General features: G+C 35.5%; 1 protein-coding gene across 1 annotated transcript; it reads right to left on the bottom strand.

Annotated features, from left to right (window-relative positions):
- Nucleotides 1-40,925: 40,925 nt before the first annotated feature.
- Nucleotides 40,926-84,140, bottom strand: ari-2 (E3 ubiquitin-protein ligase ari-2). The gene is made up of 2 exons (XM_081752464.1): nt 83,650-84,140; nt 40,926-50,413 (listed from the first exon to the last, which is right to left on the bottom strand). The coding sequence occupies exon 2, from the start codon at nt 49,778-49,780 to the stop codon at nt 48,347-48,349; it is 1,434 nt and encodes a 477-aa protein (XP_081608590.1). The 5' UTR covers nt 49,781-50,413; nt 83,650-84,140; the 3' UTR covers nt 40,926-48,346.
- Between the last annotated feature and the right edge of the window lie 53,329 nt (nt 84,141-137,469).

Genomic DNA, 137,469 nt, shown 5'->3' with positions numbered 1-137,469 from the left:
CAAGCCCCTATTCTTACACAGGTCCCATAGGTTCAAAACTATCTGACTGTGAAGAGCTTCCAGTGGTGTCATTCAAATCAACAAAATGTGACTTACCTCATCATAGTCAGAAGAGCTCAGACAACTCAGTAAAGACCTGAGATACTTATCTCAAGTCTTCCATTGCTAATGGTCCTCGTCACGTCTTTGAGACCATTCATAGGTTTAGATAATTACCAAATGAATACCAGGCTGTAATCCGTTCATCCATTCAGACGAATGCATTTCTCGCACTCCCAGAGAATGTTCTTTTCGCCATGATAAATGATGGTCTATTTGCTGTCCGACAAGATGCATTACATAAGATTCTTAGTGCTCGAAAACACGAAGCAGAGATTAGATATAACATCATTCCCAGACTGAATTTTGAGACGAAAGATTACACTGAAATAATCTTTTGGGAAAGCATGATATTTCAATAGCTGTACCACCAGTTCTAAGGACGGTATCAAACAAATAGCTCGTGGACAAACTTTCACTTTCTGACAACACTGTGCCAGAATAGTCCTCCAACGTCTATCCATGCCACACGATGGCAATAGAACGGATAGTGAAATTAGTCACTGAAGTAGCCTCTCGAGTATATGGCAGTGATACTAGGGACGGGATAATCAGGTCAACCTTACTTTCTAGGCACGCTGTGTCTAAATTGCAATTAAAGTCCCAATTTGTGACAATTTTTCCTGACAGTGACGAATTGGATAAGTTCATCCGTCGCTATATATGGTTGTTTGGTTGGGTAGCGCTGGCGCAGGAGCTCCTACGTGCACCCACCTCCACGTGGTAGACCCTGGGACGCTTGGACAGCCTATATGACCAAGTGAGCGAGGACCTGCATAACCGCTTAAATGTACTGAATTTGCCTCCTTTTCTGGCCCCAGAGGAGGCATCCCTATCCCCCCAAGGACATATAACTGGCATTTTTATACTTAAATGTCAGTTTTCTAAGCAACTAACATGTACTCAACCAAAAAATGTTTACTTTAACATAACTAAAATTCATGAAGAACTTTGGTATTTTTTCTACTTTTCAGTGAAATTTTGAAACTTTGAGGCAATAGTTCTCACAGAAGATATTATCCGATTTAAAAAAAAAAAAAAATCTGTACCTGTAATATCCATGTGGGTTGGCCACTTTTGCCAGGTATTACATTTCGTTCCGAAAAAAAAAAGTGGTAAAACGCTGCACCCTAATGTGCAACCCACCTCAAGTGAAGTGCTTCTTCCAGTAATACACTGAATGCCCAGAAGCTGACAAGGTGAGGAGTATTCTGGATAAAGTTTTACAACGGCATGCAATTGAACATGTTGCCTTCAAATAGTGAGTTACTTCTAATACACGTACTCTTGAGACATTAGTGAAACCAGCTAACGAATTTGCTGACCTATTTATTTCTAAATTAACACTCTTGCAGGCACATGTTTTTATTGCAACCCAACAGGCAAGCTATATAAAAGGCACTAAAGATGGGTTAACTGTAGGTGCAGTTGTTGTTGCGGAAAATTATTCCTTCATTTTGCAAGACGAGGCCCAAGGTTTCCATTAGGACAATGCACAATCCACTGTTCATCCATTTGTTGTTTATTTCCATGTAACCCTTGCAGATGGAATCGCACACACAAATCTTATCATTATCTCGGACTGCATGCAACATGACAGCGCTGCTGTACATGTGTTTCAGGATAGATCGATTACACTTCTGAAAGAAAACATCAACGCAGTATTTAAGACAGTGGTGCCCCCCCCTTATGTCCATGGCGCACCCCCCCGCAATTGTCTACCCATAGGTGTTCTTCCATGAAAGAAAAATCTTTTCGATTAATTTTTACACCCTCTCAAACATATTTATATAGATTTTTAACCCTCCCCAAATATTTCAATGACGCAGTTTGCGTCATAGCCCCCCCCCTTGTGGGCACCCCTGATTTAAGATATATTTGTGTGATAGCAATGGGACACAATACGAGAACAGGAAAAACTTCATAAATTTGCCACACCACTACGATGACTTTGGAATCCATGCTGAATGGAACTTCTTTGCCACTTCCCAAGGCAAGAGTGTCTGTGATGGGCTTGGAGGGACAATAAAGAGGCCAGCCGCTAGAGCAAGTTAGCAGCCCACATCTTCAGGCCAAATAATTACTCCACTGCAGCTGTTCGACTGGGTAGAGAAGAATGCACACAACATGAACTTTGCGTATGTTACCTTCCAAGAAGTTACTGCTGCAGATAAAGGTCTGAGTGCACGATTTGATACAGCACGACCAGTACCACGAACACAAAAGCTTAATGCATTGATACCAGTACCAGTTGACAAGTTAGTTGTGAAAAGATATTTTACAGCAGCAGAAAATGTGGTGAACCACTTGAACATTTTATGACAATCAGTTTCACTGGAGGAAGCTAAAGGATTTGTGACATGTGCCTATGATGAAGCATGGTACCTGGGACATGTGATGAACGTGAATGCTTACACACAGGGAGTTCTTATTAAGGTTGGTTTAAAGGGACAAGTTTAGCCGATAGATGGCGCTACAGTTTTCGTATCTCTCACGTGTATTTTTTACCATTCACAAAAAGTCACAATTTCTCTTACAAATTTCAACCTACAGACTTTTAGAGAGGGAACTTCATAATCTATCGAAGGCAATAATCCGTGCCGATTTTTTATTTAGGATTTTCTTCATTGTTGAAATTGGTTGATTATTGAAATGGATATCCAAACCTTTAACAATGGAACTGTTTCAACAATGAAGAAAATTCTAAATAAAAAAAATCGGCACGGTTCGTTCACTTTAATAGGTTATGAAGTTCCTCTAAAAATTTAAAGTCTCTAGGTTGATAATTTGTAAGAGAAATTGTAAATTTTCATGAAAGGTAAAAAATACATGGGAGAGATACGAAGACTGTAATGCAATCTATCGGCAAAACTTGTCCCTTTACACTAACCTTAACTTCCTTCATCCCTATGGTCAGTATGTTTATCCCCAACCTCTTGATGTTCTCACTGTTCCAGTTCTGGCTTCAGTGGACCTGTGCACAGCAACTGGTCGCACATATAATTTAGCAGATACAGACGTTATTACCACACAAAAGAGAATGCAAAGGATAAAAAGCAACAACCTCTTCACTTGCAGGTGAATACCATTTTGAAATGTGCAACATTTACCTGTTTCAAGGGGATTTATATCACACTTGAAAGATTCTAGTGTAGAAAGCCTAACAATGAAAATAATTTTTCATTGAAAATTGATTTATTTCGAAATATTCTCCTTTATGATCAATACACTTTATGATGGCATTCGTTCGAACCATTCGTCAAAGCATTTTTTCCAATCTTCTTGAGACACCTCCATAATATGGTTTTTGAAAGCATCAACGGCTCCTTTCGCCGACGAAGATCCTTCTCCACGCAATTTATTCTTGACATTCGGGAACAAGAAGTCATTGGGTGCCAAATCAGGACTGTACGGCGGATGACCCATGAATTCGATTTTTTTAGTGTTCAAATAGTCGGTTGTTAGACAAGATGTGTGAGAGTTCGCATTGTCTTGATGAAGAATGATCCGACGGCGCTTGTTTATTTTCCTTATTTGACCGAAGACCTCCGGCAAACAACTTATGTACCATTCAGAGTTGACCGTTCTACGAAGGCATAGTTGCCACATGACCAGTGTTCCCGAAAAAAAAAAGTGACAATTTGTTTCGGTGTGCTTTGAGCACGAACAATTTTGTTGGATTTGGTTACTGTCGACTGCTGTTTAAGTTCCGGCTCATATGCATTTATCCATGATTCGTAACCTTCTACAATCTTATATACGTACTACCATCAATTACCCGCTTCGCTGGGTTAAATTAAGAAAAAAAAAAATATTAAAATGTTTCGTTAGTCAGTCACTTTTTAATATTACTAAAGCGTTCCTTGATATTGATCATCTTCGATGATTTTTATATATCACCTCTCCACCCCATGTTGCAGGCCACGGCATCGGAAGTGTCATTGTTCATCTCAGCGACTCCGAAAAGTATGAATTCGACACTGATATTGGTCATTCCCACTAGTGTTGTAAAAAAAACTTTTTTTCTGTAAAATTGTTTTTTTTTTTCGATAAAAAACATCGTTTTTTCATGTTTTTTCAAATGTCTGTTTTTTTCTGGCAACTATTATTTAATGGTTTATGTTGCAGATTATTGAAATAATCAACAGAACTTGAGTCGAAGCTCTCGTAACTTACGAATCGTTTGTTTCTTTGTATCTATAAGAGTAAAATTGAATTATTATCCCTTGCGGACCCAGGTCATTTTTTGCGTTTTCCTACATTTTCAGTTAGTGACTTATTGTTCAAAAAACATTTATTCGATTGATATGGTTAAGGCCTTGTTTTTTTAGAAAATGGATGTGGCTATTTTTTGGTATAAGTTGCATTGCAGTGTTGCCAACGGGTGGGAAATTATTGAGGTAAATGTAAAGGGTGAAAATTTTCAAAAAATTCCCTAACCGAATTTCAAAATTTTTTGTATCTAGCACCACTGCTGCCATATGGGTTCAAGTCACCTAAAATATTCTTTAGTGTGTTGACAAGGTACAGTGAAATTATCAAGTCGCTGGCTTCCATTTAAAGAGGGAAAGAAAAAATTCTGTCATCATACACATGAAATTTTGACACTTTTTACGCCTCAGAAGCAAAAATCAATAGATATGCCGGGGCTACAGCTTCTCTAATTATCCTATTGAAACTTTTTATGGTGCATTCTGTAGAGCAAAGAGGAAGCTTTCAGGTAGTGGTACGTTTGTTTCAATGTAGCCAGCAAGAGGGTAATAATAGAGGGGAAAAGGAAAATTTTCCGAATTTTTCACCTAAAATCGGGAATTAATTGTTTTTGCTGGAAACACTGCCGTCAGATAGGCAAAAACTATCTGAAAATAAACCTTGATACCCCAAGAATACATCCCACACATATCATGCCGATATCTAATAAAGTAAGCATGGAATTTTAAAAAAATATCTCATTCTACCTCAGAAATTCACCATTTTCTTACATTTACAGAACATGCTTTATTATAAACCTCAACTGTACCTCCCCTAATTATTCTAGTAAAACTTTTTTATGATGCGCTGTGTAGGCTAAGGATGAGGCTTTTAGACACTGGTACGTTTGTTACAATGTAGCCAACAAGAGGGAAATAATAAAAACAAAAAGGGATTTTTTCCCAAAATTTCACCTCGAAATCTGGAATTAAAATTTTATGTAGCTGGCAACACTTCTATCACACACACACACACACAAACTATCTTAAAATAAGCTTGGGTATCCCTCTAATATATCTTACAAGTATTGTGACGCTATCTAATAAAGTAAGCATGTCAATAAAAAATATCTCATTCTACCTTAAAAAAATCACAGTTATCTTTCTAATTAGAGAACAAGGTCTACTGTAAATCTCAACTGTACTTCCCCTAATTATCCTATTGAAACTTTCCATAGTGTGTTCTGTAGGGCAAAGATGAGAATTTCAGATACTGGTACGTTTGTTCCGATGTAGCCAAGGAGAGGGAAATAATAGAGACAAAACAGATAATTTTCCCAAAATTTTCCCCTAAAATCTGGAATTAAAATTTTCTGTAGCTAGCAACACTACTACCAGTCAGACGCAAATTATCTTAAATTAAACATTGGTACACCACTAATATATCCTACAAGCATTATGGCGATATTTAGGAACAAAGCTTCTAATTACCAAAAATATATTACGGTAAACAGAAAAGTAGGGAAAAACTAGAAAAATCAAGGGTTAGAACCTAAATACGAATTTTTCGTGCGCCCCTTAATTACCCCATTGTAACGATCTGTAACCGAGTTTGCTCAGTAAGTACAAATGTTCGATTGGTGTAAGTTGACTTGCACTCGGACGTATAGGTACAGATTTATAAACAAAAATTTCGAATTTTTCGCTCAAATTTAGGAAAATTTTAATTTCCCTAATTGGCAACACTGCGCCAGGCCCGTCTAATTGATGTCAACAATTAGGTGTCTATCCGAGGTATCTACCTGGCGAGTCTTAAGGAAGTCTCTCTGCAACGAAGGAAGCTACAGGGAAAAAAGAAGTAAAGGAAATTCGAAAATTTTCGAATTTTGACTGGGGTGAAATTTGAGAAGCGAATTCGACACCAGAAGAAAAAGAAATTAAAATGATAAACTATGGTCCAACCATATTTGGCAAACATAATATCCCGATATCTTCATTACTGTCCACACAGGAGCGGATTAAAAAAGTGACACACCCGTGTGTGCCACTTTGACCACCTGGGTCCGAAAGGGTTACAAGTGTATATTTGATTACATTTTTTTACTACTAACCTGTGTTGTTGTAGTTTAGTCTCGACTAATAATAATTTCGTTGTTGTAAACAATAACTTTATAAGGAAAATTTTCTCACCTTTTTACATCTTAGTTCCAACACTGTTGGTGAGAAATGCAGGATGTTTCAAAATGAATATCAGGTTTTAAGTCTTCGTAGTACTTATTACATTTTAGGTACAATTATAAGCAATGCATCAAGTAAAAGAGCACCTCAAAAGTCTTTGCTATTGTGCTGCCAAAATGTCTTGAGCCGTGGCAAAAATGGGAACTAAAGCTCACACCCTCGCACACCCACGCGTTGAGCCAATAAGGGTTCAGCTGTTGCTAAGCGAGAGAAAGCGAGTGGAATTCCTTCAGCGCTTGCAACGAAAGACTAGGGATCAAGTCAATATGGCATTCGTATACAAGTGTTCGATGTGAGATTCATTCGTCACACGGCACACATCTAATCGATAAGCGAGAAAGGCCCATAAACTTTCCTCCATATGGCACAAAATACATTCAATTTAGGGGAGTTTCGTTTCAACTGTACCATCTCCTGAGGATTTGCTGACCGCCAGATGCGAACATTATGAGTGTTCACATTAGCTCTTAGGTGAAATGTCGATTTATCACTGAAGACGACATGATCCACAAAATCTTCATTGTTATGCAGCAATATTTCACTTGCGAAATTGGCACGTAAACCGTAGTCTGTAGTCTTTAGACCTGTAGCAACTGCAAAAAATAAGAAAGTAGTTGCAAGCGTCTCCTTAATATTCTTCACACAGACGGTTGCACTGTACAGATTCAGTCTTTATTAAAACACAATAAGCTTTCTGCTCTCTAGTCTCCATCTTTGCTACTTGTTCTTTCCAATGGCAGACAGAAGAAACAATGCATGTTATAATTGTAAGTTTATTGTAATAGATACTACAAAGTTTCCAAACCTTAATATTAATTTTGAAACACCCTGCATTACTTCAAATTGTTTCATCCTATATTCATGTCTTGTATATACATATCATCAGGGCCGGCCCTAGGCAACTTGTCGCCCCGTGCAATGGCATAATTTTCCGCCTCCCCCTTTTTCCAGAAAGAACACATCTTAAAAGTCATGATTTTAAGTATGCTACTCCAGCATGAACAACGAGGGGGAAGGTAAATGCAGTCGCACTCAGAAAGGCTTAAATACTTACTGAAAATACAATTCGGTTGTGTCTTTTTTTTTCTTTAAACATTAATTTATTATGTTAGTGAAAGATAAAGCAAACGCACCTACAGAGGAAAGATGGTAATCCTTTTTATAGAATTCAATATCGAGCTTCAATCTCAATATATCAGTTTGCAATTCCAGTGCAACTAGCTCTTTTATCTTTATTTCTTTATTTTTCTTCTACATCTGTTAACATTTTTTAAAAACTTGTTTCTATCTTCAATGATAAGGAACTTGTTTCTGACAAAAACAAGACTAGTTTTCATATCAAAACTGTGATAACTAAGTAAATGGAACAGATATTTGCTATTATTCGAGAATTGAATTCTTGCATTTGACAACAACCAAACAATTTGTGTTCGGATTTATTTGACCATTTGCTTTAGCATTGTCCATGTGATCCTTAAACTAATGCAACCTAAACATGATTTATGAATATGGTATTCAAACAGAAGGTCAGCTTAGTAAATTTAATTACCATCATCATGAAGTCTGTTTCCAACAAGAAATATTTAATTTAACTAATATACTTATGACAGATTTTGTCAGACCCTCCAAACTTGCCGCTCCATGCAAATGCACGTGTTGTACATATGGTAGAGCCGGCTCTGCATATCATATATCTAGTCGACAAATTATCTCTATTAGGCAAATTAGTATTAGTTTTTACCTTTATACAAGTTATTTGCATTTTATATTGTACGTGATATTTTCGGACTTATGGAAGGAATGCTTTCAAGAAAAAAAAAAATCATTTCTCCTTTTATTTCTTAGTTGATATTGATGAAACACTGCTGAAACTCGAATTGTTAGTAGGTATGCTATTCATATAAATTGTAAAATATTTGTAGCTTATCAGTATCTAGGGTTTAATTTATGTTCCATTTTACGGTGATTACACCTACATAAAATTACTAGCAGCGTTCACCCCGCTTCGCTGCGGTCACCCCGGAACGCAATAAACTTTGTTACTTAGATAATTTTTACTTTTTCGCTTTCAAGTGATATGATAAAAACCATAGAAGATTGCAGTAAATCTTAACATTATATCGCCTGTCATTTATGTTAACCCGCCCCGCTTCGCTGCGGTCATCCCGGTGCTGGCATATTGTAAAAGTGTCTGTAAAAATAAGCAAATCAATTAAAAAATTTTAAACAGAAGATTCAAGCTATTTTCCGCTGTATATCGCCTGTCATTTATGTTAACCCGCCGAGTGACACGGTCATGCGGGTTGCATATAAATACGTTTATTTTTACCTATGATGAACTAATAACAAAGGATTTGTACGTTATGGACACTTGAATGGTCAATTATCTCAAGACACTGGTAATTAAAAATTAAAGTGATATGATAAAAACCATCTAGGGTCCAAATCCTAATAACCCCCCAAAAATGAAAGAAATTGGTTCAGCCGTATTAGCGTGATGAGCGGACAAAATTTTGTACGTTCTCTTTTATATATATAGATTTCATACTTAAATAGACGTAAGATGCATTACAAATGACTATTTTAAAAAAAACGAAATTTAGAAAAAAAGAGGCAGCTTTTTTCTAAAAAAATGTACATTTCTGAAAAAATACGAACGTTTTTTTCTATTTACAAGACTACTTCTCACAATTTTTGCGGGGCTCAATTGGATTTAAATGGCATCAGAAGTGTCACTGCTCATCTCAGTGACCTCAAAATCTATAGATTCGACACTAATATCAGTCATTTCCGATCATTTGTAAATGTCTTTCCCTTCCTTTAAGTTACATCGTCAAAGTGGTATGACAAAAGTCATCTCATGTTCGAACTTCATCTAGGTTGAAAATTTTATTAAGATCGGTCCTGTGGTTAAAGCGTGATAAAGTCACAAAGATGGTTACTTTTACTTTTATTCTTTTTATATAACAAATCTTTCTTATATATTCCCCCTCCCCCTCCCCTAGGTTCCACCGTAAAAGTGAAATAACGAAAACATCCCAGGCCCGAACCTTATCTATGTTGAAAGTTTGATCAAGATAGCTCTGGTGGCTCAAGAGTTATTAATTTCATTTATTTTTATAGATTTCTCCCCTCCCCTCCCTCTCCTCTAAGTTCTACAGTTAAAGTGATATGATAAAAACCACCTCATGTCCGAACCTCATCTATGTTGAAAATTTGGTTAAGATTGATCGGGTGGATTAAACGTGATGAAGTCATAAAGACAGTCACTTTTATTTTTATTTTTTACATATATCTCCCCCTTCAACCCCCCTTCGTTGCACTGTAAAAGTGAAATGAAGAAAACATCCCAGGCCTGAACTTTATCTATGTTGAAAGTTTGATCGAGATCGGTCTGGTGGCTCAAGAGTTATTAAGTTTTATTTATTTTCATATATTTCCCCTCCTCCCCTTCCCCTCCTCTAAGATCTACTGTCAAAATGAAATGATAAAAATCTTCCCAGGTATGAACTTCATATATGTTGAAAATTTGATTGAGATCGATAGGGTGGCTCAAAAGTAATTAATTCACGAACATGTTCACTTTTATTTTTATATTTATTGATTCTTGTATATCTTCCCCTCCCCCTTCCCTACGTTGCTCCGTCAAAGTGAAATGATAAAAATCATTCCAGTCCCGAACCTCATCTACAATGAAAATTTGATCAAGATCAGTCGGGGGGTTCATGAGTTATTAAGTTTTATTTATTTTTTCTATGTCCCCCTCCCCTAAGTTGTCCCGTCAAAGTAAATAGCTAAAAACACTCCCAGGCCAGAACCGCATCTACGTTGAAAATTTGATCGAGATCGGTCGGGCAGTTCAGGAAATTAAAAGTCACAAACATAGTCACTTTCAATTTTATAATATGGATTTTGAAGCACCGCCATTGTATTTATTGAGCATTTGTGTGCACTAATCGACGCGAACTTCTTTTCAAAGTTTTTCTCAAATTATGTGGGACCCAACGAGAACAAATCTTTCTCACAGCTAAATGATCATGTAATCTATGTTAATAATGTTATAAAATTGAATATGACTATTTGTGACTCTTAATCTCTTCAACCGCCCGACCGATCTCGATCAAATTTTCAACGTAGATGTGCTTCTGGCCTGGGAGTGTTTTCAGCTATTTACTTTGACGGTACAACTTAGGGGAGGTGGTGGGGGGGACACAGAAAAAAATAAATAAAACTTAATAACTCTTGAACCACCTGACCGATCTCGATCAAATTTTCAACCTAGATTAAGTTCAAACATGAGATGAGTTTTGTCATATCACTTTGACGATGTAACTTAAAGGAGGGGAAAGACATTTACAAATGATCGGAAATGACTGATATTAGTGTCGAATCTATAGTTTTTGAGGTCGCTGAGATGAGCAGTGACACTTCTGATGCCATTTAAATCCAATTGAGCCCCGCAAAAATTGTGGGAGGGGAGGGGGATATATATATATATATATATATATATATATATATATATATATATATATATATATATATATATATATATATATATATATATATATATACAGTAAAAACTCTTTATTCACGGGGTATATGTTCCATAAATATGCCGCGAATACAGAAACCGTGAATACGGAATGGTAATTTATATGGGATTATAGGGGATACGTTCCTAGGTGACAAAATAAAAAAAACAATACATATATAAAAAAATCAATTTACTGTAATTGAAGTTTTTGACCATATTGACTCATTATTATCTTCAGGCTTAGGCAATTGTTTGAAGAATTTTGTAATTTTTTCTTGCTTGGCAGTTTTTAAAAGCTCCTTCAATTCAGACTGATATTCAGCAGTGGCATTAGCAATTTGCCTCTTAAAAATAAGACTTCGTTCCATAGACGGATCAATTTTCATAAAGAATTCACAAAGCTCATTTGCCATTCTTAAACCTTCACTATGATTTTTCAAATTAAATGTCACGTTTCCAGTGCTTGTTGAAGCCTCTTCTTCAATGGGCTGTGAATTTAACATTTCCTCTAAGTCGGTTTCAGTCAAATCTTCATCTTGCGATTCAAGCAATTCCTGAATGTCACTTGATTCTATCTGTTCGAACCCCTCTCGTCCTATTCCATTCGCAATTTCGGCTACGTTTGCAGTCAAAGTTTGAATTTGCACACATTCTTCGTCATTTTCCGCAGTCAGAGCAGGCCACAGTTTTTTTCCAGCATGACTTCAATATGTGTGGCTTCAGTTCTTTCAATGATTCTTTTATGTTTACAATGCATTTTGCTATGTCAAATTTCTTCCAGCATTCCATAACATTCATATCAGGATTACATTCCATATTATCCAATACGATTTTGAAGGTTCGTCTAATGTAATAGAGCTTAAAGGCCTGGATTATTCCTTGGTCCATAGGTTGAAGCAAAGCCGTCGTGTTGGGAGGTAAAAATGTCACTTTTATATTTGGATGCATAGTTTCAAGTTCGCGAGGATGACCTGCAGGAGCGTAATTTCAGATTTTGCTTGGAGAGGCCAAGACCCTTTGATATAAGTAAAATTTCGCGTATTTCACTGATTTATTACTATTTAATTGATAAAATCTATAGAAATCTCAAACTCAGGGGAGGGGGTAATTGCCCCTCCCTGCCCCCGTTAATGACGCCCCTGATGACCTGGTGCATTGTCCAAAACTAGAACTGCTTTAAAGTCTAAATTCCGTTTTTTAAAATAAGTTTCAACTTCAGAAACAAAACAATTCCGGAACCAGTCACAAAAAATAGCGCTTGTAGCCTACGCTTTCTTATTAGCACGCCAGAATACTGGCAGGTCGTCCTTGATTTGATTTTTTAAAGCCCGAGGATTTAACGATCTGTAAAGCATCAGTGGTTTAATGACACAATCTCCAGACGCATTAGAACATAGCAGCAGTGTAACTCTATCCTTTGGTGCTTTAAATCCAGGAGCAGACTTTTCGCTTTTAGAAATGAATGTTTTGTTTGGCATTCTCTTCCAAAACAGTGCAGTTTCGTCTGCATTAAATATTTGCTTAGGTTTGTATCCTCCATCAGCTACTAAGTTTGCAAATTCTTCTGGATATCGTTCTGCTGCAGCAGTGTCTGCAGATGCAGCTTCTCCAACGATTTTAATGTTATGCAATGATTGTCTCACCTTAAATTTATTGAACCAATCTTCCGATGCTTGAAATCCTCCATCTGTACATTCACCACTACAACTACCATCAGGTTCTTTAAAATGAGTGTAAAGACGCTTTGCCTTCTCCCGGACCATTGGGTCGCTCAGGGGCACCCTTTTTTGGTTGCGGTCTTCGATCCATAATGACAAAGTCACTTCCATTTTCTCTATTGCTGGATCACGAACAATTTTCGCTAACAGTGAAGTTGAAGCTACAGACGACCTTATTTTATCTTCGGACTTTTTTTTTTTTTTTTTTTTTTTTTATCGATCGTACAGTTGATTCGTTGACATTGAATGAGCGTGATATGGATGCAAACGACTCTCCAAGGCATAAACAATCAAGCATTTCTATTTTCACTTTAAGCGGTAACACAGATTTTTTTCGTGTCGAAACTCGTTTCTCTCTTTTTTTTTAGTTTTTTTTTTTTTTTTTTTTTTTTTTAGTTTACATTACTGTATAAATTAGGAAGACAACGGTAGAGACGTGTTACTCAATCACAATTTTTTGTAACGAATGGAAAGACGAAACAATAAAACACGCAAAGCGTCTCTTATCAAAGGACGGAACGTCTAATAATGTGGTGGCATTTAAAAATATACTTTATTCATTGAGTAATAAGGTTGCTTTCATTCTGTTTGTTTATATTCTCAAAAACACCGATCGCGGCGAAGGCGGCTTATGTCAAAGTCTGAACCAATACAGCGGCGATATCATTTAACGACGTACTTTAGGCAAAGTTGTAATAAGGTCTATTTTACATTTTATTAATCCATTTAACGGCGTTTACATAGGATATTAGGTTGAACACCTATTGGAATCCTTTTTATTATTATGTATGTACGTACTGATTAGATCCGCGAATAAAGAAATCTTTAGCCGCGAATATAGGAATTGGGTCGCATTTTTTTTAATCCGCGAATAGTGAACACGCGAATGAAGGAAGCGCGAATAAGGAGCTTTTACTGTAATCAAAATGACCAATATTAGTGTCGAATTCATACTTTTTGGGGTCGCTGAGGTGAACAATGACACTTCCGATGTCGTGGCCCGCAACACGGAGAGGAGAGGGGATATATAAAAATAATCGAAGATGGCCAATATCAAGGAGTGCTTTAGTAATAGTAAAAAGTGACTGACTAACGAAACATATTCATATTTTTTTTTACTAATTTAACCCAGCCAAACGGGTAATTGATGCTAGTCTATTTTATAAAATTGAAAGTGAATATGTTTATGACTCTTAATCTTTTGAACTGCCCAACCGATCTCGATCAAATTTTCAACGTAGATGTGGTTCTGGCCTGAGAGTGGTTTTACCTATTTAATTTGATAGTACAACTTAGGGGAGGGGGAGGAGGGGAACATAAAAAATTAATAAAACTTAACTCTTGAATCACCCGACCGATCTTGATCAAATTTTCAACATAGATGAGATTCGGATCTGGGATAGTATTTATCTATTCCCTTTGACGATATAACTTAGGGGAGGAGGTAAGAGGGAGAGATATATAAAAATAAATAAAACTTAACTCTTGAACCGCCAGACCGACCTCAATCAAATTTTCATCCTAGATTAAGTTTGAACATGAGATGAGTTTTGTCATATCACTTTGACGATGTAACTTAAAGGAGGGGAAAGACATTTACAAATGATCGGAAATGACCGATATTAGTATTCTATAGTTTTTGAGATCGCTGAGATGAACAGTAACACTTCTGATGCTGGGGCCCGCAACATGGGGAGGAGAGGGGATATATAGAAATCATCGAAAATGACCAATATCTAGAAGCGCTTTAGTAATAGTAGAAAGTGACTGACTAACGAAACATTACTATTTTTTCTTAATTTAACCCAGCGAAGCGGGTAATTGATGCTAAAGTCTGTGACGAACATCTTGGCATTTCAGCTAAACGAATAAAACGCAAGCTCTGACGCGATGTTGCCAAGTGCTAAGGGATGTGGCTATGGCTAAGGGACGAACTACAGCGCGATAAGGTGGTAGTGGATAGATGTAGATGTGTACAAAATAAACGTAGCATACCGCTGGCCTCTCATTTGCTAGCAGTATTTAAAGGGAACTTGGAGCGCCGCCTTCAAATGCCAAGATGTTTGTCACGTCGTTTAGTATTTTATATATATCTAGGGTTGCCTCAATCTCACAGTATGTCACATGACGATCTTGCAGCATTAGGTTTTGCACAGCATCAATGTTTTCTTTAATAACAACTGATTTTGGACAACCTTCGCGAATTTCGTCAGTGAGCGAATAGCGGCCACGAGTAAAATCGTTATACCAGTGTTTCACAGTGGCAAAGGATGGGCCTTCATCGCCAAATGTGGAAGTAAATTGATCGATGCACTCTTGTCTTGATAATCCACGTCGAAAATTGTAATAAATCATCCCACGAAAATTTTCACCAGTTAATTTCATTTTTCTGTTGTCACGCAATCTTCAAGTCAACGTAAACAACACAGATAAAGCTATTGACAAAACATTGGAAGTACGCTATCGTCAACAATGTCAAACGTTTCTGTGCAAATAAAAAATAGCGCCTAACTACAATCAGTGTTGCCAAGGCTCAAAATATAAATAGTAGCCCTCTTATGCACATAAATCGTGTCAGAGAGACGAAACAGGACAACTGACACCATCTTGACCCTTTCCGTAAAATAACTTTGGCAGAATCCTAATTTAAATTCTGGTGCATGAACATTTAAGATAACACTATGTACACTATACTCATCAATTTATTCTGGGTTATAAAGCGAATAAAATGACAGCAAACTTGATCATTTCCTGAAAAACACTTCCGGTTTAGAGTTACAATTTTCTTTCCAGTATCTATACATTTCTAGTGATCGTATATACACAATATCCACATCAATCCATGGAGGTTGACAAAATAGGGCATTTGACACCATCTTGGCAACTTCCGGAAAGTCACTTCCGTTGTAGAGTCACAATTTATTTTCTGGGACCGAGATTATCTAGTGACCCTGTATACACAATATACATATCAGTCGGTACAGAATAACTAAAAAGAACGATTGACACCATCTTGACCACTCACGTTTAGAGTTATAATTTACTTTTCAGGGTCCAGGCACAGATATTAGCCCTATATAAACGATATACACATCAACCGAATCAGGGCAAATATAGAAATTGATTGACACCTATTTTGACTATTTCCTAATGGTCACTTCCGGTTTTGTCATCATTTCCTTTCCGGGCCTTGATATTTCTAGTTATCCAATGTGGGCCATAAGTCCCTTACCACCCCTTGTAAAATCAATGTTCCTGGAAAATAGTCAACAGCCATGTAGTAACATAGTAGGCCAAGGGGGAAGTCGGATTGTAATGGTTACCAAGATCGCGGCAATCTTGAAAGCAGCCATCTTTAATTCACGTCAAGATTTTTAAATGGAAACATGTTATTGCGACACATCGTTTTAGGCTAGAATTTAAAGACAAACACAATGGTGAAATCGGTTTGTTGATATCTTAATTTGTTCAAAAGTTACAGGCATTTCAAATTGCTAATTTTATCTGTCACACATGGCGGAGCACCAGAGTTGGCGTGGGTCAATGAAAACTTGACCCACGAACCATTGACCCACCACCCATCATGACCCACAACCCACTGACCCACCACCCACCATGACCCACTCTGACACACGACCCACCATGACCCACCACCCACCGTGACCTACTCTGACCCACCACCCATCATGATCCACTCTCATCCACTGTGATCTACTCTGACTAACCAAAATCCATCGTTATCAACTCTGACACATGATCCACGGCCTCTTCTCATCTGACTAAAGAGTTTACACTTGTAATAAAACAAGACTGTGAAATTGTCACTAATCGGAGCTTGAATTTCTACGGTCAATCGTTCAAGCACCACTCTGTTACAATAACGGTGGATCTGACCTTTACGATATAAAATGGTAAAGTGTATGTCAATGAGAAAATTGAAGCACTTTGAGGTGGGGGAAAATTAGTGTGTGCCTAAAATATACTTGTACTAAGAGAGTATTCTCGCAAGTGTTAATTTCTCAACGCATTCCAAGAGAAACTTCTATTCACAGGAAAATACCTCTGTACAATACAGTAAAACCTCCTTATTCGCTCTCCCTTCATTCGCGTTTTCACTATTCACGGATTTTAAAAAAATGCGACCCAATTCCAATATTCGCGGCTAAAGATTTCTTTATTCGCGGATCTAATCAGTACGTACATACATAATAATAAAAAGGATTCCAATAGGTGTTCAACCCAATATCCTTTGTATACGCCGTCAAATGGACTAATAAAATGTAAAATAGACCTTATTACAACTTTGCCTAAAGTAGGCCTACGTTGTTAAGTAATATCGCCGCTGTATTGGTTCAGACTTTGACATAAGCCGCCCTCGCCGCGATCGGTGTTTTTGAGAATATAAACAAACAGAATGAAAGCAACCTTATTACTCAATGAATAAAGTATATTTTTAAATGCCACCACATTATTAGACGTTCCGTCCTTTGATAAGAGACGCTTTGCGTGTTTTATTGTTTCGTCTTTCCATTCGTTACAAAAATTGTGATTGAGTAACACGTCTCTACCGTTGTCTTCCTAATTTATACAGTAATGTCAACAAAAAAAAAAGAAGAAGAAGAAGAAGAAGAAAGAAAGAAAGAAAGAAAGAAAGAAAGAAACGTGTTTCGACACGAAAAAATCTGTGTTACCGCTTAAAGTGAAAATAGAAATGCTTGATTGTTTACGCCTTGGAGAGTCGTTTGCATCCATATCACGCTCATTCAATGTCAACGAATCAACTGTACGATCGATAAAAAAAAAAAAAAAAAATCCGAAGATAAAATAAGGTCGTCTGTAGCTTCAACTTCACTGTTAGCGAAAATTGTTCGTGATCCAGCAATAGAGAAAATGGAAGTGACTTTGTCATTTTGGATCGAAGACCGCAACCAAAAAAGGGCTGCTCCTGAGCGACCCAATGGTCCGGGAGAAGGCAAAGCGTCTTTACACTCATTTTAAAGAACCTGATGGTAGTTGTAGTGGTGAATGTACAGATGGAGGATTTCAAGCATCGGAAGGTTGGTTCAATAAATTTAAGGTGAGACAATCATTGCATAACATTAAAATCGTTGGAGAAGCTGCATCTGCAGACACTGCTGCAGCAGAACGATATCCAGAAGAATTTGCAAACTTAGTAGCTGATGGAGGATACAAACCTAAGCAAATATTTAATGCAGACGAAACTGCACTGTTTTGGAAGAGAATGCCAAACAAAACATTCATTTCTAAAAGCGAAAAGTCTGCTCCTGGATTTAAGGCACCAAAGGATAGAGTTACACTGCTGCTATGTTCTAATGCGTCTGGAGATTGTGTCATTAAACCACTGATGCTTTACAGATCGTTAAATCCTCGGGCTTTAAAAAATCAAATCAAGGACGACCTGCCAGTATTCTGGCGTGCTAATAAGAAAGCGTAGGTTACAAGCGCTATTTTTTGTGACTGGTTCCGGAATTGTTTTGTTTCTGAAGTTGAAACTTATATATATATATATATATATATATATATATATATATATATATATATATATATATATATATAACAGAATTTAGACTTTAAAGCAGTTCTATTTTTGGACAATGCACCAAGTCATCCTCGCGAACTTGAAATTGTGCATCCAAATATAAAAGTGACATTTTTACCTCCCAACACGACGGCTTTGCTTCAACCTATGGACCAAGGAATAATCCAGGCCTTTAAGCTCTATTACATTAGACGAACCTTCAAAATCGTATTGGATAATATGGAATGTAATCCTGATATGAATGTTATGGAATGCTGGAAGAAATTTGACATAGCAAAATGCATTGTAAACATAAAAGAATCATTGAAAGAACTGAAGCCACACACATTGAAGTCATGCTGGAAAAAAACTGTGGCCTGCTCTGACTGCGGAAAATGACGAAGAATGTGTGCAAATTCAAACTTTGACTGCAAACGTAGCCGAAATTGCGAATGGAATAGGACGAGAGGGGTTCAAGTGACATTCAGGAATTGCTTGAATCGCAAGATGAAGATTTGACTGAAACCGACTTAGAGGAAATGTTAAATTCACAGCCTATTGAAGAAGAGGCTTCAACAAGCACTGAAAACGTGACATTTAATTTGAAAAATCATAGTGAAGGTTTAAGAATGGCAAATGAGCTTTGTGATTTCTTTATGAAAATTGATCCGTCTATGGAACGAAGTCTTATTTTTAAGAGGCAAATTGCTAATGCCACTGCTGAATATCAGTCTGAACTGAAGGAGCTTTTAAAAACTGCCAAGCAAGAAAAAATTACAAAATTCTTCAAACAATTGCCTAAGCCTGAAGATAATAATGAGTTAATATGGTCAAAAACTTCAATTACAGTAAATTGATTTTTTTATATATGTATTGTTTTTTTTTTATTTTGTCACCTAGGAACTTATCCCCTATAATCCCATATAAATTACCATTCCGTATTCACGGTTTCTGTATTCGCGGCATATTTATGGAACATATATCCCGCGAATAAAGAGCTTTTACTGTAAACACTTCGAGTTATCTCATTTCAATTAAGAGTCTATTTCTGCTCACAATTTTGAATGCGCGGGTACACTGTTAGCAATCAACTGTTCCCATGCAACGATACCATACTCTCCATCGTAAAACAGTATTACATTCCACTTTCGAGGTTTGACTTACTTCTCTTTTTAGGAAAATGGAAAATTACGTTCAGCACGACTTCTCAATGTATGAATATTCGTTTTTCCTCCAGATACTTATATCCTGCTACACTTATTCTTTCACGTCATCATCTTTCATAGTGTATCTTTGGATGTGCCAAGCCATACCCGATTATCTGGCACTCACTCCACTCTACGATTTATGTGCTGCTGTTGAGTTTACCACGTAAATGTTCAAGTCTGAGATCTGTTTTCACACTCCTGTCATCAAGGGCGCCCATGTTGTGGTTTCCAGGTGGGGGGTAAATATAAGCGACGTTTCAAATGTAGGTTCAAATTTTGCTGTAACTAATGTAAAAATTCTATTGGGTTTTCAATATTCCCAAGTACATTTCCTCTCAGGGGGGCGAGCGCCCCATCTTGCCCCCTCCCCCCTGATGGGCGCCCTTGCCTGTCATCTATACCTGGATCACTTATAAAATTCAATCGTTCAAAAGTCATACAAAATTCCAGAACTACTGTAGTGAGCTCTACAATGAATAAAACTACGTGAATGTAACAAACTATGACATATATCTTCGGCGTTGTCAACTTTAGTGTAAACAATATTCGTATGTTATTTGTTTCATACACATAATCAAATATTTAGTACTAATAAATACTAATCTTTGATTCCTTGTGGGCAGAGCCGGCCTTAGGTGGTGCGGGGCCTCCCGTTTACAACTAACTTGCAGCAAGGTCTGTAGAACCATATATATATTTGCGTTCTCCCTGTTGGTCTAGTGGTTAGCGTGTGGTGTACATGTCATAATAACTATAAATACTATGGTTTCTTCGTTAATTTGTTCTTACTCGAATTGACTTTCCAAAGTCATTTTGCAATTTAAGTTTAAAATAATAGGCCGACTTACACTGTGTTAATATGACTGAATAAAATATAACACCTATGTATAATTTCTTATGAAAAGACGCCCGTTACTAAAGACATACTTGAATATGAATGAATGAGAAAATGAAATCATCTTCGTTGTTTCAGTCACACTCAATGATGTACGGTAATCTTTTACCTGATGTTTTATTGATATTTTCTGCTGTTCTTTATGCTATTCATTCAAAATTCAGTGACTTCAAATTTGAGATATATTGTTTATATATTGATCACTAAAACTTACGTCAGTTATATTTTGATGATATAATAATGGTAAAATCCCAATGAACTGTGTACACAGCACAAAAACGCAGATGAGTCACACTCTTTTGTTCTGTAAAACATAAATATAAATCTGTCGACGTGATGGGTGCACTTTAGTATTCTCCTACACATAGCTTACACTAGTGCGGTCTTTCAATTATTACCGGTATTGTTGGTTAGTAAGGTTAGTGAAGAAACAATAAATAAAAGGCGAAATCTATTGCACCTTAATTTAAAATTATTATAACAGAAGTAATAGCAACCACGGATTAAATTTATATATTTATTTTTACATATAGTTTCAGTAATAAACTTTGTAGTATTGATAATACATATCTCAAATTTCAACTTGCAAAAACTTGCAGAGAGAAAACAATGCAATCCTTACTAAATTAAACATCCTGAAAACGAAAATGCAGTGTTTTTTCGTATCACCCTCATGTCAGATTTTCTGTTATGATACTGATTAACTGCTGACAAGAGTAAATGTAATTGATATAAAATAAAAAGTGTTTAGGAAGACAAATTCTAAGTTTTAATGAAAAGAATGCATGTATGTGATGCTAAACATTGCAAACCTATCATTTACAAACTTATGTGTACCTGGTATATCGTTATTACATATTAATATGCAGTGTGTTCCGGAAAAGCCTATAAACATCGCATATGTGTTCAGAACCTCAATACAAGATAAAAAATCTGCAACTTCGATCGAAAACGCTTAATTACGGAGATAGTAATAATAAAAGGATAAGAGAAATCACCAATTCCAGTAATTATTTTATATTAGCTCTCTCTCTTCGTAATTAAGCGTTTCCGATCTAAGTCGCAGAAAAACACTTTTCTTGTGTTGAAATCCTGAAAACACATGATATGTTTGTCAGTTTATCCCCGAAACACCCTGCAGGTATACTTATAACCTTGATTAAGAAAAGTTATTAACAGCAAGAACAGTTTCGAAATATTTCCCCGTTTCTATGTTGCTGAGTCCTCAGAAGAAACTAGTAACGATAATTTCTCATCATAGACGGGCCCCATTTCCTTTTATAAGGTTTTCCTATCTGCAAAATGTTCTGGTGAAAACGCTCACCCTGTTCATTGCAGCTCAGCCTGTTCTCGCCCTTGTTTATAGCAGCTAATTTTTCAGAGAAATAACTTAAAAGGAAATGCAGACAATAAATGAATTTTAAAATATATATTTCACCCTGTGCCTCGCAATTTTTCAAGAAGGTTCTGTACCAGTATTTCATAGTTTTCTTCTCTTACAAGTAAAGTTATCGATGTCGAAATCTAGTTTCTTGACCAAACTTGGCAGAGAAGTGTGGAATGTCAAGAAACGAGCGTAAGCAAAATTTAAAGTGCTCCGTCCATAAAGACGCCCGCAGTGGCCATAAACCTGAATGATCCGAATAAGCCATAACAATGTGTTTCAAGTTTGAAAAACAAACAAAAGAAAAAAAAAACATTAACCGACATCGGGGGAAGTAGACATCTATTTTATGGTATGCTTATCATGACCGCCATCTTGTATCTCGCTCGACTGTTATGAACAGGAAGGGAATCTTGTAATATATCAAATTGGGCTATAATTTTACGAAAAATACAATGGTGAAGTCTGTTTTCATAAGTTTATAGTTGTAAGGCATAATGAAATGCACATTGATATGAATTCGTTGGTTCAAAGATTTTTTAACAGCTGTATCTTTTTGAAATGGGAAACGCTGGTGAGAACATCGTAGGTATAATCAGCTACTTATGAAAGGTATAATCAGCTTGAAATCGTTATCGACTGCAGACAAAATGAAATGGTGATGATACGATCACAAACTTTAAGGAACTGATAGAAGATGAATATTTTCCATTGGATTATTCGAGGTAGAACACAAATCTTCATAAGCAGCCACCTATTCAGTACACACTAGTATACATTCGGTTTTCCTGACTTGACTTGTCTTTTAAAAAATCCACGAGATTTTTTTGCAGGAGAGGGCAAAGTTTGTAGCTACAATAAGAGAAAGGATATGCAAAGAAGTCGCTCTGAGACCGATTTATTTGATGCCATCTCGGTAGTATCACAAGACATAATCAGCAAGAACGCCAGGAAGTTTTAGTTAGTGGGGTGTTCGAAATAATAGAGGGTGTGCACCCAGAATAATGATATACATTTTTACACAAACTCAAAGAAAACAATATTTTTACGCCCAGGGCTATGTGTAAAGAAATTTGGGGGAGTGTTAGAGGTATTAGGTGTGCAGAATAATACTTCCTGGACATAATGTATATTTTTACAACAGAAGTTGTAAACGTAAATAATAATAATAATAATAATAATAATAATAATAATAATAATAATAATAATAATAATAATAAATAAAATAAAAATAAAGAAATTACTGCAGCATTAAAATAAGAAAACATGACCGAAAACTTAACTATTCATTTGCTTATGGCCGGAAACTTAACTATTCATTTGCTTGTCAGGTAGTCTAGTCCCTGTCCATAAGACCCGTAGGAAAGTCATGTCTGACGGCTGTTCTCTTCAAATTCATTTAGTACATATCTAAACAAGTGTAAATTACAAGGGTAGACTTTTTGACTTATGGGCAGTTTTTCTTTCTACAGGGACGTAATCCTTGGGAGACGGCGCCCCTTTTGAGTTGTTGCTGACTTTTCTTAAAATGATTGTACCTGCCATTGAGATTGTAGCAGAACAATGAATGAGTGATGTTTTATTTCTAAATAGTCCGCGAAATAAACCTAGGTATAGATTTTTGGCGTAGCCGTACAAATAGAGGGGGAGAGGGGGCAAATTTCCTTTTTTGTTATTTTTTAAAAGTCTGTTTTTATTTTTTTCCCATAATGTTCAAACGATGATCTCTTGTGGGACAGCGATTTTTTGGCCAAGACTTACAACAATCCTCTATACAAGGACGCAATTTTTGACAAAAATCGTCCAATAGTTATCTCCACAAAAAAATGTAATATACGGATGCGCGAAATTTTTCAGGATGTAAACTTCCGTGGTTTCGTGTTTGCTTCACCAGACACGTTGCAATTCTAATAGAAGTAGAAAATTATTAACACATCGTTGTATTATTATTCATGATTCTTAGAATAAACACCATTGATAATGTTCTTGGGATCAAGGAGACATTATTCGAAAGGGATGTTTTCCTTTTCGAATGATATAATATGTTGTTATATTATTGGAAAATATTTACGTAAATAGATCAGGTGAAGAATTACCTCTTTATATATATATATATATATATATATATATATATATATATATATATATATATATATATATATATATATATATATATAGTTTTGTATATATATATTTTTGTGTATATATATATTTTTGTTTATGTAATCACCCACCTCTAGAGATGCAAGGGCTCGGAAAAAACCGGCTTTTTTGAAAAAAAAACTCGGTTTTTTCTGCTTTGCTTTTTTGCTTGGGAAATTTTGGGCTTTTTTCAAAATACTGCTTTAAATTGATAAAACAGACTTTGTATCGCTTCTCTATAACACAAAAAATCATTTAATTAGTGGTTGATGCTGATAATAATATAAAACATCAAAAATAAACTACGAATTTCGAAAAAAATATTTCAAACAATTTTTCTTCAACATATTTACATTATGAATTCCACAGGATTAACCAATGTATATAATAAGAATTTTTTAACCTCCTATATACAAAAGTAAGCAGAGTTGGCAAGAACCGTTGTTGTTTTTGAAAATGCCAAAAAACCGTTTTTCGGGGGATGTTTAAACCAGGCTTTTTTGGTTTAAACCAGGTTTTTTGACTTAGATTTTTTGCTTTATGTATTTATATTACATATTCACAGAAATAAGTTTGTTTCGCCTTGATGTTATTATGCAACAGCGGGGTTATGCCGGAAGAACTCCCATAAGCTTAAGAAGTGCGGTCAGTAAATTTCTTAAGTTGAGAATCTCCCGCCCTAGCCATTGGGAAAATCCCGTCATTACTTGAAATGTAAGACAATAACGGGAAAATCCTGTTATTGCTTTGCATGTAAAATTTAAAGGTCAACGTACCATAATCAGTACGCTAAAACTGAGGTATTAAATTACAAATTTAGTACCGGTACGTAGATATCATTGAAAGTCCAATCCAAGCTAATGTTAGAAGCTACGTAGGCAATCGATAAATTTTGCCAATTTCTATCAATATATTTAAGCAATATTGGCTTCTTTATAAAACAACACGCATTTAGGCATGCAGAAATATACAATTTGGTTTGTTTCGTATATTTAGGCTTAACATCCTTACGAAATACCGAGGTTATCAAGGAGAAGACTTTCGCTTAAACTGACATCCGAACCGCTACTTGGGTTACGCATGAAAGAAGGTTTGTGGTTCGACCGAGAATTGAACATGGGACACCTTGATTAAAAGGTGAAAGGGAAATAAAACTATTGCAGGTGGTTTGATATCTGGAAACGTCACCATGAAGTTCACACGATTCGCATTTTTCATTCTTTTTATTTTTGTGGTTTAAACCAGTTATTAAAAAAAAGCTGGTGTAAACCAGCCAACCCTAAAAGTAAACACTTCTTTTTAAAGAATACACAAATAGCTAGCAAAATAGTATGTAATATTTTTACTTCAAAATATTCCATACCCTCTTTTTGAAACAAAATAAAATTAAAATAAAACATAAGAGAAATACTTAGATTTATATGATACACTTTAAGGCTGCACATCTAGAGCTTTTGGTTCTGTATATTCTTGAAATTCTAGTTAAGTTTTATAGAACCACCATCACAGTTTACCCAATCCTCAAGTTTTCTGAATTTTTAACAAGAGGGATTCAACATATCATTACGGAACTCCCCCCCCCCCAAAAAAAGACTACGGAATATATTTAAGTTAAGCTAAAGTAGGGTGACCATCCGTCCCGTAAAAACGGGATTGTCCCGTTTTTTCACTACCATTCTTGGTGTCCCGAAAAAATTTCCCGGGACGCCAAAATGTCCCGTATACATTAGGTACAAAAAACTATCCAATCTAAAATTTCCTAATTTATCTGATTATTTTCTAAGCTATGTGATTATATTGGAATATGTCTAATTACTGAGCAACGTCATTACGATGTTTGCGATATTGGTTGTGGTGTCTGCACTGTTTTTCCTCCTAGGCCTCTCCCTCCGCAGACGACAGTGCAAGGGGCTGAAAGTCTTATGAAAAACAAACTGTTTTTACTCTCTGTTTTGGGGAGTGGAAGACCGAGGCGCTGTCATCAGAACAGTACAGTGTTTCCGTGATTTGACTAAGATGTAACATACTGTCATTTACGAAAGGGGAACAAAAGTAAAGAACTATAAAAGTGAAAGTAGAAAGAAAACTAGTTGTAAGTGAAATAATGTTTAAAAGTAAGAAAAAGAAAATAAAGGGAGTTGGAACCGATGTTGAGAGTAGTTCGTTATAAATTTTGCCGGTGACAGATTTTGTTGTTGACAAATTGATGAATGTTTCATATATTTTCAGTCTTCTTTTTCACCTCAACCATAGGTTGGTGGTCAACATGGATATTTTAAAACTTTTCTGTCGCTTGGAAGAGATAATGTTTTCAAAATTTGATTTTTTGTTAGTTGCTGATAGTTACTTGTTATTTAATTAATTCCACAACCTTGTCAATAGGTTTTAAAACGAAAAGTGTAAATTTGCCTTTTTTTTGTGAGAGATGCAGAGAGAGAGAGAGAGAGAGAGAAAGAAATAGAGAACGGAGAGCCAAAATATATATTTAGGGGAGCAACCTATCCAAAAGTAAAAAGTTGTCCTGTTTTTTCTAGTTGATGATTTGGTCACCCTAAGCTAAATACAACTGCACAACAAACATGACTGAGTGATTAGCTTTTGAGCTTCTATCGTGAAGTCCGGGATTCAATCCAGCATTCGATCATTCTGACAAAGCTTTTATTCATTCCATCTGTGAATGTAGAAATAGTGCGTGTACTGTGAGTTGGGCGACTTCCTTTTTTATTGTTTTTAAATCGTTATTATTACTAATTACCAGCAGTGACGGTTTTGCGAAGGTTAGGGGGGCGGTCTTTCGGACTGAAGCCCGTTCCCCAAAGTTACGGAATGTCTGCAACAAACGAAATATCTATTATTTATGCCTTTACTCATAAACTTTAAGCTCCCGTCAAATAAAAATTACGAATGTTTAAAAAAAAAACTAAACATTAGTAAGAAACCCTTCCCAAAATACTTTTCTAAATCCGCCACTGATTCTCAGTATAAAATGATTTTTAAAGTTGTATCCGGAAGATTATTGCTAAACATATAAACGAAACGAAATATTAGTTTTGCCTGTACTCATAAACTTCAAGCATTTCCCAAATAAAATTAGGACTTTTTAGGAAACGAAACAATCAGAAAAACCCCTCCTAAAGTACTTTTCTAAATCCGCTACTGATTATTTGTATAAATTGGTATTCAAGATTGTGTCCGGAAAATTATTGCTAAATCACCTCACAGCTACAGTATAACAGAAATGTGGAAGTACGGTTTGACGGATATATTGAAAAACGTACGCTTTGACGGATAAATAGAAAAACGGGCAAATTTAACTTTTGCGCTAGAAGCTAGAATACTAAAAGCTCTTAGAAATGAAACACGGATGACAAACTAGAGAAGAAAAAAGATGTCGATAACTCAAAAGTTAAAATAAAATTAAATAGCCTCTAAAATTGCCCTCAAATACTACATTCTTCATGTTAGCTTTAATTCGTAAAACATGTGCTCCATCCATCTTGATGGTGAATTTCAGAGCGAAATATCACATTCAGGTCATGGAATTCTTATCTAACTATAGAATATACTATAAGAAAGCTATTTAGATAGAAAAATCATGAAGTTGAAAAAAGCCAAAATTTCCAAAATTCTCGTTTTTTTCCCAAAAAAGCCGGCTTTTTATGTGAAAAAACCATCGATTCAAAAAAGCCGGCTTTTTTGCATCTCTACCCACCTCTCTTAAATTCGTTAACGTAGCTAGAAGTTATTTTTCTCTCGATTTTCACAAAATTCACAGCACTTGCAGAAGTCTATGCAACACAGAAAGTTGGAGATACAGCGACAACGTTTTGTACATTTCATTGTGCAGCCACAAGTAATCAAGATATCTTCTGGGCATGGGCGGCGATTAGGGGGGGCAAGAGGGGGCAGTTGCCTCCCCACTTTTTTGAAGTGGCGCCCTAACTTACATAATTTCATTTGGAAATGTAAACAGGGTATCCACACAATTTGGAGAAAAGATCTCTGACTTTTCATGACAAAAGTTCCAGATTTCCCTGACCCCTGAATAAATTAAAAATATAGAAAAAAAAGGAAGAAACCCCAGCCTCTACACTCCCCACAGTTGGCCTTGTTTTCTTCCGCTTCTGTTTCTTTCTTTTTTCAATTTTCTTTCCAAAGGAATGTAAATTTACAAACATATGCATTAGGCCGATATTGATTAGGCCTACATATTACACAAAATGTAAAGTTACAAACGAAAGTGTGCAGTATACAGAGTACTTAAGATATGAAAAAAATACACATTATATGCTTACACATTATATCTTAATACCAATTACACAGCATTATAATATTCCCCATAGTAATAAACAGTTCATACATGATTTTACTGATTATTAAAAAAATACACACATACACATATTATGTAATACATACTTTTGCTGGTGCAGTTGTTAAATGCAACCCATTTAGAAATTTGTTTTCATCCTTTCTCGCATAGTTTTCTTCTCATTGATCTGAATATCCTTCTTGTTGTCTCCACAGTTTAATTTTCTTTTCTTCTTCCTCCTCCAGCTCCTTTAGTTGTTGCTAAATCTTCCGTTTCTCTCTCCTCTTTTCGTCTCCAGCATTTATTTCTCTTTTCTTTTCCAAATACACCTGATATTGTATCATTGAACTTCTCACTGAATTTATCATACCTCTTGTAATTATTAATTCTGCTGATACACTTATTCTCATCACAGAATCATATAGCTATGATCCGTTGAGCCACCAGAGATTCTTCTTGTAAGTTGTCAACAATGAGAATTTTATTTATTGTTTTATTGAAACCACTTTCAAAGAATGCGTTTCCGTGAAAGAAGATAAAACACATTTCATAACTGACCATAAGTCAACGAAGTTCTTCCCATTTCCTAAGACTAAGTAAAAAACTCAAGTCCAATACTACCTCTGTCATTGGCTATGAATTCATTCCCGTGTTCCTTAAATTCTTCAGTGTGAGCTTTCACTGTGAGCTGGAGATGCTATTTCTTTGCGTTCTCAGCCACTTGTCCAGATATCCTCTTGGCACCATGCAATTCTTTTAGAACAGCGTCTACCCTTTTGAGCAAATATGCCAGGATGCAGTTAGATATGTTTTTTTTTCGCAGAAAATTAGTTTCAACAACTATATCAGAGAACACTGCCTCCCTAAATATCATCATTGAGAACACTACATTTTGCATCCAGTAACAGTAAAGAAATCAACCCTATTTCATAAATTCAGTAATTGAACAATGGACCTAAATCGATTTTTCCCTGACTTTCCCTGACCAATCTGCTATTTCCCTGACTTCACCTGATACATTTTTACTTCCCTCACCTTTCCCTGACTTTCACTTATTTTCCAGAATGTGGACACCCTGGTAAAGGTTTTGTATATATTACTGTTTCATAGGAAAAAATTGGTGCCATGTGATATTTGCCGTTGCGTGAGTATGTATTGGATATTTGTCTTCCCGTGGAGTTAAGAAAGCTACAGGAATTGCGTGTTATTTGCAATTCAAAGCAATTAATATTGCAATTGCATATTTCCTTAAATATCATAGCATATGCTTGCAGTACTTACTGTATTTCATTTTCTAAGAGTAAAAACATTCATTTAATGGCATGTGTGGAAATAAAAGTATAAGTTGTTCATTTCCAGTTGTTCATTCCCAGTTAATTCCCAGTTTAAATATAACTTCTGCAGAACAAGCGTCATTATTCGTTACTATGATTAATATTATCCCTTCTATTTATTTGTTTTGCAAATTTATTAAATCTGATCACACAATTTTCCAGACAGAATTTTAAGATGTTACTGAGCAAGAACTCAAATCTCTTCTTACAGTTTCGTTGTTTAATAGTATAAAGGGCTAGGTACCTACCTGTATTGCTCTTACGAATTTACTTAATAAAATAGAAATACGATATACGTCATTTTAAGTGAAAAAGGATAGTATCCTATTAGTTATGCAACCTTTCATCAAAAATTGTTAGAAACAACCAGGAAATCTAACATTGATATACAATTGTTAACATCATGTCTTGCCCCCCCACTTTTAACATGCAATCGCCGCCACTGCTTCTGGGAGTAAGTTTAAATAAGAGTCTGGAATTATCGTACTGTTATCATCCACTGACCAACCTAATGTTCTGGTAACAGTGACGCGTTTTAACTCAATACAGAAGAGCTAGTGTTAACCATGAAAAAGCTACGCTGAAGATGTGTACTTAATGAAAAGCTTGTTCGTGGTAGTGATAGCAGATTTGGAGTCTTTGGATATGAAAATAGTTCGAGCCGTAGCTGAACAAACGTTGCAGAGGGACTCCCAGGCTTTAACACCTATACAAGATAGTTTTCTGCTTGTCGAAATGTATACTTATTTGCAGGTAATTGCTAGCAAAAATATAGAAGATACTTTTCAGGATTTGCTTTCAAGGCCGAAAACTTGGTCCCCACTTAACTAGTGACGTGCGAACCTGTAAGGAAATGATAGAATAACGTCACATAATTTGCCAATTTTTCGTGCTAACGTGTGAATTGGTATGCATTCTTTTGAAGATTTTCGCAGCCAAAGAGCCTGAAGACCTTTCGTTTGAAAGAACTTTAAGAAGTAAAGAACAATGACAAGTACATCTGTATCATTTGATACTACGATTACTTGCTGGTAGCCTTCTTTAAGTGTGTGATATATATGTGGAATTATTCTCAAATCTGCTTCTTGAGTAAGTTTCATTAAATTGTCGTCCAAAATTTCATTGCACTTGCCAATTTGATTGTTACAGTCTGAATTGGTCCTCCATCACGTACTTCATAACTCAGAACAGTAGATCATTGCAAAGGAAGTAAATGTTCTCGTAGATAATATCGCAAAGCGCTCTGAAACATACGTCCAAATGGACGCCCAAAATTTGTTCATTTGAACCGGCACTGAAGCTGAAATGTTAGATACGGCGTGTGAAATAGTTTGGGCTGAAATGTGTATTAATCCACGTAAAAAACTGCTAATTGGCTGTTTTTATCGTCCGCACAAAACTAGTCCTATGGCCCTTCTGGAAGCCTGCCGGGATTCTACACTAGCTGAACTTTCGGAAGGAGATGTTTTACTTTTTGGTGACTTTAACATGCACATCAAGTGGTCCGATGAACGAACAGCTATTCCCACCGACCTACAAGAGACTTGGTTCCTGGAAAATTTTATTCATGGACTGAGACTCGCCCAACACAATATGTACAATACAAGAGGAAATAGGATACTAGACTATGTGTTGTCTTCGCTCGATAAATGTGTTATCACTCCATCACTTAATCTGTTCTCTTCTGATCATGAAAGCTTGGAGGCCTTATTCCACATAAAAAAGTTCACAGAATAAATAAATATTACTCATCTAGTAAGCATCGAGCTCCTTTGTGGAGGAAAGCCCCTTGGGTTGACATTAATCGTGCCCTGTCTCTAATTCCATGGGACATTCTTGAAGTGGGTTCTGTCAATGAAGCCCTGGATTTCCTCAATGATATTGTACATGCAGCATGTGAAGACTTTGTTCCTAAAAAGGAATGTAAGTCTAGTAGGTACCCTCCATGGTTTGATTCGGAGGCGCGATCCGTTTTAAAAAACAAAAAAACTGTCATGGTCACTGTGGAAGCAACATCCAAATGAGAATACATATAAGAAATTTTCTGAGATAAGACGTTACTCAAAACAGTTGCTTAAAATAAAATATGAAAACTATATTGCCAATATAACATCTGATATTTCTACAAATCCAAACAGATTTTGGTCCCTCATAAATTCAAGAAGTGCTTCCCGCATTCCTGAAGAAATGTTTCACGACTCGATTGTAGCAACTGGTGAAAATAGAGTTCATATTTTTAGTGATTATTTCTACAAGAATTTTTGTGTTCAGACTACTCCTACGCCGCTTCCCCCTGTTCTGCAAGTTTGTTCACAAACGTTGTCTTCACTAATCACTTCTCCTGATGAGGTAAGGCATCTTCTTTCTTCTTTACCTTTGAATCGTTCTCCTGGTCCTGACAATATCAGTTCAATCTTCTTACGTAATACTACAGAATCTCTGGCCAACTCTTTATCACGATTTTTAAATAGATGCTTTAGTGAAGGTGTTTTTCCTAGATCGTGAAAACAGGCTAATATTGTACCTATTTTGAAATCTGGCAGCGCGAACAATGTTTCATCATACAGACCCATTTCTCTCTTGCCCATCCTTTCTGTGGTGTGCGAGAAAATAATCAAAAATAGATTGCATAAATTTGTTTCACCCTACTTAGATCCTGCTCAACATGGCTTTCTTCCTGGCAGTTCTACTATCACAAATTTATCTTTATTACTTTCGGAAGCAGTTAAATCTCTGTCCAATAATACACAACTTGATGTAATCTATCTAGACCTAACTAAAGCTTTTGATCGCATTGACACTAAGCTTCTTCTTCATAAACTAGCACATAGATTTAATATTCACGGCAACTTCTTCTCATTGTTACGAGACTATCTCACCGAACGTGAACAACGTGTTGTTCTCTCTGGAACTGCTTCGAATTTTGTTCCTGTTCTCTCTGGTGTTCCGCAGGGTAGTACTCTAGGCCCACTTCTTTTCCTTCTCTTCATAGATGATCTCCCGTCTTATCTTAAGTTATCTGATACCAAAATTCTTCTCTTTGCTGACGACTGCAAATCATTTCGGGAAATTAGGACAGCTCAAGATGTGATTGAACTGCAAAAAAACCTCTCAGATCTTCTGGACTGGTGTAGCATGTGGAATCTAAAAGTAAATCCCTTAAAATCTTCTACCATTACATTTTCATTAAAGAAAAACAAAATCCCTTCTACCTACTTCATTGGAGATGATCCTATTGCTAAGGTCTCATCTCAGAAGGATCTCGGGGTTGTGTTCGACGAAAGACTTCTGTTTGCTGATCACATTGCTACCATGACCAAGAGTGCTATGCGATTATTAGGTCTCCTGTACAGGTTTACAGAGATTAGGGATATTACAGCCTTAAGTATATTCTATAAAACGTTCATTTCAACCAAAATAGAGTACTGTTCCACCATTTGGAGTATGGCTAGCGTATCAACTCTCTCTCGCATTGACTCAGTTCTAAATGTCTTTCTTGCCATTGTCAGGAAAAGAATACCTTCTGTACGCTGTTTAAGTAAACCTGAATTGTTGACTGTTCTTGGCATCCGTACACCATCTCGTCGCATGCTATTTGATATGATTTCGGGATGATGTTTCTTCATAGAATTCTAAATGGGAAACTTAGAACTGAAGAACTAATCTCTAAATTTAATATTCGGGTACCTGCAAGAACTAGAAATAGTGAACTACTTCATTGCAACACGCCTCGATTATCAATTATTCAGCGTTCTTTGTTCTATAGACTGGCTTCTGAATTTAACTCCATTGCTTCTGACGTGGATATTTTTAAACCTGAGAATGTTTTCCGACAGGAAATTATTGCTACACTTATGGAACCTTAGTTTTATTTCAATTTGTTATTGCTACACTTATGGACCTTTATATAGATTTTTGTTTGTACTTGTTATTGTTAATTTTATATTCTATGTTATATAGTTTCAGTGTAAAATGGCTGCCTTGCTGTATCTGGAACTTTGGCAAATAAATAAAAATAAAAAATACAGTTATTGGTTGAACCGCAGCTCTTCGTTCCCTTTCTCCGTACTTAATCGAGTTTGTTACGTAGCTATTAAAGACAAAATCCGTTCGTGACTTCTCTTGATGAATGGAACTCATGCTTTCAACGAGGGCTGCAAAAAGGTCACCGAAAGTATTAAATTTCTTTAGAGGCATCCTGTGGATTTGGTTCATAACATCCACTATCAAACACGAACTGCACTCGGAATCGTATAACTTCCTTATCAAATCAGTCAGCAAATCCGATTTCTGCGGTTTAATGGCTGCACTATTTTTATCCACCAATATTGTAACTAATAAAATGTCATAACTAAGAATTTCGCTCAATAACATGCCTCTCTCCTTACAAATATTAACAAGTCTTTGCGCATGGATGATATCTGTAACTGAATTAGACCTATCATGTTTTGCATCTTGTGAACCAACAGAATTGAAAGATGGCAACTTCAGTTGCTGTATGGGGGTAGACAGTGCTTTTGATTTGGAAACAAACCTCTTATTCCTAAATTCAAGATAAAGTGCATTCCCTTTTGCAGCAAACGAAAGTATTGATTTTGCATTATGTGGTGGTACAAGTTCATTTGTCGATAGATTTTGGAGTTTCATCGTTCCAGTGGCATCACAAGGATTTTGTGTATCCTCAATATCAGAGCACATCATCTGGATGCTTGCTTCAATCTCCTCACTCTGTTTCCCTAGTAATTCGTAATGTATCTGAAGATCGTAGTCAACCACTGCAACGCCTATTAATGACCAAAAAGCATTTCTTGTTTCAAGAATCTCGTAGTAGATTAACTGCCATTCAACAACGTACTCTTTTCTTTTTGTTTAGCCAATTATTCCTCCTTGTGATTTTTGGGATCTATTTATCGTCTGCTCCAGTGTCATGTCCAAGCCAACCGCATTGAATTTTCCTGTGGTTCTTTGGACTACAAAGATCCTTTCATGAATTTTTCAAAAACTTGTGGATGTTGAAATTCCAAGTTTCGCATCTGTTCTAAATACAGGGATGCCCACCTCAAGAAATTGATTCTATCATAAACGTGAAACACTGGAAGGAGTTTCTTATTAATCTTCCAGCATCTCTTATAGCATTGTGGTTCCGAACGGTCTGTGTTAGTTTCTCGGTAGTCAAATTTGGTGAATAGGCAGTAAGAGACTCATTGGTTTTATTAGGTTTAGAAAATTTAATCGTAGTTCCAAAAATCTTCAGTAAAATATGCTTGACCTCTTTATTGCTTCTCACGATTCCTGTCCCTTTACTGTTTAAGTAATCTCGTATTTATGACAAAGTCACACCGCAGCCATTTTCCAGAAGTTGTTTGATTACAGGTGAAAGTTCTTTCATTTCTTCTTTAGGCGACTTTCTTTCAGTGCTTTTGTTTTCCTGTGAACTGCTTCTGAATTTAGTAAGGTATGTTTCTAGGCATATTTTATGATAATATAAGTCTGCTCCAAAAAATGATGTCTCATCTTCTACATCGCAAGTTCTCGTATACACATCGCCTTTAAAAAGCATTGCTGCCTCGAGGAGAGCTCGGTTACTTTCACAAATCCTGTGCTTCTGCCTGACACCTGCGTGTTTATTGAGACTACAGACACTACGCATGTTACTTCGTATACTGGATTTTGTTTGACATAACGATTCTGTACGAGATAGTGTGTCTGAACGTAGCTTTTTTGTAGATTGTTTAATTGCCGATTCTTCATCCTCACCGTCTTGAATCGTAGCGTCACTATCTCTTTGTAATTTAAGTATCGATTTTTTCAGTGTGCAGGTATTATTGCAATGATACACAAATTCCACTTCAGAATCCATTGAACGAAGTCTCTGCAACACTTCATCTTGCCTGATTTCAGCAGCATTTTTATATTATTTCTAGAAATCACTAAAGTTGTAGTCTTGTGATCTTTGTCTATCTTTTGGGAAATCACACATTTTGTAGGGTCAAAATCACTACTAGTTCCTTGTGTTAATTTCACTCCACATAAAGAACTTTTCACACTTGATGCCATAACTACTTCACCAGAACTTTTTAAGTGGAGATAGAAGGCAGTAAGGCACACTAAATCAGTATGTTTGTCTCCGTACTTTCTAGTAACAGCTGTAAAGAAAATCTGGAAAAATTTACATACGACAAAATTTCTATTTTAGAGGTAAAATTCGAGACATTTTATATTGAAACTCATTATTAATTCACAAAATGAAAACAAAGTTGTCCATAGTTAGCAAAAGCTTCACAAATAAAGCCACTTAATACATAGAAATATTCTTGTACATCATGTACTTTTTTGGAGCAGGAATATCACACAGAACATTATCAGTGTTGTTTATACAACGAAATGTTAATAATTTTCTACTTCTATTAGAATTGCAACGTGTGTAGTGAAGCAAACACGAAACCACGGAAGTTTACATCCTGAAAAATTTCGCGCATCTGACTATATTACTTTTTTTTGTGGAGATAACTATTGGCAGATTTTTGTCAAAAATTGCGTCCTTGTATAGAGGATTGTTGTAAGTCTTGGCCAAAAAATCGCTGTCACACGAAAGATCACCATTTGGACCTTACGGAAAGAAAATAAAACAGACTTTTAAAAAAATAGCCAAAATTTGACTTTGTCCCCCTCTTCCCCTCTCTATTTGTACGGCTACTCCAAAAATCTATTCCTAGGTTTATTTCGTGGACTATTTAGAAAGAAAACAACCCTCACTCATTGTTTTGCTACGATCTCAATGGCAGCTACAATCATTTTAAGAAAAGTCGGCAACAACTCAAAAGGGGCGCCGTCCCCCTAGGATTACGCCCCTTTCTAAAAAAAACTGCCCATAAGTCAAAAAGTCTACCCTTGTGATTTACACTTGTTTAGACATGTACTAACAGGATTTGAAGAGAACAGCCGTCAGACATGACTTTCCTACGGGTTTTATGGACAGGGACTGTATTAAGGGAGAGGCCATACCCTCCCTTGTGGAGTCCATGGATGTAAGTCTATTGCAATGTGTTGTTGTGTATACTTGACAACCGAGAGTAGCAGAGACATCTTAATGATATCATAACCACTTGGCTGGGGAAGAGGGGAGGCGCAAGCATTGGGGCCCCGCGAACAGAATGGTATGAATTAATTACATGTATTAGGAGCAAAATTTAGTCATAGGGACCACAACACACTTGTTTGCTCTCGGGTCTAATATGCTGTTAAAATGGCAGTGGAGAGTAGATTCGACTGGAGAGTAAGTAGGCGGCAATAGCGCGTGGCCCGATTAGGAGCTATCGGTCCAATCGGCTTAAGGCATGTATCATTAGTATTAAGACATGAGATAAAGTTACTGCATTGCAAGAAAAATGGTCAACATGTAACAAAAATTGAAGTAAAAGTTACTCCCTACAACATTAAATTAAACCTTCGTTATGGTGGGAAAATTGATCACTGTTAGGCGTCCGAAGTAAACTACTGTTTACGAAAAACTTGAGGAATACAAACATGGCTTTCTGTGAGAATATTGTTAAACTTAAATAATGAAAAGCTATGAAAGAAATCCAATCTGGGTTCAGCATTAACGATCTAGTAAACAAGAGAAAATCGAAAAGGATAATTTTTTCCCACTCTTGGGCGTTCTAATGTTAAAACAGTGCGGTATCAAATCAATTTTGGTTTCTAGGGTGCTGCAATGGACACCTCTATAGCCATATGAAACTAAGTAAAATTAATGCCTTTGTAATTTATCACGTTATTTTTTCTTTGGTTTACATGTCTATTATTCTGCTACGCAAAACTGCCTACTTTCTCAGAAAGTTTTCAATTTGCTCAAACAGCGTGTTTGGTTGGTTGTCTGAAACCACTTTTCAAAAATAAATTTTTGAAATTTTGCTTCAATATCTGAACTATCTCTTTCTTTTTCTTTTGGTCAAAAATGATTTTAAGTCACTATTAGCTGCTATTTTTGAAACATGTACAGGGTGTCAAAGGTCTGGGCCAGAGGCAAGTAGGTTATGAAAAAAAAAAAAAAAAAAAAAAGCGGTTTTCAACCTAAAATGATGGAATTTTTTCAATCGCGCCATCCGTTTGGGCTCCGCATTGGTAAAGCGTCCGATGTTAAATAAAAAAAAAAAAAAAAAAAAACAGTTTCCGGTACAGCAGGCTTTTCGAACGGAACGCAAAAGCATTCAAAAATGACATTGGGAACATACGCATAGCTTATGAGGATCGTTTTCCAACAATGCTGTATTGATATGGTGAGAGCACAAGGGAACAGTCTGCTGAACTGCAAACATTGCTTTTTCATTTAAAATAGGGCGCCCTACCAATGTGGAACTCAAATGGCTGGTGTGATTCGAAAAATTCCACCGATTTGGGTTGAAAACCACCAATTTCCAACAATTTTCCTCTTTTTCTATATCTTCGTATCTTTACTTATAACGGAGTTGGCCTATGACCCGAATACACCACGTATATAGTGACAAGAAGGAAATAAGAAAACAAAGTAGTTCGTTTGCTAGTTGAGGGATGCTACAGTATAAAATTCAAAAACAATCAGAGACTAATATGCTGAACATTTGAATGAAGAGAGCCCTCCCTGCTGGTTTAGTGGCCACTTCGTTTCTCTTTGGCATACGTAGCCCCGGTGGGAAAGCACAAAATAACTTCACAATCATTAAGTTTCATTGATTATCCGTCATTTTCAGCCTAAAGGGCATAACCGTAGAACTACTAACACGACACAAGTGAAAAAAAAAAAAAAAAATCAGAATCACTTAATGAAGAGAATGATCGGAACATTTTGTTTCATGGTGCACGTGTGGACGCTCTGATAGCTGTAATTATCTAGATCTATTCCCGGATTTTGTAAACTTGAAAATTTTACAGAATGACACATATTTCATAAACGTTCTCAAAAATCAAGTGCAGTGCTCTCAAGCACACGATCCCAGGTGGTTGCCCGATGTAAAGGCCACCACTGCGGAGAACAGCAGCAGCAATAAGGAAACCCGGCGCTGAGTAAGAGCGGTAGTGACGGAAGCAAGAGTATTATTTGAGAAGTTGATGGCTTTTGGGCATATTCCTCGTTCCTCCCAATATTCCGTTTCCCTGCCCTACTTCCTTCTCGCTGCAATTATTTGATTGTAAAAGCTTGCTGCTATGACATACAGCGGCCAGTTGGAAATGACCTATATAAGAAGCCCGAAGTAATTATCTTTAGACTTCACTATTACTAGTATATGTTGTTTTATTTTTTTAACCACTTTGGACTTCCGGCAGAAAAACGTTGAACGTTATTCATCACGAGCTTCGTACACACTGAAATTCTGATACCTACAGATTTATACGTACAAATCAGTAGATTTCATATTTTAAAAACTGCACTTATGTTACGAGGTATTTAACCAAGTTCTCTTTTAGAAAATTTGGTTTACTGAAGCGGTTGGAAGAAGCAAATCGCAATATAAAGGGCTGAGCTGTGACAATGCTGGCTATTTAAAAAAAAAAAAAAAACCTGTGCACAAGACTGACATGCAATCGTAATTGCATAGTTCCGAGCGAACTCCACGCTAGGTGAAGAACCTTCCCAGGAAATACGCCTAGAAGAAAACACTAAGCAGTAGGAAGTGGTCATGACAGATACTTTAGGTAGTTACAACTCTTCAGTTCTCAACTCTTTAATGGCATAATTATTGCTCTATCAGTTTTTTCCATAAACTCAAAATACTTTTTAACAGATTCCACCAAACCATGATGGCACAATAGCATCCGTGGAGCCTTTTCATTAACTTCTAAGACGTTTGTAACGTAAATCCATATTTCCTGGTTGAAAGAACCTTTTAACAGTAGGTTTCAAGTTGTGGGGCAAGAGAAGCTGGCTCTACTAAACCCAAGCGATCTATCCGCATTCTCGTATTCCTTTATCGACAATTCTCGTTCTATTTACTGCGTTGCACTTCACAGTGACTGCATCACCTACTGGGCTGCTTTCTGACATTGCATATTTGTCCGTCACCTGTCAAGAATACTTTTGTTAAGCCTATAAAATATTACGTTACATTTCATAAATGGACCTTGAAGTTTAGCATATGTTAACTTGACATTAATTTCACCTCATTCATGTAAGTTCATTTCACCAATACGAAACGTATCTACATAACGTCACATGAGAACCAGAGGAACGAAACTAGTTTCGTAGGTTTACAGGCGAAAGGACAAAAATACTATTTTCTTAGAAAAATGTTTTTAATAAGATGGCGTTACTTTCCATTTGCACTAAGTGGGGCTTACAAAGTTATGTTCTAACATGAAGAAAATGAAAACAGCATTTTTGGAGTTACATTCCTTGGGTTCTTATGCGACGATATGTATTTCAGTTGAGTGCTGTTTCATCTGATTATAATATATATATGCATGAGCAGTATTTTGAAATACACACCAAACGGAGGCGAGGAAAATATTTGCAAAAATTGTACTACTCTCACAAAAATGAAATCTAAATCAAATTTATTCGCGATTTCAACATTTATTTTCGATGAGAAACTATTAAAACAATCTCTCTGTTACAACTAGATATCTCAAATTTAAATTTACTTTTTCCTTTAAAGCCGTACTGGGATATCATCATCATAGCTATTCTATTCTGGCATTATTGGGGTGGTCAACTGCTGCAACTGTATTGGCATATTTCAACCCTAATTCCATGTTGTATAGAGCTGTTTATTTCGATTTACTTCTCCCCTCTCCTACTTTCAACCTATTGTTACGATTATTATGCGAACTTTGAAGAAGATACTATTTTATAAGATGAAATTTAGAAAATACCTTCGTAATATTCATCATCAGGCCAGATATATGAATAAAGCAAAATTCTAAATTGTAGAATAACAATGAAGTAGTAAATGCACATATGCGAACTTATCCTTGTGTTTCATTTTAAAAATTTGCTTAAAGAGAAGCATTACTAACTTGCAATTCTATAACGTGTGTGATTCTACATATGAAAGGAAAAATATTAAGGTCATATGTACCTATACATATAATAACTTTCTGATATTTAGGCTCCGCTCTGACTGTTCTAATAGTTAGAACACAAAATTCCGTAATCTAATTATTATTATTATTATTTTACTACAATAAGGACATTCGTGAATGGGAATTTTGCTTGCTTCTATTCACAATATTGATTCTATTATTAATTGTAGTTCATTGAAATGAAAAGTTCCATTTCTTATTACAACTACCCTATCAGTAGTCGACGCGGGAAGCGAAGTTACGCCACAGGACGTTAAAAATAATAATCACAATGAGCCACATTTCATTATACAATATATTTCAAAACGGTTATCTGATATAATGTCTACCTGACATTTATTTACTCTTCTGTTAAAGAAAAGTACATAATATGTACGTACGATCTATTGACATTATATAAAATACAATCAAGTAATTTCTTAGTATCACACAACAAAACACTTTTTCATTAAAAAAAGAAAAAAAACTCGAGGTACGAATTTTGCGGTAAACACAACTCTTTGTTTTCATATATATATATGAAAAATGTATAACAATTTATTGTTACACTGAAGGAACAGCAATTGTATTCGAAGGTGTAGGAATGGAAACAACATAATTAAACAAACAAAAATAACAAGACACAATACATCATGAGTAAATTAGAAAATGTGCACAGAATATTTACATTAGATTCAAGCTTATTACATGTGCAGTACCTAAGTGACTAGGATATTGTAAAGAATGGGTTATGGTCACCCATATAACGTAAGGCACATACTTCAGAACACTGGCTTCTAAGTTATTACGCAGTAGCATTCCAAAGTGTTTTCCCCCATTATTTTACAGGAAAATTTCTTTTGCTTTGAATTTATCGCTAATTAGACACTTAAGTAGAGCGCTATTAAAAATTTCTTACTTTGATTCTAGAATACATTCCATCATGATTTACCAGAGAAGTCACTGTGATGTCAACTTCTGGTACGCTTCTTTACATTAGTTTTATTATTTATTCGGAGAAATATTTTGATTATATCAAACGCAACAGCAATTGAGTTGAACTGCCAATCATATTCAATTAATATTAAAGAAATTTTATCTGCAACGAATGATTCAATACGGTTTCCACTATTCAGACAAATCACGTCAATCTCTCATTGGGTATTTGTTGAATCAGTGGCACAAAGAAGGGGGAAGGGCGGATTCTCAAAATTGCTATAGTACTTTAGTACTGACCAAGAAAGAATAGTTTACTAACTGTTTAGTTTATGATCCTCCGTCTCGAAAGAAAAAGTACAGCTTTGACACTGTACTGAATATTACCCTGAGTCTCATTCGGAATTAAACTATGTTAAAAGTGTGAGCGCGCTCAAGTACTAAGCGGGAATTAACGTTACACTGAACGGCTAGCGCTCGTGTTTTCGGGTTCGATTCTCTTTGGGGATTGAGGACAATTAAGGAGTTTTTTGAATAAAGGAGTGGCGACCTTGTCAATAAAACCAGCTGTGACGACAACGGGATTTATGTTCCGCTGACCATACAACTGTCACCTTAAAACTGCCGCTGGTCAGCTTAAGTTCTACGAGACTTTGTACCAGGAATTTTAGCTTACTTTAATGTCCAGCTAAGAAATACATGACGTCACATCACAATATGATCATGACATTTTCTCGGCTAAAAGTAAATGGTCGAGATATAGCACTTACTGTTCTCCGTCACTGTTCTACATTTTAAAAATGCGAATTTATTTCGAAAGACTCTTAAATACATGAAACCTGTATAGGATGAAGTCCATCTAGAAGACGCACCCTATATACGGTAACTTCTGATTAGTCAATTAATTTGAGATTTAAAAAAAAAAAAAAAAAAAAATAATAATAATAATATGAACTTACAAAATAGGATCAGACTGGACAGTTCACTCAAAAACAGGGGAACTTATGTTCTTCCACGATATCAGACAGTATTTGCCAATCAAAATGTAAAGTGAGGTTCATTGTTAGGATCACGGCTTACCAAAATTTAAAAAGCCTAGAATACTGTCCATGAAACAGAATAATTCTCTTTCAAATGAACTCGTAAGTACTACATTCGAATAATTCGAGAAAAGCTGGATGCATTGTTTTTCTTGAAGTAATAATTACTTTCTCTCATGGTTTAATATATACATATTATTCATATAAATTCATGAATTTACTAGCACAATGAAAAAGTATGAGTTACTAAACTAGATCAACCATTTAACTTATCGTATGCCACTTAAGCACGGTACAATTGATTCGAAACTTACACAAACGGGCCTTATGCAGAGTCATTCTGACGCGTGATTAGTACCACACTAAAAAACTCGACTAACATGTGTTTCCTGCAGTAGTCAGGCCTTTAGTATGACGCAAAAAAATACGTCAAAACGACTCTACATAAGGAGGAACGTTTCTTACACTACATTAACTTCAGGTCATAAAATGTTACCACAGCAACTATATGAGGGGAATACAATTTTCGTAGCATGACTGTGGTCATATCCAAGTACAGCCACATTTATAAGTTTCTTCTTCTTCTTTGATAGTAGCTTTTAGAATGTACTGACTAATTAATATTTCCTATCATAAACAGAATCACAGTCTCTTGAAGTACCAACAAACTGTACTGGATCTTGTAAAACTGATTCGGAAGCATATGTATACACAAAGCAACGAACTTTCAGACGAGACTACAAAATACCACAGTTTGGTTTCTAAACCAAAGAGACAATTAGTTACACCATAATGCCAAATTCACTTAAAGTAATGAAAAAACAAACTAGTGATACTAAATTAGAACTTACGCGGTATGTACATAAGTTAAAACGAATCGAATTAAAAAGACAGAATGTGTACGTCATCGAATTAAAAAGACAGAAAAAAAGATATCCCTGTATTATTCCGACTTCATTCAGTACCTACTGGTATTAAATTTTACGATGGAACAAAAAAGAAGCCTAAAAATTGAACAGGACTCAATGGTAAGGATATGTACTCTGGTAACTTTTAATAATGTTACAAGTATAACAGAAAAATTAAAACATTATTATCCAATTCAGTTTCACTGGAAAAATGTGCCATTTAAATCAAACACAACTATTCACTGAATAAATATTCCCACTTTATCGTTAATATTTAACTTCAGGGTAAGTATTAGATCCTATTAGAACAAAAAGTAGAAATATTTAACAATGATAAATAGAACATCAAGAAGAAATATTCATATTATCCTCAGATACAATTGAGGAAAACTTCCAGGATAACCATTAGATAATACGAAGGGGAGTAGGAAGGTAGAAATTTAAATTTTAAAAAAATATTATGAATTGGAAATCACGAAAAAGATATTCACATTTCTGAATATTTGATTCTCCATAGACACAATTTACTTAAAAGTTCCAGTATTAGTTCTCGGAAGATAGTTACGATATTCTATGAAAGACATACAGTAAGCTATTAATAGCTATTAAAAAAAAGTCAGTATACAGAGCTTCTCATACATGAAACTAGTATCTTCACTAACTCAAAAATAACCAAAACATATAGATTTAATTTACACTTCTTAAAATAACGTCTAACCATTGCAGTAATTTTTCGAAAGTTCATGCAGATGTTTCTAGAATTTTCAAATTATCAGAATTTCCTAGCTCACACTTTAATGTCGTTATAAATCTGAAAATAATAAATCACTCAATTTATTTCAATTAACTTTAAAAAAAAAAGAAAAAAAAAAGTGTTAATCCATTAAACTACCCTTCTTTTTTTCTTCTTCTTCTTCAATACCACTGTCATTAGTTATAAATAAATACAGTTTTATCGTTTCGACTACGGCACGAATGACTAACAGAAATTCAACGTTCTTCCTTAGCACCGAGGCTATATGAGACACGGTCTACTTTTTAAGGAATATCCGAACTACTATTCGGATTTCTAAGCAAGGCTTAGCATCATCTTCACTGGGAATGAAACTGGAAGACACTCGCCTCCAATGGATCATAACAGCATGAATTAACGGCAAAAGTTAATACTGTATTACGAACACAATGTTTGCATCGATATTAAGAACGAATTAAGTAACTCGAAAACCTGAGAGATTTCATAAACCTCGTATACTTTTTAATTTACAATAATGGAAAAAAGTTTTCCTGTTACACATTGTACTTCGTACTAGGTATATTCTATTTAGACCTCTAGTATTAGCTTATGTTTCTTGCAGTAACAGGTAAATTTCCTTTTGTCTGTGTAGACATTTCGATACACTGAGAAATATTTTTAAATAAACAATTTTTCTGCTCTTGTTACAAAATTTAAGCTAAGACTGAAACTGAATGATTATGAATTCAATATTAGCTGCACTATATCACAATACGGAGTGCTCAAGAAGTCTTTTTGTGTTTAGTTACAAACTGAGTTTTACAGATCATCACATTAACAATTCAATGTAATACCTTCACAACCAACAGAACTACAACCAGCTAAGGAAACAATCATCACAACATGGAGTCGACGTATGCAGCCAAAGGTATGAAAATCTGAGTCGATTGCTAACATTCTGCTTTCAAATCTTGCGCTTGACTTGTCTTAGTATGTTCTGTCTGGAGGCAGGCTATGGGACCACTAAATTACTAGACCAACAGTTGAAAAAAAAAATGAAATGAAAACTAAGTTTTACGTCTCACGTTTATGCCGGCTAGGCTAAATGAGACGGCGATGATGAGAAATGGATGAAATGGTGGAATGAATAAAGTGGGAGAAAATGGAAGAATCCCGAGAAAATCCACGAACACGGAAGACCAAGGGTAGAGTCAGAGGCGTAGATAAGAAAACGGATGCGAGTTAAGGACAACACCGTGTGACCCCAACTTACAAAAATCTCTATTCCTACGTAATCTATGTTCTTATGATAATCTGGTTTGAAACACCAGAGAAATTTAAAAATCCAGCTTTGCCTTATACACTATACGAAAAAGAAACAAAAAAGTGACTACACAGTCATCGTATGACCGTCGCTGATTTTCGAACAACCGAAGTGGAAGAAATCATTTGCAGAATTAACATTTGCAAGTTAGTGATGAACTAAAGTAAATGATCAACACTGATATAGTCTTTTTGCCAGTTAATTCGTAACCTTTTGCTCTTATTAGTAGGTTTATGATGCACAATTCGACGTCTTTTTGAAATATTCTACCTTGAAATAAAAGTAAATTCTTTAAACATATTTTTATGTTACTCTAACAATACAATTACAATTGTAAATAATCGCAAACACTGTAAACGCTACCGCAGAATAAGAAAAACTTAGGTCTAGTGGCTAAAATTTACTTTTTTATCATTTTATTTCGCTTGCAAAATTTAAAAATTTACATATATTATTTTGGCCGCATAAATAAAAGTTCACATTCATAGACGTTAGACTATTATTATAAAAGGTAAACTAACTTCCACTGAATATCAACCCATCGTAACAACCTGACCTGAACACAAAAGAAGAACCAGCAAGAATAGACATCTCAGTTAAAAAGATTTTATTTTATAATTAACAGCCGCTAGTAGTTTCTTGCTTCGAGGTCAGACACCTACTTGGTAGGAGAGAATATCAGCAGAGAAATGTGTGAAGCTACAAAATCATGTGTTATTGTACGTATTCAGAATGAGTGGGACCAATTCTGGCCAGTTTCTTTTCTTTATGATTCAAAACCAGTTAGCCACTGATATAGTCTTTTTGCCAGTTAATTCGTAACCTTTTGCTCTTATTAGTAGGTTTATGACGCACAATTCGAAGTCTTTTTGAAATATTCTACCTTGAAATAAAAGTAAATTCTTTACAAATATTTTTATGTTAGTATAGGAAAATTATTAAATCAAGTTCTTCAGAAGCGGGACAAATTTGTGAATTCCGATACGGAATAAAGACTAAATTATTATAACTTCATTATCATACATATACACACACACGGTAATGCACATGTAAAATTATATTCTTCCGATATATGGAGATGTAACTTGTCATAGTAATAAGAGACTAGATTCTGTGCACTGTTAAAATGCACACATTCTAACGGACAGTTACGATTACTACCATACTTCTGTACATTCGTCGACTCCATATGGTTTTGCTGAGAGTTGCAAAATGAGACGGATGTTTATAAGAAATTACTTCCATAAAAGCATCCAGAATTGTTCAACTGACGTTTCGGCAAAAGAGCCTCAGGCTAATTAAAAGTCTATTATTAGGAAGAAAATAAGCAATCGGATGTAGTTTCACAGACGTTAGTCTTCCGGAAAGATAGGTGCTGAGGAAGGGAATACATTTTCTTGCCGAAACGTACGCAATTGGAGAATTCTGGATGCCAGTGGAATAAGTAATTTCTTATAAATAGTGAATATGTATTCTATTAGGCAATTCTGAGAAGTGATGTGCCTACTATGAAACAAAACATGCTCCAATCTCATGTCAATAGGACTGTGAATACAGTTCTAGCTTTGTTATTATCTACTATCTGAATCAAATTGCCACACTCATAATCTATAATACTGACAAAATCTTGCACTATAATGGACAACAAATTATGTCTGTACACTTACTTGTATGGTTTCATTTAGTTTAGAACAGTTTTCTTTTAAGTTTCCCCTCATATAGTACACCAACTCAAAAATATCGCTATATATCCAACGCACAATTTTGTTCTCAACGGTTAATATTTTATTATTATGGTTGCACACTACTTAGAGAAATAAATATTGAGACATTATAGATTTACCTTCCCCTCTAGAAAAAGCATGCATTACCAGACACTTCCTAATGCTTCTGCAGATGGGGTCGATAGTTCCAGCTTTTCACAATGAAATTGTTATATTCTTCGCACACTTTCCAGTTTATGTTTCCTCTGCATATCAAGCCTAAAATTAGGCATATATTTACACGGCATTTTCTTGGCAAACAAAATAAATCACTGTTTACACTCATTTTGATCACAAGATCAAATAAAACTGGCTACACCGAATTGAGAAATTGGTATAAAATCTACAAATATTAGAATACCATGGTATTTACATAAAATACAACATATTAAAATTGCAAAAATGTTCTACCAATCTTACTGAGTATCTAAAAATTTTCACAACTTGACAGTAGCACTATACAAGAACACAGATCTTTTGTTGGAGGGATATATATATATATATATATATATATATATATATATATATATATATATATATATATATATTGTGCTTGTGTATAATATATAAGTATCTATATGTATATACTTTAATAAAAGACTACTTGCGCTTCGTGGGAATCTCAGTTAAGAGCTAATAGAATTGGTTTCTGATGTAAATTCACACAATAATGGAAGGTGTGGGAAGCTGACAAAATTATATTTGACAAATTTTTAACTAGGGTGGAAGTATTATAATCATCATCATGATTACATAATACAGTATATTATGTACTACTACTTTGCAATTAGCTGCCTTATTACAGACAACAATCCGACACATAGTTGTTAGTATTCTCTTCCTTTTCTGGGAGAGAATTATTTTTATTAACACGAAACAATAATGGGAATTTATATAATTCGTGAAATGCCGCAAATTTATCACAAACTTTGCTTCAACATTTTACCACTATTGTATTTGATGTTGATTTAGGGAAAAAAAAAATACTGGTTAGAAGTAATAAGAACCAGTCTTATCAAACTTCAAGAAAATCCTTCAGTAAAGTTGTCCTACGTTTTTCTGCAATATCCATTTGATTTTCTAAGTCCCCTCTATCAGTTGTTTCGGCCCTTTCAATTTTCCACGACAGGTTCTCAATCTCTGCTTCTAGCTGAGCTTGTTGGTATTCAAACAGTTCCTTTCGTGGACCAGACTCCATGTAATACGCATATGGGTAAGTGTATTGCAAGGTGTAACGACATCTTGCTAAAAGAGATGCTGCGTCTAGGAGATACTGCCAGTCAATCCAAGTTCCTGAGGCATTCATCACTTTCTTATGAATGCGGTTCTTTATTTTCTGTAACGTATGCTCTTCCAGCTTCAGACTTTTTGAATGATTCTCCCATCTTTCATAGTAATGGAGGTACTTTTTTAGGGCTTCTCTGGCTTGAGCATGGACTGATTCATGAGCAATATTAGGGTTCTCTTTATACCGTGAACATTCATAGTACTCTGAGCCATGAGTTTTCCAATCTCCGAGACACATCCAACAAAAATCATGCTTGCAATTATAACACTGCATATGATTGCACCCCCCGTTCTTCTCTATACAGATATGACATCTGGGGCAATCTTTTGTGTGAGCGCTAATATAATTTGCTGTTTCGCTGTCGTCGGCACATTTTGTGAGCCACTTTTTAATCGTTTGACAGTCGGTAGGTGCATGATAGTCTGTTCCACATCTGAAGCAAAACGTGCTCTTGCAAACGTTACAAATGGCTCGTTTGGCACATGATAACTTTGCCTTTACAACCACCTGACAGTTTGGTCCAGGACAGAAGCGTAATTGAGGATGTGACTTAACATAATCCTGGAATGCGAACTGTTGATACTTCTCCCTCATGTTGGGACGGTTAAGCAAAGAAAGCACGAAGTCCTCTGGAACTAATACATTACACTCCTGGGCCATGCAACTGATACCTGTAGATATGCCTTCTGCAATCTGCACTTCAAAATACATAGACCAACAGTCTTTGCAGAAGAGATGACCGCACGCTAAGCTACAAAATTTTTCCCCATCACACATGGTAACACACACAGGGCAAACAAGGCGACCCACTTTCCCAGCAGGTTCTGGTGCATGTAGCGGCTTAATTCGAGATGAGATCAATAATTTGTTGCAATCTGAACGATAACTTTGTATTATGTCCCGTATTGCCCACTCATGAGTATGAAGAAGTACTTTGGCTAACGATGGTGTTATTTGCAGTTCATCACTAAGAGCTTCAACACTTTCATTTAGCAATCTTTCAACTTCTTCCACGCTAAGGCATTCGAAGACAAAATATTCCGGATCAGTCTTACTTTGATCTATTTGCTCCAAATCATTATCTTCAGTGATGTTATAATAATAATAATCTTCATTTTCTTCATCAGAATATTCCATATCTGACTCCTCTTCCGCAGACATTTTTCTTTTCTTTTTACACCCTTAATTTACTAATATCACAAAAGTCTGTTGGCACTAAAGAGTAAGTAATATTAAACGAAAGTAAAAATCTGTTTATACGGTAAAATTAGGATCTTCAATTCTTTCTGTAGTGGAAAAAGTTCATTCTTTTTACAGCGCAAGTGAAGAACAGATTTAAACACAACAAAATTACAGAATTAGTTCATGCACACCAATTATTTTCACTGATACAAAATCCTTTACACATACACACATTCCGTTTACAAAAAGACACTTTTCTATCATTAATACATTGACAATATCTGTACACCAGAAATTTATATCAAGCACGTAACATGATACTGCTACGATTCACTTAACATCATCTCACATACACTAAAGAATAATTTATCCAAGATATGATTTTCGATATTCTAGATATAGTTTGAACTATTCATATGCTGCCTGAAATCTGGTGATATTGTTCTTCCACTGCACAAAGACGCAACAAAACTTCATGATTCTTAGGCGAAGCTCTTCTATCTAAAATCTCTTGATATAACCCACAAACGTCGTTATCTTCCAGAAACAAACATCATATAATCTTGGTGTAAGCTCATTCTGCAAGGTTGGCCAACGAGAATAACTGCAGCCCTGAAAAATGTAACAAAAAAAGAAAATTAAAGGAAGATAAAAACAAATAAACAAAATACAAAAAAACATAAAATGAATAACTTTGTTACAATTCCTCAGTTAAAACATAGTTAACAGTCAATGAGGAACAACACTGTCATACACAACACAGCAACTACAAAATAAATAAATCGTTAATCCACAATGCACCTCCAAGAAGTAAGATAAGTTATGGTAAGTAAAAAATGTAAAACGAAGAGATCTGTTAGCACTTGGCGGAAAGTCGTAACTGCAAGAGCTGAAGATCTTTATATAATTTCGAAATTCTGCCGTTAAAATTTAAAACAAACTTACAACTACCCATTAGAAAACCCTTCACTTTTCCGCATTTACCAGTATCTACTATCAGCTGTCAAACAACGCGTAGGACGAAATTTTGTGTAGTCATATCATTTGGAGAGGTAAATACATGCTCCGATAGGTGAGCTTTTCATTAAATATGAAATTTATTTTCTATTGTGATTATTATTATTATTATTAAGTATTCTACCTTTTGGCAGGTCCTGGAACTAATGAGGGTTTTTTCTTTATAATTTTCAGTTTGAGCCTGGAAATGTTTCTTCCATGTTTCTCGATTTTCAGCTTCCTCTTTTAACTTCCAATATTTTCTTCTATTATTTCAAACTATCGATCACTTGTGTTCTTCCAATACATCGCTTTCGTTCCATCTTTCCTTCTATAGCGGTATAAAGAAGACAATTTCTTCGCAAGATGTGTCTGATCTAATTGGCCTTTCTAAGGTGGATGCTGGCCAAAAGCGTCTTCTCTTTTATCCGTTTTAAAACATCTTCGTTTGTTAATTTTTCTGTTCATTTTATCTTCTCCATCTTCCTCCAACGCTACATTTCGAAGCTTTCTAAATATTTGTTCTCTAACTTTTGTAATGTCCAAGTCTCTGAACCATAAAGTCCAATACTAAGGCTGCTAGTTAAGAGTGAACTTTATGCTTGAATACTTCTTTGGCTATGCAATTCTTGACCTGATCTCTTTGGTGCAGTACGCGTCTTTCGTCAAAATACTTCCCTGATATTTGAAATGATCGACCGAGACAACTTCTCTTTGTTCTACTCTGATCCGTAAGAGCGTATTCCCACGTGGTGTTCTCACAACTTTCGATTTTTCGATGTTGATTTCATATAGCTTCCCAGCGTCAACTATTTTGTCAATTATCTATTGCTGATCTATGGCTATTGCTATCATCTATGCTATTGCTGATACCGTATAATATTCACAGACAAGAAAATACCACATCTTTGATCCATTAAAAGAGCACCCTGGAGGGCAGAAATTAAAAAATTTTAACAACTAGTTCCACAAACCTTATTAATGGAGACACATTATGTCTGCGTTGCCAACGGTCAGGCAATGATCGCAACGCTGGACTGTTGGTGGTGGTACGTTAGGGAAAACTCTGTACCACACAAGGATTAGTAGAATGGCAGTGTACAGTGAACTGACCAGACAGTGATAGTGTAAAATGGGCGATCTTTCTCATTTCCAAAAGAAGGTAAATTGTTGGCGCACAGTTATGTAATGCTGATAACAGGCTACAAAACTCACATCGACGAAGAGGAACAATGGTCAAAAAAAACTCATAGTGACTCGTCCCGCCGAGCATTAAAACCGCCCTGTCACTCACAACCGTCGTGCGACTGCGGTGCAGGTGACGGAGGAACTCAAGCAACACATCCTGTGTCGACAATCGAAATCTGCGGCGAGTTACATGACATGGACATACACAGCCAGTTTGCATGGATGTAATCGCTGATGACTTGAAGCATATGGTCGGATAAGTCTTCGTTCAGTTTACTTCAAACCACAAGCTGTGGTTGATACCCAAGAAGCATACAAGAAGGGACCCAAAAGAAACCCGACTTTTGATTAAAATAATAATAATTTCTTAAGTTTTCCATGTAATTTTTTCAGCTTCTTTTAAACTACTCTCCATTAGATGCATGCACTTCTTCAGTCTTCATTCTTACTGTTTGAAGCATCTCTGGAACTCTTCAATTTTGATTTCGTTCAATGCCATATGCGAAGCTCTTTTTACAGTCTCCACATGATCAAAACGCTTCCCTTCCCTTTCATTTTTTTCCCCAAGAATTTTCATACCTGTGATGATCTGGTTCAAAAAGGCTGGGCTACTTTCAATCCGATATTTCAAGTTCTGGCTCAAATTCAGATTTTTTCTTTCTTTTTTTATTTTTTTTTTTTTTAAATCCTATGTGAGCAGACGAGGAAAAATTTAGCAGCGACACGTCTCCTGTGCAAATACTCAGTCAAACTTCACTGGCACGAGCTCCAACTCGGAAATTTTGTCGATCCTGAAACGACGATCCTCGTTGATTTTTTCAATATTTTCGTCCTTTCGAGATGATGAAGGGCGCCTAGAACGAGCATGATCTTCAACACTCTACTCGAAAACTTGTGTGCAGCTCAGAGAATCCTTCTTGAAGAAGCATTTGGTAAGTTTTCGTTGTCGATTTTTCAAGCAGGACACAAAATTTCAAACACACACTTTGTTTCTTTAAATCTGCCATAACGATTTCACAGGATGCAAAAGAGAACAACTGAGAAAAACAACACTACGATCAAATGTCAACATCCTACACAGACGGGGCTTGGGCAACTGATTTAGAAAGATGTCAATTAGACCCACCTACCGGGAGAATCTACTACGTCCAGGAACGACCGCGCGCTTTCAATCCTGTATTTCCGCAGTGTCTTCGCCCAACCGCAAAATATGGCGGCGGCTCTGAGATGTCGTAGGCTGTGTTCTTTTCAGTAGGTTTTGTGTTATCGCTTACCAGTCGCATCACTACCACACGTTATGTCGCAATTTAAGGGGACAATGTGCATCTTACAGTTTGGATGTTTCAGGAAAAGACGCCGTAATCCAGGATGATATTGCGCCCATTCACACTACTGGAGCTGTTCCGGTGTAATTTGAAAAACAACGGGACGAAGTTGAATACCTCCTCTAATACAGGTAATCACCGAACCTGAACGTAGTTGAATACCTGTGGTCCATTTTGGAGACACGAATTCGGAGCAGGTCTTTTCTCACGAAACTGAGTCATGCACTGCACGCGGAATAGTGTAATAATCCACTTACTAGCATTCACAACCTGTATGACTCCATTTCACGTCGCATCGGAGCTGTTCAGAGGCTAGAAGATCGTCTAACGCACTTCTTTCAGTTGTTTCCATTAAACTGAAAAGCATATATGAGCGGCTCGAGGGAACATAATGGTATGTCACATTGTCTAATCTTCGAGGAGGGAAAGAAAAAAAAAAAAAAAGAAAAAAAAAAAAAGAGCAGACCATTTCCATTCAATTCAATACAATGACACATACCAAACAAGCTTCTTCTGCCATCTCAGGTACACTCATGTCCAAAATGAATGTCGCATATCTATAGGGCCGTGCCATGGGAAGGGGGGGGGGAGCGACGGCCCCGGGCGCCGGATAAGGGGTTTATCATTATGTTGCCGCACATATATAAAGAGCAAGGGCGCCCCGTCTGGCTACTACACACACATTTAACTTTGATTAAGCTACTTATGGATAAATTTACAGGTCTAATAGAATAAATTAACAAAGCAAAAAGTATATATATATATATATATATATATATATATATATATATATATATATATATATATATATATATATATATATCAGGGTGGAAAAAAATCATGATTTTTTTTTAAAAAATCATTTTTGTTGATTTTTTGATTTAAATCGATTTTTTTGATTTAAATCAAATCTTCCTCCTCGTAAATTACAGGTCGCGAACTGAAGAGAAAGCATTAGGAATTAGTATTAAATGCTAATTATGCCATTTAAGTGAAAGTATTAGGGTTGAATTTTGAATTAATCCCTAACTGTTAACCTATATCAATCCCACGCAATGTTTCTTAACCTTTTTAAATTATGGCTTTTTTTAAAAGGAAAAGTATAGACTTTCAGTCAAGCAGCTACATCATCATCCCTATTTATCCTAGGATCATGGTTCATGCCTCATTCTCTTCAGAATAGAACAGCCTTTGAAACGGTAACATTCACATTTCCCTATTATGTTCCTGAAGCGGAAAATTTTGGGAGAAAATGGGATTTTTCTGATTTTTTTAAAAATTATGATCCACTCTGGACTCCCCTCTGTTAACGCACAGATCTCAAAATCAACTGGGAAATACCAAGGGGTGTACTAAGTGTGTGTATAAAATTTCAAGTTATCTTGAGTAGTAAGGGCGGGGAAAATATTTAACAATGAGCTAAAAACATCCCCACAATGCCCCAGATAACCCGCATGTAATATAAAAATTTACTCAGACATCTCTATTTATCCTAGGGTCGTGATTTGTACATTATTCTCTTCAGAATAAAAAAGATTTTCAATCGTACCATTCAAATGTCTCCATCGTGTATCTGGGGCGAAAAAATCACGAAAAAAAGGGATTTTCTATTAAAAATATCCGTTTTTACTTTTTACCCCTCTGGACCAAGCCCCTGTTTTAAGATGGAGATCTGAAACACTGAAAAATACTAAGGGTGCATTGAATAAATGTGCAACATTTCAATCTTCTAGGTGCAAAAGTAAGCCCGTGAAAAATAATACTCCAGATTCCCGTATAAAAGAGGATCTCAGGTAAAAGTTTCCCGAGACATCCCTATTTATCCTAGGAGCATAGTACGTACATCATTCTCTTCAGAATAGAACAGCCTTTCAAACGGTACCATTCATATGTCTCCATCTGAATCGCAAAAAAGCTATTTTGTTAAAAATATCTTTTTTTTTTTTTACATTTCCCCTCTGGACACCCCTGTTTTCACGCAGAGATCTGAAAACATCTGAAAAATACTAAGGGGTGCAGTGAACGAGTGTGCAAAATTTCAGTCTTTTGAATGCAAATTGTAAGCCTGCCAAAAAATAAGAATAATAGGCATAACAAAAAATATCTTTTTAAATTTATTATGTCATCACACACTATGACTCGACGCAGAAAGGAGTGAAAGCATATGTAACATGTTCTACAATGCCTTCAGTCTTGAAAAACAAAACAAAGTAAAAAGGTTTATTGGTACTTTTTTAATCGAATAATGAAGATTCGATTTTTAATAGAATAAAAATAGGTAATATAATTTAAAAGGATAAGCATTAAGGAAAAAGTATACCAACGTTTATGAAAATGTCACTTTTTATCACAAAAGTTACTGATATTTGGTAGGGGCATATTTTTAAAAAATGGAACTAGCTTGAGGCACGAAATACATAACTGTCTAGAAATTATTAGGTTTCTAAATGCAATGCAACATTGTGTGTGTAACACTGCTACGGACCAATTGCGCAATAAGGTCCCAAAGCTCAAGAGCCATGGATCGATTCCCGATCAAGAAGGGAAAGGAATGACGAAAGACAATAAAAGGAAGTCATATATATATATATATATATATATATATATATATATAGAGAGAGAGAGAGAGAGAGAGAGAAAGAAACTGAGAAATCGTAACTTAGATTCGAATCAGAGATTTGACCTTCATAATAAAGAAACAAAGAAAGAAAAACGCATCAGAAACTTGCTTCTGTTCAGTACTTGACATAAAAGCTGTAAAACAAACATTATTAATTGACCTTACAACTAATGTAAGAAATCTTATGAAAATCGCACATCAACCATCTTCATAGTGAGTCATAGGAACTATAATTACTAAAATAAAGTTCCCGACAGCAAGAAATTTATTTTATAATGGTTAGTGTACTTGTTAACTGATTTATCCAATGTGTCTTATAGTGTTATTACATCCAAAACAGAGCCTAATTTACTTACGAAAAAACAAACAAACAAAAACAACAAAACATCAGTACTTAATATTATATTAAATTATCACTATTCTTTTATAAACAATTTTACTATCTACTTAAATGACCATTTAACACGTTCGCTGCGTTACGAGTCACCGGTGACTCGTGCCATATATCATTTCTGTGGGGTACCGTTTTATGCATTGTATTACCTCTGTGCGTTTGTGTACTTTCGTTTGTACAGATTTTTAACACTACTAGTACACGAGTCACCGGTGATGCGTCCTGCTTTGGCGTCATGTAGCTTCAGATTCTGTCAACAGATAGCTGACGTGTGAATTTGAAATACCGTGTCGTTATCTGTGGAGAGAAGCTCGAATTAAGATCTGTGCGCAAGGCACTGGTGACTCGTATAGCACTGAGATCCAAACTCAGTTTATACTGCCGCAGCGAACGTGTTAATACAGATTTATCAAAGGACAGGATTGAATATTTAAGATAGAATTAAATATTTTTTAGTTTTAATGTCCAAAATTTGGTTCCATATTTTTTACGTTTCCAAAATAGTAGAGGTTAAAATTTAACTCACTAGTTTTCAGAACAACGAATTTTTCACTTCAGTCACCAAGTTATTCTCTACTACAAAAGAATGGTCAACTTCGAAGATCGAAAAAAAAAAAAAAAGATGTAATCTTTAAGTTTTACGTCCTACGTTTATGCCGGCTAGGCTAAACGAGATGATGATGATGAGAAATGAAGGAAATGGTAGAATGAAGAAAGTGAGAGGAAACGGAAGAACCCGGAGAAAACCCACGCACACGGTTTGTCCACCACAAAGTTTACTTGGTGAGACCTGAGATCGAATCAAGGACCCCATACACCAGAGATGAACGCTCTACCACTGAGCCACCGTGGCCCCACTTCGAAGATCTAGTAAGTTGTTACGAGGTATATGGTCCACTACGTTATTGTGGGAAGTCACCGCCTTGAGCAAGTACAATATACAGGCATACATTTTGAACTGTCTTAGAAATAGATGAAATTATTAGTGCAGGGTTCCTACTGATCTGGAGAAATCTATTTCCCTGACTTTCCCTGATCTTTGGCAGGAAATTCCCTGACTTGTCATGTAAATACGGAATAAACAACGGTGTATATTTATATATGAAAACATTTATTCTGTAGAGGCAAGTAGTAATAAATTGCTCATTTGTACAATTTACTTTCTTTCATAAAAATCTGAACAACATCCATTATAATGGTTGACTAAGCTGAAAGTGGTATACAATTAATGTTAGAAAACATATATTTTATAAAATTTCCTTGACTTTCCCTGACCAGTAGGAACTCTGTAGTGCTTAATTATACAAATTTCCAAAGTACACCGTAATATCACTGCTTAAAAACCAGGAGAAAAACACACGAACAATTAACGAAACACTTTTGTGACTTAGTATTTACAGTTTGCAATAAACGTTTACCAACCAGTGTACATACAAAATCTAGCCATAAGCCAGAGACAACTCGAGTCGGGTTTAGTACCATCTCCTAACAAGGTAAAATCTTTTAATATTTTATTGCACTTTGCAACAGAAAAATAATACAGAGCAAACTAAAGGGCCATTATTCCGGCAATCTAATACACAAATTAAGTGCACTAACTAAAAGCAAACCATAGCGTCTTAGGCAATTCTAAAGCTTACAGGCTTTTCTGGAGGTTATACCAAGAAGTACACTCATGTCCAAAATTATTGTCGCATATCTATAACTGTTTTCTTGTAGGAATATAATTTGATAATGATTTTGCATCATACTTTTAATACTGGTACTATGTGTATAATCGGGAAATGTATATTTGTGGTAAATTTCATAGGAAAAGAATTATAAATATGAAAATTATAATGAGTAAAATAAAATGTTGCTAAACGGACAAGAAAATTTTATTTTCGTTTTATTGTTCTTATTTACTGCTCTTCTGACACGAAATTTGCCACATACATGTCTTTGTCGATTATACACGTACTAACATTACAAGAAATACCGGGCGAATTCGTTATCAAATTATATTCCTAGAACAACAAATTTATAGACATGCAACAATAATTTTGGACATGAGTGTACCTGACCGCATCGCCCGGTATTACACTACAGGTAAGACACTTAGGAAAAATACCAGTCGAATTTATAATGACTTAAGCTTTTTAAATATAAATTATATGCGGATACTGAATCTGTACTTAGAACATCATTACACCATCCTCTAATGAAGAAAAGCTAGCACGAATTTGGTACGCTACAACTTACAACAGCTCAAAACTACCTCACATGCATAATTGTACCAAAGTAAACACAAAGATTTACAGTAAGTAAAGATACTTGGGTATGTTACAGTCATAGTTGCTAATCGAAGGTTGACTAACTAATGTGTGAAAGTAATAGATATGAATATAGCTTGTGATTTGCAAGATACTGACGTAACATGATCAGCTCAAATGCAAAAAGTTATATCCGCAAAAAAACTCAGAAATGAGAAAAGTATGTTTTATAACTTTTTACACTCATTTAATTACTTGTATAGTAACAAGATTGGAGAGGGAAATCTTAATACAGAAAGTTATTAATCTTTAAAATATGAAAGTAACTTGATTTGTACTGATCAGGAGATATAACTGTTATGCAGTAAATCTTGATGCGATTGTAACATCAATTTTGAAGTGGTGTTGCGAAATAATTACTGAAAATATAGTTTTCAGAAATAATTGAAACTATAACATTTAAGACTACAACCTGAAATTAATGCTTACAAGAATCGTTATCAGGGTGGGAAAAAATCATGATTAAAAAAAATATATATATATCATTCTTGTTGATTTTTTAATTTAAATCACATCTTTCTCCTCATACAAAGCAAGTCGGGAACTAAAGGAAAAAATATTAGGAATTAGTATTAAATGATAATTATGGCATTTAAATGAAAGCAGGCCTACTTGGATTGAATTTTGAATTAAAATATATTTCAACCCCAAACAATGTTTCTTAGTTTCTTAATTATTAAGGAAGAAGTACATACAGCAACGTTCATCAACATGCAGTTTTTCTTATGCAGTTATTGATATTTAGCATATATATATATATATATATATATATATGAAATAGGGCGGTCCAGAACTAGCTTGCGGCACGAAATACATATAAAATACGTAAAATTCGCCTGTTTCGGAGAGGGGATCGGACCCTCCTAAATACGCCCTTATTATCTTAGAACAAACAGACGGACACCCAAAAGAATTTTTGTCTTAAATGGCAATGGTGATTTCCCCGGCGGAATAGTTAACGATTTACAAAGAAAAGAAAGCAGGATTGCCCCGTTACCCATTCAGAACAGGATTCTCCCCAATCATCCTGTGCATGAAACACTCGTTTTTATACTGTGCTGTACATACATTTGCGTCTTATTGTATTATGCTTATTATCTTCAACAATGGAAATAACCGAACAGGAACGGACTTTCACTTATTTTCACTTCAAATTAATTTATTTCGGAATGTGATTTAAATTAACGATTTTTATTTTAAAAATCAGGTGATTTAACTCTTCATTTAAATCTGACTGATTTAGATCAATCCTCCCTGACTGTTTCACAGTACTCTATTTTGATTTTGTAATTTTAACTGAATAATGCACTTTCTACACTCAAACAATTGGTTCTGGGTGAAATTTGGATGCACAGGGCGTTCCAGATCAATACATTCCTCCTCCTTCGGTTCATTACAGTCTTCCCTAACTGGTAACGACTGTAGTTCTATATAGACAACAAGTCTAGGATCTCTGAAATTCAGACCAATCTTTTTGAGCTCGAATACTGGCCTGGAAGTATTTGCTGCTGCAGGAGCAATAATTCAAAATGAGGCATTGATGCCCTCTCCCCCCGCCCCCTCCCACGCAAATATGATTAACTGACAACAGTAATAAACAAGATATTTATTAAATCAGTAAGCTTAGCAACAACTAAATTAACTATCTATTGTTCATCCGCACTAACTTCTCCAAATGCGTTTGAATGTCTGATGTTATAAAAATCTTACATTGTATATAGACACAACGTCAGACGCTACTACATTGCAGCATTAAATACGACACAAATATCAGACGATCACTTGGCGACGTCTTGATATCTGACTTAAAGATATGCAAAAATGTAAAGTTTACATTAGGAACATCCATTGAAATCTGAATCTTGTTTAAGTTCAAGGGTGAAAGCATCTCCTTGAAAGCAATTAAAAGGTCAGAAGCTGTAGAATTAACTAAAATCACCCATGTCAAATAACGCGTGCACACTTGTTCTTACATCGCACATTTATATCTCCAACAACTGAATTAGTCACTTCTCACGTATGATGATAACCCATAACTGAAGTGTATGCTATTTTGTCAGGATGACGCTGCATCTTCCCTGTCTGGGAACATAAGTGACACTTTCACATCTTTACCAGAAATGCGCATTGATGTAGGTCATTATATTTTGAACACATCATAATAATCCTGCTTTTATAATGCCATCTTTTACTAGGGATTTCTGTAAACTACCTTCTTCGCCCGCGAACTTGTGTCCACTTGTATCGTGGAATCCATATTTGAGCAGGAATATTCAAAGTTCTGTACAGATGAGTTACAAATAGGATGACACTCCGCGTCAGAAGGTAACTGGCTTGTTTTCTTGATTCACAAAGCCCAGGTTGGCAAAAACCATGGTTTTTATTGAAAAAACCAAAAAACCAGGTTTTATTTTGGTTTAAACTAGTTTTTTTTTTGGTTTAAACCAGGTTTTTTTTTTTTTTTTTGGTTTAAATAATTTGCTCTATGTATTTATATCACATATTGACAGAGATAAGTTTGTTTCGCCTTGGTGCTATTATACAACAATCGAGTTACGCTGGAAGGGGTTGCATAAGCTTAAAGCGAAATCCAAACTGCTTCTCAGCTTACATTTCCGAGAGAAATTTTCCTCTATTTGAACTTGAAATCAGGATTGACTGGCGATACGTCTCCAGGCCCGTAGCCAGCCCTAAAACTTAGGGGGGGGGGGGGGGCGATCCAACCATATGATAGTTCATCACCATATTATAGTTCTTTTGCAAGCCTACTGTAAAACTTTTAGGGGCACAGCAAACATTTAGGGGGGGCGGCCCCCTAGACCCTCCCTGGATACGGGCCTGTAGGTCTCCCGATTCACTCACGAAGGACTCCTGATAAAAATACATTGTACTGATCTTTACATACTTGTTAATATAATTGTCAAGAGCCATTTCACAAGGACAAAAAAATAAACAGTTGCACAAGTGAAACCATTATACAGAATTACATATGGACAATTTCAAAATACTGCAGAATACAGAAGAACTAATTTAGTCCAAGTTATTTTACTACAACTTTTTATAGTCCAAGTTTAAGAAATACAAAGACTTAATTTGAATATCAGTAAGAAAAGTGAATAAAGATAGAAATTATTTGAATCCAGTTTGGTTCTGACCCATTTATACATAAATAGATACCAAAGACACTTCTGATTTCAATAAATGCCTCTGATGGGGTTTTGTATGACCCTCTTCTCCACCAAAAGTACGGCACTTCGATGTATTTTATCAACAGTAAACATTATTAAAACGAAACAATATTTAGAATTTTTCTTTGATCGCAATTGCATAACAATAATAACAAACTATTAAAAAATCACAAAAGAAACATTCATAAAGTTATAGAAAGGACAAAAGTTGCTTTTGTAGCATAATCTCTTGAATGGGGAATTTAGGTCTGAATATCATAGGAATAACATATGGGTGTGAAACGTGATAACCCACAAATGTGTGTTCATCAAAATTTTACGAACACTTACACTTTTACGAATATTTTTTTGTTTTTTGGTTTAAACCAGTTGGTTTTTTTGAAGAAAAAAAAAAAACAAAAAAACAAAAAAACAGCTGGTTTAAACCAATGTTTAAACCACCTTGGTTTAAACCAGCCAACCCTGACAAAGCCATAACTGTTTGTAATATTGAAATGGATCTGGCGATCTACATATCGTTTTTACCTTTCATGTGAGTTGCTGCCGCTTACCGTTCGTCCTATATTACTCAGCGAAAACACATTCCAACAAATGCAGCGAGCAAAATAGTTGTTACCGATACATCCCGAATCCATGATAAAGAATTATCTGACAACCAGGAAAATTTGAACGTGGTCTTGGAATACTTTGAAACTCATATGCTTGTTATCTGCACAGGAACAGTGAATACAACGAACACCGAACATCATAACTACAACACCTCTTTACTTTCCATCCTACTTCTGCAACTTGAATAACCACGCTAAACAAGCAGAAAGCTGTTACTATGCACTCTGTCTCTCCGCTTGTCGGCTGCCTTTCTATACAATATGCTGTCGTAAATAAAAGTCTTTTGTTCACAACTGCATTAAATATTGTTCTTCTGTCACGTATCACACCTCGATCCCTTGCATAAATAAACTTGCATTTGTCACTTCTTTTCCTTTTTGGAACACAGCCAGTTTTGGTGTTTAGTCTACGTTTCAGCTTTATTAACTTTCTAAGCTAATCACGAAAATGAAGCAAAACACGATCGCGCGCTCATACACGATAATGAAGCACATATACGCATTCTTAGATTATTTATTAATTTGGAATTCCTTGTAATAATGTCCTTATTATTTTATATTACCTATTAACTTCGCACATCTGGGTATTTACAATATTCTATTTTCCAACAACGAATACTATCGTGAAAGTACACAAATTTCCACGTCAGAAAGTGAGCAGAGAACAGCTTGTTCCTGAGAAAAAAAAAAAAAAAAAAAAAAAAAAAAAAAAAAAAAAAAATCATGTTATGGAACATTATTTACACGGGTGAAAGAAGTTAATCATTGCAAATTCCCGTAGGCGCATTACGGTTATTGACACACGAAAAGTAAATGCTTTACATTTATACCTCACATTAAAGTATTAGTTTAATGTCCCATAAACGAGATAGTAATTACTGAGTTAATGATGTAAGAAGGAAAGGAATGTGAATAGGGGGAGAAACAGCAGAACCACGAAAAACCCGCCCACTCGATGTTTATTTACCAAAAAATCCATATAGTGCACCCCATGGTTTGAACGCAGTATCTTTGGTCCCAGAAGTGAAAGCTCTACCAACAATGTAGCGAATTTGTGTTTATTCACAATATTTCAAACCCGCAATTGCTTGAATCAATTTCCATCATTCGATTAACACGTGATAATGAACCGTCAATAAGAAAAACCTGTCTGATTCCGTAGCTCCAAAACCTAAGGATTTTGGTGAAAAACAAGCTATAGAACAGCAACATAGTAACCTCATGGAGATTTCATTTAAGATTTTTTTTCCTACAGTAAAGATTAAAGAAGTCAACATTAAAACACGACTAGCACATCATGAAACTTCATTACTTCCACTGTGTACTGGAGACAAATTATTAATATTTTACGATAATCTGAATCGCAAATTCTGACGGTCCCTACTTCTTTTCTTTCAATTCACTGCGAACTGTTAATGATATTTTTTTTTTTGAAAGGGGTGCAAGCAGTAGTCCCCATATGGGGTATACCCTATAACCTTCACTACAGTTTTTGTGCCACTATCAAAAGGTGCAGTCCCATTACATTTTTTAAAGGCCTTGACTGAAAAAAAATCTTGCTTTTAAACCTTTGAACATTTCGCACTGAAACCTTACTTGAACTCGTGTATGATAAATGTTCGCAAATTGTTGCATCATTTTTAATGTAAGAATAGTTTTAAAATAGGAATAAACAATATATATATATTTTAAATTATGAGTCGAATCATCATAATTAAATTATTAGAAGTGTATAGCTATTGATGGAAAATGATTAAATATGTACCTATAAATGTGAGTTAAGTGACCACAATAAGACCCAGTGTGAGTTTCTCCGGAACTTTCATTGACAGGTAACACTATTAGATACAAGTTTGTGCTGCCACCTGTTTTAGTAATTCAGCATTTTGGCACTAGTCTGTCAGTTAATGACAGTGGTTGTTGCGTCAGTTTTCGCTAGTAGAAAAACTGCTGGTATAATTTTTGGAATAAGGCAAGTTGCAATATTTTCATTGTTTGAACGAAATTATTTCAGATTATGTACATTGTTTAGGTTACAGTTTCGAAGTTAGGAACGTGTTCAATGTAGATAAACTTTCATCTATGTTTCAAAAATATAATTTCAAAATATGCTATGCAACGTAAGTCAACAAGGCCCAAGTGGAACATGAAATACATGGTACAACTAACATCTTGGGCCGAGCATTGAAGAAAAAAAAAAAGTGTGAACACAAATAACCAGTTCCTTGAATAAAACACACATATATTTTACTTTTCGTTTCACAAGTTATATCGTTATTAGTTATCATGTAAGTGCGGATCTTTTTTTCCACCAAATGGCAGCGAAATCGTTTCCATTGTTTGACCACATTGTGTAGTAGTTACATTACGGATTATTGAAGATCAACACTCGTTTCCTAATAAAATAACTGTTTCATTCTAAATTTTTAGTTGAAGGTAAGTTTAAATCTATGCTGTCAATTCCATCTTAAGAAATTTGTTAGATTGTTACCTGATAAGGTTCACCCATATTCTGTACTATAGTTATTAATGCCATTGATTAACACTGGATTAGTCGATTCTTATTAGCTCTATTAACCCTTTGTTTCTCAAAGAATGAATTTATGAAGAGAAAGAAAACAACAGACTTTCAACGTCAATTGGCTATACAGTTTCAGCGCGAATGAAAATCCTGGAAATAATTTAAACTCCTGTCCTTAAATGGTTTGCAAAGTTCATACTAAAAGATGGTTTTCTTCTAAATCCACTAGGCTGCACGGAGAAAAGAGTTAAAACTGTGGTTTCACACTGAAACACTGGGCCGGAAAGGGTTAATTTACAGATTAAGTTGCTTATTATTCTGCTGCTTTCATTGCCTTTTGAGAAAAATTGACTTACATAACTAAAACGTAATTGTACTGAAATAAATCTGGGAGAGAGAATAACTCCGAATAATAAACAGCATAACAACACATGTAATTAACATATATAGCACTACGAATAAATTTAGTGTCCAACAAATTTTAATGTTATTAAGGTGGATCACCACCCGGAAGTCAGTATAAGCATTAGTCATTGCCTTAACGAATGCGTAACGAAATGGCACATACTATAAGTATCTATATATATAAAAGAGAACGTACAATATTTTGTCCGCTCATCACGCTAATACGGCTGAACCAATTTCTTTCATTTTTGGGGGGTTATTAGGATTTGGACCCTAGATGGTTTTTATCATATCACTTTAATTTTTAATTACCAGTGTCTTGAGATAATTGACCATTCAAGTGTCCATAACGTACAAATCCTTTGTTATTAGTTCATCATAGGTAAAAATAAACGTATTTATATGCAACCCGCATGACCGTGTCACTCGGCGGGTTAACATAAATGACAGGCGATATACAGCGGAAAATAGCTTGAATCTTCTGTTTAAAATTTTTTAATTGATTTGCTTATTTTTACAGACACTTTTACAATATGCCAGCACCGGGATGACCGCAGCGAAGCGGGGCGGGTTAACATAAATGACAGGCGATATAATGTTAAGATTTACTGCAATCTTCTATGGTTTTTATCATATCACTTGAAAGCGAAAAAGTAAAAATTATCTAAGTAACAAAGTTTATTGCGTTCCGGGGTGACCGCAGCGAAGCGGGGTGAACGCTGCTAGTTGCACTATAAAATAGAGTTATGCGTCAGCTACAACGTAAGATACTATTTCCTGTTCTTATGTATTATGTTATCTAAGAAAGTAACATATAAGAGGAAAACTTGATGAGTTTTATGATGAGTACACAAGATGGTGCTTGCCAGGGTGGAAAAAAATCATGATATTTAAAAAAAAAATCATGATATTTAAAAAAAATCATTTTTGTTGATTTTTTGATTTAAATCAAATCTTTCTCCTCGTATAATACAAGTCGCGAACTGAAGAAAAGGCATTAGGAATTAGTATTAAATGCTAATTATGCCATTTAAGTGAAAGTATTGGGGTTGAATTTTGAATTATCCCCAATCGTTAACCTATATCAATCCCAAACAATGTTTCTTAACCCTTTTAAATTATGGCTCTTTTTAAGGGTAAGTTATAGACTTTCAGTCAAGCAGCTACAGCATCATCCCTATTTATCCTAGAATCATGGTACATACATCACTCTCTTTAGAATAGAGCAGTTTTTCAAACGGTAACATTCACATTTCCCTATCATGTCCCTGAAACGGGAAATTTTGAGAGTAATCAGCATTTTTTAAAACTTTTTTTTTTGTTTTTAAATTTTGAACCCCTCTGGATTTCCCTGTGTTAACGCACAGATCTCAAAATCAACTGGGAAATACTAAGGGGTGTACTAAATGTGTGTACAAAATTTGAAGCTTCTATCTTGAGTAGTAAGGGTGAGGAAACTATTTAACAATGAGCTAAGAACATTCCCACAATGTCCCAGATGACCCGGATGTAATATAACAATTTCCTCAGACATCCCTATTTATCCTAGGATCAGGGTTGGCAAAAACCATGATTTTTATTTAAAAAAAACAACAAAAACAGTTTTTTTTTGTTTAAACTCGGTTTGTTTTTTGTTTAAATAATTTGCTCTACGTACTTATATCACATATGGACAGAAACAAGTTTTTTTCGCCTTGGCATTATTATGCAACAACCGGGTTATGCTAGAAGGGGTCGCATAAGCCCAAAGTGGAATCCAAACCGCTTCTCGGCTTACATCCTAGAGAAATTATCCTCCATTTGAACTCGGAACCGGGACTAATTGACCACAAATGCGATAAGTCTGCCTACTCACTCACGAAGGACTCCTGATATATATATATATATATATATATATATATATATATATATATATATATATATATATATATATATATATATATATATATATATATATATATATATAACGATGTACTAATCTTTACATACTTGTTAATATAATTGTCAAGAGTCATTTTAGAAGGAAAAAAAGATAATCAGTTACACAAGTGAAACCATTATACAGAATTACATATGGACAATTTCAAAGTACTGCAGAGTACAGAAGAACTAATTTAGTCCAAGTTAGTTCACTACGACTTTTATTAGTCCAAATTAAAGAAATACAACGACTTAATTTGCATATCAGTAAGAAAAGTGAATAAAGATACGAATTAGTTGAGTCCACTTTGACTCTGACCCATTTATACATAGATAGTTACAGAAGATACTTCTGATTTCAATAAATGCCTCTTGTGGGGTTTGTATACCCCCTCCCCCCAAGTATGGTATTTCAATGTATTTTATCAATAGTAAACATTATTTAAACGAAACAATATTTACAATTTCTTTGATTGCAATTGCATCACAATAATAACAAACTATAAAAAATCACAAAAGAAACATTCATAAACATATATTTAAAAACAAAGAAGTTGTTTTGTAGTATAATCTCTTTGAGTAATGAATGGGGAATTTAGGTCTGAGTATAACACGAATAATATACGGAAGTGAAACGTCATAACCCACAAATGTATCTTCATCAAGCTTTTACGAACACTTACACTTTTACGAACATTTTTCGTTTTTTTATTTTTTTGGTTTAAACCAATGTTTAAACCACCTTGGTTTAAACCAGCCAACCTTGCCTAGGATCATGATTTGTACATTATTCTCTTCATAATAAAACAAATTTTCAAACGGCACCTTCAAATGTCTCCGTCATGTATCTGGGGCGGGTTAACCACGAAAAAAGGAATTTTTTGTTAAAAATATCACTTTTAAAAAAAATACTTCTGTGGACCCCTCCCCCTGTTTTAAGGCAGCGATCTGAAAAATACTGAGGGGTACACTGAGTAAATGTGCAAAATTTCAATCTTGTAGGTGTAAAAGTAAGCCCGCGAAAAATAATATTCTCCAAATACCCCAGATTTCCGTACAAAACAGGATCTCAGGTAACAGTTTCCTGAGACATCCCTATTCATCCTAGGAGCATAGTACGTACATCATTTTCTTCAGAATAGAACAGCCTTTCAAACGGTACCATTCATGTCTCCATCTGAGGCGGGAAAATCACGAAAAAAGCAATTTTTGTTAAAAATATCCTTTTTAAAAACATTTTTGCCCCTCTGGACCCCGCTGTTTCCACGCAAGAGATCTGAAAATTATTAAGGGGTGCACTGAACGAGTATGCAAAATTTGTCTTCTGCATGCAAAATGTAACCCACCAAAAAATAATACGCATAACAAAAAATACCTTTTTAAATTTATGACGTTATCACACACTATGCCTCAACGCATAAACTCGTGAAAGCATATGTAACGTGTTCTAAAATGCTTTCAGTCTTGAAGAAAACTATGTAAAAAGCCTTATTGGTACTTTTTTTCGAATAATGAAAATTCTACCCTATTACATAAAAATAGGTGATATAATTTAAAAGGTTAAACATAAGGAAAAAGTACAGCAATGTTTATCAAAATGATACTTTTTTCACAAAATTTACTGATATTTGGCAGGGGCCTATTTTTAAAAACTCAGAACTAGCTTGCGGCATGAAATATATAAATTTCGCCTAACGTTATAAAATTTAAAAAAATGGATAGGGGATAGGACTCCTCTAAATACACCCTATTACCTGGGAACAAACAGACACGCACAAAAAAGAATTTTCGTCTTAAATGTCGATGGTGATTTCCCCGTTGGAATAGTTAACAATTTTAAAACCGAAACCCAATGTTACGAAAAGAAGAAAGCAGGATTGCTCCGTTACCTGTTCAAAACGGGATTTTCCCTAATCATCCTCTGCATGACACTTGTTTTCATGCTATACTGTACATATGAGTCTCATTGTATTATAATTACTTAACTTCCATAATCGAAATAACAGAACAGAAACTGGATTTTACTTATTTACACTTTAAATTAATTTATTTCGGAATTCGATTTAAATAAACGATTTTTATTTAAAAAATCAAGTGATTTAAATCAGACTGATTTAAATCAATCCACACTGGTGCTTGCTGTTAGATTTTGCTACTCACGTGCTCAGTTTTATAAAATTTTTACTTACAAGCATAAATTATTTTACAACTAATTATCAGGGTGGATTGATTTAAATCACGATTTAAATCAAATTCCGAAATAATTTAAAGTGAAAATAAGTAAAGTCCCGTTTCTGTTCTGTTATTTCGATTATGGAGGATGATAATCATAATACAATGAGACTCAAATGTACAGTATGAAAACAAGTGTCATGTAGAGGATGATTAGGGAAAATCCCGTTTTGAACGGGTAACAGGGCAATCCTGTTTTCTTCTCTTCGTAACATAGGGTTTATATTGTAAATCGTTAACTATTCCAACGGGGAAATCACCATCGACATTTAAGACGAAGATTCTTTTGTGTGTACGTCTATATATTTGTTCCCAGATAATAGGACGTATTTAGAAGTGTCGTATCCTCTCTCGAATTTTTTATTTTTTTTATTTTATAACTTTGGGCAAAATTTATGTATTTCGTACCGCAAGCTAATTACAATTTCCTAAAAATACGCCCCTGCCAAACATCACTAACTTTTGCGGAAAAAAAGTGTCACTTTGATAAGTGTTGCTGCACTTTTTCCTTAACGCTTAACCTTTTAAATTATATCACCTATTTTTAGGTGATAGGCTAAAATCTTCATTATTCGATTAAAAAAGTACCAATAAAGCTTTTTACTTCCTTTTCTCGAAGGCACTGTAGAGCATATTACATATGCTTTCACGCCTCTCTGCGTCAAGACATAGGATGTGATGACGTCATAAATTTAAAAAAGATATTTTCTGTTGTGCCTATTTTTATTATTTTATGGCGGGCCTACATTTTGCATTCAGAAGACAAATTCTGCATACTCGTTCAGTTCACCCTTAGTATTTTTTAGATGATTTCAGATCTCTGCGTGAAAACAGGGGGGTCTAGAGGGATAAAAATGTTAAAAAAAAAATTAACAAAAAATAGCTTTCTTCGCGATTTTCCCGCCTAAGATGGAGACATATGAATGGTACCATCTGCAAGGCTGTCCTATTCTGAAGAGAATGATGTACGAACTATGATCGTAGGATAAATAGGGATGTCTCAGGAAACTGTTACCTGAGATCCTGTTTTATACGGGAATCTCGGGATATTATTTTTCGCGGGCTTACTTTTGCGTCTAGAAGTTTGAAATTTTGGACACTCATTCACTGCACCCCTTAGTATTTTTCAGATTTGTTTCAGATCTTTGCTTTTAAACAGAGGGGTAAAAAGTAAAAAAAAAAAAATGGGATATTTCTTAACAGAAAATCCCTTTCTCGTGATTTTCCAGCCCCAGATAGCCTACACGATGGAGAGATTTGAATTGTACCATTTGAAACTTTGTTTTATTCTGAAGAGAATAATGTACAAATAAATCATGATTCTAGGATAGATAAGGATGTCTGAGGAAATTTTTATATTTCATCCGGGTTATCTGGGGTATTGTGGGGATGTTCTTAGCTCATTGTTAAATATTTTCCCGCCCTTACTATTCAAGATAGAAGCTTGAAATTTTGTACACACATTTAGTACACTCTTAGTATTTCCCAGTTGATTTTGAGATCTGTGCTTTAACATAGGGGAGTCCAGAGGGGATCAAAATTAAAAAAAAAAGAAAAAAAAAAGAAAAAATCCCGACTTCTCTCAAAATTTTCCGCTTCAGGGACATGATAGGGAAAATGTAAATGTTATCGTTTTAAAGGCTGTTTTATTCTGAAGAGAAGGAGGTATGAACCATGATCCTAGGATAAATAGGAATGATACTTGACTGAAAGTCTCTAAAATAACCCCCCCCCCCAAAAAAAGCCATAATTTAAAATTGTTAAAAAACATTGTTTGGGATTGACATAGGTTAACGATTGGGGATTAATTCAAAATTCAACCCCAATACTTTCACTTAAATGGCATAATAAACATTTAATACTAATTCTTAATGTTTTTTTTTCTTCAGTACGCGACTTGTATTATACGAGGAGAAAGATTTGATTTAAATAAAAAAAAGTCATTAAATGATTTTTTTCCACCCTGCTAATTATCTCATTACGGAATATGAATATTATATGACGGTTTTCGTGTTATGTTTCACATTTTATCCAAATATTATTCTATGTTTACAGAAATAGTTTTAGCGGCTGAATCTCATGCTAGCGCAGAACGCCATGATGCTTCGTTGCCAAATTTGCATGTGTACTGTTGCAGTCACAGTAGCAGGGCAATTCCTTGTTAGCATTTGAAGTCCAGAGGCGGAAGCTGTGAATTGTGACAAAACTATTATAATTAATAAAAGTGGAAAATGGGGAAACGAAAGGAATCATATAAAAGAAAGAAGAATCCAACTCGGTCGAAGAGCCAAAGGAAGCGAAGAGAAAGGGAGAATAATTTGAAGAAACAGTTAAGCGCTTTCCAAATTTTTAACTGTTTGTTGCCACATAAATATTATACACACGTGTAATATAAAGATAGTTTATTTTGACCATCATTTTGAACGTTAAATGTGTTCTTTCACTTTTTTTCTTTATTTTTTGGTGGAACTTAATTTACTTACGTAAAATATTACATCATCTTGAAAATAATTTTTATATGTTTTTGAGTTTTCATACGTATACAAATAGTTGCCTGAACCCATTAGTGTAAAATACTAACCAATTTCACTCACTAGGGAAGGTCGTGGGGCGTTATTCTGACTTCATATTGATATTATGCTGAATCGACGCCTTTTTACATATGAAACAATTAAGCAACCGGAGAAATCCTCGATGCAGTTATCCAGTATATCTCAATAACAATTGTATTGCATTAAGCATTATGCACATCAATGTATGTCTGGCTTTACCCCTTCCCCGCTCTTGGAAAAATCCTGTGGGTGTTTCTGGATAAAGGTATTCTTATTCGGAACTGTTACTATCTTCAGCTGTGCTTATAGCACGGCCAACAAGAGATGGTCTCTGACGTTTCTTACCACATGCAGTGGGACATTGCAGTCCCTACTTTGATACCAGTGTTACCAACCACGATCACTCTGTCTTATACCATTAATTAAATTGCCACTACAGTTGCACCGAAAAAAACCTTGGCACGCGAGTAGTGGCAATGTCACTGCGAGTTGTCAGAGACGTTCTCTTACTGGACGCACTATAGTACGAAGTATGAACTAATACTGAAAGATAGCGTGAAACTGTTTTGAATATATGCCACTCTAAACAAGAATTAGAGAATTCATAGTTGGGACTGTTTTTATCGAAGATCATGTGATATATGAAATACAGCAATCAAAATGCAAAAGCAAGTACTTGCAAAACACTTGGAGAAAAGAAGCAGGTAAAATTTACTATTAAATTTTAATAAAATTAGCTGTAAATAGCTTGGTAGATAGATCACCTCTGGCGCACGAGATCGCTGGTTCGACCCTACTTCTCGCCAGGAAGACTATATGTAGGAGACATAGCGTGCGTGGATTTCCTCGGTGTTTTCCCACGAAGAAAATCACTCGCTATTTAATTCAGTTTACAGTAATGCCAGAGCGCATTATGACAAGTAACTTCATACCTGATGGGACCGCTTATGCCTTTTTTTTTTATTATTATTATGACGTAGCATTAGAGGAAGTTGAGAAAGTCATAAGAATGTTGAAATACAAAAAAATCTTGCTGACCAGATGGCATACCACCGTACATTCTTTAAACATCCGCTACATACTATTACTAATGTCATTAAAAACAAGCATCTTTCCGGACAAGTGGAAGGAAGCTACAATTTGTCCTATCAATAAGTAGTGATATGAATAACACAGAATTTTTAACTAATCTCTACTTCATCCGCATTTGCCACGGTGTTTGAGCAAGTAATATTCAAGAGGATAACATGTCATGTAAAACACAATATCAGTATAACTTCTTAAAGAATAGATCAACACCCACTAATTAAACCATTACTACAGATTATATTGCAAATTACTTGTATGGAGAGGTCAAGTGGATGTGATCTATACTAACTTTTCAAAATCATTTAATCTGAGGGTAATCCAAATGAAATCGACCTGTTTCAAGGCCAGAAGTTGCTGACAAAATTCATTTACTTTTTAATTTCTGTTTCTCACTTTTTTTTTTTTTTTAAACTCAAGTTTGTACCACATTCAGGGAGTTGAAAAAGGGTATTCATTTATTTTTTTTAGTCGCGGTTTGTTTGTAGCGACCATTTTGCGCGTATTTTGCACTTTCTTAAAAAGATATTTCCGTTAAATACTGTAACTTTTAGGTTTTAAATATAATGAGTACAAATCAACACCACATAAAAGATAATGAATGGAATGGACAACATTCAATGTTCTGTGCACATTGATATGTACTTCAAAACGTCAAAGAAACCTTTGAACATAGAGGTTTGAAACATAGAAATGGCTATTTTGGAATAAATATTTTGAAAAGAAATAAATGAGACTCACGGATAATTTTTTGTCTACATATAGACTAGATAGTAGACAGCGTCCCAAACAAGTTGCAGATTTGAGAACCATATAATTTTTTTCCAATTTCTTTTGTTAATGTTTTAAACATTGCGAATTTTCGAAAATCCAATATTTTCAACATCAAATGTCTAAGGAAGGACACAAATGAAAAATCCCAAATCTGCACAAAATAGACGATAGTTGTGCAGTAACAAGTGGGTAAAATTGCATCACTGAGAATTAAGTAGTTTCTGAGTTATAAGTTGTTGCAATGATGTGAAATTTGTGATTAGTTGTTGGCAAGTTTTTGCTATATTTTACAAATGAAGACTGCAGGGAAAAAAGGAGGCAAGTCAGCTTTCTATAACTTTACACAATTGCCATGTTTTCCACTGACTTACCTCTTCTTCCCATGCAGGCAAACTCTTTAGCATTAAATTTCTTAGTGACTAACTTTCTTTTTACTGTGAGATTTAGTCCATGCAAACTAAACCTTTCAGGCTACACAATTCTGCTGTTAACTCATTTTCGACCATTTCTTGACTTACCTCCTTTTTTCCCCTGTGGCCTTCAAGGGAAAACAAGAATAAAAACTGTTATTTGAATTTTGTAGTTTTGTGGGTGCAGCGAATACAAACTGATCAGTATAAGACTTGGTAGAAGTTATAATTTGGTTTTTCTTATTTCAGCCACTGCTGCTCCCTATTGAGTGTAGATGGAAACTTGTAGGCTCCAAATATACAATCCTGAGGCAACTGTCCGAGTAAGATGATAGTGATCATGGAGAAATCAAATGTAGTGGAGTGTGTTGTGGTTGTGGAATATTAGTACAATAAGTGAACGTTATGTAATAATAATGGAGTGTTCTGTACAAGTAATAACTGAAGAGATGTGTCATAAACTTGATTATCTAGAGACATATATAAAATAAATGATTTGAGTGAGAAATCAACATTATGGGAGTTCAGAACATCAAGTAAACTGGACACTATTTGTAACTATCATAAAATTAAGTACATGAAGAAATACCATTATGTTTTTGGACGCAAGTGTAGAGATTCGTTGCGTATTCATAAAAAAACATATAACAAATGATTTAAAAGAAATTTTGCTTGAGCATTTATAAAAAAAATCAAAATATTCCTGTTGAGCTAATACCAGGCAAATCTGTTTGCTCTACATGCAATAAGAAAATATTTGGTGCAGTGATAGAAGAAAATACTGCTAGTGACACTGATGCAGACATTCAACCAGAAACAGGACAGGTCGAAAATGCTTATGTCGGAAAGGATTTACTAGATACTGTTTGTCAATCACTGCTTTTGTCTCCTGCCTCCAAAATAGAATTTAATATATATATATATAAACCTCAGCAAACCACAACGTCGATCAACATTAAAAATCAAACACAAATCAAGCATGCAGCGGTCAGGCGAAAACTGGCATCAACTTTCAATGAAACTGTGACAAATGAAGAGGCAAATAATGAGCAAAGTGAGGATGATTTATGCGTTGAATACAAAAGCTTATTGACAGTTTAAAAGATTGTAAATTATCTAAGAAAGAGTAAAAATCTATCAGTCTTTTACCAAACTCCTGGTCTAGGAAAAGGATATGTGACGAATTTAATGTAACGGTTTGCACGACAGTTAATGAAAACTCAAGGAGTGTTGCCGCATTTACATACGAAGAAAGCCAACAAATTAAGTGATAAATTTCTAAGTGATTGCAAAGTTTTATGAACAAGCTTACAATAGTCGACTGTGCCCTGACAAAAAAGGAATGTGTGTCAATCAGTAGGAAAGTTTATAAGCAAAAGAGACTAATTTTGTATTCGTTGAATGAGTTACCTGTTAATTTCAAACAGAAATACCAGAAACCAGAAGCGGCCCGTTATAAGGGACCCAATGGGCCCGGCCCTCCCATCGTTTTTGTATTAACGTAGAAAAATGTACGTTTCTTAAGTTATCCTGCTTGTATTATTGCTATAATTTCCCTCTGAACCAAAAACAGTAGTTCTGACTCCTTCAAATCGGTTTTTCCATGTACTACTTACGCTTATGGGCACGCTATTCATGCGGTCAGTACAAAGTAAAGGCAGACAGGGCCTGAGCTGATTCAGTGTGAACTTAGTTTCGTATTGCATTGCCTAATGTGGCGAACAACGTGAAAACACAGCTCGAATGTAGGTGGCATGGGCCAAGAATCGTTGGCCCTTATCACACGATTCCACCCGACTCCTTCCAAACGAAAAGGTTTGAAGCTTGCCTGTTACCAAAATTCAGTGTCTGTAGAGGTTGTTGATCCCATATTTTCATTTGTTTTGTCCCTTGACCTTACTCTCTCTCTTATTTCTGCTGAAGGTAGGGAAAATCAACGGCGTGCCCATCGCTCAGTTTAGATTGCATTTTCTTAGTATCGTTTGTGTTACCCCCCCCCCTCCCGTGTTTTCGTGTGGTAGTGCGAAGATGAATAAAGTAAGTGTGTTGTTAGAAAGTATTGCGCGCGTTTTCAATAGTGAATACTCAGAACTTCTCCATTTTTAAAAATCCCTTCCCGGAAAATGACTTAACAGTTGTATCCCGTTCCTATCTGATGCTAAACAAACAAAACCTCAAATCGGATCTATCGACCGCATGCAACAATGATATACTTTGAGCAATTAATAACACCAGTAATTTCTGCGTGACAATGACTTAACAAACACCTTTTCTCAGGTGTCAAATCTGGTGGACATAGTATTGACAACGCCTGTAGCTATAGCAGAATCAGAACGTTGTTTCAGTACATTAAAAAGGATAAAGATTTGTCTAAAGAATTCGATGAGCCAAGACAGACTCAATGCATTAACAATGTTGTCTGCACACTAAGAGTTGCTTATGAGTTTAACGTCCCTTTCAGTAGCGAAGCTATATGAGACGGGACCTACTGATTAACGTGGAATCCGAACCACATGGGCTTCCGCCGGAAATCGAACCCGGCTCTCCCACGCCAAAGGCGCGCACGCTAACTGCTTAGCCACGAAGGAGCTCCCTCTACACACGAAGACTATATTACCACAAAAGGAATTTAACTCAAAAGTGATCTAGAAATTCTTCAGCCTTAAGCACGAAGAGCAGAGTACATGTACAGGTAATTAGGTGAGTACCATTTATTACAGAAAATATTTTATGTTATGTTGTTGCCATATGATTATAATGTGTTCGTATGATAAGTTTTCCTGACTGCAATTTCGACTTTTTTACGCAATTCACTTAATAATCAAAAAATAATAATAATAATAATCTTAGTAGTAATAGTAACCATAAAGTATCTGTCTTGAGGCCTGGCACACCCTACCTTTTATTCCACGAGGCTCCACAGCCATGAACATACGACTGGTAGGCCAAAATTTTGCCTTTTAAAGCCTAAGTGGTATATATTACTTGGAACAGCCGGTACACACAAATTACGTGTTTGCAAATACCATCAGAATATCAAACTGATGGTAGAAGAAGCAAAACTAAACGTAGATTACGAAGACTTAATTGATTTGATAGTTTGTGACTTTCAGAACCGTAACTGTATGTTCGATGAATGTGCGTTATGTCCACGAAAGGAATTTCTTTTGGAGCTGTTAAACAGTGAAACCAAGGATCTTCCAGATGATGTGACCTTCAAGCAATGCGTTAGTACTGACAGGACAGAACTAATCACTCGGGTGATGCCCCTTGATGAACTTTTGAGGGAATTAGTTGCACAACTGATAATATTGATAAAACATCACTTCATTGCAAAAGTTCAATCGATATACTTGTAGCAACTGAAGGAAAATTTATTACATGATGTTTGTTTAACCTTACGTGATTTCGCAGAGAACTACACTCGCATCATACAAGATGAAATTCAGAGTTTCCATTGGTCCTCAAGTAACTCTACAACCTTACGTGTTTTACTACAAGAAAGGTAAGATTTACTGCAAGAGTGTATGTGAATAAAGTGACAACTTGGATCACAATACTACTACTGTGCACACGTTTGGAAGGCACTTTGTTGAAGAATTGAAGAAAGTAACACCAGAAGTTAAAAAACAAATCTACTTTAGTGATGGCGCCAGTAGCCAATATAAAAAATAAATACAACTTCACCAACATTTGTCACCATAAGTCTGATTTTGATCTCGAGGTCGAGTGGAATATCTTTGCATCCTCACACGGCAAAAATGCGTGTGATTGGATCGGTGGTACGACAAAAGGAACCGTTGACTAAGGCAAACATGCAGAGACCGTACGATAATCAAATTTTAACAGCTGAACAGACGTACGGGTCTTATGTTGCCAGTATTTCAGGCATATCTGTGTTTCATCAGAAGAAGTGCAGTCCAACAACAAGAAAGAAATTGGAGACGAGATTTGCTGCTTGAAAACGAACTGTCAATACCAAGTCATATCATAGATTCGTATCTTTAACGCAAATACAAATCAGATGTTGTGAATATTCACAATGAGATGAATTTACTGATTGCAGTATTTCAGTACTTCCAGAACATAACATGTTGTTATTTGCACCTAATGATACCGTAGCCTGTATTTATGATTGAGAAAATTGAAGACATCAGTCAGGAAACTAACGATCTTTTAGTTCACTTTTTCCATCCCCAGGGCTCAAGAAGTTCTTTTAAACTATCCACGAATGACAAAGCGTGCGTGCCAATCACTAAAGTTCCCCAGAAATTCACACCTACAGAGTTCACAACTGCTACAGGTCCTACTTTCAATATCAGTGCCAAACTCTGAACACAAATTAGTCAACTGCTTAACTGACTGATGTCTTAACAGCAGCGCTATACGCAGAAAAGAACAGACGCATTTTTTTTTTTTTTGGTTAAACAACAAATTACTCATAAATTATGACCACATTACCCATTTAACATTACTGTCGTGTTACTTTGACTCTTGTTACAAAGTTCTATTCACGTCTCATGGCACTTCATGATATTAAGATCCAATGAAGAAAAAACTCATAACTCAGCAATTACTCAAGTCTTAGCCGCTTCTTACTGCACAACTATTGTCTATTTTGTGCAAATTTGGGATTTTTCACTTCTGTCCTTTCTGAAATATTTATGTGATGGTGAAACTACTGGATTTTTGAAAAATTCACAATGTTTAAACATTTCCAAAAAATCAAGTATATGGTTCTCAGATCTGTAACTTGTTTTGGGACATTGTCTACCATCTAGTCTTTGTGTAGACAAACAATTGTCCGTGAGTTTCATTTATTTTTGTTCAAAATGGCCATTTCTAGGTTTATATTAACGTTTTAAAGTATGTCTCAATGTGCACACACCATTCTATTATCTTTCATACTGTTTTGGTCTGAACTCATTACCTTTAACTTAAAACCTAAAAAAAGTTACAGCGTTTAACGGAAATCTTTGAAAAGCTCAAAATACGCTCAGGCACCTATACAAAATGGCCGCTACTACAAAACCTGCGCGGCTAAAAAAAAAAAAAAAAAAAAAAAAAAAAAAAAAAAAAAAAAAAAAAAACCTGAATGTGCTACACGAAAAAAATTAATAAATAACTAAATTTTGTCAGCAATCATCACTGATTAATTTCATTTGGATTGCCCCTTTGGTAGATCACGATATACGACTTTTAATTTTTCTGTATCCAAGCAAGCAAGCAAAGAATGAAAGAAAAAAAAAGGACCCTATTTACAAAATTATTGGCAGGCAGGCCGTCGTGTAAAAAAGACATGTTTCTAAAAAAATCACCGCCTTATCTGGACACTTTCAAGACTCACAACTTGGGCCGCTCTTATTTCTTTTTGGTCATAATAATCTACCGTCTTACATTCATTATTCTACAACTCTTCTTTTCGCAGACGATCTTAAAATATTTTCTAAAATTAATTCGCTTGAGTATTGTGTAAAATTGCAAACAGATTTGTGCAGCATTAAGAACTGGTGACAAAACAAGTTTAAACCAAACGTGAATAAATGGAAACCTCTTTCCCTTACCAGTTAAAAAAATAAATATTATTAATAAAAAAAAATAAACATGCTATTCTATTAAAGGAGATTGAATCACCTAATATAATCAAAAATCTAGGAGTCCTATTTGATCCTAACTTAACTGTTATTTATCATTCGCAAACGGAATTTTGAATGAGCAAGTACGGTACACAATGGAGCAAAAGACTATAATGAAGTAACATAAAGAATTTACTTGTATACTATAGAGAAAAATAGTATAGTGTAAGTAAGACCTAGCTATCTAGGTCATACACCATGACCACTATCATGGTTTGCTCTAGCTAATGTTTTGTTCCGTATACTTTCATTTAATGTGTTCTCATAACTTTCACAGATGGTGTGGCGCAGAGGGACGCGTTCGTAAGAAATAGATGTAAAGCGACGGTGGGTATGTGCGTAAAAGAAGATGTTCTTAGAACCTACAACCATACTCTAGAAATTAAGGGTTACGTGCCGGGAGATACGTCTAGAAATAGGAAAAATATATAAAATTTGTAGGAAAGAAATGGTAAATTGATTACTTTTCATGACATTCATGCTAAACATGTTCAATGCGGCACTTCCAAGTGTGAAAAAGCTGCATGTTGTTGGTACTATTTTGAGTTTAGGAATGCTGACGCCGGGCATTACGGTGTAAATGGAAATCCCGTATTCAAAGATGGCGCTTGCATGCTGAGTTTTGTAAGAACGTATGTTGGTGAAGAAGTTATCACGTTTTCTGGACTACTGAAAATTGAGCTGAAGGTATGGCAAATGTAGAAAGGTATTGAAAATGAAGAAATGAACGACTAGTTACAGATTTAATGTGAAGTGTGCAAAGAGTAAGCACATAGGTTATTTATTTTAACACATATTCATGAAACCTAGCGTTTATGTCAACATCCTTGATTACACGTACACCCACAATCGGTAACGCGCCTTCAACCTACGGACGCAACGCAACCCCTCGCTTCGCAATATACGTGTTCCTCAGTGCCACATAGCACAGGTCAGTTTGTAGTTTCTACGTTGTAATTTTATGGTGTACTTCCAGACGTAGTATTTACACACAAAAAGATGAAGTTATATTAAATGGAATATGCCCCGAGAAATATTTGAGAAACACTTTCTAAAGGAATGACAATGAATATCTGGATGAATGATAAAATTTTTAACGTCCTGGAAATACTGGACCTACTGCAGCACAAATTTCAAATTTACACAAAACTCATTTTCCCTCTCCTGTGTTCGCTTTGTCCAACGCTGGAGGAATTCATCTTAGGTCACTTCCAGAAATCAATGTCATGTCGTCTTGTCACACTTATTACACTCCTGACAGGTCTTTCAGTAGGCTACATGACTAAACTTAGCAGGAAATGCAATTTTACAGCATTAGAAATGCCTCTTAATGGAGGTGTTGCATTAATAGGTGCAGATTCATTTAAGGAGTGCTGAGTATAATTACAGCGTGTGCACATATTGTATAAAAACTGCAGTGTATAAAACATGACTTAACTTTATAACAAAACCAATTTGTGCTAGGTGGCAAATAAGAAGTACGAATGCTATCTAAGTCAGGGCAAGAGCACAGGAGGGACAAGGCGCGTAATATAAACGAGAATAGTGTGATAACACTTTATATGCCACAAAAATGCGTGCGGTACAGTTTGCGATACTTCAATGATCACTTTGTGCACTGCCTTCACATAGCACTTCACTTCGTGTTTTCCTTATGCAATATTACGCGGTAAAGAGCATACTTTCCATCTCATATTTCTATCTTATTATACATGTAAGAGGTAAGAACCGGATACAATTTCACTACTTCTACAATTCTATTGTGAAATCAAGAAATGTAACTCTTCCATAATTTTGCCAATTCATGTCCTCACAAAATGGGATGGAATCCAATCCCCGTTTCAGCATGTTTGGTTTAGATGCAATAAATCTTTCATTAATTTCCGCTCTACATGTCTGTTTTTACACAATTACTGCAGTATACTCGTCCTATGTTAGTTAATAAGCCAGTGGATTTGACACACTTCCTTATTATGCTCTATTGCCTGTTTACCTAATATTGCATCAATACGCGAACTCATATCGTCGAAAATTTAACTTGGATTTTCTCCCTAGAATTAACTATCATATTACAATGACCTTTATTACATCTTCTATTACTCTCACGCCGACATTTCGTCTCAATCTGCTCATTTCTCCGTACATTTTGTATTTTGGGGGCCGCCATCTAGGGACTCAATCTAGCTACATTGAAAACAAAACTTTGGAAGGTTCAAACAAATTTACAAAGTTTTCACAGTGTATAGTGTATAATATTGTTGTATCACAGCCAGGGTGGGTTGGTTTAAACCAGCTGGGTTTATTACAAAAGCCAACTGGTTTAAATCAAAAACGAAAAATGTTCGTAAAAGTGTAAGGGTTCGTAAAATCTTGATGAACACACATTTGTGGGTTATCACGTTCCACTCCCGTACATTATTCGTATTACATACGGTTTTTGCCAACCCTGACCACAGCGTTCAATTTGCATGCATTTCGATCATGGTTGTGTGTTGTATTAGTTTGTATTTTTATTTGTAATTTATTAATTTGTATTAAAAAAAAATCGTGCCAGAAGGAAATTATCTGCTTAAAACCTTAACTTATGTACTCCGGATTATAAAAGGTAATACGACTTTGTACCGGTATAGCACTCGTAATGGTTTAACATCAGCACCTCTAATATTATAAAACACAACTTCAATTTGTATAGAAATACCGAAACAGTGGAAATTAATATAAATTACATATTTTTCTTTCGTATGCACTCTCTTTTAAAAAGTAATCTTTTGGACGACATGTCTTAAAACTGTGTCGTATTTTAAATAAATTGAATAAACTATACTGCTGTCAATTTAATCCATCTGAAACTTAAAGGGGTAATAGTTCACAACAGCTACTTTTCATCTCCTGTGTACGTGCAAAGGACTAAGACTCGCCTATCTATACCACAGACTAACAAGAGACTTATATAATACGGAGGTTATATCTCATAGTTCTTCAATTTATACCTAGTATTACTAAGTTAAAAATCTGCGAACTTCAGGGTTCCTAAGGACCTATTCTAAGCAAGTACAAGGGTAAATTCATAACACTCATTTGGTTGAATAAATTATGTTTAACCACAACAATTTAAATGAAATCGGTGATTTCTACCAAATATGCTTACCACTGACATAAACGAACACAGGTCTGATGTTTATTCACATATTCACGTGTGCAAAATGATTATAAATCGCGTTTCTAATACGAACATTCAAATCACCTACTGTGGACATTACAACGCATTTACCACATAATTAATGTTTAGGAAAAGTGTATATATCAGTTATGTATATATAATATTAATCAGATTAACGCTTAAGTTGAAAATTACTTATGTAAATTAACTATAGGCACCCAGGGTACTATGTGAAAACAAGATGGGAACAGAATTTTTAAAACAACATGGAACATATCAGACGCCCTACTGAAATAATTTTACTTATCTAAGTTCACATGCAACTTTCTAACGTTAAATATAACTTGCCTGTATTACTTTGTTCAATAAATTTGCATATTGCACAGCATACCGCAATTGGTTATTATTTACTATTGTATTCGCACATTCAAACATACACAGTTTCTTTCCTTAAATATCACTAATTAGCGTCGATAACTTTTATCACCATATAATTACACTATAATTAGATTCCTACCCACCTGAGCTTCTAAACCTCTCAAGTAAAATAACAAATTACGCGTCTTTTTTCGTTCTGCTAATCAACCATTACTCCATTGGCAGCCATGTTCCAAGAACTTCCACAATACTGTGTGACGTCACACCACGTGATTCATCAGCTGAATGTAGAGAAGACGCAGTCAGGCTCGAGAATTTGCAAAATGCGATGTTTGGCACTATGGTACTCTATTGTCTAAAATAAATAAGGAGGCACTGCTTTGTGTGTAAATGAATGTCAAAGACTTCTGAACTCAAACTTTTAGGTTGCTGAACGTATTACTTTTAAAAATAAAAATCGTTTTGGCAGAAAGGATACAAATGGAATTTTAGGCACACGAGGTCTTATGTGTTTTCGAATACAATAGTGCAATTCAACTTCATTAGTAAAAAGGGGGGAAAAAGATGAAGACGAAAGGAAGAAAAAAAAGAGTTCCACTGGATTTGGTTAGTTAAGTTCAGCGTCCCTTTTCAAGACCGAAGCGGAAATAATACATTTTCCGGGGATAGGAGATATCCAGCTATTGCGGACATGAACTGTCTTGATGGAAGAAAGCGATTGGTACTACTGGAATTGTTCACTTCCGGTACACGGTACCTAGCATAATTTACGAGTGTGAGATGTTTCCAGCATTTACACAATTGCAACATAGGCCTTATACATCAATCAATACGACTTGATGAAGATCGGTACTGGAGTTGTTCACTTCCGTTCACCCACTTACTGTACATGGTACTTAGCTTCCGGCGGCAGGGTGTTTCCAGTAATTACAGAAACACATATCCACCACTTTTTTGTGATGAAAGAAAGCGATCAGTACCGGAATCGATCACTTCGGTCAACCACTTACGGTTCACGGTACCTAATATAGTTTCCAAGGGTGGGATGTTTCCAGCGATTACAAACATGCAACATATATATATACAGGGTGTTTCAAAACAACACCGACAACGTTTGGAATGTGATTCCTGAGAATAAAATAAGACAAAAAGTATAGACCAACTTGCGTGTACAAACGCTTCCTTTCGGAATTATAGGCTGCCGAAAACTTAAAAAAAAAATGGACTTTAAAGGTCCATAGCTTCAAAACTATGGGACCTACCGTAGTCGGGTCAAGACTAGGGATGGCCAAAAATTTTCGGATCCGGATATCCCGGATCCAGTGAGATCCGGATCCGGATCTTGCCGGATCCGGACCTAGATCCGGATCTCGGATCCGGATCCGAAATTCGGATCTCGGATCCGGATCTCGGATCTGGATCCGAAATTCGGATCTCGGATCTGGGTCCGGATCTCGGATCTGGATCCGAATCTCAGATATTGATTCGTATCCAAACCTACATCTGAAATTGTGATGATAAAATTGAATATCTAAAATTCGTCAAAACTTTTTTCAGATTCACTAATATAGTAGGATGCTGTGCTTTTAAATGTTTCCATAACACGTTTGTGCTACCTTTGTTCTTTATGTTATTTTAACCTTGCAATATTTACTTTCTTATATAAACTTTCTTATTTTCTCATATACAAATGAAATATCTTTTAGATAAGACCCTTCTAATCGCAGGAATACTGGACAAAACAAACTCTTTATTAATAGTAGTTTCTGACTCACTAGAGTCCAACCATCAACAAATCTTTCACTTCGAAGGTACTACCATGAGCAAAATAAATGACGCGTCTCTTTATTTTGAAGTTTTTTGAAAATATCTCCGTTTTCTTTATATGTTCGAAATTTCGGAAGGTTTCCCCAGCAGGACAGGTTAATAACAAACCCGTTTTTAATATTTGTGTTAGATATTAGCTTAAAATAAAGAAATTAGAAGCAAAAAACATTAAATCGACAGAAATCTCGAGAATTACCAACTCTGCTAAAGTGGGAAATTTTCAAGAACGCGAGGGAATTCAGCAGTTCAACACGAAGCAGCGACATCTATGTCATTGAGAGAAGCGTGGATTAGATCTACAAACGAAAATTTTAACGAAATATTTCTAGTATGTCTTATTATATGCATTATCAGCGAACTCCAAATATATGAATCTATGCTAAGTATTAACGTATAGATAGTGCAAATAGTGGAAATTACCTATGGAAAAAGACGAATTGTTAGCCCAATCGTAATGAAAAATCGTCTTTACTGTAGAACAGGTTCAGTTTACGTAAGAGAGCAAATAGCTCAGTTAGGTAAAGCAACGAGTTTGTATGCCGAAGGTAGACGGTTCGAATCCCGTGGAAGTACTGTTATCATTTTTATCACTAAGGTTATTTTATTTATTTTTTATTTGGGAAAGAATCAAATTGTAACATATGTGTAAAACTCATGACGATACCAAAAAAAAAAAAAAAAAAGAGAAAATATCGTCGCACTTGCATTAGTGTCTCTAATTTTTGTTTGCAAACAGATTCGTAATTATTTCCCCTGTGCTCACTGATGCATAACGAATGTTTTCCAGTAAATGTTAATTCTAATTTGGAGAATTTTATAGTTTCACAATGTTTCTCACTACATAGTCTTCTATCTACGTGTTTGGATATTTTGATAACAGATTTCCCTATTAAATGTTTAATTTTCTCTATAAATATTTGTCTTAAATTGAAATTGATTTGAATTTACTACATAAGCAAAGTTGCCCGAAGGAGGGGAGCTCAAGTAATAGATATTCTACGTAAAAGCAACCTATTGTAGAATGATGATGCTTCTTACCTTCAGCACATAATCTTAACGTTAGAGAGTCAGAGAGAGAAAAATCCTGGTTTTTCCTCCTCTATGACCACCCATCTTAAACCTCTTCATATCATTGTTCGTCTCACATAATTTCGGCTCTCCAAAGACATTCATATTTATTATTATTATTATTATTATTATTATTATTATTATTATTATTATTATTATTATTATTATTATTATTATTATTATTATTATTATTATTATTATTATTAATGAATATGCCACCCTTACATAATTTTGTAACTTTACACATCTTAGTTTAAAGTGCTTTCTTTAGTAATAATTTGAGCAACCACGTCACAAAATTTAAAATGTATGAGGGGGAACGACGTTTTATTTCCCCTCCTCTCTTTTCAGCACCCTCCAACAGAAGGTATATAATTTCTGAGAAGCAGGGCAGACAAAATGAATAAGAAATATATTTAGAGCATCCTTTCCTCCTTCGTGAATGTAATATCACGTAGCATTTTTTATTCTACTGAAGACGACCGTAGGCCGTTATGGTTAGGTAACAAAAGAAATACCTAATATATTTATAGCGCCCCTTAACTGTAATATTACCTCTTCTTTATTTGTTCGAGGCTTCCCTACACAACCAAGGGTGACAAAAAGAATAGGAAAAGTGTCTAAAGATTACAAAAGACTTTATATTTTGTCAGAAACAAGGCAGTATATACATAACATTGCTTTCGTTAACAAGTGTTTCACCCTTGAGTCGCTTATAAAATTATGCAGAATAACTTTTGCCGATTATTGTTCTAGAGGGATTTGTCCAGGATGGTTTGGTGTCGAGCTAATAACGATAAGTATATTTATTTACATCACTGTTAAAGAAATAGCAAACTTTCTGAAAGGAACTTACTTAGGAAACAGATCTTCCTTCTACTTAGCCAGAGCCCACTCTGAAAAATTGCATCTGGCATTCTGAGTGAAAGTTCTATGGGACTATTAGAAAAATATATTCCCGTTTTCACGCTCATGGTAGAATTTCTTAAACAGTTATTGAATTACGTTCGAAGGGTAGGCGTAAATAGCGCCCCCGCAACAATGTGGCGTGGGGACCGCACAAGCTGCAAGGCCAAAAAAATACAGAAAGTACGCAGGGGCGGAGCAGGCCAAATTTTCACACGAGCAAAGTGACTTTTTGGCGCCCTTCCCCTAGTAGTAGCCTATATTTTACATTTTATCATAGTGTTTTTAATAGTTTAAACCAGGAGCGTCATTTCAGATTTGCTTTGGGGGGGGGGCAAGACCCCTTGATATAAGTAAAATTTCGCGTTTTTCACTGATTTACTACTATTCTAATGATAAAATCTATATACATCTCAAACTCACGGGAGGCAAATGCCCCTCCCTGCCCTCCCTAAATGACGCCCCTGTTTTAAACCCATTTTCAAAAAGAAATCCATTACCTAGGAAAAGTTCACAAAGAATATAGCCCGCTATAAACAATACCAACTCCACCCCCCTGGTCTAGTGGCTAGCACGCCTGCCTTCTGCGGTACCGGGTCCAATTCCCGGTGGATTACTGTTGAACGATAAAAGTGGTTCGGATTCCACTATAATTAGTATCCACATCTTCCTTGCCCATTAAGGCATAACCGTGGAACGCTAAACTCAAACAAACAAACAAACAATACTTAATTCCCGGCACTCTTTATTCTACATGCCATCTCTCAATTTTTCGATACAGCCCCCTTAGTACTATGAAACTCTCTCCTTCCATAGTGAAATGGAAAAAGATCATATAATTGCCACTACTTTACAAGAATATAAACCAAAAACGTCAGTAGAAAGCACATTATAAAATTTACTTTTTGAGGCTCGTTTTGGTGCCCCTCTTTCTCTGGCGCCCCGGGCAGTCGCCCGGCCCTTAGTCCGCCCTTGAAAGTACGGACGCATAACTAAGGACTGCGGAGTAGAGGTTAACCTTCATGTTATGCCACTGGTTTGACGTGTTTGAAATGTTCAGTAAGTGATCAGTTGGTGAAATAATTTCGACGGTTACTGATGTTTAAAGTTTAGCTAAGACAAAGCTACCTAATCAAATACATTTGATATCGCGATGTCACAATTTGATTTTTCCTCACATAAAAAAGATAAAAACAAAAGTAATAAAAACCCTTACTCGTACTGGGCTCCTAACTAACTAACAACCTAATTCTTACAGACTAGTTGCTCTGACCAACTGAGTTTCGATTTCTTACGCGAAAGAAGTCTGTTATATTAAGAGGCATGCTTTTCATTATCAAAACTGTTCGAAGTAATACGAACATGGCTTAAGAACAGAGACGGAACTGAATTACCACTCGATTGACCTTGAGGGCAAATCACCAAAGCGTAGCTATAAACGTAAGTTCAGCATGCATTTCTCTGGAGTTGTGTTCAGTATTCCTATCTGCCAGTCATGCTTGTTCGTAGGAGTAATATGTTACAAACCTAACCTTTCGATAGAGCACAATGACAGAGAATCAAAATTAATGAATTCTTGCCCTTGTGAACTTGGGATACCACCATGTGCAATAAAACTGTCGCGTCTTCTGAAGTGATATTTTATCGAAAATAACTCGTTTTCCTTTATATATCCGAAGTTTTTGAGGGTTTCAAAATGAGGAAACGTTACTGACAAACAAGGACGCATTTAGGGGTGGGTCCAGGTGGTCCGGACTCCCCTCTGAAATCCCAACTTCTCTGTAAATTTAGCCTAAATTTAAGGATTATCTTTTAAATTTTATTATAATTTATCCTAATATTGAAGTCGGACTTCTCCCGAAATAAATTACTGCATACGTGTCTGCTGACAATTTTCAATATATTCCTTAAATAAGTAAAATAACTAAATTAGGAGCAAAAAGCTTCAACATGGGCTAACTTTTGTCCACTGCCAATATTGTTAGAAGGGATATTAATAGCAAAAACTGCTAGGCAATGCTGAACCTTGGAACTTCACTCCGAACAGCAAGCTTATTATTGAGAACTACATATGAAACATTTTATCAAAACTTATCTAGCTTTTTACCTGGCATGAAATTATTATATACACCAAAATTCACTCTCCTAAAATTGTATCTAAACATTGCTCTACGTATCTACGAAGCAATGAAAATTATTTATGGAAATATGTGAGCAGGGAATTCTAACAGCCAGCCATTTTATTTAAATCGTAGTAAACCCTGTAACCGGGCGTTAACGTGAAGACAAAGCTTGGTCCATTGGTAAAGTGTTGGAAGAATATAAACTCAATGTTCGTAGGTTCGAATCTATCCACTCACCATAACATTTTGTTCTTATGTGTAACGATGAAATAAGAAAGAAAAAAATGTATAACCGTTAAGACAAAACTTCAACCAAGTCTGAAGAGAACAATACTAAAATAGTAATACAATGACGTCAACCAAAAATTATTTCATGTAGCGTTTGGACGAAATTACAGCTGTTAACAATTGCAGAAATAAAAACAGGCTGTAATGCAGTCTAGACTTCTGAATGCATTTACTTCCTGAAAACTTCCGTCTCGTCATTGGTATGAGGTTAATCATTGTAAAACCTTTCAATTGGAAGTGAAATGACACAAACTAAAACAGTTTTAAATCAATAAATGTCTATGTGTAAAAGTAGGTGTCTTTTATCTGTAGTTCTGAGTTCCTTTTACTTTGAAGTGACAAATGAGAGAAGAAAGTATGGTGTTCGAAAAAAAATCAAATTTGAGATTTCAACGAATTTACACGTATTATAGCCCCTAACACCGAAAAAGTTGTTTTTCGATACATGTCCATCAGTTCGTCCGTCCGTTCGCTACACTTTTCTGTGCACTCGCCTAGAAGCCATACCTCGCCTAGAAGCCATACTTGAACATACCGTAAATTAGATGAAAAATTTACGGTATGTTCAACTTATCTGCACCAAATTTTAGTTTAAGATTTTCATAGTATTTCCTATAGTTTTTTTTATTTCCCTCCTACTCCCAAAACAAGGGTAGTTTCCTGTACGATGAAAATAAAAAAAAAAGATATTTTATTTTCTCATAACTGGCTCTAACGATCTTGTTTTCTTTCTTTTTTTATAAATCAATATTTAATTAGCAACCCTATTTTGTGGTATAAGGCATTTATCTGAGAAAAATCTACAAGGGGTAGTTTATACTAAGGGGGTGAGTTTTTTCTCAGTGATTTTCTCAAAATGGACTCAAATGTTTTCGTTCATATTTCATAAATAAAGATTTCATTAATAACTTATCAATATGGCATAACTCGTTTGTCCTAAAAAAATGCGAGGAGTAGTTTATTCTTGGTGGAGTGTTGTCTGGGCGATTTTCTCAAAAACGACTCAAAATAGTTTATTCATATTTCAAAAATAAATATTTCGTTAATAACCGAACAATATGGCAAAACTCGTTTGTCCTGAAAAAATATGCGAGGGGTAGTTTACTCTTGGGGGTGTTTTTCCTCCACGGTTTTCTCAAAAATGAGTCAAGCAATTTTGTTCGTACTCAGAAATAAATATTTCATTAAAAACCTAGTAATATGGAATAATTCGCTTACCCTGAAAGAATCCTCAAGAGATAGTTTATTCGGGGAGTTATTTTTCCCTCACGATTTTCTCAAAAATTACTCGGACAATTTTATTGATAATTCATAAATAAGTATTTCATTAATAACCCTATATTTTAGTATAAGTCATTTCTATGGAAAACAATTACAACGGATAGTTTATTTTTGGGGTCAAGGTTTTTTCCCCGACAATTTTCTCGAACGACAGGCGATTTTGTTCAAATTTCGCAAATAAATATTTCATTAATACCCGAAAGTATATCTTAACTCATTGTTCGAAACAATTCACAAGAGGTAGGTTACTCCTGACGTGTTCTTTTTGAACGACTTTCCCAAAGTGACTCATTTGATTTTTTTCATATTTCATAAACAATGATTGCATTAATTGGTCTATTATATGTCTAATGAAAATGTGCTCAAAGTATGAGTTAGTTTTGTAGTATGGATTTTCTTCAATCGAAGTTTTTTATTCGATAATCTGATATTCGATGTATTTGAATAATACGATAATTTTATTCGTATTATCCAAATACACACTTCAGTAACAACTGCGGCCTAACACAGTTAAGAAATTGAATTGAAAAAGTTTAGTGCGGTGGCCCTGTAATTGAATATTTTTTGAGAAACTCCCTAGCTTTTTGTGGTAAACTCAGGCTTTTCTTTTTCGAGCGACAAAAGAGAGAAGTAAATATAGTGATTGTGAAAATAATATCAAATTCAGATTTCAACGGATTTACATGTTTCATGGCGTCTACATATCGAAAATGTGACTTTTCGACACCCGTCCTTCCGGTCCGTCCGTTCGGCCACTTTTATATGCACTCGCCTAGAGGCCATACCGTTCAACGTATCTACACCAAATTTTAAACTTAGGGTTTACTTAGTATTCTTACAGGAGCTTTTCCATTTTTTCCTACCACCTAAAATAAGTGTGGTTTACAAACAGCCGAAAATCGAAAAACGCTATTTTCTCAAAAATGGTTTTAACAATTTTGTTTATTTTTCATTAATCAATATTTAATTAACAACCCTATATTGCAGTATCAGATATTTCTCTTAGAAAAATTTACGAGGGGTAGTTTATTCTTGGAGGTGACTTTTTCTCGACAATTTTCTCAGAAAAGACCCTGGCGAATTTTGTACACACTTCATAAATAAATATTTGACCTTAGAACATGGTATAAGTCAATTGACCTGAAAAATATATGAGTAGTAGTTTATTCTTGGATTTGAGTTTATTCCCAGTGAGTTTCTCAAACACGACCAGTTGGCAACCCTGTATCTCGACAACGAAGCTGAATTCGAAAACTGCAAGAGGACCATTTGTCTCCTTTTGATGTCACGAATCACCTCCCGAAGTTTGTGGACATCTTTCAGGTTCACCCTTAATGAAATTTCTTTTCGAAAAGTTAACTATTAACTTTAGGCATTGTTTATCTTTTTTTTAAATCACAAATGTCGTTATTAATTTTAAGGCAGAGAACTACTTCTGAGAGAATAGATCTTGAAAAATAATTTTAAAACTTAGACTTTTGTTTTCGAGACATTCCAGACAAGACGAGACATTTTACAAGCTATCTCGTGTCCAAAACATTTGCCTCGTATTATCTTGGATGTCACAAAGCGCGTCTTGTCTCTTTCTCGAGACATGTCTTATCTCGTGCGCATTCATTAACACTTGGGAAGGATTATCTTTCTACTCAAAGCATTGTTTTTATAATGGTTGCATATTTATGATAATTGCTGTCCACATAAATTACAGTCCTTTCAGTTGAATTAATTTTTATTATTATTATTATTGAAATTGCAATATCTAGTTTAACGTTGGACGATTATGCACCTACGCTAAGGGAGAATGATGATGAATGAAATGGTGAAATGAAGAAAGTGGGAGGAAAATGGAAAATCTCAAGAAAACACATACTCATGCACACGGTATTTGTCCACCTCAAATTTCACTTGGCACGAAGTGGAATCGAGCCACGGACCCCTGCACCAAAGGTTCCTGCAATGCTTTATTATTATTATTATTATTATTATTATTATTATTATTATTATTATTATTATTATTATTATTATTATTATTATTATTATTATTATTAATAATAATAATAATAATAATAATAATAATAATAATAATAATAATAATAATAATAATAATAATAATAATAATAATTGAAGCGAGCTTAACGAGTTTCAACCGTACGACTCAACCAACGTTTGGGTGCCTGTTCGTTCGTCTGCTCCTCTCATAAAAGACATTTCATTTTAATGAAACTAGTAAGTGCCTTCTTTTAGCTCTGCGATGTAACTATTGCTTGGAATATGAATCTGCAAAACATAAGAGGTAAAATTAACCAAATGGTGCAAGTTTCCACTTATATATACAAAACAATTTTGCAATATCAACTACGTGAATCTTGTCCCATAAAGAAGCCGAAACCCCTACACCGAAGAGCCCTCCGAGATTTGATCATTGTCCACACGGACTGAAATTGTCATTTGAAGCCAAGACTTTAATATGAAGCCAATAATTTCTTTAAAATAGACGGAAAATTCGGAAGTTATAAGCATTTTCATATTTTTGCCTTTTCCCATAAGGGAGCCGTAGCCCCCTATACTGAAGACCCCCCCCGGAGATTTGATCATTGTCCACTCGGACTGAGTTTGTCCCTTGGAACCAACACTTTAATACGAAGCAAAATATTTCTTTAAAATAGACGAAAAATTCGAAAGTTATAAACATGTTAATAATTTTGCCTTTTCTCATAAGGGGGCCGTATTAGCCTACACTGAAGAGCCCCACGAGATTTGATCATTGACCACTTGGACTGAAATTCTCATTTGAAACCAAAACTTTAATATGAATCCAAAAATTAAACTTTTACATCAATTTAAACTGACTGGGTTCCGGTTCCCCCCACTATTGTTTAGTTTAGTTATGTGGTAATTTGTGACAGCTTCACATCATCAAAAGAATGTTTCACTTCCCCTCCCCTCCCCCAGGAGTTCGTGCTGGATCCATCACTGGAATCAATAGACACTCTTCCTATTCTTTTTGTCACCCTTGAATGTGTAGGGGCTCCCTCGTACAAATAAAGAAGCGGTAATATTACAATCAAGGGGCGCTATATATTAGGTATTTTTTTAGTTACCTACCCCTAACCGCACAGGGCCATCTTTCGTAGAATAAAAAATATTACGTGATATTCCAATCATGAAAGGGGAGAGGATGCTGTAAATATATTTCTTATTCATTTTGTCTGTCCTGCTTATCAAAAATTACTTTCTGTTGGAAGGCTACTGAAATGAGAGGGGCAAAATAAAAAGTCGTACCCCCTCCTACATGGTTGCTCAAATAAGTACTAAAGAAAGCATTTTAAACTAAGATATTTAAGATTTAAACTAGGAAACTAAGATATCCTACATTATGTAAGGATGGCATATTCAGGATTATTATTATTATTATTATTATTATTATTATTATTATTATTATTATTATTATTATTATTATTATTATTATTATTTGAATGTTTTTGGAGCACCGAAATTTTGTGAGACGAACAATGATATGTAGAGGTTTAAGATGGGTGGTCATAGAGGAGGAAAAACCAGGATTTTTCTCTGTCTGACTCTCTAACGTTAAGATTGTGTGCTGAAGGTAAGAAGCATCATCATTCTACAATAGGTTGCTTTTACGTAGAATATCAATTATTTGAGTTCTCCTCCTTCGGTCTACTTACCTTATGTAGTAATTTCAAAACAATTTCAATTCAATACAAATACATTGTAAAACTTTTCCGTGATTAAACATCTAGGGAAAATAAAACATTTAATAGGGAAATCTGTTATCAAAATATCCAAACACGTAGATAGAAGACTATCTAGTGAGAAATATTGTGAAACTTTATAAAATTCTCCAAATTAGAATTAACATTTACTGGGAAACATTCGTTATGCGCCAGCGAGCATATGGTGAGCAGTGAGCACAGGGGAAATAATTACGAAACTGTTTGCAAACAAAATTAGGGACGCTAATGCAAGTGCGACAACAGCATTTTTTCTTTTTTTGGTATCGTCATGAGTTTTACACATACGTTACAATTTGATTCTTTCCCAAATAAAAAAATAAAAAAAATAACCGTAGTGTAGTGATAAAAATGATAACGGCACTTCCACGGGATCAAACCCGCTACCTTCAGCATACAGACTCGTTGCTTTAACTAACTGAGCTATTTGTTTTTTTACGTGAAGTGAGCCTGTTCCGGTAAAGACTATATTTCATTACGATCGTCCTACCAATTCGTCCTTTTCCATAGATAATTTCCACTATTTGCTCTATCTTTATGTTAATACTTAGCATATATTCATATATTTGGAGTTTGCAGATAATGCATATAATAAGACATACTAGAAATATTCGTTAAAAGTTTAGTTTGTAGATTTAATCCACATTTCTCTCAATGACATAGATGTCGCTGCTTCGTGTTGAATTGCTGAATTCCCTCGTGTTCTTGAAAATTTCCCACTTTAGCAGAGTTGGTAATTCTCGAGATTTCTGTCGATTTAATGTTTTTTGCTTCTAATTTCTTTATTTTAAGCTAATATCTAACACAAATATTAAAAACGGGTTTGTTATTAACCTGTCCTGCTGGGGAAACCTTCCGAAATTTCGAACATATAAAGAAAACGGAGATATTTTCAAAAAACTTCAAAATAAAGAGACGCGTCATTTATTTTGCTCATGGTAGTACAACAAAAAATATAGACTGGTTGGCGTGGAACAACAGTAGATCTTTAAACATACACACGAGAATTTCAGGAGAGCGATATGGTTGTGTAGTATTATTAGTATTAATAAAAGTGTTCGTTGTATGACTTTATTACCTAACTTATGGCTTGCCCTTCTGAGGTCAGGAGTTTGTTGAAGGAGTAAATATAAAAGAGATTTCTGTTATTTCTTCTTCACCCTCCAAGTTTCTTTAATCATACATTGCATTACGTAACCAAAACATATCCATGCATCGTATCATTGAAGCGTTTTGTGTTTTGTATATTAAAGTGTTCAAAAATATTTAACATATTCGCATTTGTTCATGTGATCTCAGGTTCAATTCTCGGTGGAACATACATGAGAAAATTGAAAGCTGAAACAATATGAAAATAGTATTTAAAAGTCAGGAAATTAATATTAAAACTTTAGCTATCTATTGGGACTGTAAGGCTATAGTTAAATGAACCCACACGTTTCGTGAAGATATATTAAGTCGTTATTGTTTATTTACTATAAGCTACCAGATACATCCTCAGAGGCCACTTTACACTGTAATAATCAACAGATGAAAACATTGAGAAAGGAATGGAAGGAAGGTCTCCAGAGCCTTAGATCAAGGTACTAACCTAGCATTTGCCCAGTATAACTGAGGAACAACCCTGGAAAACCCTCAGTCAGGATAGCTGGTCTCCGAATTTGAACCCGGTATAATCCAATTGCGAAGCAAGAATCCTAACAAGTAGCCTGAGCTCACTCCGTATTATTATTATTATTTAATTAACGTAATGTTCTAAAATTAGTGCAAATTAAACCCCACTTTCTTTATTGCTGATGATATAGTTAATAAGCCTACATGAGACATCAGTCTCCCATTAAATAGGCCTTGCTTAAGAAAGAATACCAGAACTGGAATTCAGGAAGCGGGGGTGAAGAGATTAATGAGGATGAGGAAACTATGTGCGATGCAAAAACTGAGAAATTATGACTTCATCACAGATATATTCACTTACATACGTCAATTAATATTTCTCTGATACAGGGCACTCTACTTTCTATAGTGGCAGAAAAATGGCCCGCTTTTGTAAACGAACACATTAAGCACGTGCATATAGGCGCAATATCCGTGCAAAGAAACATAGGTAAAACTAGAAAAAAAAATAGGGAAAGCGAGGGGAAAGTGATAAAACGCCATTCAGCTTTTTAAAAAAAGCTGAAAATAACTTAGAGCTACGAGAGACGCGAGGCGAATTTTATTGAAATGATTGTTTTTCCTTAGTGATTAGTTGTGCTAACTATGAACATGAATTAAAAAGAAAACAAGTAGCTAGCTCTGAGTTTCGCAAACTGGTTGAAAAGAAAATATTGGATAAAATTTAATAATAAAGAAGGCATTTATGATAATTAAAACAAATTAAATTCTTGGCACGACAGTCCTTTGGTTCCTATCATCGGGCTTACGTTCATTTGAAGCGGGATTTGAATCCAAGACATTTACAGTAAAAGGATCCACAGCCTAATGCCGCAGACCACTCGACTATGGCTGTCGGGTTTTCTCGGCTAATCTGTAGCACATTTACAGTAACTGATTATTTTAAAAGTTGCTCCTAAATACTGACAATCTAAGTTTTATGTATCAAATATTTCCTGCGATAATACCATACACTCTCCGACTTCTATAGACGAAAAGCTATAGTTACCCACATTATCTAATACAGAAATAAGTTCTGATTCTCTAATAGCTGCTGATGGTGATAGTCAAGGTTCACCGAAGCATGATCCCAAACCCAAACTGAGATATTGATGTCACTGGAACGCCTGAAAAGTCATTGTGGGTAAGTGAATTGCCCACTTGTCAGGATGAAGGGCGATGGTGATGTGAAATGCAGGGCTGTCTGAGGTACTACTTATAATAATTGGATTTGTAATATTATATGTTGCCGTAAACCCTCTTCAAGAAGATAACTGTTAATTTTAGCTTTGAAAATGTTACATAAAGAGTTTTATTGCTATCATTACGTTGCATATAAACCTCTTTATTCCGGAATTATCGGTTTTCTTTTACCGCTTAACTTTCAAATCTCTTCTGATTTAGGAATATTTAAATCACGATTATCCCCTTAAGGTCAATTAGTGATATTTTAACTTATTTCGAACCAACTATGTATATGGCTAGTCTTGTTATATGGGAATAATTGAGACTAAAAGCAGTCTACAGGCTACGTTCAAAAGAATCTTGTCCGACCTCCTGATAAACCACGTCTTTCAGCAAGGTGAATTGTGGCAATCCGATACTAACATGCGGAAATCTTCCGGTTCAAATGAAAGCTTCCATAAGAATCAGCACCCTAATCAGTGGTATGTGCCTTGCTAATTTTTCTCCAATCTGAAAGTACCTAACTTTATTGTTAAAAATGAAAAGGTTTTTATTTCAAACAAGTTGTCATTACAGTTTTCATATTTGAACACAACACTCATAAAAAGTCATGTTAAAGCGCGACTTACTCCTGAAAAAGAATATTTATCTGTTTTTAATTTCTCGTGTTCCTCAAACTACTTCCGGGCTTAACCCTCCCCCCCCCGAAATCTTACTTACTATAGTAAACTATATGAAATATCTTGCAGAATTTTCACATTTTCAGGCAAAGCCTCCCCCGAAAGTTAGCAAAGCCTCCCCCCGAAACAAAATCGTAAATACGCCACTGTACAAACGGCTACGATCTTGCTACTAGCACATGTTTCGGTTTCCAGATCTCAAATATTTATATTTCAGCCTGATTCTATGTATGAATCCGAAATTTCAAATCTAGATAAGAGGCACCAAAATTCATAGTTTATTCTCGGTGCTAATATTGTGATTTACTAAATAATTATTAAATCTAATTGTAGGGTATACATTTGATATTTTGAGCAGACTGAGCAAGATAAATATACGTAAAAAGTAGTCAATACTTGTCTTAACTGTTTATGTTTTCTTAACTGTCAATGAAATAGGTGCATTGAGGAATTTTAAATATTCATCTCGGTCCTGCAACCGAGTGGAACTAGATTCGACATTCAAACTCTCATCCGGATCCTTTTTTTTTCTTAAGTAAGCCAAACGTTTGATCTTTAGAGTAGAATGAAGGAAAAAATAGACTTGTCAATATTCGTCTTAATTTTCTGTTCTCTTCTTCACTGTCAGGACTTCGTGAAATTACTTTCGGCGAATTTTAGATATTCAAATTTATCATAATTTGGATGGGATGTGGGTTTGGATAAGAATCAAGATCCGAGATCTGGATTTCGGATCCAGATTCGAATTTCGAACCCAGATCCGAGATCCGAATCCAGATCCGAGATTCGAGATCCGGATCCAGATCCGAAATCCGAGATCCGGACCCAGATCCGAGATCCGGATCCAGATCCGAGATCCGGATCCAGATCCGAAATCCGAGATCCGGACCCAGATCCGAGATCCGGATCCAGATCCGAAATCCGAGATCCGGACCCAGATCCGAGATCCGGATCCAGATCCGAGATCCGGATCCAGATCCGAAATCCGAGATCCGGATCCAGATCCGAGATCCGGATCCAAAGGATCCGGACCCAATCAGATCCGGATCTTCGGATCCGGCCAGATCCGGATCCGGCCATCCCTAGTCAAGACTTCACTTAGGAACTAGTATATGCTCTATCCAAACATAAATGTTTCACAATCCTGTGGTACTTTCGGAACAATTTTTATAGAAGTAGTTGGTGTACTTCAAATTATGCCCGTTGCCAAACTCCCTTTATAAAAATTGTTGTGAGAATACCTTACGATTCTGAAACTTGGATTTTTGGATAGGTCATATGTTAGTTTCTAAGTAAAGTCTTGATCCGACTAGGTAAGTCCCATAGTTTTGGAGCTATATGGACCTTTATATTTCATTTTTACATGTGTTCGGCGGCCTATCACTCCGAAAGCATTTGTGCACCCAGGTTGGTCTATACGTTTTGTCTTATCTTGGCAGTAGCGGATTTAAAGGGGGCTTTGGGGCTGAAGTCTCCCCCCCCCCAACAAATATCAGAGCAACAGGAATTTAAGGTCACTCACACTAAAAATGCTGAGCATTTTGCTGAAGTGATAAATAAGTTTTCATCTGAATTACGGAAATGGATGATCTTCCTCTTCTGTTTGACTTTAGATATTAACTGCTGGTCTTTTCAATTATGAGTGCCTTAACAGCCAAATCGGGAACTAAGTTGTAAACAGACACCCACAGAGTAGCAGTGGAGAACTTTTTGATGATGCTAACTGAAGAAGTTTTGTACTGTCTCGAAGTACACCGGGTGATTCTGCGGACTTTCGTTCTGTACTAGGAACGACCATATCCTAATATCCGAAACTCCCATGAAGCAGTGGCGGTCGGTGAATTGTGGTTTCGGGTGTTGCAGTACGAACGATAGGAGACAGAAGATATAAAGTGGACTCATTGACTAATCAGCATAACTTTAGATGCAAATGCTATGCGACATGTGAAATTAAATGAAATTCTGTTTTCAAAAAATAAAAAATGCAGAACATTTAATCCGATTAATCGCCTTATTTAATTAGTAAGTTCATTCTTCTCTCTTTGATTGGAACAAATCTGCCTAATACATGCTGGTTGAACTCTCGTATTCTTATTGTCAGGTCTTTTACCATGGAAAGCATAACCAATGGTGATAAACTTTCTTGGGACATTCAATTTCTTGAAAGTGTCAATTCTTTTTGATGTGAAAAAAACGTTTCTTCTTTTACTGATGCCATGGTACTGTACATTGAACACACTTTATTCAAAATTTATCTAGGAAAATTTAAAATAAATTGTGGAAATGTATCTAGTGCAAACAACATTACTGCCATAAGATGTCCTGTAAATTAAAACCGTTTTCTTTTTCTTCGAACACTCTCCTGAATTGCACTTTGCTTGTTTTATCTAAGCCTTAATTGTAAGTTTTTCCTCAGTTGAAAGCTGGGCATTTTTTTTGTAAGTTGTTTACAGAAGTCATGGTATGCAATTCATTCAGAATTTGTAGGTTATGTACAGAATTAAAGCACACACAATAAAATTAAATCTAATAACTAATACCCAAAACAGCTGATACAAAAGAGATACTGGTAGCCTATATGAATTGCGAATGTCACATATTCATACATAGGGCTATCAACTGGCGGCTTTTCATTGGCCTGGCCGGACAAAATTTGTTATTTTGATTAAAGCCGGTGATGGGTACAAACTTCTTACCCGCCCCTTTATAACATTTTTTTTTTTTCAAATTTGTATCTAGTTCGAAGTATAGATATTGAAAAGTAGCTGTCATTCTGTAAACTCAAAACTGTTACCTTTCACCATCTATCAACGATTAATATATTTTGTTCACCTGTTTAGAAAATTTTAGAGAGATGACAGGGACTGTATCAGGGAAAATTTGAAATTTACTTTCAAGGAATTTTATACATTTATTAAGAGTAGAAAAGAACTTCTTAAAGCAATTTCCTATAGTTGAAGTAGAGACTATAAGTTTAAAGAGTGGATTTCATTTTCCAAATCCAAAATTGTCACGTAATGATTATTATACTTTTGTTCATCTGTTTCGATAATTTTAAAGAAATGGTAGTTATTGGTAAATACAATAAATTGATCCATGTCGATTGATCAATTTCAGTTTCTCATTTATAGCACAATGTAGGCCTATCTATTAAGCTTATTAGTGAATGTTCTAAGGGCATACAGAATATATGTGTTAATGCACTTTTGTTCACGATAGTACATTTCCTTTCCATGGATAGGTCCGAACAGAGATACTTCACACTGAGATCTATATCATAGAGAATTTTGAGAAAGTGCCGTGTTTTTATTTTACAGAGTTGGCAACCCTATTCATACATCAACACACACACACACACACACACACATGTGCGTAAAAGAAAAAACTACATTCCAAATCATCCGTCTTGGTTGTTACGCAATGCACGATGAACACAATATACTTCTACATGAGGGGAAACAAGGTTTATCAATGTCGTACGTTCTGGAAAGCAACCTTGAAACCCGCCAGATATAGGAACAACACGTTAGCTGGGAGCGGTCCAAAGTATTTGAGGAAGGTCCAATACGTCTACGTAATAACGAACCTGCCTTATACTGTGCGCGAAAAGATAAGCAATTCTTAATTACTGTCACCTATATTTCTAGAAAAAATGATAGAACGATTCTTTCTACAAAAAAAAGAAAGAGAACATGATAAGGAGTAAAATAAAATATTTAGCTTACATCAATCATTTCTCTGTTAAACAAGTATAATTTGTTAAGAAAGTCTACAAATGGTAGTCGAGTTTTTGGGGAGGTCCGGACCCGGTGGACCACCCTCGTGGCTACGCCTACGTGAATTTGCTAACTAGTCCCAAATTCAATGTGGCGTTCTCCACCATACAGTTTTATCAAGCGTATAAAATATTTTATAAAAGAAATATGTATATACTAAAATACTATCCACAGAGGGGGGATTCTGCATATTGACTTATTAATATTTGGTTCACAAATTACTTTAGAAGAAACCTTCATTATCTACATAAGCTAAGAATTAACTTGTAAATGCGGATCTACTTTCATTTGATTCTGCTCTACTACATATTTTCTTTCTTATTTTGTAATTCTGCTATCACTTTTTAAAATTGTCATAATATTGATTTGCTTCAGTATAAGTACCGTAATTTAAAAATATGAATGCATAAAAACAAATTCCATTAATTAATTGCTAGGGAAATAGTGCACTGCAACGACCAGACCCTTTAACTTCTGAGACTTAACATTTGCTCCAATTCCCGCGCTGAAGGAATCTGGTCGTTGTATGCTCGCTGCAACACAATATAAATTAGAGACTCTGTGATGGATTATTTTTCGGTTTTTAAAATGGATTAACGAAACGGACAGTTACCGAAGTAAAAAAAAATGTTATTTAAAGTTTATATGGGAGTATTAGAAAGTATTTTTTCTGTTCTTCACTACTATTGCTAGTAATATTTTTTTTTTCTTGAAATACTTTGGTCGTTGCGCAACGCTGCAACACTAACATTAGCCGCCACTGCCATGAAGTCTGTAGATGAAGAAGTTCCATCACCAAAATCTGCTGCTCTCCTTTTTGCTGTTTTAAGGTTTGACTTTATCATTAGTCTCCATATCGTGGATACAATTCTTGGACTGACTGTTACTTTGTATCGTCAACTTCAAAATCCTACCGTGGATTCATCAATGTTATACTATGGTTGACAATGTAATACAGTTACTCAATCAGTATCGTGTCAGCAGTGATCATTACAGCAAGATCTTTAATAAGGCCGAAGAGGTTGCTATTTCCCATGATGTCGATATCACATTTCCCAGGACTGTAAAGAGCCAAACTCACCGCTCAAGTGTAGAAACACATACCCCACATGAATATTTCAACGTAAATGTGTATATTCCTTTCTTGGATCACCTCATAACTGAACTGATCTCAAGATTTGCTTTAACAAACTCAAAAGCGATCCCTTTTTTTTAGTTTTATTCCAGCATTTGTGGCACAGTTGAATGAAGAAAGAGTTGTAAAATCTTCACAAATTTACCGTGAAAGTGTACGTGGAAGTGAAATTGATCTAAAAAGTGAAGGGATTTTGGGTCGGGAACATTGGAATGGGAAATCAAATGTGCCTAAGAGTGCCGTGGATGCTTATCAAGATCCATTTTGTGAATTTTTTTTTTCAAACGTAAAACAACTGCTACAACTTCAATTTGTTTTACCAGTAATAAGATTTTCTGCAGAAAGTTTTCTACTTTAAAATTGGCAAAATCCTATCTGAGAACGATGGATCAAGACAGACTTAACCCTAATGAATATTCACAAAGATATTCCAATTGATGAGCCTGAAGTAAGTGGATATATTCGCGCAGACACATTCCAGAAAATTGCAATTTCTGTATTATTGAAGCATAGATATATATACATTTTGTATTTTTTAGTTCTGTTTTATCGTGAAGTTTGTGATGTGTATTCTTTGTTACAAAATATTTCATGTATCTCCCGAAGATTTTTTTTATCTTGGCTCATTAACAACACAGAAAGAATATTACAATGAGACACATTGAACAATGTAACAATATTAATAAAAATAAACCTTTTAAATAGATGAGGTAGAATATCAGGTAACGTCACTATTTTTAAGTATATGCAAGTGTATTACATATATTACTGTCAAATGTGAGCAGCAGAAAACAGTTTCACTGTTTTTCTAAATTATTTTGTTCTAGCTCCCCGCAAAAAGATTTCTGGATCCGCCACTGTATCTTGGTGTTAGGAATTACCTCCCAAACGTTGTCGATGTTGTTTTGAAACTCTGTATATATCAATTAACTCGTCTTGACGAAAGAAAGCTATCTGTACCGGAATGACAGGCTACCCAATACAGTTGACGAGGTGGAGTGTTTCCAGCGATTGCACACATGTATCATACATATCAATCAACAGAGTTGGCGTGGGTCAATGAAAACTTGACCCACGACCCACTGACCCCTTCCCATCGTGACCCACGTCCCACCACACACCATGACCCACTGTGATACACGAACCACCGCCTACCATGACCCACTCTGACCCACCATGATTCACCATCCACCGTAACCGACTCTCATACACTGTGACCTACTCTGACTCACCAAAATCCATCGTCATCAACTCTGACTCACCAAAATCCATCGTCATCAACTCTGACACGTGATCCACGGCCTCTTCTCTAATGACTAAAGAGTTTACACTTGTAATAAAACAAGACTGTAAAATTGTCACTATTCGGAGTTTGAATTTCTACGGTCGCTCAAGCACCACCCTGTTACAATAACGATGGATCTGACCTTTACGATATAAAATGGTAAAGTGTTTGTCAGTGTGGAAATTGAAGCACTTTGAGGTGAGGGGAAATTAGTGAGTGCCTAAAATATACTTGTACTAAGAGAGTATTATTGCAAGTGTTAATTTCTCAACGCATTCCAAAAGAAACTTCTATTCTAAGGAAAATACCCCTGTAAAATATGGAAAAGATTATGATTTCTCAGTTGACAGTATTTTTCTCACAAAAAACTTGAAAAATCAGTTTTTCATAGCGTATAAAAGTACTAGAGTACCCTCTATGAACCAAAAGTATGCTAAATTTAAGTTACAAATATGCATAATTGCAATTATTATCAATATTTATTCAAAGTAGTTTAGCTTCTATTTTATAAAAAACAAAGAAGAAACTTATTAAAAATTAGGTACAAAGTTGAATAACACATATAAGCCTTAATAATACAAGTATACATTTTCCATAGCTCGTAATTTGCCACCTTAAAACAAATATGAAATCGGGTTTCTTTGCTGTTGGCCTCCAGAACTTTTTTCGTGGTAAATCATCCGCAGCAGAATGATGTCCATCCTTCAGCCAAGAAATAACTAGGTCGTCTACTTTGAGCTTGTCTAACGATGGGCCATTAATATTGATGAACAAGTTAGACAATGTTTGAGCATTTAGTCTATTTCTAATATCAGTCATATGTAAATTCATAAGGGGAAATCCCCGTTCGCACTCTGTCGTGGAAATTGATAATACTTCTACCCGATTTCTGCAACTTCTCATCGACAATCTACTTGTTAGACTTAAGTCTGATAACGATTTTTCTTGGTCAGGTTTGAAATACTTAGCAAGAAGTATCACCTCTCTATCACCATACAACATCTTTTCCATATCCACCGTGTGAGTTGGCAATGTCGACTCATGGAGAACAGAAACTTCATCTACCACACCTTTAATAGAGAATCTATAAATGATCAATTGAAGCCTCATAAACTGATGATTTCTTATTTGTTTATAAATTTAAATTTTGTAATTACACATTAAGGTTTGATGTCATTAACAAGTTCTCTCCCTCCTAGAAAGCAAAACGGAACAAGGTTCCTGGGAATTTCCCCCTTCTTCCCCTTCAATTACCACACTGCTGTTTGTCATGAGCCAAATTACAATGAATTTCAATTTTATTATCATAGTATAATTATTTTTGTTGAATTATCGATACTTTTCAGTGGAAAAAAAGGATGAAATTTGAAAGTCCCAAATCAAGGTAAGTAGACCAACGTAAAGGGAAAAAAGTGTAAAATTTGCCACATAATTATGCGTACAATCCAATCTTAAAATTTCCGTGTAATTAAGCTTGCGGTACAAATTTCATGTCTATTTTTCTCACAACTTTATAGGTTGATTGACCTGTGCTGTAAACGCTCCATATAATAAACATAAGCTTCAGCAATTATTATAGTAGAAAGCAATGGATATATGAAGCGAAGCACTATATTTTTTTTTCTGAATTTTTTTCTCAACTAATATCGATCGTTTTCGATCACCTTTAAAAACCAACTCACTACCAATTTTCCATATATAGAAAGTCCCTCCCTCCCCTCATAAAGGAGAATTTAAAAAAAATGCTACGACACATATGCTTTCGCACGTGGGGGCAAGTGGGGAATGGCCCCACCTAATGTTTTGGCATTGGGTTTTTTTTCGATTTTTTAAAATAATTTTCTAAGCTAATAAGGATTATATTTCACAAAAACGGAGCCTGAAAGACGTCTGTAATCATAGCTTCCTCCGGGCCAATGAAAATAAAAATTAAATTATAAAGAAAGTAATGATGACAAAATTGGTTGCATATCTTCAGGAGTACCGCTATTGATTTGTTCTCTCCCCAAATCCAAGGGTCTGTGCATGCCTGTGCTATCACACATTCTGTTTATTTTCAATAAAGAGTTAATACACTGAGTTTCAGCTCCGTAAGTTTAACGGCTTGCGAGATACTTTTTTTTTTCTTTTTTGCAAAAATTCGGATCTCCACTACCTCCTTAGTATAAGTTTTTATAATAAAAGCGATATAACATCCTAGTTTGGATTAAGGCCTAACTATATACCAAAAGTCAGTGTATTTGACTTTGCAATTTGGCCGTGATGATCCGGCACACATAGTTACATTCAATTTTTTATATAATTAGTGATTGAAAAATGTATTTTTTCCAGTAGTTAGCTCCTCTAAAAACTCACAGGCCTCGAAAGCCAAGTAGTAGTATAAGTCCTATTGCTATTATTACAATTACAAATATCAATATCCAAAAGTGCCTGAAGTTATTTTTTCCCTAGGCTTTAATGTATTGCAGCATATCACGAGTTACGGATAATATATAATGTAACATTTGTTGTGCATCACATATTATGATACGAGACTATTTTACATAATATATTACAATAAATGGACTGCTTGGATGCCAAGAACTATCACAAATATGTACCTATTACTTCTATAGATAGGTATTTTTCAAAGGATTTTTGTAAACACTAAGTTATAAAACAATAAACGACATACAATTGTTATGGTTTTGGTTCCCAACATAAAAGAAATATGGATTGTTCATGAGATATTGAACTTCAACTTTCATTCCTGGAAAATTTCAACTTTGGAGTTAGGTCACTTGGCATCAAAGCAGTTCACTGCAAAAATATACACTCCTCACTTTACTCTAGTAATATAGTTGTTCAGGAGCCTGGATTTCCATCCTCTCAAACGAAAGCTGAACGATTGCTTGATACATGCTGACTATATAGGAATAATAGTGTATTGAGTTTTCGAGGCGTATCCGTATTTATACACTGATATAACTTTTAATATGAATTTATTTAACTTTCTTTTCTTATTGACTTAACACCGATTTCTCTCTGTTATCATGGAGGTCTTCATTCACTAGACATCAATTCTGCTCACTGCTGTAGGAAGGATGGGTTTAGTAATTTTTATTTTCCGAAATTCATGTCTGAAATGTATTTCACTTACTTACTAGTCATAATGTTCCGGTTGATGTGTGCGTATATTTTAAGTCGAATTCGAGTCGAGTCGAGACAGAAACATATTTTCGAGTTGAACAACATTTTCTCGGGACGAGTAGAAGACAGGCTTAAATCTCGACTCGTGCGCATCTAGACTATATCAGCGTCCAAAGAATAGGTTTCATATATTCCGTTAGCTCTCAAACCGGAAGTTCTTGAAATGATCCATTTCCGGTTTCAACTTTTTTCGTCGTAGAACATAAACGGTAATAAATAACGACCAGCTATTCTTTTGAATTAATCAAGAAAACATACCGTCGCTATCCGCAACACTTCCAAAATTGGAAGTGGAGAAAATCTATTATACTTTCAGTTTTAGTACTGATTTCTAGAGAGCAGAAACGTTAAAAGATATCGCGAAAGGTTTTTTCTCAATCAACAGCGTTCTAAGAATAGATTCCATATCCTTCACTAAACCTATATTCAAACCAGAAGTTGAAGAAATCAATCATTTCCAGTTTCAATGTTTATCGCCATAGGACAGAAACGATAATAAGTTGCGAGAAACATTTTTTTTTTTTTTTTGCAATCAATTCAGCGTTTCAAAAAAATAAATTATTACCACATGCAACACTTTACCGAAACCGGAAGTGGTGATACTTACTACCCTACTTCCGGTTTCAATATTGATTTCCAAAGAGCAAAAAGGGTAAGAGTTATCGAGAAGCATTATTTTCTTTTCAAATTGACAATCGATTGAGCATCTCAAAAACAAGTCTCATATCTTCCATTAATCCTCTAACTCAAATCGGAAGTTTTCTTTGACGTGGAAGACCCGGGTTTGGTTTCCGGCGGAAACTAACATGGTTTGGATTCCACTTTAATCAGTAGGTCCCGTCTCATCCCCCCTCGCTGCCGAAAGGGACGTTAAACTCAAAATCAACTCAACTCAAATCGGAAGTGCTAGAAATCAATCGTTTCCAGTTTTAACATTGATTATAATAGAACAGTGACAGAGATGACGTGAGTCAATGAAAAATTGACTCACGATGCACCATTACCCTCAACAATGGATCCGGCTTCACAATTTAAAATATTAAAAGTGTTTGTCGTAGGTCATGTTACAATAAATTTCAATTTAGTTATCATATATAACTATTTCCTTGTTGAATTACAGATACTTTTCACTGGATAATAGGATGAAATTTGAAAGTCTCAAATCAAGGTAAATAGGCTAACGTAAAAAAAAAAAAAAAAAAAAAAAAACTGAATTCGATTGTCTCGAAAGCCAAGTAGTAACTTCTATTGCTATTATTCCAACTACAGATATAAATATCCGAAAGTGCCTGACGTTCTTTTTTCACTTACATCGTTAGATATACTCATCTCAGGTAAGTAAATAGAAACAAATGAAGAAGGAAAAGAAAATGGAGTCCTTGAAAGTAAAATGTAGACAAATTCACCAGTGTCCAGAAGATGCTTGTCTACAATGCATTGAGCAGAGTGGGTCATACTGAGTAGGCGGGTCATAGTGGGTCACAGTAGGTGGTGGATCGCAGTGGGTCACGTTCTGTTGACATATGACCCACTGATCCACTCGCAAATCTTGACCCACTTGATCCACTTTATCTCTGAACAGTGGCAAATAGCGACAAAGGTTATATTACAATCGGTTTAGCGTCTTAAGAGAACATACAATACAATATGCAACACACTCTCAAAACGGGAAGAGGTTGGAATTTACTAGTACTTTCAGTTTCAATAGTTATTTCGGCAGATCAGAGACGGTAGTTGTGATATCGAAAAAGGTTTTTTGACAGTTTTTGACACAGATTTAGCCCCCCAAAATGTGTTTTGGCTCTACTTTTATTTATCTGTTGAAACAAAAGTAGTGAAAACCAACTACAACATTGATTGCATAATGGGTAAAACGGAAATAGTTAGGGACAACCAGATTTTTTATACGGATTCAGTACCAAGGGCACGTTTCATCTATTATTTTATTATTTCTATTTCAACCAGGAGTGAAAAACGTAAATCACCACTTCCGGTTTTAATGTTTCCATAACAAAACCAGTTTACAATGCTCTAAGAGCATTGCCAGAACAAACTTAAAAAGAATGGAGAGATGGAGCGGGAAAGATAACTGTCATTGTTCCTAAATGTAAAAGTAAATCTTTTTTATCCGCATCTTCTTCTCTTTCTCGCAAAAATTAGCAAAATATCATCTCTATATGACTTACAGTTCTCGAGATATGGCTGCTTAAATAGCTAGAAATTGGAACTCTTTTGGCCAATATCTGGGGAATGGTGGCCAGTTGGCCAGTAGACAGGTAATCAGTGGCCACCGGTTAGTATTTGGTACCAAAATGTTCACCATTCTCTTAGGTATTGGTCAACACCAATATGACCTCTATGTGACTTACAGTTCCCGAGATTTGGCTCCTTAAATCTCCAGAAATCGGAACTATCTTTTGACCACTATTACGGGAACGGTAAGTCATAGAGGGGTGATATTGTGTTAATCAATACCTAATTGTATGGTAAACATTTTGGTACTGATATTAATTGGAGGCAACTGGCCAACTGGCCATTGGCCAAACCAATGGCCATTTGGAAAGTGGCCATCGGTTACATTGATCAACAGCAATATGATCTCTCTATGACTTACGATTCCCGAGATATGGCTCCTTAAATATCTGGAAAACGGCCATTTTTTGGTAAGAGTGACGCGAAAATTTAATCATTTTCTCTGATAGTTTTTGATGCTCATAGTTCAGGAATTGAAAAAAGTCGCAAACAACAGACAGACACAGACCTAGAAATTCAGTAATGAACTTTTTATGTTCGTTAAAAAGAGTAAGAATTAGCGAGTAATGGCTTTTTGATACAAACCGTCCGAGGAACAGAATCTATTTTCAATCTTATTCCTCTATTGCAACAAGTAATTATAGACTGTGGTCGAAGTGAGACGGTATGCGGTGGTATGCCATATCGCCTCTGATTTTTTTCAGTGATGAAGACATACCTTCTCTGGTTTTTCAGTAATCAAGACATACCGTCACTGGAAAGTGGGTTCTAATATAGAGCCTTTAATGAATCCATTTTTATGCACAGTAATTGACGAATAGCTTTTTACGTTAAAGATTTAATTTCTTGTTCAGAAATAATTTCTACGTTGCCACATTTTTGTTGTTTTTCCTACCTTTTGTTTAAAAAATGAGGTGTCTGCAAAAAGTTCACCTCTTGCTCTTACGCAAGAACTAGTGTTGCTTGCAGATAAAGGTCCCATGGCAGAAAGCAATATACCATGGGCCAAATCCAAACAAAAAGTAGTGTATTTAAGCGACTCGTTTAAACTGAAATCGAAAAGTATTGTTATGAGTTCTTCGGGACTTCTTTTGTGCCTACAAATAAAGAAATACCTAACTAAGTCGGATATTTACAAGAGAAAAAAAAAAATATTTTATGCAATCAAAAAATCTGTTGTTTTCGCTAAAAAGTATTTTTGAAAAAATGAAATGAAATCTTTAATTTTACGTCCCACCGTTATGCCGGTTAGGCTAAAGCGGACGGTGATGATGAGAAATGAATGAAATTGTGGAATGAAGAAAGTGGGAGGAAACGGGAGAACCCCGAGCAAACCCACAAGCACGGTGTTTGTCCACCACAAAGTCCACACGGCGCGAGCTAAGATCGAACCAGGGACTCCAAGCACCGGAGGTGAACGCTCTACCACTGAGCCATCGCGCCCCAAAACTATTTTTGAATTTCTCTAATAATTCAATTAAACTGTGAATACGTGTGCGGTGATTATCTGTGTGCGTGAGTGTATCTCTAATATTTAGATCTTTGTGGCGAATGGTTTTAGATAATTCAATCTGATACAGTTACTTAACCACTTGCCTTACTAGCCCGAGTAAACTCGGATTTTAGAAACATTCATTATATTATTTTCCCGAGTTAATTCGGAAAGTTTTGAAAAAATACACCATTTTTGCACTTGCCCGTATAGTCTCGGATTGATTAATTTCATGTTCTATTTGGTAAATGGAGTTTATAATAGTGATTTGCATGTTAAGTTATACCGTTTTCGCCGATAGATGTGTGTATAGTACAACTTTTAATTTATGTATAGAGGAACAAATGAATCAAAGACCTACAGTTGTGGATTGGTGGGGCAGATAGCGTTGACCAACATCTTGCACAATATGCAACAACCAGGAAGCGCGGCAAGAACTACTACAAGAAAATCTTCCTTCACCTGCTTGATCTAGCCTATGGAACTCATATGTACCGTACAGAAAATACGGTGGCACCAAAACAACTGACATACCGGCTTAAAATTGTAAATGACATAATAAAGTTGTATCATATCCCATCAATGTCACCGAAATTTGGACGACCAAGTACACATCCAACTCCACTACGACTTTCAAGTCGTCATTTCCTTGAGCTTTTGCACCCATAGAGAAGTAAAATCTTACAAGGCAGTGCGTGTGATATGTGTTCCAGAGTTCGTCAAATCCGTGAAAAGAAAAAGGAAATGGAATCCCGTTACTATTGCCCTGACTGCAATGTGGCTTTAATATGTTGCACCATGTTTCCGCGTGTACTATACAGCACCTAATATTTGAAATATAGAAACATGTGTAGGAGATGCATATGGTAGATCAGCGTTTCCCAACCTTTTTCAACTTGCGGCACACTAGAGATGTAACTTGAATACTTGCGGCACACCCATATATATATAATTACTATTATTATTTGTAAATATAAAATACCGTGGTATTTTAATATGATTACTGATCTCCTTCTTACAGAGAAGAAAGCTCGATCACTGATTTTCCCCCGTGCTAAATCATTATACTTATTTTTCATTCTAATTTTAAAATAGAAAACAATAGCAATGAAATATAGGACTTGGGTTTTTAAAAATCCACTTTCTCTTTCGAAAACTGTATCTAACCTCTAACTAAAAGGGAAGATCACTAAATAACGAACAAATAAACAAATCTCCTTTACTTTTAAAACACAAATGTAGGTAGTTTGTATGCATGTTTGCTTTGTTGCATTTATTGAATGATATGTTAAAATTTCAAGTTACGAAATAGTCTGCAACAATAAAGAAGTAAAAATGGTCATGACAATGATAAATACGTTTTTCAACATTAAAAATGTACAGAAAAGTAATACAGTATGAAACTTAAAATTGTAGATTTATAGTAGAGGTTCATAGTAATGTGAAATACAAATATACATTTTCCCCTATGTCTTGCAATTTGGTTCGTATAGAATTAATAATTTGTTTCGATTTACTTGCGGCACACCAGCGGCCCATTCGCGGCACACCAGTGTGCCGCGGCACACCGGTTGGGAAACGCTGTGGTAGATGATAAAGTATTTGTCCGAGTTAGCTTGGTCTAATAACTAAACACTCGATCTGTGCCAGAAACATTTGGTTACTTTTACCTCTTTTACTCAAAATTACGTAATATACAATACAATTGTTGGGTAACATATTAAGCTTTATAATCGTAAGAAAGTAACACAATTTTTGATGCATATAATATTGCTCCGAGTTCACACGGGCTAATAAAAGAAACTTCTTAAAAACAAATATTTTGGTTAGGTTGTGGAACCAAATTTATTCATTGTAAGCTATACTATGTAACGTAGTTTTGAAATAAACAATAAAAAACGTGTAATTTTTGGACACCGTTTGGGAAGAAAAGTCGTAAGGGAAGTGGTTAATGGAAGTAAAATATTTTCAATATGGAGAAGGTTTTAGTAAAAAAAATTTTAAAAAATTATATGCTTCCCCAATAAATTCATTTATCAGGAAGTTAATCCTCATGACATGAATTTCGCTGCATTTCCTGATTATCTTACTAGAGCACAATAGGAGGCCAAATTTCCTTCCGGGGGTCTGGAATACCCCTCACTCGAGTGGGGTATTTATTTTTCTCAGAAAGCTGGGGGCAGGGAGCAAAGCCTCTCCATGCTCCCTTTCCTCGTCAGTACAGAGATGCTTTCCCATGGTTTTGAGTCATTATATAATTGGAAATTGGAAACGCAATATTTTAGGCAACATACCGTCACTGTATTTTAATATTTAGATAACCGATATGTCAAGTCAAAATTGTAATAAAACCACCACCTCTTCTTTTTTTCCACTTCGAACACTGGTAATAGATATCCTACTTCAAGTTTGAGTATTGAATTCATATGATTTGGTTTGGAAGTCTACCGTAGCAGTGACGACGCCAGAGGGGGGGCAAGGGGGACGAGCGCCCCCCTAGTAGCTACTTCTGCCCCCCTGACTGCCCCCCCAGACTCCTACAATCTTTAAACATACTATATGTAGTATTTTATATCAGTATCATAATCAATCTCATTGTCAAATTGCAGTCTACTTTCCATGCATTTACTATGTGGCAGATTAGTCCTCAAGCTTTCTTCTTTGAGCGTCTGGGTATGCACGCATATTTCTGTTTTCTAATTTAGCGCCTTTTGAGGTAAATTTTAGTTATACTTCTTTCTTATGATTTTTAATTATTGTGCCTGGCGAACAATAGTAGATTTGGTCGACTTGTTGTCTTCTCATTGGATCAACTTCGATTGGAAACAACAGAAAGGTAAAACCAGTTATGTAACTTATTGAAGTTTTCAGTTTCATATTTTGTTTTATTTAAAGGTTCTATACTTCTTTTTTCTGAAACATTATTCTTGACTTTCAATATTCAGAGGATGTGCTTATAACAGCTTAGTTTGCAACTACCAGGGCTTAATTTTTTAAAGAGGATTAAAAGAGTTGTGTTTTTTCTTCCTGCAAATGATGATAATAATTTTATGGAATTAAATTGATTCCCAATAAAACGTATTTTCAGAGTGCTGATCTTTAGTTAGTAATTGGTTTATACTAGTGCTCCCTTACTTATTTTGTTTCAAAGTACTGACGTGATGTCTAACATATTGACTAGGAACTGCTGAAAAATTCGTAGCCCAACCCAGGAGGAGTGCATGTGGAATGGTGAAGTTTTACTTTTACACTTCCCCCGCGAGTCAACATACTACCTTGTACAGTGCTCCAGTTTTGCAGAAAAGTTAAAAAAAAAAAAAAAAAAAAAAAAAAAAAACTGAAGATTTCCTCGCACCACTGTTCGTAGCACTACCCTTATCAGATCTAAAATGGCGTCCTTTCAAGTGTTATTTAAGTTTGGGAAATAAGTACACGTAATAGTTAGACGGAGCTAAATCTGCGGAATAAGAATGATGATCTAGACATTGAAATCCTAGATTATGCAATGTCAGTTGTGTTTGCAGGGGCTTGATGAACAGGTGTTTTCTCCTGAAGGAACAAAATTCCTTTCTTTTCATTTTCCGCGGAGTTGAACTTTGAATTTTCTTTCAGTTTTGTAAGTAATGTAGAGATTCTGGATTCAATATCTGACTGTTGCGGAGGTAGTCTATGAGTACGACTCCATACTTGTCCCAGAAGAATGTTGCAAACAGTTTCTCAACCTACTTCTGTGTCTTGAACTTCTTGGGGTGATGGAGAAATTAGTGCTACTACTCCATTGACTGTTGTTTCGATTCCGGATCATAGTGGTACAACCATATTTCATCTATGGTTACTATTCGTCAGCGAAATTGATCAGCATTACGGTCAAATTGGAAGAAGATTTCTCTTAATGCTGTCACTCTTTTATTCTCCTGACAGATATTTTGGGAACCCATTATGTCGAGAACTTGAGCATACCCAAGCCATTCTGAATTATGCCATCGACGAGTTCCAAAGAAATGCCAAGAATCTCTGACACAAGTTTTGCTGAGAAGGTAAAAACTGAGAAAGCGGGGTGCAGCCAGACTCAGACTATAGCTACTATGTATATCGTGAGTTTACTATACACTTAAAAAAACTATATAAATAATAGCTTAAATTATTTTTGTCACTCAAAAACTGGGGTGGTCTAGGCCCTCCGGCCCCGGGCTATATCCACCACTGGCTGAAATGCTGTAATTTTCAAGAATAGTGTCACAAATTGCATCCGTGATTTCAGGAAGTCATTGCTTTTAATCATCCTGGATGTAAAGCATAATTTGTTGAGAAATCGCCACGTTTATACTAAGCCACTTACTTCTTCACCACTGTATATAACGGAGGAGAGTCCCGTGGCGTTTCACTGATTTCCTAATTAATATACTTCGGTGACTTTCCTTGGTGGAACAAAAATGTTATAACAGTTAGGATCTGGATGTTTGTGAAATTATCTGTTTGGGCACACATAATCATTTCAGAGGCCTGAGAAATAATAAGAATTTCATTATTAATATGAAAATTTGTATTTGTACATACACAGATATGTTTTTCTAAACTAGGATTTCATTTTTCTACCTAGTACGTACATTCCTTCTGGATTGGACTAGGACATTTTCAGCAGCTCCTCGTAAATTCTCTCTCTCTCTCTCTATATATATATATATATTTTGTCGTTTTCTGTCGGGTAACTATTACTATCGCAGCATACGCGAAAGTAATTCAATTTATGTTTAGGCTTCAAAAGTTTCATTGAAAAATATTTCATGTGCAGACGTTATTTATTTGTTAGTTACCAATTTTACTTGAAATAACTTTACTTTATAATCATATAGGTCTAATATAAAAACAGCAACGAAATTACACAATGTAATGTAAAATAAGTCAAACGTAATAAATATGTCATTTTTGGTATGGCAAATAGCCGCCCCCCCCGAAAATGTATCTGCCCCTCCTTTGCCCCCCTAAGAACTTAAAGCTGGCGTCGTCACTGTACCGTAGTTTCACACTGTGAAACGAAGCTCACTTGTTTTATTCTTAAACCAACTTAGTAGTTTATTATTTCAGAATTAATATTATATTCGATAATGAAATATGGCAGTGTTGGAGATAAAGTATACACAGAGATGCAGGTCGTGGATTTCTTTCCCAGTGGGAGGAGTAGATACAAGCTCTTTCAACAGAACATTATTGCTCTCAGTGCTGTGTTGTGGGGCGCCAGAAGGCAACGGCCTCGGGTGCCGAAGTAAGGAGGCACAAAATTCGGGAGGAAAAAAGAAAAGAAGGAAAGGAAAAAGAAAAAGTGTTAAGCAAGTGCATAGAAGGAAAAACGTAATAAAAAGTGTTCAAAATCAAGGAAAAGTAGGGTTTATTTTTGAAAATTTTCTTACATTTTTTTACATTTTTGAAAATTTTGTTACCATGGCGACGCTTTGCGGCTAGTCTGTCGACCTCACTCACATGTACGGGGGCACCGTCGTGTATTCTCGCCCCGGGCGCTGATTTTTCACGGCACGGCATTGGTTGCTCTTGACTGACAAGAGAAATGCCGAAAGCTTTTGGCAGCGTAATAATGTAAGAGAATATATGCGTTATTGCCAATAATCAACACCTGATGCAATAGACTTTGTCAAAGATAATATATTATATATGTAACATTGCAGCAACTCTTCAGCATGAAACAAGCTTGTCAGAGATGCTATGTATTGGAGCCCACAACGTACATGAACAGGGAAAATTGGGAGAATGTCGGGAAAATTCCCTCCAGAAATCTTATCTTAAATCACTTCTTTTGTCATTCTCTGAAGTTTGACCCATCATTAAAGATACAGCCTGCATATATATACATACATATACAAGGGCGGATCTAAGGGGGCCTACGGGGCTATAGTCCCCCTTGACGCTCAGGTTTACACTGGATAAAATGGGCTTCAATTCAGCTTTACACGGGATAAAACGGCAAATTATGGTTTAGCCCTCCCTTGATCATATCCTGGATCTGCATATATATATATATATATATATATATATATATATATATATATATATATATATATATATATATAAGTATGCACCTTTGTATAGGCGCTCTTTTGGTAGACTTGTCCTCCGCCCTCGTGAGTATCCCAGCACGGGCCTGATACTGACCCTCGACATTTTAGGTGATGGTGGTTCGTACTCACTTTTACTTGAAAATTCCTGTTGCTCTGGAGATGATAATCTTGTACTCTTCGACTCTAATTACATTTCCATATTCAGCATGTCGCACCTTTGTCTCTAACAGTTTGACAACATTCATGGACCGATGTACACTCTTTACACTCTAACCCACAACCGAACACTCCAAAAGAAGGCCTCCTACTACAGCAGTACTACTCACAGAACTAGAGTAAGTACTTGTTCGTACAGATACAACATGCCACCGTCAATTGGCGCTTGCAGACAACAGTGCGCTGTGCATGGGAATGACTCATACCATTGATTTGGGATAAGCGATTTATAACACTGTTCAGCAACGAAAATGTAAATTGAACAAAATCACCTAATTCTTATTGATTTTGTGGTGCTGATCACGAATTTGAAAGTTATTTTCGAATATTAGCTCTACTTTTCGTTTTACAGGCATGTCTAATAATAACGCTTTAAAAATAAATATATTCGCTTCGTTTGGGGTAAAATGTTACACTGATCCGGCAACACTGGACAAACTATATGAACGCTTGGTTTCATTGTGTTCCTTATCTCAGTAGTGTTCTGCTATTGTTAGAAAAGACAGGTTTAGTGCAGTTATCAGCGTTTTGGGTGTGACGTTTGTGTAGTGCAGGACATAAAAATACAACTACAAGTACGCAAAAATACTAGTATTTCGAATGTATATTTTTAAATAGTTGTCGGAACTATTTCAAGTGACATTTTGAGGATTTCAATAAACAAAAATGCCGCAAAATTGTGTAAACAGTGCGGATAGCTTCTGCTACATGTGTGGGGAAGTGACATTTTCCTCACAAAAGCAGACTATAACACGACTAATAAGAAAAGCCTATCAATATTACTTTGGTTGTAAAATTGGAGACCAAGATAAATCTTGGGCACCCCACATTGTGTGTAACACTTGTGCCAGCAATCTAAGAAATTGGATTAATGGGAAGGTGCGCTCAATGCCTTTTGCAGTGCCCATGATTTGGAGGGAGCCAAGCGACCACATCAGAGACTGTTATTTTTTATGGTTCCTTCCGTCAAGAAGGTAATTTCCACGAAGAAGAAGCGGGCCTTGATCTATCCTAACATTCCTTCTGCAATGCGCCCTGTTCCACATGGAGAAGGACTACCTGTTCCTGACCCATCTAAAGAATACGATCTTTTTTCTGATGATGATCAAGAAGTTGAAGCTCCTGAATCAAGTACTTCGAAGGACACTACGTTTGTTGTAGAAGAACCTCCATGTGAACCACATAGACTTACTCAAGAGGAACTAAGTGATCTAATCAGAGACTTGGACCTCTCGAAAAGCAAAGCCGAAATTTTAGCGTCACGCTTAAAGCAATGGAATTTATTGCAGGAAAAAGTAAATATTTCAGTGTATCGGAATAAGGAGAAGATGTTCACTTCAATTTTTACTATGGAAGACACACTTGTGGCATGTACAGATGTAAATGGTCTCATGAGGGCACTTAAAATTAATTACGAACCTACGGAGTGGAGGCTCTTTATAGATTCGTCCAAGGTGAGTTTAAAGGCAGTGCTTTTACATATTGGAAATGAACTTCCTTCAATTCCTGTAGGTTACGCAGTTCATATGAAGGAATCTTATGAAAACTTGAAACGTTTACTTCAAGCCATTAAATATTACGATTTTCAGTGGCTCATTTGTGGTGACCTTAAAGTAATAGCACTGTTGCTAGGTATGCAGTTAGGGTATACAAAGTATTGTTGCTTTATATGTGAATGGGACAGTAGAGATCGTGGATCTCATTACCGCAAAAGTGATTGGAGTACCAGAGAAACTCTTCAGCCGGGAGTGAAAAATGTGCAGCATGAACCACTGGTAGATCGTAACCGAATTTTGCTTCCCCCTCTACATATTAAATTAGGTCTTATGAAAAGTGTTGTTAAGAGCATGAACCAAGAGGATGAGGCCTATAAGTACCTAAGAGGACAATTCCCTCGATTAAGTGATGCCAAAGTTAAAGAGAGTGTTTTCATAGGGCCACAGATTAGGCAACTATTCAAAGATCACAAGTTCGACGAAATTCTCCAAGGTGAGGAGAAAACTGCGTGGGAAAGCTTGAAGAGTGTTTGTTCACAGTTCTTGGGAAGACACCGAGCAACAAATTACAAACAACTGGTAGCAAAGTTGTTATTGTGCTACGAAAATCTTGGTTGCAATATGTCTCTGAAACTCCACTTTCTTCATTCACATCTAGACTTCTTTCCCGAAGATTGTGGAGCAGTAAGTGACGAACATGGTGAGCGTTTCCATCAAGATATTGCAGCCATGGAGAAGAGATATGAGGGAAAGTGGAGTTCTAACATATTGGCCGACTACTGTTGGACTATTGCAAGGAATGCTCCAGATGTAACCTACAAATGGCAAGCCAAGCGAAGACGCTCAAAATAAAATAAACATAATTCTGTACAAGGGATCACTTGAAACTTTTGTCTACATTGCAGTGCAGTTCTTGCACGAAAAGGTATTTGTACATATTTTTCATGTTTTGATGTTAATACTGATTTTTATTACGGAATTGTTAGTGTTTAACTTGACAACGGTTACTTTATTTTCTGTATCGCTGTGAAACTGGTATTTGCGCAATTTTGAAAAAGAAAGTACAAGGGAATAGAAAGCTATAGGTTAAGGTACTTCTTAACTCCCCAGCTTATCACATCACAGTGAAATAGATAAAAAAAGTGAAATGTAAGTTTTTACAAGGATTTTGCTTAAATGTTCTATAAATATTAATACATTTGTATATATACAGTTACTTTTGTACAAGGGCGTTTTTTCACAACCTGAGCTAAGAAAATTCTTCTATTATCATTTCCTTTCATATTATGCTTAAATGAATGTAAAAATCGCAATTTCAAAGAATTTACATACTTTCGATCAAAATTTGTTGAACAGTGTAATCTAAGCACATTTTCATGCGGTTTTGAGCGTTCGAGGTCACGCACATCCCTTGTTAGTGGACCTGCTTCTGAGTGAAATAGCTCTCGCTGTACCAACAGATGTATAAACGTATTCATTGTTTTAAGCGCACGTATGACAGACCGAAATTCAATTGAAAATTCCGACTACTTAGAATCAACAAGTAAGTAAAGTTAGCTCTGAAGGATTTTATGGAGTAATAAAAAATATGAAAATGTTCATATTACTTCTGAGATGATGATGAATCCATCGACATATTCATCACGAGCTGTACCAAGCTATTTAATTCTCACATCTACATACATATTTATCAATATTCATTCAATTGTTTCTTCTAGTAAGATAACAAAGAAATATACTACGTCCATCATCTTTCACTAAACCAACACAGAACAATATTTTACTCATAGAAGACATATGTGAAACAGATAAAAACATTCAAATGTTTTGGGTACATTTTTAAAGTAAAAAAATACAAACTGTACTTTTATTACATGTTGTTATTGATTTCTACATTGTGTGTTATCAGTTTTTAAAATTTGAGTCAAAGCGTGAACTGTGCCTGGCACCACTTTGCGTGAACATTCACAAATAATGGAGTTTCTGTCAATCACTGAGGTAGAAGTGTCAACTTCTTTTTTCGTAAACATCCAAGCAACTATGCTTTAAACCAAATAGATATACACATACATAGACATTTAACTTGATTTTTCCTTTTGACTTGAAGGAAGTGATAATAATAATATCAATAATAAAAAGAGAAATGGAAAATACCACAAATCATCAGTTGGTGTTAAAAACTAACTGTGTAAAAAAGTTTTTGAAATGATAGTTAAACAGAGAAGAAAAATAAAAATAAAACCTGAGTTCAAATTAATTTTCGTATTTAGAAAGTTTCCTTCTTTTAAATTAAATCTTCGCAGAAATAAAAATACGAGATTTTTGGTGCCAAGGCACAGCAAACTTGAAAACTTTGTTACGTAATGTAGTTTATTATAAGAAGTGGTTAGAGGAAATTGCGTAGTTTAAATGTTGAATGACATTGAAATTTCCCCCTAAAAGGTTCAATGAACTGCCATCCCCGAGGCATTCGATCAAGAACTGGGTCGAAAGAGACTCCGTTTCGAACTATTCGCAAACAGCAGGCACGTAGCCAGAATTTCGTAATAGGGGGGGTCCGTGACATGAAATACTGTGGTTATCACACCAGGGGTTCGATAATTTTAAACTATTTTACTGGCAACATATATTGGTTCGTTTAGCCAGGATTTTGTAATGAGGGAAGGGGGGTCGTGACTTGAAATACTGTGGTTACACACCAGGGGCTCAATCAATCTAAACTAATTACTGGCAACACATCCATATTAGTTTGTTAGGACAATAAAATGAGGATATATTAATCTTTTAATAACAAACTATAAAGAAATCTGAAGTAAAATAATATTTAAAAAATATTGAAAAATATACAGTCTTCCTAGGTAATTCGAACTGGGTTCTTGTTCTCTTCTTCCTTCTTCTTTTTCTTATCTTCGATTAATGCCGTCAAAGAGAGCAACGAGATCTCTTTCGGCGGTAAACAAATCCTATAAAATTGATTAGTGTTGCCGCGAAATTGAAAATTACTTTAAAGTGTAACTGGAATTTATGTTGCCAGTCTCTGGTGATTGTTGGTATTTCTTAAGTCCTACCTGAGAATCTACCTCTTAGAACAGGTTTATTGATTGTCATTTGTAGTCCATAGAATTAGCATGGAGCTAAATGGAATTCAAAACGATCCGTTCAAATATCAATTTTTAGATTGAACCCCTTCCGTTTCCTACATACAAAGTTCCACATAAGAAAGAGTAACCAAACGTTTGCTGTAGTTTTATACTTTTAACGCTGATTCTTCTTTTTCTCGTTTATTTTTGTTTCATCCTTTCTTAATTTTTTCATATGTGGTCTCGAAGGGGGGGGGTCCGGACCCCCCGGACCCACCCCTTGGCTACGTGCCTGCAAACAGTATAAAAAAATAACCCTTTAGTCAGTTTTCCAATTGTCACTTTTTTCATCCCGTGTGCAATTTAATGGTAGAGTATTGTGGATGGTATCATTTTGTTCCTTATAAGGTAGGGAATGAGAAAAGTGGTGGTGGACATATCAGATCTGCGACTGGGAGAGGGGAAAGCGGTGGGGGGGGGGAACGATGAGTCGTCGCTCGCTTAGCACCTTATAATTTCGCTCCTAATCATTTGATTTTAATTTTCTTTTCTAAAAAAAGTTAGGTCTAAGTACGTTCTACAAATTATGTTGTTAGCACCTTCCGTTTTGGTTAAAAAAATTTTGAAAAAAAAAGGGTTTTTCCTAAGAAAGAATTTTACACTTAACAAAATTATAATTTTTGTATTATTTATTTATGCCAAATAGCTACATTTATAAAAAGAGCATGAAATACGAATAAATTTTTATTTTCAAAATCGTTGTTACATAAAACATAAGGAAAAGAACAGTATACAAAATCTAATATTTCACTGAAGAGAAGCAATTAATATTTATTTTTTATCATTACACCTATTCCTATGATTTATTATATTATGTGATCCATATTAATATTAATTCTGTAGATGTTCATAAGTATTTTAGAAATATGTTTCAATTATGATGAAATAGGTACTCCAGTCATGCGGTTTCTTAATACATTCAATTACTGAAAAATAAAGGATACTCTTCTTCTGGTATGAATTCACACGTTAGTTATCGGGAAACTTCCAGAATCCAAAGTTGTCCTTCTTACTCCAATCATCATAACATTAATTCTTCTTAATATTTTAATATACACTACATTACACCATGACACCACATTCAGAACGCATCAGAAAAATTCAAGAAATAATTAAAAGGTGGACAAAGGAAACACAAACACTTTCTGATTTTCGTTCCTTCACATCACATTGATTTTATGCTGTTCAACCGATTCGCAGCAGATCGAAAGACGAACGGACTGGTTCATGAAAGAATAGAATAAGAAGTTACATAACAAAGGCTTTCCCTTAATCGAGTTATGATAGTGCTCAGTTCCTTCTTACGTCGCGAGAGTTTATTATCTATCCTTCGCATTATCCTAGTTACAGATGCCATATCTGCATAGTCCACTTCGAGGTCCCTATCTCATAATCATGATTCAACTTTATCGCTGAGAGAAGCTCTTTAGATCCACAAGGAATAGTGTTGCCACGAGACGAGACGAGACGAGACTTTAGGCTGTCTCGTCTCGTCTCGTGCAAAGCATGTCCCGTCTCGTGTCTCGTCTCGAAAAAATGTGCTCGTCCCGTCTCGTGTCTCGTCTCGAGAGGTTCTGTCCCGTCTCGTCTCGTCTCGTTTGTCTCGTTTTGTCTCGTCTTGTCTCGTAAAAAATATAGCAGCATACCATGGGAACGAAAGTAAAATGTAGCAGACTGCACCATGCTAATCAAGATACAACTAAGTTACAAGTATTACCCAGAACACACAAGACAAGAAATGTCACGGTAGCTACACCGTGAAGCCTTCACCTCTGGTGTATGTGGTAGTCGGTTCGATCTCGGTTAGTTTCATGTGAACTTTGTGGTGGACAAACGTCGAATGTGTGTGGGGGCCGCGGTAGGTCAGTGGTAGAGCGTTCACCTCTGTTGCTTGGGGTCTCGGGTTCGATCCCACCCTCCGCCAAGTGAACTTTGTGGTGGACAAACACCGTGTGCGTGGGTTTTCTCGGGGTTCTCCCGTTTCCTCCCACTTTCTTCATTCCACCATTTCATTCATTACTCATTATCACCGTCTCCTTTAGCCTAACCGGCATAGCCGTGGGACGTAAAACTTAAAGATTTCATTTCATTTTTCGTATGTGTGTGTTTTCTCGAAGTTGTCTAGTATCCTACCACTTTCTTCATTCCACTAATTTTCCCATCAAAATCCATTCGGGGTGGGCCAAAGTTGCCTAAGGGTCTTAATAATAAATTCAAATAAGCTCACGAGGCAAGGAAAAATAGTTTACAAGATAAATATATCTCTGCTGTTAGTTGTCTGAGGCTTCTCGACCCTGACTTTTTTTTTTTTTTTTTTTTTTACATTCTGAAACGTAATTTGTTTCACCAGTTTCAATACAGAATATACGCTAAATTGCTCACAGGTACGTCCAAGATGAATGTCAAATAATGTTTACACGACAAGCAAAGTTCGATGTAAAGGTGTCACCATCCCCGACACTAATCGTATACTACACTGGTATACAAAATTTTGCTTATTATTATTTCTTGATGAATTTTTATGTATTTAGACCCCCTGAACACGAATCTGGCACTTATTTTTATGTAGTGTCAATATTTTCAATGATATAAGCATGTTTTATTGTTCTCCTATACTGATTTATGCAGAGTAATTTGTGTCCTTTTACTTCGATACTTGCTAGGTGGTATCGCATTTGTTATTAAAGATAATTGTTCGGAGTACGAAACAGAGAATATAGATTCTAAAGATACATAGCAGAATTGTAAATTGATTAAATAGAGTTATTCAAGTGTGAAGCTGATTTTGGAGAAAACAAAATATAAGGAACATCAATGGGACGTGTGTGGGGATTTCAAAATTATTGGTTTTCTTCTTGGGTTGCAAAGTGGTTATACTAAATATTCCTGCTTTCTATGTCTGTGGGACAGTCGGACAACTAACCATCATTATGATCAAACCACGTGACCTGAAAGAACGGAGCTTATTCCAGGAACACATAATGTGATAAATGAAGCATTAGTGCCCAAGGAGAAGATTCTCATGCCAACATTACATATTAAGCTGGGATTGGCAAAACAATTTGTGAAAGCTCTGGGTCGCAATTCACCTGCCCTACAATGTATCAAACAAATGTTTCTAGCTTTATCAGAGGCAAAAGTTCTGGCTGGCATTTTCACAGGGCCTCAGATTCATGTCATGCTTAATAGTGCTCCACTTAAACAAAAAATGACGGAGTTGGAAAAAAACGCTTGGGGGGCCTTTCATAAATTGGTGACGGGATTTCTTGTGCATAACCGAAGTGAAGCGTTTGAACACCAAGTTAAGACACTCATTGATCAATATCGAGGATTGGGATGTAGAATGTCTTTAAAATTACATATGCTACATTCATACTTGGATTTCTTTAGGGAGAATTAAGGAGATGTTAGCGAAGAGCAGGGGAACGTTTCCATAAGGGCATTGAGGTCATGGAAAGCAGATACCAAGAAAGGTGGGACTGCAATGATGGGTGATTATATTTGGGGGTTAGTCCATGACGAAGTAACGTTTCCCACAAAAGAAAAAGAACCACTAACTATCACTTTTGACTACGGAATTCCAGTACTTGATGAACACTTTCCTCCAATCTCAAGTACTTTTGTATATAATTTTTATAAGAAATGTAATATTCATATATTTTAGTATTTATGTATTGTTATGTAGATTTTTGTTACCCAGAAAGTTGACGTCCAAAATGTGTTATGTTTGTAATTCAATGTTCCTATAAGACACAATTGTATAATATATTACTGTTTTAATAAAATCTGATATGCTTATATCATCACGACATTACGGGAAAGTAACTTTCATACTCGTCTTCAGCGGGTGCAAATCATATATATATATATATATATATATATATATATATATATATATATATATATATATAGATATAGATAGATAGATAGATAGATAGAGATAGAGATGGAAAGATATATAGATAAATAGAGAGATAGATATGTGTGTACACTTTGATTTCATATATTCCAGCCTTTAGGTTTCCATACCAATCCAAAAACTACTTTCCATTTTAGCATATTTAGATTTGTTGCAATTATTCTTTTTTTAAAAAAAAAAAGAAGAAGAAGCTCGGAACCAAATAATTTTATTGAGTAATGGAAAGTATTTGATTGAAATGTTATATGTTACTGCACAGTAAGCTCTACTTAAAGTGCCATAGTAATGGTAGCTGAAAGACACATCGGACCAAAGAATGCTTGGGGCCAGTCTTCACTTCCATGGTACAAATCTGTTCCCATAACCGCGGGGTGTGTGCCACTATATGGTGGTTGCCCCGTTTGTGTAACAAACTCATGACAGTACACCCAGATTAGCTAGTGGTCTAAAAAAGTAGTTGATTTTTGGGTGGCCATTTTGGATTAAAGTTTCTTATATTGTCGTGATCTATTCGCAATCATACAACGTGCATCTTCATACCAAGCCGAGCGGTCTGCGGCGATAGACCATCGGCTTGAAGGCCTCGGGTTCAGTCCCGAAAGATGTGTATGGATTTTAACAGCATTTGTTTTTTCGTATTGTGTCAGGGGACGCAATCGTACGGGATAAAAGGATTTCAGTCTGAAAAAATTGGAGAGAATATCCTCCCCAGGATACTTTCATGGGAGTAAGAAATTAGTAAAAATATAGGATATACATTTTATAGCAGGTTTAAAATTATGGGTATCCTATCTCTTTTCTGTTAATTATGTTCTTCAATGTTCGAATTTTGATCATTCTCATGATATTTTCTGCTTTCAACGGAGTTCCATGAATATTATACCAAATGTTCTTTACACTCTGTAAGAAATCATTTCTGAAAATAATTTAGGTCCTAATGAATATTATTCACTAGGAAAGGGAAGTATTCCCCTCCTTTCAACATGGAAGCAGAGGGCAATTTCGCAGAGGTCAGATCAAACATTTCCGCGTAACAAAACGAAGGTCCCCCTGTAAAACCTCTTCACTTAAAGTTTTATTGTTAGTATCATAAATTTGCTGAAAGCAAACAATTTGAAGGGTTCGTCGATAATATCTTCGCTCTTTTTGTCCTTCGACCGCCTTCCAAACAAAGAGGTAAATTTTACAACATGACTGATGTATAATAAGCGAGCGATTGGTAAAATGGTAAAAGTGTGTTTTTATGTGTATGTGTGTGTGTGTGTGTGTGTATATGTGTGTGTGTGTGAGAGAGAGAGAGAGAGAGAGAAGACAAAATTTTAGTTGCAAGATGACATACTTCAATTGCCGTTTTCGGTTCATATAGCAAAAAGAATACCGCCACCAGAGAATAAAGACAAGTGTAGGTGTGTTCTGTTCTCTTCCGCCATCTCAGCCAGAACTTTCAACTACAGCCTGTAATGAGTGTAGACCTTATCCAGTTTTCAAATTGAATAGATGGTCGTGGTAGTTCGGTTTCTTGACCTTGTAAAAATCTTCCCTGTCTTTGATTTTGTTTGTCATTATTCCAGCCAGAAATAAAAAAAATGAGAATTTCTCAGTTTACAGCAGGGGGAATTGGGGACAAGACATTAAGGATGATATTCCTGGAAGCTCATGTATCACGATTGTTTCACTCAATAGACAGAGGACACATTTCTATGAAGGCTTTCAACATGTTTTCACACAAACATGTCTTCTTCTTTTGCAATCTATATGACTACTGGCAATTTCAATCTTGGCCATTTCCGCCAGCGTTTTCATTTTCGAGACACGACACGAGACGAGACATTTCAAGAGACGTCCCGTCTCGTCTCGTGTCTCGTCTCGTTTTCGAGACGGGACAAGTAGCCTGTCTCGTCTCGTTATCTCGTCTAAAAGGTTCCGTCTCGTCTCGTGTCTCGTCTCGTTTACGAGACGAGACAAGACGAGACACGAGAAATGTCTCGTCTCGTGGCAACACTAACAAGGAATATCACACTTTATTGGCTCGTATTGCCCTTTCCCATTAACAGTCCAATCCCAGTCAGTCACTGTGAGTAGTTGAGGATTCGCAATATGTGCTTTACACCATATTAGGGCTTGAAAATATATTCTTTTTATTGCCGGCATGCATGATCCACCGACTTGCTTTTTAGTGAAAAACAACCACCGCTATTCTATCAGGGATGTTATCTTTAGGATTCTTAAGTATACAGAGTGTATAAATTCTTCCAGAACTTGGAACTTTTCTTCATTAAAATTATCTGTTCCTAGTGATGGCAAAGGGTCAAGTATTGTCTCATTAGTGTCCATAAATATATTAAAGAAACTTCTTTTCGTTTACCATAAAATGAATCGGTGGTATCAGTTCCTGAGAGAGAATGCAATCCATTCAAAACATCAGGTCGTTTGTGATCTAACACTTGATATACCATACGAACAGAAATCTCACATGTTTTAGCTCCTGAGACAACAAAGTCCTCCTTGAAAATAAAAAATTATTCGTATTTCATGCTCTTTTTATAAATGTAGCTATTTGGCATAAATAAATAAATAATACAAAAATGATAATTTTGTTAAGTGAAATATTTTTCTTAGGAAAAAGCTTTTTCTTTTCTTTTTTCTTTTCTTTTCTTCTTCTTCTTCTTCTTCTTCTTTTTGTTTGAAATTTTAACCAAAACGGCTACATTTACCGAAAAGGTGCTAATAACATAATGTGCAAAACGTACTTAAACCTTTCTTTTTTGAAAAAGAAAATTAAAATCAAATGATTAGGAGCGAAATTATAAGGTGTTAAGCGAGCGACGACTCATCATTTCCCCCCACCCCTTCCCCCTTCCTAGTCGCGGGTCTGACATGTCCACCATCACTTTTCTCATTCCCAACCTTATAATGAACAAAATGATACCATCCACAATACTTTACCGTTATTTTGGAGACGGTATACCACTAGAAACCCCACTGGTTTGAAAATCATACATTATAAAAGAAATTTGTAGACTTACAGTTGGCAAGTTTCTTCTTATACTTTAATTACTTTAGAATCATTGTTCAAACATTATTGTCTTCAGAATGAATGAACCTTTGGTATGATAACACATACACTTCTGATGGGTGTACAATTCGGGAGAAATTTAATGGTTTTCCCGATTTAAAAAAAAATGGACTCCCGTTGTGGTATAAAAATTTCGAGCTCTTCTGATAGATCATGTGTCAGACTAACAATCGTAGTTGGAAGTGTAACTTTGCCAAAGGTTCATAAATAGAATGCTCAAAGGCTCTGCTGTTTTCGTAATATATAATTGTGGATTATCAGCAACTTGTTCCCTAATTGGAACGATACTCTCTGTTTGAAGGATAACCAAGATAAGTCTCGTCTTCCAGGCTGAAATTTACCTTAGCGTGAATTCTGTATAGTTCATAAATCTGTGGAACCGCGGTACTCAACAGTAGAGTGCTCACCTCTGGCGGGTAGGGTATCTGGTTCGATCCCCGTTCCCACCAAGTAGGTTTATGGTGGACAAACACCGTGTACATTGGTTTTCTTGAAGTACTACCATTTCCTTCCATTTTCGTCATTCCATCATTATCGTCCGTCTCACCTTCACTGTCTTATTTTACCATCGATACAGAGTTGTGGGACGTTAAACTTGAACTTTTCAAATCTATATTAAATTCTTGCCCGTTTCCATCTATTTGGTACAAACATATCAGAATATTGTGTGCCAAAATACAACTATTATACTTCGCAGAACAGAAAGAATGAGCTCTATACTTGAGTACGAGGTTATGTGAACCGAAGCTCTATATGTGGATAACGAGCTGGCATTCAAGCCGACTGATCGCAAGCCCTACTAAGGGTAATGAACCCAATCCCTTAACAAGCGTAAGTCCATTAAGGATCATTGAAGGAAGTGAGATTAAGTTGAGTTGAGTTTAACGTCCCGTTCAGCAGCGAGGCTATATGAGACGTGGACCTAGTGATTAACGTGGAATCCGAACCACATGAGATCCCAGGTAGTGAGACTGAAATCGTGGTAATGCCAGCCTGAGAAAGAATGGGCCTCATCTATAGATTAATAAACTCGACTATTATTGAGAATAGGAAGAGTGAGCCCGAGTGAGCGCCGACTTAAAAATACCCATCTCTGATAAAGGATCGATCATACTGTTGAGTAATGGCGGCGAGTTACCATTTCGGCGAACTTTATATTAATGATATGTGTAATACACATGTGTTCCTGGTAAGCTCGCTCAGCTCAATTATGGATTTCAGATTCCTTTTTTTTTTTTTTTAAATCAACTTATCTATTGAACCCTCTCCCCCAGCTAGAATTACTTTCAATTGAGAAATTCTATGTAATAGGGCCCATACCGGCATAGGCCTTTTTTTTAGGGAGGTTTCATTTTTAAATTCTACGGTATTAATTCTATATACTTGCAAAATTTCATTCCGATATCGTAAGTCTCGATGTTGCTACAGTGAAGGAATAGAGATCGTGATGAGACGAAAGCGAGTATCTGCTGCAGTTATGTTGGTGAAGTAATTGTTTGAATAGCGTTGAATATATCGCAGTGTGCTAGCACGAGTTCATATATAATCGCAAGAAACAGAAGAGACAGTCAAATATGCTCAAGGTAACATTTTCTCCTGGTTTATCATGAAATTTGGTGTTACAGTGAAACATATACACTCTGTAAAGAAAAAATAGCGACACTCGCTCAGATATGGTTTTCACAACATACACTAACCAATATGAGTTTTTACATGAATTGCTGATGATATTACAATGCATATTCTTAATGAGCAGCTCATTCTTAATACTTGCGCCGCAGTTTCAGGTTTCTTATATGCATATAATGAATTTATATGCATATATTAGTAGCCATGTGTGTTTTCAGCAAAAACGACTGTGGGAAGAATTATACATAAAAGTATGAAAAATCAACAATAATAGCACAAAACAAAAAACGTAATTTCTTAAAAGTAAGACATATTGTGTACGAACATTGAGAGGTACAATACATCAAACTAGATTTCGTATGTGGACCATGGGCTTTAGGACTTGCAGGGTAATCGTCGAGGCCTTTTGGTGACAAGGCTATTGCAAAATGCAACCTTGATTTCATGGAATCACTCCCGGGTTATCTGTTCCGAGAGTTCTATTCTATCCGAGATAGTTGTCTATTGAGTCTTCTGCTCATATCGACCCAAACTTTACAATTGGATGCATGTCAGGTGAGTTTGGAGGCCACATGAGTTTTTGAATAGTCATATTCTTACACCGTATTAACGATTTTCGTTCATTGACATGAAACATTTACGTCCTGGAAAATGAAGTAGTCCATATCTTCTTCAGGAAAGTTATCTTTAGCTGTTCGAAGAATTTTACGTACCAGAATTTGAAGACATTTTTGTACATCAAATGACTCTTCACATATATCAATTGTTCTGAGTCTTTGACACTGAAGCAAGCCCACACCATCACTCAGTAACTGAATATTTGCATCTCTTAAACAAAATCCGTATCAAGTTTCTCGCTCATTCGTATCCACAACTTCACACCACTATCGTTTCCAACTATTCTAAACATTTTAACGGAGAAAACAACATGCTTCCATTTGTCATAAGTCCAAGTAGCATATTGCCTCACAAACGTACGTGCTGAAGTCTTCAGTATTTTTGTTAGTTTCGACTTCCTAGACGGTTTTTTCTTCGTAATATCCTCCTCATACAGTTAAGACAATACAGTCGTACGACTGACTGCAGTTCCAAGATCAAAACGATTTTTTGGGGAAGTCATTCCTTAATTCTGCAGTGCCATTGATTTTATTTGGCGATCAGCTCTGGGTGATGCTTTCTTTTTTTCTATTACACTGTTGACGAAGGGATGATTTCTTATACTATTTTTGCTTGTGAATTATCCTTTCTGCCGTCGAATGGTAAATTCTGAGTATTCCAGGCATCTCCCTTAACTTAGCTGTGCAAAGCAAGAAGTATGTCTTGTTCACGTGACTTCTTACCAATCATACTTGTTTACAGTTCACATGTAGCAACAATTTCATACAAAAACAACACTGCACAACAACAATATTGCTACTTGACACTGTTCAAACAATTACAAAGCATAGAGCAATCACAAAATGCTAATTACCTGGGCTTACACATCACAAATGCAATGCAGAATTCTCACCCCAATAATTTACGAGACGCTCTCAGGTGCCATCTGGAGAGAATATTACTGATACATAAATAATTAGTAAGCGCCATTGTACACCATAGGTGTCACAGATAATGGAAATGAATTATCACACTCATAATTTCCTTCTATTCCTCTTCTAGCCGGCTGCAACTATGGTTTTCTGTGTAAGTTTCCTTGAGAATTGAGGTGTCGCTATTTTTTCTTTACAGAGTGTATTTCTTGTGAGAAATCACTCTTTTAACTAGTGTGATAGGAATGTTAGTTTGTGCCACCTAAAGGATGAAAAAGTGCTTATTCTTGACAAGTATGTAGAAGTGCTGAAAACAATTCGAAAACACCCCTATCCTTTTAGGGTAAAGCATAGGAGACCTGTTATCAAACAGTGGAAGGATGGATTCACAACTGTAATGAAAATTAAACCATCAGCAACTCGACATTCTTTCAAGATTCAGTCCTGTGTACGACCTTGTTTCAAACCATCAGGTGGTATTCTAGCTGCTGATACTTTTACTGGTGCGTACATGCCGTCGATCGCACAGCGACGTAAATCTTGTAGATACTATGTTAGAAAGTAACCACTGCAGTCGAACCCAGCTGAAGAACGTGACGTACGGAGTTTGTCTGTTTTCTGGATCCAGATGCTGTTGCTTGATACGAGGAAGTGTTCCATCAAGTCACACATCGGGGATACAGAGGATGTTCACGAGCAGATATTACCAGCTGTACATGATGCATATACTGTTTTCAATGCTCAGGATTGTTACATGTCCAGTTTCTACATAATACATGAACTACTTCAATGTATTATTGTTACATATATATATTACTATGTTTACTTTATCTGTGTTCCTTACTTTGTAAATTCTTTTCTTTGTTCATTTTCACAAAGTGTATTATACCACTGCCGTGATACATATACACGAGAATCCTACGAAGTCGTTCTCCCTGAAAAGGACCTATAAAGCCTTTTAAAAACATTCATATTTACGTTATAGTGAAACGAACTGTTAATTTCCTCCTATGTTGTAGAAGAAAAAGAATAAATCTATGTTTCTCTTGTAGGGTGCACATATACAAAAGTTAAATAAAAAATACATCTATGTTTGAAATGTTTACTCGCAATTTTCTCAAAACATGGTTTCTCGTTATGGGCCCTTATTACATAGAACTCCTCAATTACACTTTTCAAACAGTGCCATGCTGTGGAAAATCAGCGCCCGGGGCGAGAGTATACGACGACGTTCCCGTACATATGAGTGAGGTCGACAGACCAGTCGGAAAGAAGCGCCACCATGAATGGTGCGAGCGTGTGAAATTTTCAAAAATAAACCCCGCTTTTCCTTGATTTTGAGCACTTTTATTACTTTTTACTTCAACTTTATATAGGTGCAGATGCATTTTCCTGCCGAAGTTTGCGCCCCCGTACTTCGGCGCCTGAGGCCGTCGCCCATTTCGCCTCCCGTCGGGCACGGCACTGTTTTCAAAATAAATTGGTAATACAAGTAAGTAAGAGCACTTATCAGGTTGAAGTTCTGTATTTTAACCCATAAGATCATCTGCGTATCCAGGAGTAATATGGAAGACACTTTTGCATTCGTGTCACATCTCTCTGTTTATAATGCTGTTCTGTGCCTTGCTCGTTCGTAGGAAAAATGTATTGCTTATGGAAGATCTGACGCATTGCATAAACACACAACGTGGGTTCTGCAGTTGCCTCTTCAAATATAACTGCTTTCGCATTCGCACAGATTCCCCCCTTTTTCTATATTTATTTGTGTGCTGGAAACGTGTTTGCTGATTCACGAATAAATTATAATAACCCAACACATGTTCTTTCTTCAAGTTCAACATATCAGAACATTTTTATTGAGTTTCTCTGCAATCTCCTGTCTGAATTGACTTCTGTGAATCAAGATAAAATACGCACTCAGATAAATTCCATAGCAATATTCTTCATACTCGTATAAAATAGACGTTTCTCATATTTTGCATGCTAGATTTATCTTTGTCAAATATCTGCTTTGGGAATTTTTTATCTTTTCCACAAAATAGGTGAGCAAACTAAAAATCATTTCTTGCTATCACGTACTGTTTTTACGCTCTGGGAACCAGAATTAAAACCGGATTAAAAACCGGAGTTTTTATCATTTAGAGAATGTTTCAATGTTAGGAAAATGAATATACGAGGGTCAGTCTAAAAGTTAATTGCACTGCTTAAGAAAATAAAACAGGATTGAATTTTTCAACTTTATTTGTATCTTAAAATTCCGTTCACAATCTACTTTTTAACTCAATTACCTCCGTTATTCAAGCATTTATCGAGGCATAGTACAGTCCGCGGGAAAAAACCTGCAACATGAGCTTTATATATATATATATATATATATTTTTACACTCGCTCAGTCGCATTACTCTTAGTCGGTTACCTAGAGCAATCGAAAACCGACGAGTTATCATCATTGCGAATGATTTCTATGGTAGTTTCGTTGTTTTCTTTATTTTCATAAGTGAAAAAAGAAAAAAAATAGAAAAATTGGGAGGGGAAGGATGGGGAAGGAAAAGAAACCAAAAAGGGAAAAATTTACAAAAACGAAACAATACAAAACAAAAAAACTACAAAAATTTAACAAAAGAGTTTGAATCTAAATTGCTTGTTTATTGTGTACTAGCAGCGTTCACCCCGCTTCGCTGCGGTCACCCCGGAACGCAATAAACTTTGTTACTTAGATAATTTTTACTTTTTCGCTTTCAAGTGATATGATAAAAACCATAGAAGATTGCATTAAATGTTAACATTATATCGCCTGTCATTTATGTTAACCCGCCCCGCTTCGCTGCGGTCACCCCGGAAGTTTTCGCTTTCAAGTGATATGATAAAAACCATAGTAGATTGCAGTAAATGTTAACATTATATCGCCTGTCATTTATGTTAACCCGCCGAGTGACACGGTCATGCGGGTTGCATATAAATACGTTTATTTTTACCTATGATGAACTAACAAAGGATTTGTACGTTATGGACACTTGAATGGTCAATTATCTCAAGACACTGGTAATTAAAAATTAAAGTGATATGATAAAAACCATCTAGGGTCCAAATCCTAATAACCCCCCAAAAATAAAAGAAATTGGTTCAGCCGTATTAGCGTGATGAGGTAACAAAGGATTTGTGCGTTCTCTTTTATATATATAGATTTCTGTATGTGTGTTTGGTATCTGTGTTCTCTGCGTATTTATGTTTTTATGTTTTTACCTTTTGGCTTCTTTTTCTTTTTACCTTAGGCTTCTTCTTGTTTCTTGCAAGTTTTCCTTGTGTGTTTAGGTTTTTTCACCCATATGTTTTATATACATATGTATACACATATATATACGCATATATATATATATATATATATATATATATATATATATTTCTTTGGTATTCACCTATTTCTTTCACTGCACTAATGGTTTTCACTGTGTTTCCACACTAACACTTGTGCACTAAAACTAATATCTTAACACTACACTACATTATATGCTTTTGCTATCACTAACACTAATAATCACTGACACTTGTTTTTCACCTATATGACTTTCTATATATATATATATATATATATATATATATATATATATATATATATATATATATATATATATATATATATATATATATATATATAACTTCACCTTGCACCACACGAATTTCTGGCTTAACATAAACATTTAGTTTTTCAGCCTGTATGTTTTTCCATTTATTATTTACTTTCACTCTTCCACATACTAAAAAATTATCTTTTCGTTTAACTCTATTACTGTATTCATTATTTATTTATTTATTTATTTGTTTTAACCGCTCATTTTGCGTTCCTTGGTATCTTAGCTGGTTCTTATAGACTGGGTCCGGGGTCCACTCGGAGCACTTAGTGTGAACCCCGGTCCGTTGTATCCCAGTGCTATCCTCAACAACCTCCCCTGGCGCCCGAACGTTAAATGCGGTGTTTTCCATTATGTCCTTTCTTATCATTACCCTATTCCCTCCCGTGAACCCACCACCACTCTCCACTTCACGCACTCTTCTTCACACACTCTTGCACCGGAATTCCTCTTCCAGTCCCTAGGCTGGAAGTGCATCCATTCATTCAATTTGTTCCCGGTGGGAGACAAGGTTTTTCTGTGTTTCTTCTCCTGGAGTCTTTTCTCCGGTCCAGGAACAAGTCTCACATTCGTTCATTTTCTTTCATTCATCACTTTAATTCTCTCCGTTGTTTAAATTTCTTCTGTATATATTTCTTCTTATATCTGAGTATTCATTAGGTATTTTTTCAATTTCTCACAATCTTCCTTACTAGTTAATATTTCTTGTAAAGTCTTGTTTCGAATATCCCTTCTTAATATCACGTCTTCTTCCATTGTTGGGCACCACATAATGTGGTGTTCTGGTGTGCCAATTTCTCCACACAGTTTGATCTTCGTTTGAATTTTATTTTATACAAGTAATCTTCATACGGTCCATGTCCTGTTAGGAAATGAATTATTCCGTAAGTGGGATTTAAATGTTTTATTTGTAGTCTATCTTTTATGTTTGGAAATATCTGATGTACTCTGTGAGCTCCTTCTTACCGTTGCCAATCTTCATTCCAAATTGCTATCATATGATCTTCAATTTCTTTTTCGGTATTTAGTTCTTTATCAAATGTATTCCTGATTTTGTCTAGATTTCCTTTTCTTAACCAATAGTTCGCTGCCCTCTGCAGAGCTACAATATTCATAGGTTTTACTCCTAATATTATATTTAGTGAGATATGTGATGTTGATGATAAAGCTCCACTTAATCTTATTAGTATGTTTCTTTGTGGTCTATTTAATCTATTCTTATATGTTTTATTTTCTAATGTTCTCCCAATCCAAACACTTGATGCATATGTTATTGCAGCTGCTAAAATGGTTTCTTGGTACAAATTTATTATTTTCAATAGTAGTTTGTATTTGTTTCTAGCTATCGTAATTAATTTATTT

This window comes from Thermobia domestica, chromosome 3, assembly GCF_964235325.1.
Source record: "Thermobia domestica chromosome 3, izTheDome1.hap1.1, whole genome shotgun sequence".
In the NCBI taxonomy this organism is placed as follows: Eukaryota; Metazoa; Arthropoda; class Insecta; order Zygentoma; family Lepismatidae; genus Thermobia; species Thermobia domestica.
The sequence above is the reverse complement of the archived record's forward strand: the minus strand, read 5'-3'. Positions and strand labels throughout refer to the sequence as shown.

Coding starts and splice junctions, on each gene's coding strand:
- ari-2 (XM_081752464.1), bottom strand. CDS start 49,780: ATGTCTGCGGAAGAGGAGTCAGATATGGAATATTCTGATGAAGAAAAT.